The sequence below is a fragment of the Molothrus aeneus genome, chromosome 8, assembly GCF_037042795.1.
Source record: "Molothrus aeneus isolate 106 chromosome 8, BPBGC_Maene_1.0, whole genome shotgun sequence".
NCBI classification, from domain to species: Eukaryota; Metazoa; Chordata; class Aves; order Passeriformes; family Icteridae; genus Molothrus; species Molothrus aeneus.
The window spans coordinates 32,228,361-32,346,845 of NC_089653.1; the positions used below are offsets into that span (position 1 = coordinate 32,228,361).

At 41.5% G+C, this 118,485-nt stretch overlaps 2 protein-coding genes across 2 annotated transcripts in view; one reads left to right on the plus strand and one right to left on the minus strand.

The window, feature by feature from the left end:
- Positions 1–1,917, plus strand: part of GPR26 (G protein-coupled receptor 26) — a 13,365-nt gene extending 11,448 nt beyond the window's left edge. The window contains exon 3 of the mRNA XM_066554968.1: positions 1,157–1,917. Coding sequence (XP_066411065.1) covers positions 1,157–1,388 — 232 coding nt within the window. The 3' untranslated portion in view covers positions 1,389–1,917. The remainder of the gene's footprint in view (positions 1–1,156) is intronic.
- Positions 1,918–21,700: 19,783 nt separating this feature from the next.
- CPXM2 (carboxypeptidase X, M14 family member 2) lies at positions 21,701–87,416 on the minus strand. The gene is made up of 13 exons (XM_066554512.1): positions 87,089–87,416; positions 67,375–67,484; positions 60,247–60,386; positions 45,917–46,001; positions 45,459–45,609; positions 39,040–39,128; positions 36,235–36,358; positions 35,141–35,337; positions 34,142–34,321; positions 32,707–33,004; positions 28,529–28,668; positions 27,321–27,420; positions 21,701–22,074 (listed from the first exon to the last, which is right to left on the minus strand). The coding sequence occupies exons 1-13, from the start codon at positions 87,399–87,401 to the stop codon at positions 21,824–21,826; spliced, it is 2,178 nt and encodes a 725-aa protein (XP_066410609.1). The 5' UTR covers positions 87,402–87,416; the 3' UTR covers positions 21,701–21,823.
- Positions 87,417–118,485: the final 31,069 nt, after the last annotated feature.

Genomic DNA, 118,485 nt, shown 5'->3' on the forward strand with positions numbered 1-118,485 from the left:
ATTACAGGGAGAGGTTGAAAGAACATTTGTTTATTTGAGATGAGAGAGAAATGGGAGAGATGAGGGTTCTTTGGGACCTCAGAGCTGCTGAGCCAAGCAGCACCAGTGGAGAGGCACAAGCAATTCCCAAGTATTTTCATGTGACATTCCCTGGCCACCTGAAATGTCCCTCACATTGATTGGACTGTGACATCTGCCAGCATTATTTTAAATAATATGTTGTAGTGAAAGGTTATGAAATGGGAATGGCTGAGGAAAAAAAAACCCTCATCTCTAAACTGCTTGAAGTACCAACATTATCGTCATTGCTGCTGCAGGAACCACCCTCCAGAATGCTCCTTGGAAGTGGAAAGTATTTCCCAGGCAGATTTAAGATCACCTGCTGCTGCAGACAGGTCCAGCAAAGCCCTGACCTACCATGTGGGCTCTGTAACAGCACACGTGGCTGTTTGACCTCTATGAAAATCAATAGTTTCTAACAGCTATAGAGGCATATTGAACAGAGCTGCCCTTTGATGCTGCTCAAAGGCGTGGGGAGTTATCAATATTTCCCTGTCAAAAATGCTCTCCCTCAGCACACAGTGAGCTATCTGGGCTAGTGTAGGTATGAGGAGTATATTAAGCTCTTCCCCCTCCCCCTCCCACAACAATTTTCAATTTTAAAGTTTTGTCTTGCTATATTTGTTGCAAATGTTAAATCCTTGCCCTTTGAACTGGACAGTTTTTTAAAGGTATGACACAAGATCTCTCAGCGATGAATTTTCCGTGTGTGCTTCTACAACTCAGACACACTGTTCAAAGGCAGCACCTTCTCTAGGAGCTGGACTGGCCAAAAGAGCTGGGCAGCCCTGGTGAGGTGACTCAGGTGCTCTAGAGGGGACCCAGGACCACGAGTTCAGACTGATGCTGGGTTTTTAGGTTGCTCATAGGAGAAGAATTTGACTCCCCTGAGACCAAGCAATGGTACTTTGGCAAACAGGCCTCAAGTTTACATTTGCAGCCTTTAAAATGTAGAAGAGGAGACAACAAAATCATTTTCATGAGCAGGGCTTTCTTTTCTTTAGTTTTGCTGCAATTGCCCAGCAATAATTTGTGGGTTTGGGGTGGGTTAATGTAATTTTTAACATTCACTCTTTCCCCCTCCCTCTTTCCCCAGACTCGTTGAATTATCCTCCGTGGTCCACATCAACTCCCACTGGGGGATCATTTCCAAGTGCTTAGCTTACAGCAAAGCTGTTTCAGACCCTTTTGTGTACTCTTTGCTGCGGCACCAGTACAAGAAGACGTGGAAGGACATCATAAACAAGATCCTCAAGAGGAGCTCCATCAACTCCTCGGCGCTGGCGGGCGAGCCGCACAACCGGAACCTTCCGCAGCTGAACGAGTGAGGAGCCCGGCACGGCACCTGACAAGGGATATTGGTGAAACAACAGCCACTGGCCCACCCCTCGTAGCTCCCCTCAGCTGCCCAGGTTTTGGGAGGCAGCTGTGGGCAGGGTGAAGCCCAGCCCGTGTCCCTCCAGCAGCCCGTGGCTGCTCTGGACCTCCTCCCTCCGACTGGAAGAGCGCTATTGATCCGTGGTCCTGCAGGCTCCACAAATACAAATCTCCCATTGATTTCCATCAGCAGCTGCATTTATAGATAAAAAATCCAGTCCTCAGCACAGGGATTCATGAAGGTAATGGGAGCAAACTGCTGCTGGTGTAAGGTTGTTCTGAAAAGCTGCGCAGGGATGTTTGTGCTGTGTTTGTCGTTGGCTGCAGGTGAAGCTCCCTCTGATGTAGCAGCCAATGTGGCTTTACAAAAACCACCCCACCCTAGTGGCTTGTTTGTAGAAACAAAGGTGTTTTGAAGAAAATAGGGAAGGTTGTTTGTAGAAAATATCTTAATGGGAAAAGCTTAAAAAATAATATAAATTTTCATCCAGTGCCCAACGCAGTTCAGCCTTTTTTGATATATACTTTAGGAAGAATCCCATAGAACTGAAGGAAGAGAAAAACCACTTTTGGAGTGTGCTGGATTCAGCTATGTCTTCTTTAAATTTTTAAAATTATTTTACATAGAATCTCACTAATATTCTCCCCATTAAATTTCAGGAAGATACAAATGGTAGACAGGGTGGAAAGGTCAGGATGCCTCCTGCCTCCCCTCCATATATCTGAGCTCTGAGTAGCTGGATTTTGCCCAAAGCTGCAGATCTGGGCCCTGTGCCCAGGAGGAAAAATAACAAATCTCTTTTTCTGAGGAGTTATTAATCATGGGGCTTTTTCCTACTTAAAGGAAAGATGAACCTAAGTCTGAGTTTCAAGTATAATTTCCAAAGCAAGTGGAGCACAAATAATAGGCCCCTCTCTCCACCATGAAAGTGGAGCCAATAATCTGGGTCCACCCCTGAATGTGCAAATCTCTGGGGGTGTCAGTACAAATCTTTATAGCTCTGGATTGCAGTTCTGCATAGGAACATTAGTAGCATTTACCATGCACTCAGATGCCTGCCCAGATTTTAAAATAGGCTTGGTTAATTAGGCTTCATGAATGCAATGGCAGCTTCAATAACAGCTGACACAACTGGTTGTACTGCCATCCATCCCCGCTCATATCCCAACTGTCAATGCCATTATGAGGAGATAAGTTGTAAAAAATGTGGGATTACTTTTTAGTTGTCACCTTCTCTCATGCAAGAGAAGGGTTTGGTGTGTTGCAAAAAATGTCCCCTCTTGAATTTTCTGGCCTCTGATTCAAAGCCCAGACTGGGGACTCAGTGAGAGGCTTCACCCCAAAATTAGCAAATGTCATACCTCAGTTATTATCTGAAGATTATCAGCTACCATGTAAATAAAAATTTTCAGCTTAATTCTTAATATCAGTTATAAAAAATACCATAATTACAGTAAAATCCACGCATAATTATAGCCACAGAATTTAAGGAAGCTTTTCAAACACTGCATTCAAATGAGCCCTTAACCAGATTAAATAGTCTACCTCATCTTAATCATTTTGCTTCTTAGGCTTAACGTAATTTTCTCAGGTGCAATAGATAAAAACACCAAGTTCAATACCTGTTTCCTAAGAAATTCAAGACATGTTGATGATTGGATTGTATTAGAGTACAAGATGTTAGAAAGTTGAATATTATTGAGTTTAAAAAGATAAAAAAGCTCCATATTGAGCATGTTTGACTTAAATTGCACCAGAAAAGGCCACAGCTATTGTAAACTTACACATGGAGCTGATGCCAAAGCCAATGGGAGGTTTGTATGTCAATAAGGGCAGCTCCAGAAACATTTAAACCTTCAAATTCAAAGAGAGTAAGCTAATTTCCCAGGAAAAAAAAAAAAGCATAATCCATTTAGGATGTCAAGTAAAAGATGGAGAATACAGCACTGGACTTGTCTCATTATGCTTGTGTATCACAGTCAGTCACTGGTTGATTTATATCCCACCATGAGCAATAAATCTCTCCCCTTGTATGTGTTTAAAATTTTGTCTCTCTTTCATGGTGCCTTTCTTCCCTAATTAATCTTATAACAGAGAATGGATATGATTTCCCCTTCCTTGCATCAGCTCTCTGTCATATTTTGACCATCTGAAGCAAGCAGGAGTTGTAAATGCTGGTGCTTGACAAACTGCCTCAGTACACGAAATAAAAACACCACCCCAGCATTTCCTGATGACATTTTATAGGAAACTCAAAATATGATGCTGTGGCTTGTTCAGTGCTAGATTTTCAGCTGAATTCTCATAGGCAACTGGCAAAATTGTCTAAAATGTGTGTCTCAGTGATGAATGTAGATATGAGTAACTATCTGTCTGCTGAGTATTATATGTACTACACAACCCTCTGAGTGGAGTGAGTTAAAATCCTGCTGGTAAATGTAATGCACAGTATTTCTTATCTCTGCTCACAAAGCAGAGCTGTTCTCTTGTCTAACACACGTGTGTGCAAGGAGGGAGGGGGGCGGGGGGGATTTCCATTTGTTACTTCAATATTTTTGAAAAAGTTTGTCAAGTTTGGCTGCAACCTGTGCCCAAAATCTGGAGCTGCATGTGCAAAATCTGGGCAGCTGCTTAGGCAATATGCAGATTTCTGTTTGTTGTATCTGTGACCCATATGCAATATCTACTCCTCACACGCATGTTCAATTAACATTTCCTTCAGAGCTTGTGAATTTGGCAGGCAGAGCACTGGCAGATGATTAAGAGAATGTAGTCCACCACCACGTTGCTTTGTGGATTCTGAGCTTTTTCCTTTGTTCATTTGAACGGTTTTTACACCATTTCAGGGCCCAAACTGTGAGCTGTGATCCCGGTTTCTGTTGTGTTCTTGAGCCAGTTTGAATGTGAAGATTAATTGCAATTGGCAAAACTATGAGAGACTGATATGGGTTTGTTGAACAATTATTAAGTACCAGGCCCTCTCTTGACATAAATCAAAATAATGGTGGTTTCACCTGAGGATTGGGTCCATTAGGTGACTTTATCTAGGGTTTATAGATTTCTTCCCTATGTTTAGAGCCCTTGTTTTATGGTATGTACAAATGGAAGGATGTAAACAGGATTTAGGGAGTTCCTCTGATGTGCAAGTGCTCACTTCCAATGTCAGGCAGCCACATAACTAATTAAGTTCTACCCCTGTTCTTACACTTTGAGTAGATGACCCTAAAAACCTCTTTTCAGTAGCCCCAAATCTGACTTTTTAGAACTTCCCTTATGTCTGAAAAAAACCAAACCTACAAACCTAGAGATCAAAAATGCTTCAGACAAACCCTGATGGAGCCTGATGGCTGCTGCAGCTGTAGCCACACATATCACAGCAGCCCAGAGCAGCTGAGGTTGGAAGGAACCTCAAGAAGCCCCCAAAAGCCCCCAAAATCCACATCCCTGCCTCTGGCAATGATTTACCCTCTCAGTTTTGCCAAAGCACCTAGAAAATGATCTTGGTCTGCTTCAGGTCAACAGTAAAATCTTCTGGCAAGGATATTTAAAAAAAAAAAATAACTTTGAGAAGATTACACTTCAAAACCTTCAAAAGCTGTATCAGAACATCTTTAGGAGGCTCCAAAAGTGAGGCAGGAATGGATGTGAATGGGAGGCTGGGAACTCCAAACTGGCTTTGCTGCAGTGGTTTGGGATTCCTTGGCTGCACTGAGCTTTTCCCCCCATTTCCACCCTGAGCTCTCCAAGTCTCTCAGACATCCACTCATCCCAAAGAAAAAGGTAAAATTCCTGTCAAAGCAGTATCCTTTTGGGTTTGGGAGGATTCTCATGGTCTTCAGAAGGTTTTTATGGAAAGTACTCACATAGTTTGAACAACCAGAGAATATAATTCTTAAAGTCCAGGAGGTTTAGGTCACTAAAATGTGAATTTTCCTAGACCTACATGGCCAAGGTTTCATAGCTCCCTCACCTCTCTTAATCCTAAATGAAAAAGGCTCTGAATATCCTGTCCTCTACATTTTTATGTGTACAATGAATATCTCTGGAATAACCCTTTGGAAATTGCTTTTCACTGCTGTTATATCTGTCTTCTCCCCAACACTCAGTGTTCTTCTGATTAAACAAAGCTTAAAAGCAAAGGCAGAGAGTTCACCCCTCTGTCAGCTCATTGTTACTGGACTCTAAAAGTCACTGATCAGCACGGAAAGCTCAGTTGGATCCTGACCCCAGAGCCACTGGGTGTTTGCTTTGCTGGATTGTGAGGGCTGAGCACAGTCTTTTGTGTCTGCAGAATCAGGGATTATGTCTTTGTAACCTGCCCAGACCAGAGTAAGTGAGAACAATGTCATTGTAGCCTTAAATCTATTTATTTTTAATTTGCTTCTTATGCTTTCAGCATTCAATACAGTGAAAATTTTCAATGGGTGAAGGGTTTTTTTTTAGGAAAACCATCCTGCTCCAAGAGGCAGCTGTCCCTGTGGGGAGGGTATAAAAGTTTACACAGAGAAAAGAGCTGCTGCAGTCTTTGTAAAATGTCAGCTTCTTACCTGTACTCCTGGTGTGTTTGGTGTAAATATGTATTTAGGATTGCTGGTTTTTAAGCAAATACTGCTGGTTTATGAGCTGAAGAAGTTGCTGTAGTTTGTCATATATGTCTGTATTTCTAAGGAGGAGGATTAGCCCTGCAGGCTGTAAGTGCCCTTCAGAAATGTGTGTGCCAAGAAGCAGAGGCATCAGGGGTGTGACAGCAGGGGTGGCAACTGAGGAGTAAAATAACTTTTTTTTTTTTTTTTTTTTTTTTTTTTTTTTTTTTTTTTTTGTGGAAGAAATGCTATTTCACATAGTTTCAATATACCCAAAGGCACAAGTCCATATGGCTGATTATTTACACACAAAGTCATGTCAGGGAAAGGATTTCCATCTGGAATTGTTACTGAGTCACAGAATCATGGAGGGGTTTGGGGTTGGAAGGGACCTTAAATCCCATCCAGTTCCATCCCATCCATAGGCAGGGACACCTCCCACTGTCCCAGGTGCTCCCAGCCCCAGTGTCCAGCCTGGCCTTGGGCACTGCCAGGGATCCAGGGGCAGCCCCAGCTGCTCTGGGCACCCTGTGCCAGGGCCTTACACCCTCAAAGGGAACAATTCCTAATTCCCAAAATCCCATCTAAACCTCTGTCAGTTTGAGTCCATTTCCCTTTGTCCTGTCACCCCCTGCTCTGGTCCAAAGTTCCTCTCCATCTTTCTGTTTTCTAGTCACTGTTGTTCTACAAGCAGAGCTTTAGAACAATTTTTTTTTTTTTAAGTCGTGCAAAGAGCAAAAAAAAAAAAAAAATCAAAAGTCCCCATTCCTTTGGGATTTGGATCCAGTGGTTTTTAATGCAATGCCAGAGCATCCCAGTGAGATTTCAGTGGGAGTGCAGCAGGTCCATGGTGCAGAACTGGCTGCAGCCTTCCCCCTCCTGCCCATCCCACTGCCCTGCTCTGTATTGCACTCTGAGCTCTTGAAAAAACCTTCAAAAAGCCCTGTCAGATACCAAAGTGTTTTAATTTACCTCCTGACCACCGAACCCTTGTGCACAGACAGGTAAATTCTCCTCCTGTTTTGCTAATGGGATCAACGACCAACAGAGGGGAAAAAAATACAAAGGAAGGAATCTCATTAATTGAGTGACTTTTGTGAGGAAAATGTCAGTGAAATGCTCGGTGCCCTCAGGGTCACACAGCAAACATGTGACAGGGCTGGGGACAAATTCTCTGTGCTTTGTGCCCAGCCTCATTTAAAAAATAGTAAAATAAAGCTACCTGCATCAGCCAGACTAAAGAATGGGTCTTTTTATAGCAGGAACCATAGGGCTTCCCAGACAAGACATTTGAAAACTATGATCACATATTGCCTTGGAAAATAGAAATAGGTAACTAAGAGGTGCCTTGATTAACTTTATTTACACACAGGGCATTTTTCTAATCCTTAGAATTTTTTTTTTCACAATTTTGAAGATTATTTTAGGATTAAAATTTCCATGTATTTGGCAATCACAAATCGTTCCCATCTGAATTCTTGCAGGAATGTAATTTATTACCAATCCTTCCAGATACAGTTGGATATAAACTTTTGTCCCTAGATTAGACTATTAGAAGATTATTTGATTTTTTAAAAAGTTTTTAGGAGCTGGTTTTACAACTCCTTGCTGCAAGGACGGTGGGGTTGCTTGGGTGAGTAAGGACCATTCATATCATGAGAGGTATAAAAAGTTCAGTCTGTGTATTTAAAGTATTTATTTTGTTTTGCAAATATTGAAAATAGATGGTTTCCTATTTCTAAAAGCACCTAGAGCCAGTCTGAAGGAAGATAGTTATGAAATAACATTAATAGCTGCTGTAGATAGGGCATGTTTGATTATATTATTCTAAATATACCACTATTTAACTTTCTTTTGTATAACAGTGGGGTGTAATTGCAGGGGCTATTTATTTAGGGGGGAAAATGGGAATATAAATGAAATCTTTCCAAATTGCATGGATAAAGGGATGCACAGACCTTTTTGTAATGACAACACACTTAAGAGTTAACATGGATTTTAGGGTCCCAGGTAAGCTAAACTCCGAGAGTCTCCTAAGAGATATTCCAGAGGAACAAATCCATTAATGCAAAGGCAAACACGTAAAATCCTCTGTGTCTGCAGTTTAAAGGAATAGAACAAAATAATTATTATTCCTGAGTTCAGATTTTGAATAATGGGGCCTGTGCTGTCTGTTCTGTTTACAATGGCTTGTGCTTTGTGGGTACATATCAAATGTTGTAATATATTTTTATTACATAGAGTTAATGGTTAATACAAAGTGACATATATAAATAAATACATACTAAATCTGTATATTGTGATTTTGTTAACTTTACTGTTAATGAAATGTGATTATGAGAAATGACTTGGCATGAGCTATTTTTTCATATAAAATTAATGTTTTAAAAAGCCTGTTTCACTTCATTGTTCCAAAAGTCAAGCCTGTGACGTCATTGCAATGCTATGACCTGGTCAGCCCCTCCCATTTTTTTGGAAAACAGTTACAAAGTCCATTGCAATGGAGTATTACTTCATTCCAATATGAGCAACTCTAGGAATAATTGGAGAATAATGTTTATATCTAATCTTGGATATATGTTTAGCCTTGGTACATGTGATTCTACTTAAGCTGAGTTCTTCCCTGACATCTTGGGCAGGTTTGGGTTGGTGTGAAACCAAGGCTGAGTGGCTTCCTCCTCCTGCTCCCTGAATATCCTCCCCCAGTCAGAATTCCCACAGAAAGTTTGAAGACTTCCTCAACCCCACCCCATGGTTTGCACCCTGCACAGGGCACAGTTTTGGTCCTCAGAGAACAGAGCCTTTCATTTTACATTTAAAGTCCAAATTCTTGGTCCCCAAATGGATTTTTCTGATTTACGAGTATTGATCATTAATACTTTAATAATTTATAATGAATTTTATTAACAACATAGAATCACAGAATGGTTTGGATTGGGGTGGACGTTAAAGGCTGTCTCATTCCACACCCCCTGCCATGGGCAGACACCTTCCACTCCCTGGAATCAGCAGCATTTCCAGTCTTCTCCCTGTGATCTCCAGACAGAGATTTGAGCTGAAGATTAAATTCCACTCCAGTGCACAGATTAGGCCTCTTAAGGGCTCTTTTGCTTCCCACCCAGGTGTTAAATCTCCACTGTAGAAAAGCAGAAGAGATCCCAGAAGAGCTGAAAATTCACAGACATCAAATAATTTCTGATTTAACCAACACAGTTACTTTGTGCTGCATCTTTTATTCCCACTTCCCCCCATTATTTTAAATAACTATTTTCCCCACCTTTCCCTGTGCATGCCCAGCCTCCCTGCCAGGCACAAATTAACAGGAGGCTCCAGATTAACACCCTGCTCTCAAAAAAACTGGCAGGGCTGGGTGAGGTAAATCATTTATTCACATTCAGCCTGCAGCCACTTTTAATTTGTACTGAGAGCAAGGCACAAATCAGGCTCCAAATGCAAAGATTTCGCTTCTTTGAAAGGAGAAGCTGGCTCTGCAAACCTCAGTACAACAGTGGTGCTCTCACATGGGGGGAAAGGCATTTCCCAGGATCCCAGCTCCATCCTGGGCTCCAGGCTCCAACAAACAGGCAGGGAAAGCTGCTAACACCATGTGAGAGATTCTGGGATGCTGTTCCCGCTCTGAATCTGTGGGAGGTTTTATTTTGCTCTGGTCTCCATTACAACTTTTTTTTCCCATCCCTTAGGAAGGACCTAAATATTGTCTTTCACAGTACAAAGGAATATTAATTCCTGGAAAGTTTCGCCTGGAGATTTGGCAGAGACAGAATAATTACCCTGGAAAATGCAAGGAAGTGCAGTTTCAAAGGACTTCCCATCCACATCATTATATAACTTTTTTTTCTTTTCCCAGCATCATGCTAGAACCAAGTTAAAAGCCTCATGGCAACTTCTGCTGGCCTGGCTCTGGGAGGAAAGCAGCTGCAACACCAGCAAGACAGTGGGCAGGTTCCTGCACCTCCAAAAATGCCAATATTTATTTGAATATTTTGTATTTAGTAGCACCTGCAGTGCAGAAGAGGGGCCCAGCCAGAGCTGCAGGAGTCCCAACACAAAATGAAGAGCTCAGGTGTGCCCTGAGCCACTCTGGTCCCTGGCACTGGAGCAGATCTCAGCACAGCACCAGGGGCTTCTGAAGGGAAAAGGTTGGGGGCTATTCAGTGGCTTCTGGGATATTTGGTGACAAGCAGCTGACCTAAACTGGTATTACATCTCTTTGTGGGCTTGCACAGACTGTTTTCCAGTGGGTGAGGTGGAATATGCTGTGCAAGCATCACAGAAATGTCCATTTTGAGCAGAGGGATGGAGCACGCTTGATATGGGAGAGCTGGGGGTGCTCACCTGGAGAGGAGCAGCTCCAGGGAGAGCTCAGAGCCCCTGGCAGGGCCTGAAGGGGCTCCAGGAGAGCTGGAGAGGGACTGGGGACAAGACATGGAGGGACAGAACACAGGGAATGGCTCCCAGGGCCAGAGGGCAGGGATGGATGGGAGACTGGGAATTGGGAATTGTTCCCTGGGAGGGTGGCACTGGCCTTGTCCTGTCACCAGCTGCCTGTATGCAATGTCCCCCTCCCTCCCTTCTGTAACTCCCCTTAAGCTACAGAATGGCCCAGAGACAAACAGCAAACCTGGCAGGACTCTGAGGGTCAGAACTGATCCATGCTGAGCTTTTTCCTGAACTTGGGCAGAAGAGTAGAGCCAGGGTTGCACTTTCCTCCATTAATATTTACAGAGACCTGCACTTTCTCAGGGTTGCAAATTCTTGTTTTATCACTATGAGAAAAATCCCTGAGATTCAGAGGTTTTAAAAAATCACCATTTGTTAGTTTGTACAAGGCTACTTTTTCCTTCCATTTTTTTCTGATCTAAAGATTGCTTTCAGTGCTTTGTCATCTGTCCTCATTTAATCCATTTCAAAATTTATCCTTGCAGCATGAAACATTGCTGTTGATCCCATTAACTGTCTTCTAATAATTGCAGGGTTTAAGAAAGCTAAGGACAAAAACTGACTGAAATTAAGCTTGAAATGAATAAGAACATGAAAAAAAAATGAGTAGGAGTATGGTAATTACATGCTTATGACTGTGACATTAGGCAAAAGAAAACAGAGCAGCAGATGGTATCTGAATCTAAAGAAAAATGTAAATCATGATGAACTCACACCATTCCCTAAATAATGGTGTGTTTAGCAGCAGGTAGATGTTCCATGTAAAGAAGTGCTGCCTGATAATTCAAGGACATAGATCCAACCCAGGAGGGACATACCAGCATCCTTTATTAGATAAGAAATCACTTTCTCAGTTTCTGTGCACTGCAGGGCCTGTACCTCGCTTTCCTGGCCATTGTGCTTGTCAATAAACTCAGATTAGTGTTGATATTTGTCACTGGTAATCACATAAAACATCATCTTCTCCTGTGACCTGGGTAGCTTTAACACAGCAATTGCAGCCTGGGTTGGTCTGTTACAGATATTTTTTCTCATAATTTGTCCCTTCTTTGCAATGCAAAAGAAAGAAGAGGAAAGGAATATATATATATATGCATTTTTTCATATTTATATACTTCTATATTTGTAGCACCTATAAATATGTATGGCCTTTACAAACATATTCCTCCAAAGGAATACTACAAAGGCAATAAAATCTATTATCTGTTAAAAATGGATCAACTAATTTTATAGAAGATATTAGTATTTTGTAATTATAATCTCCACTTCTTCCACATCAAGAGGACTGAAAGACTGTTTCTGCCTAGCAGCAAACAATGAATATACATGGGCAGTGAGATCATCTCAGAAGGAGATTTGGATTGTTTTCTCCTCTATTTTATGGCCAGTGTTCACAGACTCCTTCCAGGGACTGAGGCATGTTCTTGTTATGGTAAAAATGGGCAGAGTAAATGGAGTTGATTAGGTCACATAGACACTAGTGATGCCTCAGGTCTGGCTTTTCTATTTTTCCCATTCTGTGCTGCTTTAGTGTGTGGGTCTGGGCTCACATCAGGGGATGCTGAGCTCTGTGCACAGAGCAGGGAGACAAAACAATTCCTGCTCCAGCTGGGCACCAAGGACAAATGATCCAAATCTCAGCCCAAGAGCACAAACCCCGTGGGCTGGAGAGAGAAAAACAAGCAGGGTGGGACTGCAGGGGCTAAAGCTGGAATGGGACAATGAACTGCAAGGTGCAAATGGAGCAGAACTGATCCCAGGGACAGAGCCCGTGCCCGGCCGTGCATTTTGGGGCCATTTTGGTTCATCTTGGGTGCAGCCCTGGCTGGGCTCTGGTGCTGCCCAAGGTGCATCCATTGAGGCCTTTGAATAAATCCCTGCTTTATTCTGGAATTCTGTCCAGCCTCTGTTCTAGGGCAGCCTTCACAAGGCATCACTACCTGTGCCTTTCTAATTTTACTTTTTCTTCCTTCATAACCCAAATTCCATGTGTGCTCCAAAACCTCCATCAGTTTTAGGAGGGAGACAAATATCCAGTGTGGCCCCATGTGAGCTGCATTACACCATCCCAGGCTGACTTACAGTGTATTTTCTCTTTTCCCTGTCCACCCCAGTTCCCACCAGCTCTTCAGTCAGATGGGCTGGCAAGTTACAGCTCGTTATTCCCTATATTTTGCTCCTTTTAATGGATGCAGGTGCACACACTGCTGCACTGCTTTCCCCAGGAGCCCAGAGCTCTTCATCATCCTATTAAAGTGATTCCATACTTGCCATCATTTTCACATTAAGATGATCTGCTTTGACTGCACACACAGAGATGTTCAAATTATTTGTCGTGAACAGCTGATCAGATTTAGGTCTGTTTGCTCACAAATTATCCCCTGCCTGTTTGAAGGGTTAGAGAGATGCCGAGTCACTGAAGTTATCCAAGATATTTCAGGTATTTTGGGCTAGGGGGGCACCACTGTTGCTGATGGGTGGCTGAGATGCCAAGGGGCACTTTGTGGGGAGCCCCTTGGCTGGTGGCAGTGCCTGATCCTCAGGAGGTTCTCAGAGCTCCATTCCTCATTAATTCAGGTGTGCACAGAGCAGCAGCAACACAAACAGCCCCACTGCTAACCAGTGGCTCTGTGGACAGAGCACTGAGGTATTAAGCAATTAAAATATATATTATTGTCACTTCTGTGGCCTCAGGACCAGGGCAGTGCCTGTCCCCTGTGCTGGGGTGGCTGAGGGACCTCAAATCCTTGTCCCGTTCTGGGTCCTTCACTTCAAGAAGGACATGGAGGAGCTGGAGGGTGTGCAGGGAAGGGAACAGAGCTGGGAAGGGTCTGGAGGCTCTGAGGGAGCTGGGCAGGGGCTGGGCCTGGAGCAAAGGAGGCTCAGGGGGCCCTTGTGGCTCTGCACAGCTCCTGCCAGGAGGGCACAGCCGGGGGGGTCGGGCTCTGCTCCAGGGCACAGGGACAGGAGCAGAGGGAACGGCCTCAGGATGGATATTGGGATAAATTTCTTCATGGAAATGTTTGTGCAGGCCTGGCACAGCTGCCCAGGGCATCCCCCATCCCTGGAGGGATTTAAAGCTCTGTAGATGTGGAGGACACAGCCTTGGCAGGAGGAATGGCTGGACTCAGAGACCTCAGAGGGATTTTCCAGCCTGAACAATTCTTTTACATGAAAGGCTCTATAAATTTAAGAATACACCTCAAATTACATTTGTATTAGTGGTTTGCTTCCAGCAGCACCCACAATGTGCTGGACCTTTTCTGAACATCCAGCAGTGGATGGGTCATGAACTTTGATGTAGAAATTCCCCTACTTTCCCAGTGGGAATCAGATAAAAAGAGACTCTTGGCAAGCTTTGGGATGCTGATAAGGAAGTCTATCAAATGCAGTGCCAAAGGGGCTGGGAAGTTTTATCTTGATGTCAGCAGCCTTTGTTATGGTTGCAGCAGATGAGAATCTGTTGTTTCCTCTCTAAACTGTTTCTTTACCACCTGGCATAAATTATCAAATATTTCAAGGAAATATTTTCAGATACAAGTCACAGGAGACTCTGGGGTTTCATCAGCAGGGTGGGGCTTCTGCTTTATTTGTTTTATTTTTCCCTCTTTTCTTTTTTTGGATGGTGGGAGGGATGTTATAACCACTATTGTACATCCTGAGTTGTCAGGCTCACTGAAATTGGAGGAGATGCAATCAGGGAAGCAGATAAACACTGGGGACTCCTACACCCTGCTCTGTCTGTTTTGGCTGCATTTGTACAATTTGGGGTTCCTAATGTGGAACAATTGGCAGCTCTGCTGTGCTGATGTCCCCTGAGAGCTGCCTGCCCTCCCATTTCTTGTGTGCCCACACAAACACACCCCACTGCTTTCTGGTCACAGAAATTCATTTCTGCTTCATTTTTAACACCCTGATTTGCTCCTTCCTCCCCCCTCCAGAGTTTATATTTTTCTTCCTAATAACAGGCATTTCTGTTATTTTAAATTGGAAATGGGTGATTTCAACATGCTCAGCATTTCACTCAACAGCTGATTGTCAAATCACAAACTCATTGAAGGAATGCTGCTCTGACCATCCCATTTCCTACCTGGGCTTTTATCAGCTTTCAGGTCCTTTGATGTGAAAAAAAAAACCCACTCAGCTTTCTGCCAGATCCCAAATTTCAGAGTAATTTTCTGATTTATGATAAACTCATTATCAGCATTTGCTGAAATATAATTTGCCACCATCTGCTTCTGAACTCTCTGGCTTGAGCTGGCAATCTTGAAATGCCACCACTTATCCTTTGTTGTTCACCTCAGTGGCTGCTTCAGGAACATGGACTATTTGAAAATTCAGGAAAAATAAAATTAATTCAGGAAAAATACGGGACTAGAAGATTTCAACTGGAATCTTCTTTTCCATCTTTCAGTTTTCTCTCTGTAATAGAAGTTCTGTTTCACCCACTCCAATCTCATACTTTTTCAGGTCTCATTTCCCAAAAATCTACCAAGTTCCCTGCAGAAGACAGGGATGAGTTCTAGGGAAGCTCTATTGATTTATATTTATATTAAATCAATCATGCAGCAGTCAAGGTCTTAATAATACATCTAAAGACTGTGATAATCTGAAAAGTACCCTCTGGAGACTCAGGCTGCTTTAAGAATGATACATTACTCCTGAAGCTGAGATGGAGATCAGCAATTAGTTTCTATGGACATTTTCATTAGTGAGAAACAGATTTTAAAATGCTGGATTTTCTCCAAACCAGGTATGTTCTGCACACAGTGCTGAGGGTGCATTGACTGAGGGCGGACAGGACCTTCAGTACCCAAATTTAGAGTCATCAAACTGGTCCTTGATGACCTTTTTAGGGCAAAAGTCACAGAAAATGTGTAATTAAAAGCAGATAAATAGCTCTGAGGAACTACTCTCAAAGTCCTAACACTCAAGGAATTTGTTTTAGTAGTTAAAAATGACCATATAGCAGCCACCAGTAGCAAAGCCCTTTAGAATTAAACTGAAAAAGGAGATTTAACAGCTTATGTCTCTCTGGTGGAGCTGTTGATTGATTGTCTTGGTCCTTCAGTGCAATCACTGGGGTTGGAAGTTCCCAGAGATCATTATGTTCATTACAGTGGCTCCAGCTGCCCTTCATTACCCAAATATAGAAAAATAACGCAGAGACAGGGTGGATCATAGAAACAGAGTCGGTTTTTTCCTCCAGTTCCCATTCCTCTCCCAAGTATTCTGTAAATTCCCCTGTTCTGCTTGTGAGGACAACCTTGGAGTCAGGAGATGATCCCTGAGCTGAGGCAGAGCTTGGCCAACCCAAATTAATGATTCCATTCACCTGACAGTTCCAGGGCTCACAAAACTGTAAAAATCAGCAATGTGATTTTACCACTTTTTGCACTGAGGCCATGGAACGAGCTCCAGATCTTTGTGGTAAGAAACAGATCCCAGATTTAAATCTCTCCTGGTCTGGTTCAGTGAGATTATGTTGCCATTGCTCCTTATTAACCCAGGTATTGAACTTCTGTCACATCTAAACCACAAAAAAGTAATTCCATTTCTCATCTTTTTACTTGCTGACAGTAAGGCTGGATGAATATTTAATCTATAAATGACAGTTTACTCTGAATGCTCTTTTTTGTTGTTTTTGGGGCAGCAGAGTTAATAAGAATGATTGGGCTGTTGACATAAGTGATGTATTGAATTTTAGAAAGCAGCTGCTGCAAATTAAGGGAGAGAGTTAATGACTAGAATAATTAAAATATCAGGTGGTTGAGATTACTTAGTGTAATAACAGGTGGGAATTGTTACTGTTTTCTCTAAACACCATGAGTATTTCAGAATACATAGTGCAATGTTCTTTTGCAGTGGAAAAAAATCACTTTCAAAAGTGCTGCTGTGACATGAAATTCCAGGAGTTCTTTGCTGACACTCCAGTCATGCTCCAGGGACCTGCCCTGATGAAGGCTGGGCCTTCCCCTGAGAGAGGCAAGCGCTTGAAAGGGGTCTGGTCTGAAGCTCAGTTTAGTAAAGAGCACAAAACTGTGGGATATTGGTTAATCCAACCTGTGGAAATCACCAAACACCAGCGAGGGGGAGGTGGATTTGACACCCCTGAGAGTGACACCCAGCAGGTGAACAGAGGCACTCAAACTCCTGAACAGGGAGATTAAATATTAAAAACATGCACCTGTAAAGTACCTTTGTGTTCACTGCCTGGAGGTTTTTTAACAAGGTGTCAAAAATCCAATTATTGTCATATTTTACTGATGAAAGCACTCATTTACCTATTAAATTGAAAGGTTCCACCAAAAAATTGTTGAGTCTGAAATTTGTGAAATGTACAAAAATATCCTTTATGTGCCTAATGAGAAAAAACTCTTTATGAGTTCTCATTAAACTCCTGAGATGATAATTAAACTTAAGCATGTGAGCAATGTTTAAAATTTTAATGGGAACTGTAATCTTCATCAAAATCAAATTGAGTCTCCCGTCAAGAGGACAGAGAAGCCACAAAAGTGATCAACAAATTGTTCTGCAAATCTCAGTGTGGACTTGGTGGATTTGTAAACCTCACCTAGCTATAAATTGACCATGGATGCTGCAAAATGTTGATTTTACCAGTGGAAGATGGCAGAGAATGGTTATTTAGTGACAAGATTGTATTCACTGTTATGGTTTCATTGAATGCAAATTTTTCTGCTAAAAAATCTTACAACATTGCAGTGAAATACAAAAATGTCATCTGAAGTTCAATGACCTTCAAAAAGCAATTAAAGACCAGTAAACACTTCAGATTAAGCGCATAGATAACTTTAAACTTGGAATATTAAGGAGATAGCAGAAGAAAACACTAAAACTTCTAGAAGTTAATCACCTGAAGCCAAGAGGATTCACAGCTGTTTATTAAGGACTGGAAAGAGCCAAAAAATCTGTTTGTCTCTATGATAACACAAAGCAGCACAGCCAAAAGTGGTCACAAAAGTACCCCTGAAATCAAGGGGGGAAAATCACTGATTCTTTTTCCAGATGTGCTGCAGCTGCTGCAGTAGGAGAGGAAAAGGGCTTTGAAAAGTTGTGTCCTTGAGGAGGGTGAAGCAGCAGAGCTTCCCTGGGCTCTGGCTGGAAAGTGTGCACAGAGCTGGCTGTCCTGCAGCAGCAGGGGATGCCACCACAGTTCACACAAATTATCTCTGCTTTTACACTTCCCCCTCAGGCTTAGGGCTGCTGCCTAAATTCACCCAGAGCCTGGTGACAAAATAAAAGGTAAAAAAAGCTCCGAACTTGGGCTTTTTCAGACCCACAGCAAAGGTATGTCACGGCAGTTTTTAAAGGTTAATTAGTGGAAGCATTGGTGTGAATCTATTTGTGTTCTGTTTCAAGTTTGTCTCTGTTTTGGTGTTTGTCAGAAAGGTCAAGCAGCTGGCACAGTGTGACAAAAGAGACAAGGAAATCTGACTGGGTCTCTGTCACTCACTGCTGAAATCCACACTTTGGGGAGATGTCCCAAATTCAGTGACAATAATGAGCTGAAATTAGAGGAAAAAAACCACAATGATACATGGATAAGAGAAGGGAAAGTGGATGGTGACAGAAGCTGAAAATATGTGACAGCTTAAAATATCCAATGAAAAAATGTATTTCCTAACTAGCACAGACAATGGCTTCGTTCACATTCATTTTCATCAGTGTTTTACCCACACAAAGCTCAACCTCCTGGTAAAAGCCATACTCAGATATTCCTAAAACTCTTCTGCTGCCAATAAATTACACTTAGATTAGAGATTACCAAATGACACCACATTTCTACCAACATGTGTAAGCAGATAACATTTCTGTAGATTCCCAACCTGACTCACCCATCCCTGGAAGTGTCCAAGGCCAGGCTGGACAGGACTTGGAGCAACCTGGGATCATGGAAGGTGTCCCTGCCCATGGCAGAGGTGGAATGAGATGGATTCTGAGATCCTCCCAACCCAAACCAGTCTGGGATTTGCAGGTACTGAGAGCGATCTTTGAGAGGTTACTGCACTTGTGGTGATCAGGCTGGCTGAGAAAAACCCAGATGATAATGAAACCAATAAAAATGAGCAGCTGGATAACCTGACAGGGATAGTTAAGAGAAGCCAGGCAGCTCCCACTGTGTTTTATGATTGTCAGGGCTCTGCATGGGAGCAGATGACTGATGGTTGGCATTATCAAGCAGAATGGAGTATTGCCTGTTTCAACCTTTCATTTGTTTAACCTTTCCTGCGTGGGTGAGGCTGTGCAGCTGAATTTCTTACTACTTGGAAGGGATTGTATTTTTCTCTTTTATAGCAGGGATGATCAAGATTTAGAAAAGTTCTCACATAAGAGAACTGCTATAAGCTGTTCAAATGGATCTGTAATTACAAAAGGGCTGAATCCACCCTCAAGTTTTATTTCTTGGCATCTCTGCAGGGCTGTCTGTTTTCCTACAACACTAAAAGGAAGAGAGATTTAAAGCACAGACTTTAGAAAAAAATTACCTGTTCTAAAGAGGTAGAAAAGGAGGCTAAATAGAAAACATTGGTATCCAGATTTACTGGTTTGTGGTTTGGATGTGTCTGAAGGTAAAATAATGGTGCTGTGTATTTCAAAGGGAAGGAACATTTTAACTCCGAAGTGCATAACTACAGCAGTAAATAAAGCACACATCAGTTTGCCATTATTATATCCAGGGCAGGCATAAACAGCACAAGATATTCACACATCTGATGTTCCTGGTAAAATTCCTTAGAGCCTCAGTGTTTTCCAGTGCTGGACAATCAGAAAATAATTGCACAGACAACTCCACTTGACAGCTATTAGGCCATTTATTTAGGAATGCCTGGACTAAAATGGAGTACGGTCACCTGCATGAGTCCCAGTTCTGCTGTGCCCAAACTCGTGTAAGCACTAGTGACAGCCAGGAAAGAGCACCAAAGCCACTGTCCCCAGCACCTGAGGCCTTCAGCAATCAGAGTCCATCCAGTCTTAGCCAACAGATGTCCAAGAATTCCCCATCAAATCCATTCCTTCTTATCAGATGAAAAATAATTTCTCACAGGAAGAACCTCAGTTCTGAGAGCAAAGCAAAGGAACCTCAAGGTTTGTAAAGTTAAACTCTCACACCATTATGTCAAGGTAGAAAGACCTCATCTGCTAGGACTAAAGCAGTGGTTTCCACCTTCAATCCCATTTAAATTTGGCTATTTTGTTCCACTTCTGCCAGTGCATTCCAACCACCCACAAATTTGCCTTTGTGGCACTCCAGAGAGAATCCATCCAAAAAACTCCATTCATAACCCAAAAAATCTTGTGTGCTCTTGATCTTTTATGATGCTCATAAAATCTACATATGTCAATGAACACAACAAATTTAACTGCAAGCAAATTGTCTGCTGTCATTACTCCATATTCCAAAATTATTTTACTTTGTTACCTGCACAAAGACATCATTAATCCCTTCCCACCTCTCAAGAAAAAAAAAAATCCCTTCTTGACAAACTGCAGTTATATTTGCTACACAGAAATACATGGCATACAGGATGCTGTAAGGGTGCAAAGAGGGTGAAATTAGTACAATATAATTCCACATGATGGAATGATTGGATGAGTTGTTTACTTCTGGTACTTAATTGAAATGATACTGACTTGGAGGCGTTCCATAATTTCAGTCACAGAGAATTAAAAGTGCACTCTTCTGTTTTATTGGAGCTTTTGCTGTTATTTAATGGTATCTGCAGAACCAGGAAGGGCTGAAACTGCCTAAGAAATTTAGGAATATGATTGTTTACTATGCAAGGGCTCTAGATTAAGCTTTTCATTCTGCAGTCTTTTGCCTTTTATGTGTTTCCTTCATTCCTTGACAATAAAAAAAATAATTAATACAGATGACACATGGTATTTTTACAGTAACTTTTCTACTCTGCTTTATTTTTTCCTCAGTTTCAATGGTATTTTGCTGAACGTCTTTTCCAAGAATCCTATCAAACTGGCAAAAACTCTAAATAGCAATCAAAATGTTTAAAACAGAATTGTATTTGGAAGAGTATGGTGCAGTCTGCTACCAAGCATGTTAAGAGATGTTTGTTTAGCCACAGACTGGCTAAAATCATGCAGCTGACTCTGGTTTCTTAGGTATAATTTAGGTCATAACATTGAAGCTAATGGAGCAAAGTCGTATTTTCATCAGCTGGCACTTTGTCCAGTGTTGATTCTTTCCTAGATGTGCTCTGCATCTTTCCTGAACCTCAATCCTGTCCTGCTGTACAATTTCACTACTCAAAAGCCAACAATAAAGCAAAACTCCTGCTCCCAAAGAGGCATGAGGCCAGAAAAGCAGCAGCAAGAGGAGCAGGCCTGCAGAGGAGCCCAGAACCCCTTGCATGTCACAGAAAACAGTGGCATGAGACATGCAGGAGCACAAAAGGCACCTCAAGTCAGGCCAAAAAGAAAAAAGATGGTATGAGAGGATTTGTGCATTAAGCACCTCTCAGTGACTAAGCCTCTCCTCTCATACATGACACAAGTGGCTGTACCCTCAGGAAAAGCTTTGTTCAGGTCCTTCTCCCACATCAGGGAAGGATTGCCACACCACAGTGGTCCTGATCCCAAAACCTTTTTGCCAGGTTTAGTTCATGGAGTAAAACTGCAGCCTTGAAAAGCCAGAGGAGAAAACTCTCTGGAATTTAACTCTGGCAGCACAAAGCATCCTTAAATCTAAACAACCCAAGCAGGAAAGCAAAGGTGGGTTACTCGCTGCAGGCTTTTTTCCTGAAATATAGTCCTTATCAAAGGGGGAACTTTCAGAGAAAGAGAGAAATTCTGACACAAGCTTTAATCACATTAAACAGAAGTTGTCGCCTCTCAGCTTTTCCTCCCATATGAGAATAATACACAGAGTGTCAAAACTTTTTTGAGTTGCAAAAATATACCAATTTCATACTTTAGATCCTTTTTCAATTTTTCATTCAGAACACTTCTCGTTTGTAAGTATCTCTTTTTTGCTGCTGTTGTTTTTTATCCTTTCTCTTCAATTTTTAAAGAAAACAGATTGACAAAGGATTAAACAACCCAACAAGCAGAACATTTCATTCCAGCTCAGCTCAAATCACCTTCCTCCATTCTCCCCGTCTCTCCCCTCAATCGGAGGCTCCTTTTGGTTCGACTTCATTCTGATTTTTTTCCCACCAAAAATGAGAACCCCCCCCCAGAGCATCCATCCAGCTCCACAAACAGCAAGGCCTCATGGTGCAGAGAAAAAGGCATGAAGAGATGGGCTATGTAACTCTCACTACGACTACAGCCAGGCCGGGAGAAGCAGAGTTGGCGCCGAGCTCTACCGCCGCTGCCACCGCCGCGCTCGCTGCCGCAGCCGGCGCGCCGCCAGGCTCAGGGGCTGCTTCCCAAACTTCCTCATGATCTCCTTGATCCTTGCCAGGTTGGTCTTGGAGATGGTGAAGTCGCACTGGGTGGCCCCCATGTCATAGCCCACCTCGCAGGTCTTGGTGGCGCCGGTGTAGCCCTCGGCCTTGACGCCCACCACGTACTCGCCCGGGTTGAGGAGGCGCCAGTAATCCCCATCAGCTCCTGGCGGGGGGAAAAATGATGGTTTTCAGGGCTTTGGTCCTTTCTCCTTGAGGAGAGTGGTGTTTATAAAGTCACAGAATTGCTGACGTTGGGAGACATCTCTAAGACCCTCAAGTTCAACCATCAACCATCACCATCATGTTGACCATTAAACCATGTCCACACGTGCCATGACCACAGATTTTTTGAATGCTTCCAAAGATGGGGATTCCACCACATGCCTGGGCAGCCTGCTCCAGTTCTTTAAAACCCTTCCCATGAAGAAATTTATCCTAATATCACATCTAAACCTTTCCTGGGGCAACCTGAGTCCATTAGATGAGGACAATGAATCACATGGGATAAGCTGATTTGGAAGGGACCCACAAGGACCATCGAGTCCTTTCTCCTTGAGGAGAGTGGTGTTTATAAAGTCACAGAATTGCTGAGGTTAGGAAACATCTCTAACATCAAGTCCAACCATCAACCATCATGCTGACCACTCAACCATGTCCACACGTGCCATGACCACAGATTTTTTGAACACTTCCAAAGATGGAGATTCTACCACATTCCTGGGCAGCCTGCTCCAGTTCTTTAATACCCTTCCCATGAAGAAATTTGCATCCAAACCTTTCCTGGGGTGTCACAGACATATTTTCTGCAAAATCTCTTTGCCAGGATTTTTCTCCTGAGAAGCTGAGAAGCCTCAGAGGAAAAGAAAAACAATGGTTATCTGCTGCTGTGTAATGCAACAGGTGCATCTTTGATTGGTCTCATGTGGTTGTTTTTAATTAATGGCCAATCACAGTCAGCTGGCTTGGACTGTCTGGTCAGTCACAAGATTTCATTATCATTCCATTCCTTTCTATTCCTTGCCAGCCTTCTGATTAAATCCTTTCTTCTATTCTTTTAGTATAGTTTTAATATATCATTTTCTTTTAATATAATATATATATCATAAAATAAAAAATCAGCCTTCTGAAACATGGAGTCAAGATTCACATCTCTTTTCTCGTCCTGGGGACCCTGCAAACCCCACCAGACTGGGGCAACTTGAGTCCATCAGATGAGGACGCAGAATCACATGGGATAAGCTGATTTGGAAGAGACCCACAAGGCTCATCAAGTCCAACTCCCAGCCCTGACCATCCTCAGGAGAAGCCCTTGGCCATGGGCAAGATGACACCACAGGTAGAACCCTCCATCCTCACACCAGGACGGTGTCCAAAGGGCTGCCCCCACCACAAATACCCCTGCTCATCCTGCCAACCCTAGAGAAAAACACATCTCAATCGTATTTTCCAAATGGTGCAAAAAGGCTCCAAAGCAGCTGCAGGTTTTTGGCAGCTGGAAAGGCCTGAGGAAAAACCTGTTGATTCCCATAGGGTAGAAAAGACTTATCCCAAACCAATCCTAACTGAGGGATCCAGAGGAGCCCCAGTGAAATATCCACATCACACAACCCTGATCAGACTGCCAGGACACAGACTTTGGTCTATTTGTTAGGAAGAGTGTGTGAATGCATGATACCAATCCACTTTGAGGTGTAAGTAAATATCCCCTTCTATTAAGCCTTACATTGGGGTTTATTACACTGATTTTCCTACAAAGTAAATTCACCAGGATGTTTAACCAGCTGGGTAAATGTAAATGCACAAACCAAGCTCCAGCAATCAACTAACCTACTCAGAAAAATGTATTTTAACATCTCATTGAATCAGGAGTTTTTGGTTTCTTCTTTTTCCCCATGAACAACCTCAGATATATCCATTTTATGTACCCATATGTGCATCAGGATTGTTTTAGGCTTCTTTTAAATACAATTTTAACCACTGAATATTCTTAGCTGTGAATTGAAAAAGGGGAAAAACTATTACCTAAAATTAGTTTTGCACTCTGTCCTGGAGGAACTCCCTGTGAAGGAAAGTACATATTCAAATATGCAATTCCACGTAAAAATAGAAATGGAACATCTCCTGCGTGAGGAGGGGTTGGGGTTTTTTAGCACTGATGAGACCTGACAGCCTTACTAACACCAGCCTGGGCACACTGGCAGTGCAGAATGGAGCAAAAACTGAAGATGATTTGCATAAAAATATTTTATTTTGGGAAGGATCAGGCTGGTCAGCCTCTGTTTAAAGAAACAGCGTTTTAATTTAGGATTTGGTAAAATAAAAAATGTGTTTGCAAACAGCAAGTGTTAACAAATGGCAATATTGACTATACCCTGATAGTGCAGCCTCTGGGTGTGTCAGAATTGTCCCTGATCAGGTCCATTCTTACATCCCAATATGATCAGGGGGTCTTTAAGTCAATTTGACCACATTTGGGGTGATAAAAAGGTCCACATTTTCTGTTCCTCATTACTCAGGGATTTTTAGGAAAGGCTCTAAGAGAGGCTCTTTTATTCAGCTCTCCCTCACCACTGGGACTGTTGGAAGCTGAACAAAAGGCCAAACCACAAATCTGCCCAAATTCCTCCTATTTATCCCCAAAGGGCTCAGTTTTAGCTGTAAATTCCCTGGCAATACCAGGGGGCAGGCAGAGGGCTCTGGATCCCCTGTGGGTGATCACATCCCTGCTCCCAGCCTGGCTTTAGCCCCAGGACTGCAAAGCTGACCCACATTTTCCCGACACATTTAGCAGTCAGTTCATCACAACCCCACCCAGGGCCAGGAATAAACCTACACCTTCACACCCCACTGGGAATACATTGCAAAGCTGGGTATTAAACCTTTCAGCAAGGACGCATTTTCCCTGCTTTCCATTTAGGAGCAAGCGGACAGGAGTATTTCTGTCAGCTGTCAGTGCCCAGAATTTAATACCAGGCTAAAAGGTTGGGGTTTACTGAAAATCAGATTAAATCTAGTTAAAAAAAAAAATCAGAACAGATGGCAAAAAGAAACACAATTAAAAACACAGATAAATTTAGTAAATAATAGGTTTGCTGAAATAATAGATTCCAGTGGGAGCAGGCTGGAGGCAGACTGCATCCATACCCACCTACTGGGGCTGGAAAAGGATTGCCATGTCTGCTTTGATAAAAAACAATGCATTACAGGACAAAGATAGCATTGCTATGAATTTAATATGTCAGACTACTCCATAAATTCTACAATTAAATGTCCTTTAAGCTTGATAGGACAGAGCTTAGTTACAACTAAGCAATAGTAAAAGTGCAAAAGCAATTTTTACATTTAAATGTGCTAAACTGCACTGATTTAAATGCATTATAAAAATCTTTCTAATGCTTTTTACCAACAAAAGACTCTCCAGGAAACCTAGACATAGTGCTGCATACCCAAAGCATGTAACAACTGAAACTCAACTTTTCTGTATGGACCAGGCAGCCAGGAGTGAGGCTGGAGAGTTGTAACACCCAGAATTATGCTTAGCTTGGACTAATTAAATAAATATTTAATATAGAAATATATTTATTATATTAAATATTACTAAATGCTACTTCAAAATCCTTGGGTTTTGGTACATAAAGTATACTGAAATCACTGCAAACTTACCAAGATATTAATAAAAATTTCTCTGGACATTGTGTGAAATTAAATTAATTACACTTTGGTTCAGAAACCACACAGAAGCATCTGTCTTTGAAGCATCTGTCACTTCTGGCTGTGACACAGAAGTGTTTCACCAGGAAGAAACTGCACATTTCACCATCAATATTCACTTTGTTATTCCCCAAATTACAGGAGGCAACCCCCAAAACTGCATTGGCACCATGGAGGGGGAAAGATGCATTTGTTCACCCAACTCCTTTGCAGAGGTTTTCTCACAGAGTCCAACCCAAATCTGACTGTAACAACATGGAATCACTCAGACTTAATCAATAGTTACATCTGCATTGAGGGAAAATGGAATAATTCCCCACAAAGCTCCTGGAATCAATGCCTTCAATTAGCCCATTAATGGTGTTAGCTGAATGTCAGCATCCCTCTCCTTCCATCAGGGATATTGTATCCAGGAGAAAGCCAAACCAATCTGCTTTTATTTCAGTCCACAGGAAGAAGCAAAGGAATTTTCTCAAACTTTTAAATGTTATTACAGGGCTTTTACAGGCAACTTCTGTCTGGCTCCACAGGGCAGCTGACCACGTTAATGCAGCAGTGAAACAGCAGAGCTCTGCTCACTTGAAACAAAACTTTTGTGAATAGAGATCCTGGCCATAATTCTTCCCTTGCTTGGCCTATTTTTACATCAAGGCAACTCAGAGGTTTAAATGGGCACATTTTTCATTTTAAAAGGTATAAATGAAAGGAGTCTGCTGACAATTTGCCTTCTTTATCTGGAGTTATACATGTCATTTCAGCTTTTTTGGCTCCAGCATAAATCCTCTAGTTTCAGGGACTAATGAGACGTGTATTGTTATCTGGGTAATATGAAACAAGATAGAACTTTTATGTTCCCAATTCCACAGTGATTCCAGAGTGTGAGCTTAAACGTCTCATTAAAAAGAAAAATTAAAGGGAATGAAATAAGTACTTTTATTTTTACTAACAAGTGCAGATGGCCTTGAGCCATAGAGGCTCAGCAATAACCAAGATGTAAATAGCTGCAAGATTCCCTGAGTGTTACAAGGTGGATTTTGGGATCTTGCACATTTACTGCACTTTATTTTTATTTTTTTTTTCACATGACAATCCAGAGTACAGAGAGCTGTTGCATTAACTCAGAGCAGTACATTAATTTTGTTAACAGAGTAACACAACCCACACTTTATGGCAGACTTTCAGCACTGCCAAGGCTTCCAAGACAGGAAAAAACAGCTGATTACTTTAATTCCCACTGTCATTTCCCAGTGGTCCCATTTTGAAATATTTAAGGCAGAATCATTATTGCCTAATTACGTATCTGTCATTCAATGCTTTTTTTCACAATGGAGACACAGTAGCACTGAAATTAATCATAAACTAAGTTAGATATTCCGGGGTTCATTATTGGCTCAGATCACCTCTTATGGCAAACATGAAAGACTTGAAAATCACAAAGCTCTATGATATTCCATGGCCTGAAATCAGTTTATGCGTCCAAGTCTGCCTCACTCTGTGCCTCAGTGGCAAAGCAAATGGAAGTGGCAGCAAATGAAGAGCACAGAACACCAGTAAAGAGATAAAAGCCCCATAATATTAGCATTCAAAACACATGTGGAAATGGTACTTAGGAACATGGTTCAGTGGGTTTGTTTTTAAAGCACAAATCTGTTCTTTTGCACTGATATTTTGTATTTTTATTTGTTTGGTTTTTTTTACCTGTGCGAATGTCATGGTTAACACCTTCCACTGAAATAACAGCATTTGGGATTCCTTTCCCATGCACATCTTTCACAATGCCTTTGATGCCACGATGGACCTGGGAAGAGAATAAAAAAAGCAAGTAAATATTGCACAGCAAAGAACAGTAATATTCCTAGGAACTTACAATGAATCTTTAATTCCAAAAGTGAATTATATTTCTTTATTCCTACTTTATGGCTTGCAACATTGTGGAGCATCATTATTAACCCTGTAGCAGCCCTTCAGGCATTAAGTTGTGAATCAGCTTGTGAATTTTGTTAGGATTCCTGAGGCATCAAATTCAAGATACAAATAAAAAGAACAGATGAAGCAACAGACACAATATTGGGGTCTTTTTCCAGCAGCCCTTTCTAGCAAGCTCAGCACCCAGATCACATTTTCAGAAGCTTCATTACTTTATTCCCTGAAGTCAAACCAGCCTGGCTGAAGTGCTATGTCTATCAAAAATACCAATAACTACATAAGTAGTCATGCAAGAAAAACAGTAGGTGTTGGAATCCTAGTTGCTAAGAATTTTAGACTTTCTTTACTATCAGGCACTGACTCCCAAAAAACCCAGTACATTTAACCTAAAACCATAAAAAAACTTTCAAAATTAAATAATGAAACTAAAATTATAAGTGTGTAGTTTAAATAAAAGTGTATAATATCACATAATAGAAAACTTAAAGTTTAAAAATATAATAATATATAAGTTTTAAAATGGAAAATAATCTTTCTTCTTTACCTTCTTCTTCACCTTCTTCATAAATTTAAGTAGTATTATATAATTAAATAAAAAAGTCCACATTGCAAAACACAAAGAATTAATTAAGTTAAAAATAAAAATAATTTAAGTATAATTTCTTAATTAGACAATTTATCCTTAAAAAACCTTGTAAAAAATACAACTCCATTTTTAATTGATTAATAAAATACTATAAAATTCACAACTTATAAAACTAATAGAAATAAATATAAAAATATATTAATATAAAAATATATTATATTACATTATATAGTATCAATACCATATCATATCAAATGTATTATATATTATTATAATATATAATTATTAAAAATATCTATTATTAATTTATTACTGATAAATATATAAATATAAAACCTAATATAAATAAAACTAATAAACATCTAAATCCAAACCAAAAATGCCAGGTGAATACCTGTTCCATAAAAACAATCAGGGACTCGCGGTTGTTTTCCCACTCCTCTGGCAGCTCGCTCTCATGGGGATATTTGTCACAGCCAACATAGATGGAGAGCTCAAAGCAGTTTGTGTGCAGGTAGCTGAAGTCATTGATGCCTGCCAATATTGGGGAAAAAGGGAAACTTCATGGCCTTTTTAATCTATTGATCAGATCTGAGTTTTTACGCAAATTAATGTAACTTCTGTAAACACAAGTTGGGTATTCATCCAGCTGGCTTAGCCTGCAGATTTGGAAGGGAAAAAAGTTTTTAGAAATGCCAAATGTTTTGTAACAAACACCAGAGTGCTCAAGGCCAGGTTGGACAGGTGTCCTGGGTTGCAAGATGGGGCTGGGGCTGTGTATGCTGTTGCCATCTGTCAGAGCTGGGGCAGTTATCTTCTGTTCATGGGGCAGTTTGTTCTTTATCTCTGCCACAACCACTCCTCCCTCCAGGAGATCTCTGCTGTCCATGGCCACTGAGTGTCCCTGCATGGCTGATCCAATTCCATCATCCCATGGGGAGATGCTCCACCCAGGGGAGGAGCCAAGCATTCCTACCTGGATCCAATCTGAGGTTTGGGACAGCACAGCAGCCTTTGCCCAGTGCATTCCCAGAGGAGCAGCTTCTGCTGCCCTGCATTGCCAGAGGGAGCCCAGGCCCATCTCCAGCAGCCCTGGAGCTGCAGAGGAAAACTCCCCCCTTGTGCAGGATCCCTGCTCCAGCAGAGCCACAGCTGGCACTGCAGGAGGGCTGAGCCCCCATGGGATGGGGCTGTGCCACCCCCCTGACACACAGGGGGACAGGGCATGGTCTGACTCTCTCGGTGGTTTTTTGTATTACTGCATTTTTTATTTTATTTTTATTTTCTTCCCTAATAAAGAACTGTTATTCCTGCTCCCATATATTTGCCTGAGAGCCCCTTAATTTCAAAATTATAATAATTCAGAGGGAGAGGGTTTACATTTTCCATTTCAAGGGAGGCTCCTGCCTTCTTTAGCAGACACCTGTATTTTCAAACCAAGATAACAGAGCTTGGAGCAATCTGAGATAGTGAAAAGTTGCTCCAAGCAAGGGTGGAACTCGATGGGCTTTAAGGTCCCTTCCAACCCAAACCCTTCTGGGATTCTATTGATGGGGAAGATGGGAGCACAACCAGAAGAAAGCTCTCTACAAGAAAAATGTGTGCTTTTAAAAGCACTAAGCATTCCTAATCTTGGACATTGCCCACGAAGCAGCTCTTGTCTGTGTTGGGTGGCAGGGAGATGCAGCTGTTCACCCAATTCACAGAATTCCCATTTGATAGAGCCCTGAATGCCAGCACAGAGAGCTATGTGCTCACAGGGGCTGTTATGTAAAAGTGATTTATCAGAGCAGTTGGTGAAAGAGTTCCTCAGTCTGTTTTCCTCCCTGAGTTATCTAACAGATAGAAAATCCAGAAAAATCAAGGCAGTAATAATTATTTTATGTTACATACAGTGTCTGTAGTTTGTAAGAAATGAAAGGGTCTCTTTTCTCCCCAACACTGCTGCAGAAGACTGGGCTTGTACTGTTGCTCTGCAATAAGGATTTCCATCAGAAATATCTCCTAATCAAGCCTCAGGAACCCCAGTGCCTCCAGTCTCTGAGGAGCTGCAGTTTAATTCTGCATTACAGAGACCACTGTAACCTTTGCAAAGGGCTGGAGCACTAGGAAGGGCTGTCTTTACATACAGAGCTCAAACATTTCCATTCTCCAGGTTTCTCACCATTATTTTTCCTCCTTATTAATTCTCCACTCTCACACAGATAACGAAATACAGAACATGAAGACTAGAAGAAGAAATTCTGTGAGGTTCATTTCTTGTTCCCCCTGCACTTCTAATAAAAAAAAATTTTAAAATATGTTTGTTAATGATTATTAATTGTTATGTTTTAAATAGCAAAGATTAGCAGGAGTTGCATTCACCGAGTGCTTCTGACCAAGAAGAGTTAAACCAAAATCCCTGTTCCTGTCCAATTAGCAGTAGTCAAGTATTTAATGAGCCCTCAGTGCCTTCTGGAAGCAGAGCAGGAGGATTATATAATACAGATGTTAAACTTTTCACTTTTGTTGATGGGGAAAACCTAAACATCAGCCAGTGGCATATGCTACTCTACATAAATGTGCTTCCCCTCCACTTGAGAAACAGCCACAATTATTTTCCCCTCACATACTGTATAACATTCTGATTAATCTGCTGTGAAATGTTTTGCCATACACACTAATTGCTCAGTTTTAATACATGTATTTAAGAAAATGGCTTTGTATTGCCAAGAGCGACTCTTTCCTAGTGCTTGAACATGCAAATCCAGCCTCAAAAACACAGGAAATAAAATTAAATCAATTCCTTTTTTGCCTCTCTGCAGTTCATCCAGTGCAGAAACTTTATATGTAAAATTGCTGGAGAACTTGCATTCACTGCAGTCAAAATAATGTGCAGGAAATATCATGGCTGGGTTTTAAAGGCTTGAGGAGGTGCTGGATATCTGTAGTGCACATGCTTCTCTAGGGACTGAAATGAAATCTAATATTTCTAAATGAAATAAATATTAAAGATTTATTTGATATTTAAATAAATATTAAATATTTTCTAAATGAAATTTATCTAATGACATCTAAATTTTCCCATGGCATGAGCAGTGAGAAGTTTCTGTGCAGGACCACTGCAAGGAAGCAGGTGGATGAGGAGAGGGGCAGTTTCAAGGTGTGGTACAATGAGGAGATGCCACTCACACAAAAGGATGGGTGGGAGAGCTCCTGCAAGCACTTTTTTGGAGGTCTTACCATAATGTAACAGAGCAGGACATCAATCATTATTAAAACATCATCAAGAAATAAAGCAAATCAGATGAAACAAATCCAAAATGTAATTGGTCCTAAGAAATCAGGGTACAATTCAGCATCTATATTGTCCATCTTTACTTAATGGAACTCAGCAGGACAGCTGTCAGTGACAAGGCCAATGCCATCTTTTCTGGATTGATTCATAATGATGTTTCTTGTAGCACTTAGGAAAATTAAATTCATAAATTAGATAATTAAGTGGTCATGTTTGGTCTTAGAGAATGCTTTAGAATCTGCAGAAATGCATGGGAATGTAGTCAGACCTAAGAGTTCAAGGTTTCCCCCAAACTCACCCAACACTTTTTAACCTCCTGAAAAAGTATTTGAAAAGCTAATTCTTGACTGTAGCCTTTAAAGGCTGGCCAGCACTAACTATACATGGGCCAACATAAAAGCCATGTCCAAAATCCCAAAATGTTTATGCAGTGCACCTGCAAGTTCCAAACATGAGCCAGGTTCAGCTAAACCTGGGTTTCAGAGACACTGGCCTGCATCTGTTTGCCATTAGTGCTGTTCTTGTTGTCAGCCCACTGGTGGCAGATGCCTGTCTCATTTCCTAATTTCAGGGAATATGTTGTTTGACTGATGCACTTAGAAAAACACAAGGATTTTGAGCAAAGGCAAACGTGCCTAATATAAATAATGGGTTTCTAATTGGGCTTTCCTGGAAATCAAGGTTTTAGCCACACCACAGGCCGTGGCTTCCCCTCTGTGCTCCTTAACAGGGTGACAGGCTTGGGTGTGTGGAGATTGATCCAGGCTGTGATTTATCCTGGCAGCAGGAATGCCTGTGGAGCCCATGCAAAATTTAAGTGTAAGGACATCCAGGTGTTTTAGAAATAGGAGAGTAGCAGGCAAACAGTAGCTTTTTATGGCATTTCATTGCAACTGCCAGTGAATGTGAGTGAGGGCTGATCTGAGGCTGAGTTCAGCCAGCAGGAGGCTGTAATCAGGATTTCCTTATCCGGAATCTCTCCCTGAAGCCCTTGCTTCAGCTCTGACACTGGCTGTGGTGCTTGGCAGCAGTTTTCTTCTTGTCACCTTGTGTGGGGGTTTGGACTGGGCTGGTTTCTTCCTGAAAAACTGTCTTGAGTGCACAGAGTTCCTAAAGCTAATGCTCTGCATGTGAATTTTTGGAAAACTGGGTATTAGTGACAGCAATGACACCTGGAAATATTCCTCCTAGAACACACAATTTTACCACCACTGCTGCTGCTGCAACGCACACCACGCAGCGCTGGCTTTACCCTAATTAGCAAGGGAACACTAATTGAAGCTTCTACCACTCACTTCCAGCCACGGTGTGCCACGAGGCTCCGTTGACAGTGCCATCCTCCTTCTGGAAGTCCTCGGTGTGGCAGGCTCTCCTCCTGGCATCCGTCATCAGGCGGTGCGTGGAGGCGTAGGAGTAGGCCAGCCAGCGGAACACGTGGTCGTCAGGGGTGGGAGTGTAGTCCTGGGTTTTCCACATGGACCTCACCATGTCATAGGGATAGGCCACCACCAGCTCTCCCCCCTGCAAGTTGCCACCCAGCACAAAAGGGATTTTTTCCATCCAGGCGATGATCGCCCGCGTCTCCACCGCCACCTGGGAGAAGAAGCGACAGCAGGTCTGGTTCAGCGTGGAAATCGCATCGTGCTGCTTCAAAGGGAGAGCAGGATCAGGAGTTCCTGAGAGTGAGGGGCCAGCAGAAGGGATGTGGGCAAGGAGAAGGCCTTATTTAAATTATGGTACTTGTCAGCCATTTTGGGAGGTCACAGACATCCCTGAAGAGCTAACAGAACCTTCACATCAGTAATTTATGGAACAGGAACATCTATGCTGAGTGAGGCCCAGAGCAGGAACTGACAGAGGTGTCAGATGGTGCCATTGCTCCCCCTCTTTGTTTCCAAAATAAGGGATTTTAAACATGGAAGTAAAGCCCATAAATTAAAACACAGGAAGTTTCAACTCAAACTTTTCCATGAGGGTGGCAGAGCACCCCAACAGGTGCACAGGGAGGTCATGGAGTCTCCCTCTCTGGAAACATTCCAAACTCACCTGGATGTGTTCCTGTGTCACCTGCTGCAGGTGACCCTGCCTTGGATTGATCTCCAGAGGCCCCTTTAAACTGTTACTATTCCATGATTGTGTGATTCTAAAGTACTAAAAACTGCCACAGTGAAGCTGCTTTTAATAGCTGCCATTATATTTAAAAGGTCAGGCCAAAATAAGTTAAATTTCTGACATTACAATCCAATAAACAACATTAACATAAGCCACAGCAAAGTTTTGCATGTACCTGATCTGTTGCTGTGTTTTTCAAGGTAAGAACATATTTCAAGTAAGAGCGAGTAAGAAAATCCCTGGACAAATCTGCGAGTGAGTTTTCAAAGAGCTCATCTATGCCACAAAACCTGGGAGAAGCCTGATCCACATGGCTGAGCTCATGCTGTGCTTCTTCTTGTCTACCTTGCTGCCTAAAAGTTGGGTTTGGAGTCCTCCAGGTTTTTCTGGAGGAAAAGAAAATCCTCTAGGAAACAGTTTCTTCCTCAAGACCTGCCTCTGAATCCTGGGGAAAAACGGTGCTTTTGTGGTGCATTTTTATTTCCACTGACACAAAGGGAATTATTGACTTAATCAGGTGTGGAACTTCACTCCCAGGTTATTCATTTCTTGGGAAATGTTAATCTCACTCTCTCAGGACATCCCAGCCTTTGTGTCCCCTCTCCTGGCCTTACTCACAGTGGCATTTTCAGACAGGTACCAGTCAGGGATCGGGATGTGATGGTTTGGAACTTTTCTTTTACTCTTCTTCTGATCCTCTGACTCCCAGAGCAGAGAGTTTAGGTCAGGGAAGTTATTGTTGATGTCAATGCCGTCCTGAGTCCATCGTCCTAGAGACCAGCCCCCCAATTCTGAACCCTTGGATTAAAAAAAAAAAAAAAATAAATAAAGAAAAAAATAATTAATGTTCATTCAGATTACAGAAACCTGTGAGCCCCTGCAGAATGTTTGGGTATGTCCCAGAGATAATTCTATACAGAGAAATGGAAGATTAATTATTTCATTAATTGAATTAAATCATTGGCACTTTTTAAAAAATTTTGTATGAAATCTTGAATGAGGTGAAGGAAAACCCATGAAAATTTACTTGAGGTTAGCCAAAATATATCTGTCAATGGAGACAGCAGACATTCCCTCCCATGACTATGATTTTGACTTTCCTATTCCAGTCTTCTGCAGACTGCTCTGGAAGATTTTCCAGTGCATTTGACCAGCCCCTACAATTTTTCCTGGTGTCTGTCTTCATCCAGACTGAATTATTACAATGCCCAACACACCATGCTCTCCTTAAAGGCACACTATAAAATTTCAGTGGTGGAGGAATGCAAATTTTCACATGCTGAGCTTGGTTTCTCGTGAGAAACAGATTGCACAGATTTTCCATTTTCCATAATGGTGTTGCCATGGCTCTGTACACCTCAGGATGGTTTGCTCTGGCAGCCTTTGTGACCCTCCTTTCATGTACATTCTCCTGTTAGCCAACATCACATCAAACACTGTTTCTTTCAGCTTTTTCCCAAGATGGTTTGTGTTTACTTTGATGTGCCCATCTTTTCATTTTTAAATTTCGATCGCTCGCAAAACGTGATCTTTGAAGAGAATAAAGACAAGAGGAGCATTTTTGAGGCATCTACTGGAAAGAAAAGAATTCCTTGATGTGCTCATCATCCTAATTACCGCTTTATAGGCCTTGTCATATCCATCAGGGTTCACTGAGGGCAGCAGGTGGATTCTGGTGTCCTGGATGAGGTGTACAATGCGTGGGTTCCCAGCCAGGTATTCCTGGCACATGAACTGCATGAGCAGAAGGATCAGCTCTCGTCCAAGCACTTCATTCCCATGAGCTCCTGCAATGTAGTGGAATTCTGGCTCCCCTGTGGAAAAAAACCCACGGAGCAGAGTTGTAGTCAGAGCAGCAAATCAAATCCTATCAAACAGCTTCAATGTCAATCAGCAACATTTCACTGAAGGAGTGTTGGAGAATCGTCTCAGCTACACAGATGAGAGGTGAAAATGTCACTTTGGAGAAATAAATTGCTTTCTGTTGCTATTTTAGAACTGGCTTAGGTATTAGTGATATCTAAAGCCACTGTGTAAAACCTCTAAAAACCCATATTTGATTAAACATATATTTAATTACACTCACAACTTCAGCATGTTAGAGGTAGATTTTAACAGTTTTGAAGGTCTAAAAGTCACATGAAAAATACTCTGCTAGAAGAGAATTCTCCTAATAACCAATCTAAACATGTTATCAGTGTATTCATGGATACAGCAAAGCACAAAATTCCTTTATTCCAAAAGCTGTTCCAGGCACTATCACAGTGAGAAGGACCAAAGACTGAATTTCTTCAGTGCTGAAGAATTATATCATGGTAGGAAACTGGACCCCAGACCTCATGAGTGAAAAATTATTTGGAGATTTGACCTATCCCTGTATTGCCTTAAGGTAATTTTCTTTCCATAGCTACATCAATGCCATAACAAAAATCCATCCCCCAGTATTAAAGTTCACTTTTATTTTATTACCATGAAGAATGATCATTAAAGAATTTGATCCCACATTCAAAATGTCCTCTATTTGTGCTCACCCTCCCCTTCCCAAATTAGAAATACAGCACTGAGGTTCCTCCCACATACATTTGAAATCTTTGCTGCCATGAATATAATTCCATCAGTGATAATTAGTGCAGATATGGAAGAAGAGAAGGGGGAAAAAAGCCAGATCCCAACACCCCTTCAACAGATTTAGTTAAGATTAAAATCCTAACCAACTTCGTGTTCTCCTGGGTTGTCAGAAATCTCCACTGCATACAGCTTCAGTCCTTGGTGGCTTTTTCCAATATTGTAAATTCTTGTGATATTTGGGCACATTTTATTCACAGTTTTCATCAGCTGCCAACAAAAAAAAAGAGAAAAAAAAAGAACATATTTAGACAATGCAGCATTAAAATAGATCCACGATGAATTGGTTCATTCTAAATTGGATGTGGCACAAACTCTTCATTTGCTTCTCTGATTACCTCTTAGTTGTAAAAACTTTATGTTTAGTTCATGAATTTATAGCTCTGCTATCTCATTTTTAAAACATTACGCCATGGAGAGTAATTAAAATAATGGAGAGTGATTAAAGCAACCACACTCAGTGAGGTATTATAGACAAGGGACTTGAGGTGACCCAGGGTGTCAGTGCACAGAAATGCATTTATTTTGCAGGTTACCACATTTCAACAGAAATATGAATTTTTCCACTCTGCCAGCAAGCAGAGATATTGCATTAAAAGCAGTTCTATTTTAGCTAAAGGCTAAAACCCTGCTGTATAAATAATGTTACTGACTCAGACTTGTGTTTACTAATTTCTCTCCTCACACCTTCTTCAAATTGAAGCAAACTGAGCTGGCTGATGGTTCCCTGCATCCATGCAGCTCCATCCATGAGAAATGGGGAATGTGAGCCTGTTGTCTCAGAGCTCCTCTGAAACCCCTGACTCTGAAACTTCCACGTGCAGGAGCTTTCCTGACGTGCCTGGCACTCCAGTGCTCACAGGGAACCAGGAACATCAATTTAGAAAAGTGGTTGAAAGTATGGAAATGCTCATTAATAGTGAGAAAAATGCCCAGAACCAAGTTCAAAGTCTGTTACATTCAGTGGAAATATTTGTGTTGCCCTCAGCAAACTCCCCATCATCTCTTTAATTGCAAACATGTGATTATTTTTTGAGTCAAAGAACTTTTCCTGCATTAGACCTTTGTAGTAGCATTTACTGTGACTCTTTTGGTAACATGTAATGCGGTGGAGTTAATGGAAATACAATTCTGAAAATCAACATATTTCATATTTGATCTTCTCATTCCCATTTCCTACAAATGGCACAAAACTGTTAAAATATTTCACCTATGATCTGTGTTTGTTGTCTGAAAGACAAGGTTGTACTCAAATATCCACATCAAACATGTAACAGCTTCCTGCACCACATGAAGATGTACAAATACATACACAGAAATGAACACATAAGAAATAGTTTGTGCTGTGAAACAATCCTCCATGTGAAACACAGTGAGGGCTCCCATTGACTGGAAGAAGAATGTTAAATCCTCTTTTACAAGGAGAAAACTGGAGCTGCAAATTTCATCTTCCTAACCAGAGAGTTCTATTAAAATCACCTGACACTGAGAAAATCCCTCCCTGTCACAAATACTTGACTTATTGCAATGAAATGTGATGCTTCCAAACCATGGCCCAGGGAACACCATCTCCTCCTTCAGTGTTGATAATAAATCACTTCAAAAAACAGCATTTTGCTAAGATGCTTTGTGGTGAACTAGCCATGAAAAGTGACAATAATGCATATTTTGGGGGTTGGGGATGTTTTTGATTGTTGTTGGCTGTTTGTTTGTTTTTAATAAGAAGTTGACTCTGGCAGTTATTATTCCATTTTGCACTGAAGTTTTGAGAATAGTTTTGGGTATATAAGATTTGCTGCAATGCAACCATAATATTCTGCCCATCAGCAATTAAAATCCAATGAGCTCTAAAAAAATTAACTATTTTGACACAGAAGAAAGCAGAAACTGGGAGAGCACACAGTTCACAATTCTCAACCACGGTCACAGATTTTCCTTTTGTATGAAGAGTGCAAACACATTCTGGTTTAAAGCTGTGGGGTTTTTTCCCCAAGATATTTCTAACCTGACCAACCTGTCTTTCTGCAGTGACAAGATAAATACATTTTATTTTATTGTTCTTGACAGTAATTATGCCAATTGAGTTCCTACTTGTCTAATCTTTGTGCTAAGAAATATAGGCCATGAAATCTCTACCAAAATAAACGTGTGACTCAGTACACAATTGCTCAATAAAACCCAGTGGTGATTTATGCAGTATAAATACACTGAAATCCAGCACACAGCAAGTGATTCACACACATCAAGTCCAAACATATTATCTTTATATTTGAAGAGAAAGTGGGCAGAAATATTTCTTCAGGACAACCCACACTTGTGTCTGTGGTGATATGAAGCAAGATTAAAAACAATAACAAAGCCCAGAACTTGTTTGAAGTTAAAGGAACAAGATCAACAAGGCTGGTAGGTTTAAAATTATACTAGCAGATGGGTTTTTTTCTGGTGTTTCTGGTGAATTTTTGCTGATTTTCGCAACTGTGAATATGGAATTGGACTCTAGAGTTTATTCTGATTATTCAAACCCACAGAAATAGACGAGACAAATGATGGCTAAATCAGAGTCAAATCTAGAAGCAGAAACCACTGTGTCATTCACCACTGAAATAAATATGGAAGAGAAGAGTGGCCCATTACATGAAAATACTTCCTCTGTCACATAGTGTCACCTCCTTCAGGTTCATTTATGTACAAATTCAGACTTTGGGACTTTATTGGACTGCTTCTTTTAATAGATTAAAACAGAGAAAATATTTTAAAAACACACTGCAGACAGAGTTTAAAAATATTTTTAAATGAAAATAATATTTCAATTTTTGTGGAATTCAGATTCCACAGGGCTGAAAAGCCTGCACCCATCCACCCTCCATCACACACCATCCTTCTTTGCCTACCTGCCTCATCTCCTTGTAGTTGTGATGCTTAAAGTCCAGATTATCAGTGGTTGTCATTTCATTTCTTCTGTGGTAATAATTGTTTGGGTCTGAGAAAAAAAAAAAAAAAGGAGTTTTCTCATGCTTAGGAATTTCAAATATAGAGGTGCTTTGGCACAATGCATGTAAGGAACATGGAAATCTGAATTCCACTGGCCTGTGTGTATTTTAAACAGGTTTTCAAAAGCAAAACTCAGAGAAACAACTAATTTGAAATATTTCTAATCACTGCATTAATCAATTCATATAGATCCAAACAAAAGCAAAGAGGCACCAGCTTTCCAGACAGCTCCTCTGCACAAAAAAACCCCCTGAATTTCAACAGAAAAGCAGAAGGGCAGCCTTAGGCTGCAGAGGAGGGAAAAAGTCATTGGGAAATGATGAGTCAGATGCAAGATAAAAGAGTGGAAGAAAAATCAAATTAGAGGAAAAAGCCACAGTAAATGCTTTGTGTCCACTTGATTAATTTACTATTGCAAGGAATTTTAGTTTTCCTGATGAGTATTTTCCAAGCCCATGCGCTGATTGCAAAACATGGAAAGGAGTAATTTGGCATATTAAGCATTCCTAATTATGTTCCAAAGGAGTTCCTGTGGAAGTCAGAGGTGTTTGTTACTAAAAGTTTACATATTCATTTGTTTATGGATATTATTTATAGTTTGTTAATTCTGAAGTATCAAAGGAGGATATGTGCTTAGAAAAGAATCTTTTGTCTCCTTGACATTCCAGGCCCTTCACCTAGGAAAAAAAACTCAAAAACAAACAGGCCAAGGCTGTTATGGCTCAGCTTTGAAGGTCCTGATGAATGTGCTCCTGGCCTAATCTATTATGATTTATTTTCAGAGACAAACAAGTCTATTTGGAAAACATCAGACACATTCCTTAACTTGCCACATCTGGGATGTCTGGAATTCTGAGCAATCATTTGTCAAGCCAGTGGCTGTCAGGCTTCTATGAAAAATTGTTTCCCTTCACACAAAATCATCTTCATTGGTTTAAGATTATTGGCGGAAAAGCGAAATATGAAAAAGCCTAAATGTCATCCTTATTGCAACACAAAAAGATATTGTCTCAAGAGAAAAAAAAATGGTTTTAAACCATTATATTCCCATAATATCACCTGTCAGCTGTGACTTTTTTGTGGGAAAAAAAAGAACAATTCTGAGTAGGAAAAATATGTAGTTACCATCCCACAGCAACAAATCCTTACTGAAATGATGGAAAACTCACAACAGTGCAAAATACTTCATAACATTTTAAAGTTTCATATTTCTGGCATCAAAACCACTAAATATTCCCGTAAAATTCTAAAGTTTTGGAGGTCTTTTGCACTATTTAAGTTATTTATGAAATGAAACATGCAAGTCCCATTAAGCTTCACAGTAGCATGACCCATCCTTGTCTCCACTTCCATTTCCTAATCTACAGCAGAGATGCTGGAAGGTCAGTTGAAGGCTGCTCTACAAATATGACAGAAAAATGTGAAAAAAATTTTTGTCTCATCAAAACCCATGTTAATTTGTAGAAATTACTCATTGATACACTGACGAGAAATGGAAATCATAAACAAAACCCCCACTTCTTCTCAGAGAGACAATGTGTTCAGTGCCCCACAGAATATCTCCATCATTGAGAAAATACTTCCATGTTGTAAAAATATAAAAATAAATGTCATAAAACTGCCAGGATGTTGAAAGTTTTCTGTATCCCCATGAGCCAAAATATACAGCAACCGATTTTTTCCTTGATACTTTAATCCCATGCCTTTCAAAGCCTGGATCTTTTTCCATACATCAAACACTAATATCATGGGAATGACTGTGAATGCTGTAGAGTTGGTGGAAACTTAAAAAGACTGCAGTGAAAATGATGGTATCTCTGGCCCTTCCTCAACAACAGAGCTCAATTTGACAGTTCCCTGGGGAATTAACACTCATACTTTGCCAGGCTCTGCTGCAGCCTGCTTGGATAGCTGGATTTCTGCTGCAGCAGGAATACAGATGAGAACATTAAAAGCTAAAATGTAGAAAGGCAAACAAGGCTTGCACCCAGCTGGATGGGTCCACTTTGGCATTTTTTTTTTAATAAAACTGAGAATAAGAGACTGAACAACTCAAACCACAGAAGAGTTATAAGAGAAATATACTGATTTATTCGCAGAAATTCTGGAGAAAGTCTCTCTTTCTTCAGTGGAGAAAAGATCTTGCAAAACTGTGCCACTCACATTTATACAGAGGGATATATTAGCTTTTTTCTACCACCAATGTGTCTGTACATAACCAGTAGAGGTAATGAAGTTTGCTGGGAGAGGCATCTTGTGCCCTTCATCCTTCTATTCTTGTAAAGATGGACAAGTGACTAAAGCTGTTAAATCACAGATTCATAGGAGCAAAGAATGGTTTGGGTTGGAAGGGACCTTAAATCCCATCCAGTGCTTCCCCTGCCATGGCAGGGACACCTTCCACTGTCCCAGGTGCTCCAAGCCCCAGTGTCCAGCCTGGCCTTGGGCACTGCCAGGGATCCAGGGGCAGCCTCAGCTGCTCTGGGCACCTGTGCCAGGGCCTGCCCACCCTCACAGGGAACAATTCCTTCCTAAAATCCCACCTAACCCTGCCCTCTGCCATCAGGAAGCCATTCCCTTGTCCTGTCACTCCAGGCCCTTGTCCAAAGCCTCTCTCTCCATCTTTTTTGTAGCTTCCCTCAGGCACTGGAAGGCCACAGTTACATCACCCCAGGGCCTTCCCCTCTCCAGGATGAACAATCCCATTTCCCTCAGCTTTTCCTCACAGCAGAGCTGCTCCATTCCTCTGATCATCTCTGAGGTCTCCAAAAGCTCCACGTCCTTCTGATGCCTCAGGTTTGGCTTTTCTATTTTCCCATTCTGTGCTGCTTTAGTGTGTGGGTCTGGGCTCACATCAGGGCATGGTGAGCTCTGTGCACAGAGCAGGGAGACAAAACAATTCCTGCTCCAGCTGGGCACCAAGGACAAATGATCCAAATCTCAGCCCAAGAGCACAAACCCCGTGGGCTGGAGAGAGAAAAACAAGCAGGGTGGGACTGCAGGGGCTAAAGCTGGAATGGGACAATGAACTGCAAGGTGCAAATGGAGCAGAACTGATCCCAGGGACAGAGCCCGTGCCCGGCCGTGCATTTTGGGGCCATTTTGGTTCATCTTGGGTGCAGCCCTGGCTGGGCTCTGGTGCTGCCCAAGGTGGATCCATGGAGGAGATGCTTTGAATAAATCCCTGCTTTATTCTGGAGCTCTGTCCAGCCTCTGTTCTAGGCCAGCCCTCACAAGGCCTCCCTTCCTGTGCTGGGATCCACAAAACTCCAAGTGAATTAATGCCCAATAACTTTGCAGTATGAGGGCTCTGAAAACTGCCCAGAAAAAGTACCAGAAAGGACCAATTGCTTGGCAGTTGATGAAAAAAAAAGGATATTTTCACTTATTACAGCTCTACCGTGCCTCAGCCAGTGAGGCCCTGATGCTTCCAGCAGGTTTCAGCTTCTCAGAAGTGCTGCTCCAAATGCAGGGCATAATGAAGGCAATCCAAGGGATTCAGAGAAGTTTTTAATAAAAAGAATATTCTGGTTTAAATCCCTTAGACTGCCTTAAAAACCCCAATGTGCTGTTTCACAAATGACTGCATTTTTTTTTTAATTTCCATGTAATTTAAGTGAATTTGACTTGTCTTCACTAAATTGAACATCTCACAGACAGCACATGTGTAATCTTGAAATAAATCCGCTGGCAGCCACATCAGGTGATTCTAAGTTTTTTTCCACATGATCTATTTCATGGCAGCCTCATGAGCATTGCTTATGAGCATTAACATCACACATGAAATCAGCAATGAAATAATGTTTTTCAACTATAAACTGATTCTTTTCTCCTTTTACTCTCAGAAGTAGGTGCTGGATTTAGAGCTGCTGTCGACATGGACATCTATAATGAAAGATACTTGTAACAAGTCACATTTTTATCAAAAAATGAACAGAACTTTACACTTGACCAGGTAGCCTGGCACTAAGAGAGAAGCAGTAAAATAAGACTGAAGCCACTGCAAAACACAGTACTCCATTACAGAGCTGTTAAAATTCTTTTTTTATCTTGGGTTCAAAGTAATGGCATGATCACGGTACCAGTGATAGTTTTCTATATAAGAACTATTAAAAATTAAATTCCATCACAAATTTATTCCGTTAAAATAATTGTCTCTTGCCTTGAATACTCTACAGTATAAATAAATGCATGAAGAACTCCACTAATTTTCTCTTTCCAATCTCTGGGTGCTTTTGATCACATATAATTTCATTTTGACCTTCCTTAGGTTTGAGGAAGAGAAGGCAAGGAAAGCACATCCATCCCTCTGAGGCAATTGCAAAAGACTGTGTGTGTCAGCCTCCCTCTATGTAAATACCAGCATTTTTGGAAAGTGGAGAGGGAATTAAATGTTTTTGGGTTTTGTCCTCTTTTTGCCCTCTTTTTTGAGACATGGCAGCACTGATTGTTGTTACAGGTAAGATTTTCTGGCATCTTTCCTCCACAGAGAAATGTCTTTCTCTTGGTGAAACAGCAAACCCTTTCTGTTGCCCAAAGATAGCACTGACATAGTTGGACAACACAGCTTTTTCTTTCTTTCTTTCTTTCTTTCTTTCTTTCTTTCTTTCTTTCTTTCTTGTAGAGCTACTGTAACAATCTAGAAAAGGTTGTTTGTCCAAACTAGCCTAAGATACAACAAAAATGTATGCTATGGATAAGATATAAGCATTTCACTGATAAAAATTACAATTATCTTACATAATACTGCTTAGATAAGTATGTTACAGTTGCCCAAATAGTGTTTTATCATGATTTATTCAATTTTTAGTGCATCTAGCACATGCAGAAGGTTTTATGGACAGAGCCCTACCCACAGGAATGGGTTGTAGCTGTCTTTAACCATTTCCATCTCATTCAGACAGTGCTAACCTAGAATATCAATCTTATTCAGGTTTTTTCTTTTCCTTTTATCCTTTCCCCTTATTCCTTCATTATCCTCCCTTGTGAGCCTGCTTGATGGAAAGCTGATACAGAGCACAGACTGAATGCAAATAGTTTAATATATTCAGGGATTAATGAAGGCATAAACCCTAAAATCACAAGTCTAGAAGACACGAAAAGAAATTCAGAGTTATGAAAATGGGTTTCTTTCCTCCCACCCTCCTTTAGTTGTTGGGGTATTTCCCTATGCCCCGGGCTTTGGAAAGGCTAGAGGTGTGTGAATTAACAGAGCTCCACCTCCTGATTTTGGTGAATTTAGGAAAATTGGTTATTTTGATGGAAAAAAAATCTGTCAGAGAAGAAGAGCCCTTGATTTCCAGTCCCACAGTCAATACAGAGTGTTAGAGCAGCACTGTCAGGGTCGCTGCTCCCACGGCCAAACCACCCAGATATTTAACTTGGAATGAGCAAAATGACACCAATAAAGGGTGAGGAATCCACTTAGAGGGAGCTGCAAAAACATGTCCCATCCTAGAGGAAGAAAACGTGCTTGGAAAGACCTCTGGATCCTGGGGAACAGCTTTGTCCCGGGCACCTCGCGTGCGACGCGCAAAATGAGCAAGGAGAAAGAAATGCCAGCTCTTTCTGAGCTAAAAAGATGGGTCAGCACTTATCAAAACCTATTAGTTCTTCAGTCCAATTACATTTTGAATGAACACACCCCATTCCCATTGTGTTTCTCAATGAATGATTCTGGTATTTTCTTTCAGGAATATACTGAATCAGCCACTGCAGGCAATTAACTCAATAAATGACTACCAGGGGGATGCTCTGATGCTGTTTCCATGTGAATCCAAGATCTGTGAAAAGCTGGAAGAGCACTCAGCAGGACAGTGCTGAAAGTGGGGATGTGTTCCCAGCTTCACCCACTGACACAGACCCGTGAAGCTCAAGGGTAACAAATGCAAGCACTGCCAAGCAGAATCTGGCCCTGGATGGGTGTAAAGCCAGTAAGAATCCAGGGTAAAAAACTGCTGCACTCAATAAAAATCACTTTTCCAAATACTGACATTTTTGCTTTTTTTTCCTGTTTAGATGCAGTTTTAGGGGAGAGAAAGGGATCATGAGAATTTACATACAAATTGCCCTAGGAAAGAGTCAGATCACCCATGCAATCTTGTTTTTTTAATAAAGGCACTTACAGATACTATGGCTTGCATATCAAAAGTTATCCTGATACTCTCTGTGGGCTTGGGCAGACATTTCTATTTCTTTCTACATAACCCTACTCACTAAAGATAAATATTATACCAAAAGCAAAGCTGTCCAAAGGAAATGCAGTTTTTGAGTCCTGCCACATGCAGCCATGCCAACATGAACTATCAAAGGCTCTCACCTGGCAAGGGGCAGCCCAGGATTTCCAGCCTCATGCAGATGCTGCCCTCCTGGAACCAGGAGCGGGGGTTGATGCGGATGTAACGCGCCACCAGCGGCACCGGCAGCATGTTCAGCACTGGGATCTCCTTCTCACTGTTCCCTTCAAAAATCTGGCCAGGCCAGACACAGGGAAAGAAAGGGCAACATCAGTGCTTCAAACTGGCTCGGAGTGGTTTTGGTAAGAGAAATGTAAATGTTAAATGCAAAATCACCTTTCAGGTCCAGGCTGATGGTGGCTTGGGCCAGAACTGCTCTTTGAGGATGGCAATGCCCTCCATTCCCCCATGGCAATTCTGATTCTGTACCTTGGGATTTGCTCTTAAAATCAATGGGAGATGCTGCCACTGATTAATCTGTGGCCAGCCCCTGCTTTCCCACCTCTGCTGTTCCCCATAAAACATGTTTTGTTCTACTCACCACATCTCCAGATTCGTTCCTGACAGCAGTCCACGCGTGGCTGTCATTGCTCACTAACACTCTGTAAGAGGTCACCCAGTTACTCCTTGAAAAAGAGAAAAAATAAGTTACTTTTCAGAACTTAGAATGACTGCACATTATTTAATATAATCAAGCTTATAAGGCTGCTAGCAGTGGAAATCCCATTTGGAAAAGTCATGCCAATCTGGATTCAACACACTGTTCAAAAAGCCTGGCACAAAGAAGCAAAATCCTGGTGAGATAATATTCTGGGATTCCAGGGGGTGAGAGACTTGCTGCTCTCCTCTCCTTTTATATGCAGAGTTTGGGATAAATGGCTTATCTAGAACAGATTTATGCAGTGTTCAAAGATCATCTTTTCAGCTGCAGAACATTTATTAGTTCTGCTGTTATTATCAGAGAGGATGGGAAAAAAGTAATAAATCCTCAAGGATGAAACATCTGTGAATTTCAACCAGCAAAATTTCCATTTCTTTCAATAGAAGAATAACTGGTGCCTGCAGTTATTCTTGTATTTATTAGCAAGAGACAGGGACAGAGAGACAATTGATCACAGGACTACTGCACTCCTACAATATCCTGATCAATCCCCAATAGGCTGATTTTTCTAATGTCATCTGATTTACAGCAAAATCTCCTTTCATCTAAAGAAGTCAAATACTTCAGTTATGCCTCATCTGGATCCAGCTAAAGAAGAGTATGAGGAAATGAAAAATGCTGCTTCCTATATTCTGGATTAAAGCTGTGGAGTTTCACACTGCTCAGGCATTACCTGTGGACAGGTAATAATGTGTGTACAGGGCTGGAGAAGGCTGGAGAAGGCAATGCCCATCTCTCCTCCCCCATTTGTTACTCAGAAAGGGCAGCAGGGATCTGTTTTTTCCCCTAACACCTGGTTTCAGTAGGCAGGGACTTGGAGGAGAGTTGTGGCTTGGAGGAACATTTGTACCATGAAGTCAGTCCAGGATGATTAAATTCCATATTTATGTGCCACCAGCAGGGCTCTGGAGCTGCTCTTCTTCAGCACAGGCTCTTATCTAAGCTACAGTGCCATGCCTGGGAGCGAAACCAGGGCTAGGAAAGCTCTTGGCACTGGAGAGAAGAAAAGGGGACTTTGGGGCAGGTGTTGAAGAAGCAGCAGAGCATAAAAATTGAAGATCAGGAGGGCCTGGAAGGACAGACACACCTAAGAACTTCCCCTTATATTGCTCCTGTACAAATACAACTTTGATTTGTTTTGTTGTTTCTTTTAAAATCAACTAATAATAGCAAACTACCTATGAACACACACTCCCACATTGAACCCACTGTGCCTGTGTTTAGGGACAAACCAGCCTTTATGTGCTCACTAAAGAGTCAGGCTTCTAATGAAGACCAAAATGGGACAAGGATGGAACAAAGGTAAAACCATCAGCCCCAGCTCACCAAGCCTTGTACAAAACAGACAACTGAGGTTTTTAACACATCTGAAAACAAAGATGAGGTAAATATTTAGTAGGATTTGGAAAATCACTTCTGGACATTCTATACTAATGCCCCCAAAAGTAAAAAAAAAAGAGATTTTGAAAAAAACCCAACAAAATAACAACTGAACAAACCCAGCTCTGTTTTAGACACTAAACCAGCCCTTTACAACTCTCTCACCAGCCTCCTTCAGTGAATAGACTTTGCCATTCATGTTAGATTAAATGGAAAAATCTTGACAATTGCCAAGCAGGCAACTTTTTGTTATGGCAATGAAAAGAAGGGTACATCTATCACTTGTAATGCACACAACTTTAGTATTTGGTAGACAACTGTAACAAGTTAGCTGCACTCTGAAAATCCTAATTGTCTGTCTGTCAGTGGAAGGGCTCCTGGGGTAGGAGATTTACTGCAGAGCTGAGAAGTGCCATGCTGGCGTCTCTAAAATTTGGCTGTAAAATGATAAATGACACACAACAAAATAAACAGTGACTTCAGCATGCTGGATAAGTTTCTCCTGACTCTTGCAAAGAACTTTCTTCCCTCAGCTTCTCTGTGTTCTCAAGTTGAAGAAAGGCTGATTTACTTCCATCAAATAAAGGAGCTGACAAGAGGGAAGGAGAGGGAGTTGTGACAAGGACATGGAGTGCCAGGACAGGGGTGATGAAAGAAAGCAGGTTGGGATCAGATATTGGGAAGAAATTCTAGGTTTTGAAGGTGGTGAGGCCCTGGCACAGAGTGCCCAGAGCAGCTGTGGCTGCCCCTGGATCCCTGGAAGTGTCCAAAGCCAGGCTGGACACTGGGGCTGGGAGCAGCCTGGGACAGTGGGAGGTGTCCCTGCCATGGCTGGGGTGGAATGGGATGAGCCTTAAATTCCCTTCCAGCCCAAACTATTCTATAAAATGACCAACAGCAAAACTCTAAAAAGAGGAAAATTGCTTTTTCTGAATTACTAGGAAAATATAAGCTTGAGAGCAAAATCCTGGGTTTGAAGGAGGCTGCTGGTGGCACTGTACATATTCAATGCACATAAAATTATACTGGGGTTTTTGCTGTTTTGTTTTGGTTTTTTATTTTTTTTTTATTTCCTTGCTCATTTTGTTGGGGTTTTGCATGAGCTTTATTGGTTTTTTTTACTATTCTTGACATCTCTCAAAATCAGACTAAATGACCAAAAGAGACAATGCCACAAACCAAATAACATCATTGCTTCTGAAGTATTACAGAACTTTTTTCACTTCAACTGCACAGATCAGATTAGGAAGGCAAATACAACACATCCAGATTCATTGCTCAACATTTGCAACATTTGCAGAAGCAATTCAAACAGGGCACTAAAGTCACATGAAACCATGACAAACGTGGACAGACTTTTGTAAGAAAATCATGGCACATACAGGGTGTTTTAAAAGAACAAGCTTGATTTATTGGCATGAGAAAAATGTTGCTGTCACTGTAACATTTCTAAGCTGGGACTTTCATTTAACATATTTTGATTTTCTCACTCCCTACCATTGCAAAAGTTCAAACCTCTCCCAAAGGAAAACATATACAAGTACTCCTGCACATTTTCCATCTTGAGCGGCAACAAGCAACGTGCTGTGGAGGGGCAGAATGCAATTAAAATCCTAATGGACTGCATCCAGTCTTGGACACTGGCAGGATAGAAGGACCTCAGAGGGTCATGGAGGAGGTAAATCAGTGCAATGTATGAAGGTACACACCATATACTATTCATTGTGTTTGCCTGTGAGCAAAAAGCAGAATAAAAACATCACAGGGGATCAGATCCTTCTCTCACTGGCACTGCATGCAAAGCTGCCTCCAGGGGCTTAAATCCTTCCCCCTTTTCCCCCAATGCCACAATAAAAACAGTTTCTGATAATATTAAGGAGGCTCCTGTAAATTGAGACTCCTCTGGGAAATGGCACCTTCTCCCTAAAAGCCACATCCCCCACACTGGGGAAGGGGAGCTCTGTGTGGGTTCTTGTGGTCAGAGGATCTGGAAAAAAAAAAAAATAAAACAGCAAAGCCATAATTGACTGAGTGTCTTCAAACCCCAGACACTCCCACAACTCCAGAGCAGACAAGAACTCACTAAATCCTCCCAAGAGCTGCAGTTTTCCCACCTGTGTGTGGCACACGAGGGCTGCCGACCCCAGGCAGCAGCTGGATGCTCCAAGAACAGCATTTCCTGGGATCCAGGAGTTCTGGAAACACCTGGTTTATTCATGTAGCCACAGAAATGTAAAGCTTTTTTTGTGGCAATCAATCATAGGAACAGGGCAGCTTAAAGCCAAGCCTTGTGCTAGGAGAGGTATTGGGGAATTTTGTCTGTGTGATCACCTGGTGACACCAAGATCCATCTCCTCGGGTTTGGGATTTGCAGACAGAGATTTCTGTCACATCCAATCTCTTTGGAGCCCATCAGCACTGAGCATTAAAGCTGTCTAAGGAAGGCTGAAATAAAGCTGTAATGTTTTCCAGAACTCAGGATGTCCCTGCTGTTGTTTCAGAGAAGCTCTTCTGGTTTCACTCTATAAAATCTCCCAGGACCTACCACTACACTCCTAAGAGAAAAATACAGATATTTGCTGGGTTTGTAGAGCTGAGGAGACAGAATTCCAGGCAAGTCCTAGGCCAGCATTCACAAAAGAGAGCATTAATTATGGAGCTCTTTCTTGGCACAGGGCAAGGCAATCCAGAGCCATTGTGTGACCATCCAGGAGTGTTTGAGGTTACCCCCAGCCCATCATCCTCTGCCACAAAGTGCCACTTCTGCCTCACAAATTTCCTCCATGCTGGAAAAAGATCACAAGGTACAGATTTGACAGGGAAACTTTCGATTCAGATGCATCCCTTTTAAATAATCCCTTTTAAATTTTAGTCAGCCTTATCTCTTCAGACACAGCCTATCTGAAAAATCTCAGTATCCACTGACAATATTAATCAATTCTTTTCAGAGACAGTAAATGCAAAAATCAAAATGTTATTCAAATTTACTTAATAGGGTGGATTTTTGAATTATAACTAATTATTTGGTTTTTATCTGTAATGCACTGGCCTTAGACAAAGCTTATTTGAACACCTTCAATTTCGAATTCAGTCTTTTGTGATGCATGGAAATGTCCTGCTTTTCCATTTTCATCCAAAAAAGAAAAGCTGAGGGATTAAATAACTTGCCCAGGGACAGAGAGAGTAAACTTGAATCAAAGCAGAGAATTAAAAGCAGATCTCCTACAGCTTTGGCAGGTTCCTGTCCCAATAATCAGCTTTTCCTTATCTAACCACAGCATCAGCTACTGAGCAAAAAGATCATGGGCAGCACCAGAACAGCAAAACATCTTCCAGCTGTGCCTGCCCTGATACAATTTCCTGACTTTTCTCTCTGTGTGTTGGACCAAGGCTGAATCCCAGCTCAGGAGAATGGGAAGCAGAGGAGGGATACCAGATTTTCCCTGCCCAGGCTCCAGCAGGCAGTGGATCAGCTGGGAATTGGGATTGTTTGGGTTTTTTCTCTTTGAGCAGCACTTGCTGCATGTCATATTTTAATGCCAAGCTTCTCAATCATGGAAAGCTAACCAGCAACAAGTGAAATAAATCTAAAATAAATATTGATCCTCATCTCTGAGGGTGCTTTTCCACAGCAAGGAAAGCCCATGTGATTTGAAGTGCTGGTGAGCAGAAGCTCAAGCCCAGAGTGGCAGAGATGGGCCACAAAGAAGATTGAAGGGATGGAGCACCTTCCTGTCTGGAAAGGAGAGAATTGGGGGTGTTCAGGCTGCAGAAGGCTCTGGACTGGATCTTAGAGCAACTTCCAGGGCCTGAAGGGGCTCCAGGAGAGCTGGAGAGGGACTGGGGACAAGGGATGGAGGGACAGGACACAGGGAATGGCTCCCACTGCCAGAGGGCAGGGATGGATGGGAGATTGGGAATTGGGAATTGTTCCTGTGAGAATGGATTTCCCAGAGAAGCTCTGGCTGCTCCTGGATCCCTGAAGTGTCCAAGGCCAGGCTGGATGGGTTTTGGAGTAGCCTGGGATGGTGGAAGGTGCCTGTGGCAGGGGGATTGGAGCAGGATGACTTTTAATGTCCCTTCTAACCCAAAATATTCCATGATTCTCTGACATTCTTGGAATGAGACCAGCAAACACCAGCAGAGCTCCCATGAACAACAGACCTGGCTCCAACCGAGCATTTTATTCTTCTGCTGTCAGGCCAACCTGATTTATCTGCAATAGAACCCCTAAAATTAATATAAAATAGACCCATTCAGGCAAATAAATGTGTACCCAGCACTAATAAATAAACTGAAACACCAAAATACTTGATATAGCAAAATCTCTGTACCAAAAAAATGCTGGACAAGCTTTATACTAAATGATACTCATGCAACAGAATCAGCATGCTGGCATTTAAATGGCTTTCTACTTGAAAAATTAATTTGTACTCTCATGCAATTAAATGTAAAACCATTAATATTAATATTCTATAATAATATTTATGCTGATAAAATTTTAAATCACCCACTGCCAAACAGTTTCCAAATCAGCCAAGAAAAAATAATGCCCAGGCAAACCACAGGTAGCCCAGCAAGTTTTGCAAACTAATTAAAATAAATATGATTTAGGAGATGAAGATTGACTAGCCAGCAAGGGTATTTTTTTAATAATTGAAATCTTTGAATGTTTAATTTTTAAAATTGCTTCTAGCTGACTGAAATGAATGTACTGCTGTGAAATCCATCTCTTTGGAGGCCCTACGAACAAAAGCTCAGAGCCAGAATTTCACTTGAACTGAATTCAGCACAGATTTTTTCAAAGCTTTACTCAATAAACAGGAGTTGGGGTTGCAAATACCTTTCCAACCCAACATCTGCAATTTACAGCCAGGTTTTTACATGGATTTTATGACATTCTAGAAAATCTGGTGATAGCTGTGGATGTTTCTTTTTTTGCTGTTGTACATTCAGCCAGTAATGCCTGAAGGTGCCAGGGTCAGAGACATCCTCTGCCCCAAAGATTTTGGTCTTAACCCCTCATTTTTGGCCACTCTGCAATGAGAATTTAATGAGTTTGAAATTCCTTCTGCAGCAGGTCCTCTGTATCTGCTGAACACAACCAAGCTGTGATGCCTTTTCTTCTGAACCTCTTTTTGTGGCATTCTTAATTTTCCATTCTTTTTTTGTGCCTACCTCACCTTTGTAAATCAGTCATGTACTTGAGGAGAGAAATCCAACCTTTCCAGGCAACACCTCACTTCATGAATGTTAAAATACAGGAAAATGAAAAGCCCTGAGAGTTACCAGCAAACAAACACTGCCATTTGTGCCCACAGCTGAGAGAATATTTACAGCAGTGCTGGAGGCTCTCAAGCCCACAGAGAGGTGGCCAGGTGCCACCCAGTGCATGTGGAAGGGACGTTGGTTTGGGAAGGGCACAAGTGGAGGGACAAGGAGCCTGATGACCCCAACATGACCCCCACCCAACCATTCTCATTGCACCAAGTCACCATTCATGTGCCAAAGACACAAACCCAGGCTGTGATGAGAAAGGGTGAGTAATCAGCTGCAGCAGATGCCCAAATTCACTGGAAGTCTCCTTTTCCAAAAGGATTCAGCTCATTTGATTTCAAGTCCCTTCCAGGGAGGTTACAAAGCTTTCCTTCCTCTTCTGAGCATCCCCACTGTGCAGGGCAGGTTCTGTCCCCTCCTCAGCACCCTCTGGGAGTGCAGAGTGACCACTGCCCCAGGGTGGCACTGCCCTGCTCCCTGCCAGCGAGTGACAGAGGCTGGGCACAGGATCCCCGTGCCAAATCAGAGCCACAACAGAACAGCATCAGCTCTGACATTTCTGTCAAACAAACTCGGGAAAGCATCAATCTGTGCCTGGCTGTGCTGTCAGCACCCCACCCACACAGGATCACCCCAGCTGGTCACTGAGGCAGCTCCCCAGAGCCAAGGGGAGGTGGGGAGGGCTCACCAGTGACAAAATCCTGGGCTGGGGGCAAGAACTGAGCTGGAAAATCGACAGGGCACAGGGAGTGAAATTAAACAAATAGATGGAGAGCCCTGGAGGTGCAGCTGCCAAAGGCTGGCTCATGAAAGCCCATGAGAAGGATTCACCAAGCCACACCCAGAGAAAATCTAACTTATTAGGTAAACCCATCATAAACATTAGTGGAACATGGAACTGCTGACATTATTATCTCAAGGGAGCTTTTCCTGCAATGAGTTCAGGTTGTTTTATAACTCCCATCAATACACTTGATATGATTTCTATGGATTTGGAACAATTCACCCCATGAGGCTGACTTTGGGAAAGCTGTAATCATCTCTGCAGTCCTGTCACCCAGTCAGGGCACATAACAGTTTGCACTGATTTAATGCACCAGAATTACCCAAGTCTGCACACAGCAGCTGCTTGTTTTGTTACATGATCTGGATAAAACATGGAGACATATCCCCTGGACTTGTTGAAGTTTCACCAGGGTGTGTTTTCACAGCCTCTGCGAGGGGACGGGAGGAGCTGCTCTGAAAGGCAGAGCCAGCTTTGTCTGTTGTACTTGTGAGCTGGGCAGGGTTGGGGGTTTATTCTTCTCTGCTCTCACAAGCAGCATTGCACTGCTGAATTTTGACCCTTCATGTGTACCGTGATAAATTCTGTTTCCTTAGATTGTAGTAGCAGCTCAAAACACCTGTGAACATCCACTCCACTTTCCTGAATGCCACCCCAGTGTCACTGGAAGGATTATCACTGCTCTTCTGTTATTGTTGGAAGACTGAAGATGCTCATGTGATTACCACTTCAGGAAGCCAGCACTACTCTGAGACCATGACCTTAGCACCAGGAATAGCTGAAAAGACCCTGGCAGTGCTGGACTTGATGATCTTAGAGGCACTTTCCAACCTTGATGATTCCATGATTCTGATTTTTACTGCCTTGCAAGCAAGGAAATTACCCCCTTGCCATAGACACTGCCTAAAAAACAAATCTGAGCTTCTGAGAAACTGCCAGTGAGCGCAGCAATAAGCTGGAATGTGGGGCAGCGCATTCATTTTGGGACTGAAGAGCAGAATGCTGTAGCAAGCAGGCAAATTGCACTGACCTAAATTTATCCTCAGCTGCATCTCTGGAAGGCACCCAGCTTGTTACAGACCTAGAGTTCCCTCAGGACAGTTTGTCAAAAGGGATGCTGGGGCATCATGAAGAGCTACACTGCACACAGGGAAGGCTACCAAAGAAAATTGCAAAATCATTTTCCTGTTCAATCACAAGGATCTTGTCTGTAGCAAAAGCATGATCAGACACAAAATCCAATCTGCTGGGTATTTATTGTTTGCTATTCCTACAGAGCAGCACAGGGAAAGCAAAGTGCCACAGAAAGGAGTGGGCAATGGTGTCTACACCAGCTTCTGGTTAAAATGCTTCTTCAGCACTAATGAAAATAAGTGACCAGCTTAAACAGTGTCAGTTTAGACTCAGGCAATACATGAAAACCATTCCTACCAGCCAGCAGCACCACTGATTTGGTGGCTCCTCAAACCTTTTAAAAGCTATTGCAGTTTTGGAAGACACAGAGAATAACTTCTACCCAAACCAGACTTGAAAAATTAAGATGCTCCCCCAACATTTTTTTTCCTAAAGACAATTTTGCATAAAAGTAAAAATTCTTCAATATTTTTATGAAGCTGAAAGGTCTTAAAGAGAACACGTTTGAAAGTAAGTCTATTTTGATTTTTCTCTAAAAAATCCATCATTTTGCTGCAGAACTCCAACTTTCTGCACTGATCATTTCATCCATGCTTTTTCTTATTGTTGTCATTTTGTCATTCCATGGCGTGGGGTGATAGTTCACAATTTACTATGACTGAAAGGTTAATTTTTAGAAAATACATCTCACTCACTGCAGCATTACATCCTCTCCTGAAAACCAAAACATCCTCTGCACTCACACAGCCTGAAGCTTTATATTACTGTCAGCACACACTGACTCTATTTTGACATGTGAGTTTTCTCTTAATACAAAAGATGATGCTGAATTATCAGAAGAGAGTTTGGTTTGTGGGAAACAAGTTTACTCAGTTTTTCAAATTCCTGCCAAACTGCTAAGAGTGATTAATAGTTTCTTTCCCTCTGTCAAGAGAGTGCATATTTTAAACCACCACATCACTACTTTAAATCCCTGGCACAATTCCACAGTGATGCTTCCAGTGTCCCACTCTACAGCCTTGAACTGTTCTTTAAAGATATTTGGTTCCTAAAACTAGAAGATGTATTGGCAGCAATATGAAGAATTACATATATTATTATTACTCAAGAATTACTTATTATTAAGAATTACATATCATTTTTATGTATATTAATTCTCCCCCAAAGGAACAGATATCCTGCTCACTTTCAAGGCATTGGATTTTATTCCTATTAGCCAGCACTTGTGGCACTCCTGATTTTTTGATATCTTCAGTGTAAAAATCAAAAAGAAGTCCTGTTTCTTGCAGCTGGGCTCCACTTTTTCTGTGGAATTCATCATCTGCAGATCTTCTGGATGATCTAAGCAGATCTGCCCATTTATGGTGGCAAAAGAACACTTTTCCCTGATTTCAGGTTTCCCAGGAATGACTCAGGTGCCTGAACAGCAGCAGCCCTCGAGCTCATGTGCTTCCTTTGACTGGTAAGAGGAAGGACTCCTCAAATCCAGGATTTTTTTTGTTCCAAGCCTGTTTTTGCTTGTTTGAGGCTTAAAAAAGAGAGGAGAAAAATCTGATTCACCGAATTCACAGCCGAGCAAAAAAAATTCAACTCAGAAGTGCTTTTCCTCAAAAAGGAAATGATGAAATAATCCAAGTATTCACTAAAACCAGGCTCACTTTCCTTCTCTCCCATCAGGTCATCTGTGTTTCCAAGAGCTGCTTCTGCAACTCCTCTTCCTCCTGAAGGCTCTCCTGTCTCAAGCCTGGCATGGACAAGGGGAGCCACAACCCCCCAGGGACAGACAGAGAACAGCAGGGGAGGAAGGGCTGAGCAGAAGCAGCTCCTGCCAGTGCACAGGCAATGGAAACCCGAAGCATTTCTGTGCTTTTGTGCACTGTGTGCAGTGCAACCTTCAGTTCATCATTGCCCAGAAAGCCCAAAAAGCCCCCAGTGAGCAAAGCTGCATGGGAGCAGCCTTAAGCTACCCTTAAAGGTCTATTTTATGCCATATATAATGGCTTTGCCTTTAATATATATAAAAATATATATAATATATTATTATTTTATTATATATTTATTTATATATATAATGACTTTGTCTATCTAATGTCTATCAAAGTCTATCTAATGACTTTGCCTTTTATAAATTTTAGATTATATCTATAATATTATATATTTGATTATATAAGATATATAATTAGAAAGAAAAATTATAATCTAGAAATACATAAAATATATTTTAGAATATATTTCTATATATTTCTATATATTTAAATATATATATTTAGAATACAATTCTTTCTATATTTCTATATATATAAATGTAGAAAGAAGTTATAATATATTATATATGTATATATATATAATTATAATTATAATTATATATATATTATAATTTCTTTCTGGGGGACAGAAATTTATATATATATATATATATATATGTATAAAAATATATAAATATATATATATATAAATATATATATATAAATATATAAATAGATATAATTAATCATATCTGATCTGAGTGGTCACCAGGCTCCAGGTGCCAGAGCTGCCCCAAAGGAGGAAAAGGATGAATCCAGCAGCAGAAAAAGAGCTCTGGCTGCAGCACCACACACAGGGAGTAAAGGCCACGCTGCTGGGAGCTCAAGTGTTGCAGCTTTGCAGTGAAGGGCAAAGATGTTTGGGAGAGGATCCAGCAGGGTGCTCTTGCCTGCCCTCCCTTGGCATTTTAAATGTCCTCAGTAGGTCAGCAGCAGGAAACTGCAGGGACCAGGACAGGCACAAATCTGATCTAGGCACACCTTCCAGTGAAGTACAGTTTGTTCATTTTGTTAAAGATTCTTGTTCAATAAAAAGAGTTGGTTTAGTGGCTCTTTATCCCAGTGTCATGGAATCACAGAATGCTTTAGGTTGGAAGGGATCTTGAAGATAATCCTGTTCCATCCCTGTCATTGCAGGGACACCTTCCACTGTCCCAGGTGGCTCCAAGCCCCAATGTCCAAGGGATCTCCAGGGATCCAGGGGCAGCCACAGCTGCCCTGTGGCTTCCCTGTGCCAGGGCCTGCCCACCCTCACAGGAAAGAATTTCTTCCTAATATCTAAGATAAGCCTGCCCTCCTTCAGTGCCTTGTTTTTTTTTTTTATTTTTTAAAATACAAACCTGGGAAAGTCTCCAAGGCTTTGGACTAAATAAAAATCTTGCCTCAGCTCCCCTGCTTGACAGGTTTTCACTTCTAATACAACAGAGATCAGAGAGGTGTTTTTTTGGCTCTCATACCTACAATAAGATTATTCCCCAGCATATGTTTCCATCAGTCATGAAAGCACTCTCTTCTTGTCACACAGCCTCATAAAGCTGGGAAGGTGCCTCAGGTAAAAGAAGGGCATCTTTTGGTACAAACTTTCCCATCACAAACAATCTCTTTTGAAACCATCCCCGTCAGCAGCTGAGGGTCAGGGAAGGAAGCTGACGAACCTCCTTTGATTTCTGAGCCAAACAGGCACAAAGGAACCTGTCCACCCCGAAACAACTCCCACTGCTCTCTTTCTGTCCCTTTCTGGGACTGTTTCTCCCCACTGCCCTGCTCCTTCCATGGGGCACAGCTGAGTCCTCCAGGAGGTGTTTTCAGGAGACATTAACCTGCCCCACAGCGCAGCTGGTCCTGGTGGAAGCATCTTTGCTCCTGGCAGGCAGAAACGGGCCTGGATCTCCTCAAATCTCAGCAGTAATCCAGGAGGAGCCTGGTCCTGCTCTGCCAGCACCAATCCTGCTCTTCCTGCAGACCCTCAGGGCTCTGCCCACCAATTTTTTATGGGAAAAGAAGCAAACCCAAAATTCCCAGCCCATGGCAGGGGAGTTGGAACTCAACAATCTTGAAGGTCCATCCCAACCCAAACCCTTCTGTGATTTGGTGTTTCTATGGTTCAAAAAAAACTCCCCAAAACCCTAAGATGAGTGAGAATACCAGCCATAAATAGAGTGTCAAGATGTGCTGTAAACTCCTAACAGAGCTGAACTAAAAATAGAAGCATGACAGGATGAAGCAGTGCAGCTCGGGCGCTGAGAGGAACAGCAATGTCAAGAGGATGAATAAAGAAAAGAGTAAGGCTTCACTACAGTAATTACCTACCTACCTACCACAGAACAATGTGGAATAAATATAGAAAACTTATTGCCAAATAAGCACCTACTCCCACAAGCACGTTAAAAGAAATTAAACAAAAAAAAAAAGAAAAAAAAACCACAGAAAATCGAGCTGTTGAAAGGAAAATATTATTTTTCTAAGATATAGTGACATTTTTTCTGGTTTACCTTCAATTATATGTCACATTCATTTTCTAAGGGAAGGTTCTGACAGAATGGATCTCTCAGAGTGATTGTGCATCCCCTGCACACTTGTGCAAAAGGTCCAACAGCAGAAGTGGAATTATCTGCTCACACAAAGCTGTGAGACTCACTGACAAATTAAAAGGCCAAACAAACACGTAAAGAGCAGGAAAAATCCCCAAATCTTCCCCTCCTGTTCCTGTATCCCACATATACAATTCACAACAGTCACAGAGGAGTAAATGCAGACAAATCTGGGCAAAACACTTATTTCTCAGTGCCATGAGACATTCTCTAGCACAAGCAGTGGCCAGAAAGCTCAAAAATAGTATATTTATATATATATACAATATATATATTTGCATAATTATATGCAGATATGTAATTAATATTGTAAATGAAATTAATTCTAAATAGATATAAATATATAAATAGTATATTCACATATATAGTATATATGTAAATATACGTAGTACTAAAAAGTTTGTTTTATCTGCTCACATAAAAATCATGTTGTTTTGGAATTACAGTGATTACTTGGAGATTACCTAGGGATTAAGACATCTCAGAGAAGCATGGTTATTTGAAACTAAATTAAAAAGGTCCCTGAAACTATAACCTGAGCTAATCAAGTTAAATATTGGAAAAGAAGGAGGAAGTTTAACAGAAGCAAATATGACAAGGTGAATGCAAAGGCCCAGATGTAGATCATGACTAGAGAAGTTTGCTACCCTTAAACTTGTATTTTATGCCATATATAATGACTTTGCCTTATATATAGATGTAAAAAAATATATTGTATTATAATTTTATATATATTTATTTATAGATAATGACTTTGCCTTTTATATTATTATTATATATTATATTCTATAAATATAATATATTTTATATTTTGTATTATATTTTATATTATATTAATATATATTATATGTATGATATGTATTATATTATTATATATTATTGTATATCTTATATTATATTTTATTATATATTAATATAATATAATATAATATAATATAATATAATATAATATAATATAATATAATATAATATAATTACTATAATATTATAGTATAGTATAGTATAGCATAGTACAGAATATAATATATAAATAAAATTTTGTAATTTTAAATTTAAAAGAAATATATATATAGACTTTGTCTTATATTTAATGACTGTTGCCCCATTCAATGACTTGATGTCTCACATTTCCAATCTGGTTTTTTGGGTTTTTTTCTTGAAGAACCAAAGCACATCAGGACATGAATTCCTGGGTCTGAAAGCTCAGAATGCCATGGAGAAAAGTCAGGGTGTACTTACGACCAGAGAGAGTTTCTTCCCTGGGTGATGACTCCAGTGAATTTAGTCAGCCTTCGAGCATCTACTTCAATCCACTGGTAGGGGTCATTTCTTCCTGCACACCAAGCACCATCATAAAAATCATTTTCGTTAACACCTGCCTGAAAAGAAGGCAAAGCTGACCATAAATCAGAGCTAAGAAACTGAAGGTTTTTCATGGGAGAAAGAAAGGAACACATCATTCATCCCCCTCACTTTAAGACCCTTGAGGCCCTCACCAAAATATTTCCTTACTCAAGGCAGGGCAGGAAATTCTGGGAAGTCCCTTTGAAAACTAAGAATGTTTACACATAAATTTAAGTCAGAAAAGATAAACAGAGCTTCAGTCTGTTCTTGTGGCCTGATAGAGCCACAGATCCAGAGTCACAGCCTTTATCCAGAACAAATTATCCACATGGTCTGCAGAGTTTGGAAAGTCCTAAAAAGCCAGCTCCAGCCCATGTAAATAATGGTGATTAGAAAACCTTGTTTTCCCTGGAAGCAGCAAAGCAGAGTGCAGGGCAGAAGGAAACAGCAGCACTACTTCCCACTAGAACCAGAATTAATAATTTTCATAGCCAGAGTGGCAAAGGTTAAAAATTCAGGAATGTCTGGCTGCTCCCCAACTTGAGCACCAACCTGTATCCCAACTTCTGCTGGAAACCCACCACAAACAGCCTTCCCAGCATTTTCAAAGAAATAGCTGAAGGTATTTTGGGTAAGCTTTTTCCAAATAAATCTGAGCTAGAACTTAATGAAACATAGCATCTGAAGCTTTCAGAGATTTATTTTCCTTCTAAAGCCCAGGAAATGTTTGGCACCAAGCTGGATACTGGCATAAAGAGCACAGAAGCTTTGCCATGTGGTCCTCTGAGGCTACTTGTTATTTTTGTGGTATTTCATCTGTGGTTTATGTGGATTTATCATTGCCATCCATGCAATTCCAGGAATGGAGATCATTAAATATTTCCCAAATGAAAATGCAGAGGTTTACAGACTTTTTCTACCCAATTGGGTGGCTCTAACTCAGAGAGGATGCAGTGGTTAATCCCCTTTCCCAATGTGGAATCTGGAAGAAGTGCTGCAAAACACAACACATTGATTCAATTCCTAAAACTTCTCATTTTCTCATTTTCAAATCTGAGATAAGGCAGCTTAAAAATTACTTGTTTTCCTACATCTACCAAAATTAAATTAAGCCCCCTATTCTATGCATTAGCTCTGATATTTGAAGGAGAAGTTTGTATAAAAGTCAAAGAAAAAAAAAAAACCACAGAGAAAAAGCCTGTTAACAATGGGAGATAAATTCTTCAGGGAGAGCAAAACAATGGGAAAATACAAGAATACAAACATGGTTGCTGACCTGAGTTATAACCCTTGGCAAGAAAAGGTTTCAATGCATTTTAAAGTAAGATGGAATTTGAAGTAGCCTGAGGCTTTAAAACCTTGCCAGGAAGTGTTAAGATCTGCAGAGCACCTTGAACCAACATCCTGCTAATCCCTTCACACTGGAAATTCCACCAGTTCCTGCAGAACAAGTGCCCCTGTCTCCCAATCCCTGGTCCTTTTTAACCTGAGGATATTTCCCTTGGTGTGATGCTTATAAACCTGTCCTCCAGATTGCAATGAGAAGTGGAAAGTAGAGGAAAAAATATGGGAAAACTGCTTATTAAAATGAAAAACCCTCCTACCTAAATTACATCCATGAGTATCCATGGTTTCAACTGGGTTTAAATAAATTTCAGCTTACGTTGCTTATAAAATATGGGGAGTTTTGGTTATCCACAGCTTAAAATACTCTGGCCTTAAACAGGGGCAAACATCCCATAAAAATAAAGGAAGAAGAAGAAGGAGAAGAAGGAGAAGGAGAAGAAGGAGAAGGAGAAGAAAGAGAAGGAGAAGAAGAAGAAGAAGAAGAAGATGATGAAGAAGAAGAAGATGATGAAGAAGAAGATGATGAAGATGAAGAAGATGAAGAAGATGAAGAAGATGAAGAAGATGAAGAAGATGAAGAAGATGAAACCCCATGCTGCTACTTCTTCCTGCTCTCTTATCTTCTGGTATCAGTTTCTCTGAAGCTAAAAAAAAAAAGGTTTTTACTGGGTAAAAAGAAGCAGGTGTCTGTGTCTAATCAGCACAAAATACTATGTAAAAAAAAGAGTTTAATCAATGAGAAGTTATTTTTAGAAATGTATCTGAAGGGAAAAAATTCAAGAAATTTATGCTACAATTTGTCAAGTCTATATTTTTTTCTGAAGGTGCTTTATTTTCCTATGGCACTCTTTCTATAAAATAAAAACTTATAGACTCAATCAAGTATTTGGTAATTAGAATTCCTATTAAATTTCTTTGGGAAAATGCTCATTCCTGAAAGATCCAGTACAGTTTTCACCAAGTATTCTATCAAATAATACAGATCAAGATCTTTCCTCAGCAAAGTGTTTACTTGAATTTGAAAAATCCATCTTGAATTACTGGAAAAAGCAGATTCAAGTTATGCCATGGGTACTTAAATTATTTTCATAAGCAGGAGACTGAAGCAGCTGATGGAAATTGGAAGCCAGGGCTGAGCCTTTTTCCCTTCACAGAATATTCAAGATTAACTCCAAGTCTAACCCAGTTTGTGTTTCACTTGCAGCCAAATGCAAAAATATTTCTCAATATACAGTGTCTTATGATAAAAAACCAAACTCTTTTGGACAGAGGAAAAGAGAATTTTTTTCTGTCACTCACAAATCAGTTATTCCCAGGTGTGAAAGCTGAAAAATGTAATTCAGCTAAACCAAATGAGCTGCTTATTAGGTATCCAGAAAATAATATGAAGGTTACAAATTCCTTTACAAATAATATGACTTGGCATTTTAATTCATGTTTCTCTTCCAAATTAGATGTATGCAAGAATAAAAACTTGCTCACAATATCAGTGTTCTAAGAGCCTTATTCTATAATGAGGAGAAAGATGATACTACCAAAATGTACTCAAATAAAGAAAGAACTCCAGTCTTCTGCCACAAATCAGCTGGAGCAGCAGAAAAAATACACCAAATATCAAACCACCTGTGCTTAAATTCTTTTCCATTCCCAGCAGGATGATCAAAAAAATTATTTTACCATAGGAAGTTTGGGAGGGGAAAAAAAAAAGAGCATTACTCATCACAGGTATTTATAGCAACCCCTGCCAGTAGAGAAGAACTAAAACACACAGGCTGCAAGTAAATCTTCAATAATTTTGTCTTTTCCTTGTGATTTGATAATGCAGCTTTTCAAAGGGAATAAAGACCTGGAATGACAATCATGGAACCATGGAATGGGTTGGTTTGGAAGGGAGATTAAATCCTATTGAGTTTCAACCCCTGCCATGGCAGGGACACCTCCCATTGTCCCAGGTACTCCCAGCCCCAATGTCCAACCTGGCCTTGGGCACTGCAGGGATCCAGGGGCAGCCTCAGCTGCTCTAGAAAATCCATTCCAGTCCTCCCCACCTTCACAGGGAACAATTCCTAATTCCCAATCTCCCATCCATCCCTGCCCTCTGGCAGTGGGAGCCATTCCCTGCATCCTGTCCCTCCATCCTTGTACCCAGTCTCTCTCCAGCTCTCCTGGAGCCCCTCTGAGCACAGGGAGGTCTCTTTTAGACACAAATGCCTGAGTTTGCAGACATGGGATTGCTTTACTTGGGTTATCTTCAGTGTTTGGATTTCTCCAACCAGGAAAATGAGGAAGGGAAAGAAATATAGTTTTACAAATTATCCACTCTTAATTACCATATAAGTGACAAATACTAATGAATTTTATCCCTGAAGGCAGAGAGCCTCAATTAGTATTATTTTATGTCATGATTTCCCTTGATGATATTGAATTACTCCTGGTTGCATCACTAGTGCAGTTAGATCTCCAAAATATGGGGCTCTGCTAACAGGGCTCGTGCCCTTGAGAAATCCCACCTTAATCCCCACAGTCAGGCAGGACTGGGAGGAAAATCAGGGCCCACAAAATTCAAGGGCACAAGAGAAGCAGATCCTGCAAAGTCTTACCCAACTTTAAGCCTGTCCTTCTCTGGAATAAAGCACACACCAACTGATTCATTTCATGTGCTTCAGATAATCTAAACAGGAAAAATGAAATAACCAAAACAAACCCTGACAAGCTTCGGAAAAACTCAATTATTCTGCAAATTCTCTGAGAACTGAGGCAGTGCCAGTTACCTGGGGAGAGCCCTGAGCTTCTCAGCTGACTTTGCATCAGATGATGATGTTGGGCAGAGAGAGGATTTTGTATTATTCTGGGGGGGAGCACCACAGTCCCAAGAACATTGTGACAGCTCCGTGGTGAAATCCAGATCACTGGACAGGGGCAGCAGCCCATAAAACTGCTTGTCACCATCCCCACAGCATAACATGTTCACAGAATTCCAGTGGCACAGCAGTGCCTCCGAGCTGGCCAAGTGTTTTCCTTCATGCACAGCTCTGAACAGCAGGAAAACACAGCAGCTTTTTGCCTTTCCCCAGCTTACTGCAACCTCCTGTGCTGAGCAGCAAAGAGAAACCACCAGGGAGCTCATCACCCACCTGGCCCATCAGCCACCTGCAGCACCTGTCCCTGGATTAAGCAAATTCCCTCTAAATACGAGTGAAATTCAGAAATCTTCATGCACTGAAACCCCAGTGACAGGGACATGCAGATCCCAGGTTTAGAAAAGTTTTAGTGTTATTAATTTTTAACTAAGCCCAAAGGAAGTTTTTAAAGAAAAATAAAGGCAAGCCCAATTTTTTTAACTGTAGCAGTAACCCTGTGTGGTGAGGGGGTTTAGGAAATAATGGTATCTATAGTTTCAGTAGGGGTAAAAAAACTGGTCTAATCCAAGTTTTGGGAAATTTCAGGAAGAGCTGAGTGGCATTTTTCTTCTGCTTTGCTTCCCAGTAAAAGACTGTGCCCTTGGCTTCTCTGGAGATTATATTTAGAGGAAACATCAGCCATTGGTAACACTCTATTTATTATATATATATATGTGTGTATATATATATATATATATCTTATATTTACTTATCACCTCTCTGTTTATTTTAACACACTACTGGTGATGACAGGACTGGATGGACTCCTGGTCTAAACCAGTGTGGTCTTGTGTTTAAATAAATTGAACTTCAAGAGCAGCATGAGAAATAAGTAGCCAGAACCAACAGAGAACTCAGAAGTTTGCATCACAGTCCTTGGTTTTATGCCATCATATAAACAAGACTGCAATAAAATGACTAAGCACTCCTCTAGAACCCTCCTCAATATCATCTGCATTTCATTTTTTTGATCATGAGAGGTTTTTTCCCTAGCAGAAAATATCGAGTAAAGAAGCAAAATCTCTCAGTGGGCTCTCCAAAGTCAATAAATATGAAGGCTGCAGGTGAGAGCTCACCTTGCACACAACCCCATGGACCTGGGTTGGAAAGGAAGGGCCCGTTCCCACTCTGGCCTGGCTGCCTGCCACTCCCCCTTTTCCAGCTGCCTATTCCAAAGTGGTTTCCTCAGCTTTCTGACCAACTTTAAGACATTAAAACAAACGCTGAAAAAAAATTAGGAGGGCTATGCAGGCATTTTCCTCAGAGAGATGTTTGCACACAGGCACAGTGATTTAAAAATTGGTTGAAAAATCAAAGATTGATTGGTTAAAATCAATCGCTCTCCAGAGTGAACCACGTGGAATGTGGCACTGCTGATTAGAGCTCATCCCTCCTAGTCCCAGCCTAAGCATCAAACCCCTTCAGCTGGGGAGATACACAAATGGAGGGGTCTAAAATGAAGGATTAATTAAATAAACTTCAAAGATCCTTCACTGTTGGCTCAGTGCTGATATCCTGTTTATGACTCTAAGTGTTTTGCTCTATCGTGCAAAGTAACATTTTTAGCATGGACAGACTGTAATTCAGAGAACAGCCCTAATAATAAAGCAGGAAACAGAAACAGGAGAAATGGGACAATGGCATTTGGTCCTGCAAAGCACCTAAACACATTTTTAATCTGAAACAAAAGAAGCTAAACAGGGTTCTATGTTAGAGAGTTCTGAAGTGAAGCATTTTTTTGATGTATAATCACTGCTTCTGAAAAAAACTGCCTGAGGGAAAGGGTTTCACTTGAAACCACACTTTCAATTAACCATTGTCATTAACTACAGGCAGACAACAAAGAAAAAAGCAACTTGCTGTGAGAGCTTCCTTGCAGGCCGGTTGTGAAAGGAGCAGGGTGTCGGGATCTTTAGCTGTTCAGAGTGACCCCAAGAAATGTTAGAAAGTCTCTTTTCCCAGCCCAGCGCTTGAAGAAGGAGTCAGAGCTCTCCATTTCTTGGTCTCAAGGTTGTTTATTGTATCTTATCTATAAAAAATTTTCTCCTACCCTGCTGAGGTCCATCCAGCAGGACAGTTCCAGGCACTCTGCCTGCCCCGGGGGTGGGGTTATGTCTTTATACTAAAAACTACCTGTACAATATTTACAATTACTTCCCAATACCTATCACCTATGTTAGACAGTGAGCTTCTACTCTAAACCAATCTGTAAGTGCCACCATCACAGCAGAAGATGGAGGCCAAGAAGAAGAAGGAGAAAGGCTGGACACACCCAGTTCCCTCCATCTTGCCTCCTGAACCCCCATACCAAAAACCCCAAAATCTACTTTTCCACCCCATGATAACTTCACTATTATTCTACCTAAACTGTTGTGGCTTGCTGGTCTTCATATAAGATTGGTAACTTGCTCCACGGGTCATAATCAAACCCACAGGTGTTCTGGGCTCTGTGCCAGGGTTTCTGAGGCCCCTGGCAGGGGTCCTGGCCATCCTGGACAGCCAGAGGGATGTGCTGGGTTCCCACAGCAGGGAAGGGAAGCTTTGCTTGCTCAGAGAGTCTGGATCTGCACACCAAGCCTGGAGATTTCCCCAACCAGCCCACGAACTCAAAGGTTATCCACCAAACCCCCTCCCTTCCACAGCCCCAGTGCTTCCCCTCCATTTGAATTACATGAGCTGACAAAGCAGTCAGAACCAATAAGTATCCACTGGTTCTCTTTATTCAGCAGCACAACCTGGAGCCATTCTCCCACTCAGGAGGAGGAATTGCTGTTACCTGAATGTTGAGCCTCCCTCGGTGGGCCCCGAGGCCGTAGCGCTTGGCTGTGGAGGCATGGAGCTGGAAGTCAGTAATTTTTAATGTCTCCAGACCAAGTGGAGGGCAATCTACAAAACAAAAGATCGATTAAGTTTTAATTGAACAGGAAAAAAACAAAAAACAAGCCAACCAAACAACACAAAACAAACAAGTATTCAAAGTTCCTGGATTTCGGCAGTGCCAAGCTGGCTGGGTCCTCGCTGGGATGGAGGAGCAGAGCAGTGCTGAGGGCAATGAGGAATGGCAGCTCTCAGAAAATCAATGAGGCAATGCAGCTTTACACCCTTTGCAGGGGCTCAGATAGTTATTGCTGCTTGCTCTGTGCTTCAGTTTCTCACAGATATGCACAGTATTTCCTGTCAAGGGCTTTTCACCAGTAAAACACCCTTTTTATTTCTTTTTTTGGTATTTTCTTTTTCATCTCTTGCTTGGATTTTTTTTTCCCCTCCCTGTACTCATTCCAAGCTACTGTATGAAATTATGTTTCTAATTAAAATCTCTTCTGGAAGCTTCACTCAGAGTTCCTCCCATTGCACAACAGCATCTGTTCCAGAGGCCTGGGAGCTCAGAGAGAGCTGAGCTCTGCAGAGGTGGTGATTAAACACAAACAGAACAATTCTGACCCAAGGACCATCTCTCTAAGCCCCAAATTCTGCACATCCTTGAGGAAAGAAAAGCAAATGCCATTACTTCAGCAAAGCGGTGCTTGGAGCTCTGGCTTTGGAAGATAAGAGGTTGGGAAAAATCTGTTCTGTGATTATCAGACAAATATTTGGCTTTTTAACCACACAGCGAAATGTCATGAGATTATCAAAGTATGAAAAATCATTTATGTTGGGAAAGCCCTAAAAAATCATTAAGTCCCATCATTCCCTCAGCATTGAAATGTTCACCACCACTGTCCCCAGGTGCCACATGCACAGCAGCTCTGTTAAATCCCTGCAGGGATGGGGACTCAGCCCTGGACAGTGGGAATGTACCTGGTTGTATTTAACTTTCAGGTTGTATTTAACTTTCAGGTGCAGTTTTGCATTATTAGGCACAAACTGGCAATGTGTGAAATTTCCCAGACTCCTCCTTAGTTCCCAACAAATTAAAATCCCTCAGGAAAAATGTGACAGGCTGTCAATTCATGCTGCTGTTTCTTTGGTCATCCTTAGGAAGTTCCCACACAAATCCAGGGCCAAATGTCTCCTTCAGAAGTAGTAAAGACATAAAGTAAAAATGAATATATTTTCTGAAGTACCAACAGTGATCTTAGTGTTACATAAGAGATGAAATGCAGACAGCTCCTCATTTCAAAGAGCTTTCAATTCAATTATCCAAAACAGAGAAGAAACAGGATGTGTAATGAAAGGCAAAGGAAGGAATAGCTGGGAGGATTTTGGGTTGATTGTCTGATTGTTTTAATTTCATTTCCTTATAGAGTGTTGCATCTTTCATCATACTCCAAGTCAAAGACGTCTCAGGCTCTGACAGATCTCTACTGGGAGTAAATTACATTGTTGGGAACTGCCTGCCTTTTTTAACAAGTTTGGTCCTCAAGACAGGTTTGGAAATCAATCTCGTGGTGCTTGGTGCATTCAATACTTGAATGAAAATAAATGAAAATACTTTCTTCTACTGTTGGCTCCTCTTTGTCCAGTGGACATCCCAAACTGGGAGCAGATAGCAGGATTTGCATTCAAAGACCTTTAGATATTTATTTATTTATTTTCAATGCTGGGATTCATGCAGTTTTCCACCAGAGAAGACTTTTGATTTTTATTTAAAATAAAATTAGGTTTTCTAGTAAAAGCCATAATATTTGAATATTAGCACTTTAGGAATATAAATGTTTTCCACATGCATACAAATTCCAACATCAATAAAGGGATGAAAAGAGGAGCATGTAGACTAAAAGAACAATATGTAATGTACAGAGATAGTGGGGACAAATTTTTCAATATAGCCTCTTCTGATTACCTCAAATTTACTCATTATAATACAACAAAATCCACCTGAAGTTGCCATATCATTACTGAAAAAAATAATAATTCTGAGTCATACTGAGAATTTAATTTTGGATAAATTATTTTGTTGGGGTGTGTGTCCCCTGCTTCTTAAAGCTACTGGAGATAATCAGGACAGCCTAGTTTTGAAAAATGTACAGGAAAAGAAACTGATTTATGGCATTCATAAAAACTTTACTTTTTAAAGTATTGCTTTAATACATTTTATTTAACTTGAAGAAATACTTCACAAATCAATGAAAATTGCCACCCAATCAGTAGGGCTGTCTTAATGATTTTGTACTCTCTGTGCCAGTTCGAAAAAACCTTGGGGAAGCCACAGAAATTGGACAGCAGGAATGACCAGAGATTGTGTGAATCTATTGCATAATGGATTCAGCTGGAAATGACCCCATTATTTGTTTTTTTCTTTAATCAGCTGAAAATTTAATCATTATAAAACACAGGGAATTCAACTGTGGCTTTGAGACATTGAAACACACTTGTTGTGTACATTAGAACTTAATAAATAAATGCACCTACAGCATTTCTGGTTTAGAGGGACAAAAAGCAAACATTAGGGTTGAAGATGCAGGGAAGGGCTGTTGGGGACATTTCTTCCTTCCATATTGAATATGGCCCATATTGAAGTATGATTTTGTGTGTGATTTGCAGCCATGGATAGGTGTTCACTTTAGAAATGAGCATTAATAAGATGTCTGGATCAAATGAAATAATTCCAGTCAAAAGAGACAGGGCTTGGATTCAGAGTTAATAACATTTGTCTGTGGAAGTGTGTTCTCGGGAGGTTCCCTGCAGCAATGCTAAATGGCCACATCTCAGTGTCCTTTATTGCCAATTATTCTTCCCCCAGGAGTCCCAGCAGGGCACCAAGGCAGCTCTGGTACCTGGGCACTGGGGGAAATCCCTGTCCCTTAAAATCAGCAGGAGAAACACCCAGGAACCAGCTCAGTCTCCACCTCATCTCTTGAAATCTGAATTTACCTCTTATTCCAGGGTTGCCTACAGCAAGAACACCTGGATGTGCAGCTGAGCTCCCTGCTCAAGCCAGCAGGGGCTCACTTTGCAATCTCAGTCTGGGGGAGTATTTGAAAGCAGTTTCATTGTCATCATGGCTTTGTCCTGTTGCTGCAGCATCCTCAATTGAAGCCCTGGTCAAAACCCCACCTTTTGCAGAGCCAGCCTGGTTTCCTTCACTCCTGCAGGGTAATTAGAGCTGCTGTGCTGCAATTTCAGCTGTTCTGCATCACACAGCTGCAGGAGCAGGCAAGGAAAACACTTGTGCTCATCTCTGTTGCCTAAATTACTCATTTATTTTATTTCCTTCTGGTCTAAATAAAGAATGCCAGATAAGTCCAGACTGCCTTTGTGGCTCTTGTGTCCAATAAAGATGCATTTAGGAAATCATTCTATCCTCTTTCAGAGGCAAAGCAGACAAACAATTCTTTTACTTAAAGAGCATTTCCCATCAGTTTTGGAATATGCTCAGCTTTTCAAATTGAAGGGCAGAGAGAAGCACCATGTTTCCTCTTCAGCCCATATCATAAAAGCCATACCTGTAACCCTCTTCAATTCCTGCAAGTCTGTGCTGGTCTAACTCCTCATGAGCAGAGATACTGGGATCTGGAAATGGAGAAATATCAGCTCTGTGCAGCCTGACAATCTCCTGTCCCAGGGGAGATACAGGGTTTAAATCTTGTTCAAACAAAGCCCTTCAACATGCAATTAAGAGGCAAAACTGTGAATTTACCTACAGATACAGGTAAATGAAGCACACAAATAAGTGTATATTTTGTGGGAATTAAGACTTTAATGTTCATTATACCATTCATACTATTCTTAGGTCTTGATGGTCTCACACAAAAATTTCTTAATGAGGCAAATATCATAAATTTTGCCCTAGCGGCTAAATTTAGAGGTTTTCCTATTAAAAGTGTGGTTGATAACTGATCTTCCAACAGCAGAAACTTTTAATGGGAACTCTGCCAGTCTAATTTCTGTGGCTAAAGTTATACTTAGGTCACAGGTAGGCAAAGGACTTTAATACTGCAATGCACCTGCAAGGTGAAATAACAGTAAAAGTACATTTCTGACAACCTTCACCTTGCTGAAAATATCTTTTGATTATGTTTCTGTGATTGACAGCCTTTGTAAGGGCTGAGTTCAACAGAATAAATTTTCCCTTTTTGAAATAATTTGTTATATATATATATTACATAAATAATTTATTTATGAGGGCATGGGGGGAGCAAATTTGGTCTCTAAATATTGCTGTTTTGATGATGTGATCATGGAAGTGTGAAATTCCCACAGATGTTCATGACTCACACTCCACAGTTGCTTTTCCCTGGAAAAATGTCCATGAGTTTCAGTCTGAGTGCTTTTCTGACTCTGCTCATATCTAAGTGTTGCTAACAACAATAACAAGTTTCTTTTCTGACCTGAATTCAGGCCACCAGCCACCCTGCACCCCAGATCATTTGAAGCAGCATCTTGAGGCATGTCAGAGTTCCTCAAACACCTTCTGCTTTGATTTACTTTTTCTGAAAAAGCCATTCCCAGAGCACTGTGAGAGCAAAGCGAGCAAAGTGCACTTACAACAAATCCCCTGCACAGAAGCTGAAACACTGAATTACAGTCCCAGGCCAAAGATCAAATAAAGAATGAAGGAGATGCCAACATTTCCTGTCCTAAGATCACATTAATTATTGGCTAATGTTGCACTGAAGCTGGATATTTTTCCAGGAAAAGCACCAAATGCTGCATTGAGGTCTTCAACATCAGGGACTCAGGAGGAAATATTTACCACAGCAGTGCAACCTACACTTGTGATTGCTCCTGAAGATTTAAAAAGAAATAAAGAATAAATGAAGAATTCTCTGGGTTCTTTAGGTCAGGTCTGACATGAAACCGAATGAGATTCTGAAAATGCACTTTTTCATTTTCTCTCATTAACTTTTCACATTTTTGCTCTCTCACAAGCCCAGGTTGTGGCTGGCTGCAGATGCAATGAAACATTCAGCAGGAAGAGCTTCTATTATTGCTGGCACAGCTGGAGGCAGGAGTTTCCAGAGTGCCTGGGAGTTTTGTGGCCAAGCCTTCAGACTCAAGAGGTTCATCTAAACTCCAGACATCACATTCATTCCCTGAGCTGCTTCTGCTGCCACCAGCCTGGCACAGGACGGGACTTGTGATGTGGCACGAGGTGCCCTCCAGTTTGCACCCATATCTGCAAAGATCTCCCCTCTCTCTCCAGAGAAAGTATTTCATTTAATCACTCTCAAGAAAACATCTTTTCTTCCGTGGCCAAAAGAACCCAGCCTGAAAATATCATATCAGCTCTTACTTTTTGTTACGAGCTTTGACAAAGGCTGAATTCTCTGCTATTAATTTTAAAATGCCTCCTCTGATGTTTTTTTTCTGAAGCACAGGGTGAAGAGTTTCTGTAATTCCAGCTAAAGCCACAAAACTGAGTACAGCCATCAAAAATGAGAACCATTCTTTTTTTTCCAGAGCCAAACAAAAAGACTTAGCCAAAAAAATGGGGAACAAAACCGAGACAGAGAACTTGCACAATGGCTGGGTAGAGGACAAAAATCACCATTAAAAACACATCTTCATGCCAGAAATAGCTAAAAATACCAGGTCACTGAGGTGTACTGCAAGAGCAGAGATTCTACACTCAGAGTATTAATTGTAGCCATCAAAAATAAACATTAAAACTTGGAATACTATTAACCAGTCTAAAATCAAGACAGAAATAACTCTGATCTTAAGATACAACCCTGGCTCAATAAATGAGACATCTTAGAAGCGCTCAAGTTTAACCATATTAGCAATCCAATTTGAGTGCATTTACCAAAAATAGGCTAAATATATAAGAAGTATGAGTATCAAACAGGCTTGTGGTGCAATTTCCCCCCCTCCCTCCATGAGAGCTATAGTAGGAATTTTATACAGCAGTAAATATATCCAATATATCCATAGTTGGTATAGAAAATTCACTGGGCAGAGTGACAGCATAGTCATGAAATTCTTTAAACATAAATAAACTGGAAAGTATCCATAACTCCTGGTCCTAGAAATATACATTTACTGAACATTCTGGCTGTTTTTTGAGGATTTTGCAACAAAGCCATGCTTTGGGGGGGAAAAAACCCCACGGATTTGAGGTGGCCCAAAGGAATGATACAAGTGGGAAGACAGAGGAAAGGGGCTGTAAATGCTCCACCTTGAGAATCAGAACTGCTCACCTTGGCTGAGACACACAAGAATAGCTTCAGAAATCCTCTGGAAACATCTAATTCCACTGGAATAAATGGCACTACTCTGATATCACCCAGCTTTCACCTTCTCACTCTCCCCACACACATGGAGCAGGAAAAACCTGAGAAACTGTGAAGTTCTCATTAGCAGTTGAGGAGCCATTAAATTTCATCCCCACTGCTACAGTCACCTCCACTCCCAAGTGCTAAATTTACACTTGAGAAGGACTAAAATGAGAGCTTCCCAGCCAGTTCCACTTAACGTTATTCAAATTTTTATCCAGTTCAACTCCAACACAGACAAAACTATCTATTTTTGGTTCTAAACAAGGCAGAAAATGAGCTGAAAACGACACTGAAACAGACACGTGAACTTCCTTGGATGATGCAGCTCAAACAGGAGTAAATCATGGATGTGGATAGAATCACTTGGCTCCTCAGTTTTGCATTCTATAGGTTGCTTTTCAGCCCTTTAGTTGTTTGACTTAGCTCCTGATGCAAGCTAGGAACTCCAGAGCCGTGCTGATGAAGCAGCACAAGCTGTGCTTTAGGCAGCTGAGACTCATTAGTCAGCTGAGAGTTGGGATGTCACCTTCCACATTTTTATTATTAAAGTTAAAAACACTCAGATTGCCAAGAGAGAGCAGACCAGCAGCAGTCTGTATCTGCAGAGAGACCTGGGTGAGGATCATCCCTCTGACCTCATCATCAGTCCTCCTCTGCTGCTGTTGGAATGTTGGGGGACACAAGACACATGATGGACTTTGGACCTGGTTAAAATAAGAGATTTGATAACAGGATGCCTTGGCAAAAGCAAACAGAACTTTGAAAATTAGACCTGGACTGCAAGAAGATGAAATCAAATGGGTTTACTGGAAAAAGAAAATCCCATTGAACTCTGCAAGCAAGAGATGATGTTAATGCATAAGTTCGGGTATGTGATTTTAACCTAATCATTGTAGTACACATTACTAGTCTCCCTGAAATAGTATATAGGTGTTTGTATCCCACAATAAAATGGGATTCTGATCAGCAAGTCAGTCTCCCTGTCTCTCTCCATCACTGACATGCTGCCTTGGGAAAAACTCATCCTTTGGATGGGTGGAATCCATCCATCCTTTGGATTTGAAATCTTCCCAACAACGTGCTGCTGCTCAGTGCTGACATGAGAGTTTGAACACAGGGCTGCAAACACAGCTCCATGCACAAGCAACACCCTCAGGGATGGGCTGGGATTGCCAAGCCAAGGCTCACCCTTGGCACTGCCGCCCCTTCTCCTCCAGCAGCACTGGGAGCATCACTGGGAGGCTCTGCCCCAGCCCCAGGGTCCCTCAGAGCTGTCACCCTGCCCTGCCTCCCTGCCCAGCCTCTGCCAGGCTGCACATCTGGGATAAATACTCGACCTATATAAGGGGCCTGTGACAGGAAATACCTCAAACCAATCCAGCTTGCTTTTAAAACCTTTTATAAAGTGTAAGGTCTGAGTTTTATGAAGACCTGGTGTGGCTGCTCTAGCAAGTTTAGACATTTATACTTTTTTTTTTTCCTTCTAGCATCACATCTGTTGTTATTATTTCATAGGAAATAATAAGAGAAATTAATAAATCCAAACACTTCTCATAAGGCATAGAAGTTTTCCTAGTGCCTGGAGCTGTTGCTCAGGCAGTGATTCCAGAGGAAAGTTGTGTGGTTACAATAAACCTGAACTCAAGCTTTGTACTCCTTCCCAACCCTTAAAAAGGAATCAGTTTGTAAGTTCTAGGGCAGAGTAAAAAGCAAAAATAAGTTTGGTTGGGTTGTCTGCTCCTCACTTAATTACTCTTTTTTATTTAACTGATTACTCATTTGATAGACTGCATGTTCTTTGAACACACAGAATTCTTTGAATTCTTGAGTATTCTTTGATACACTGCTCTAAGACAGCACTAAAATGTCAGAAGTTACTTATACATTTAAATCCCAAACAGTGGAAACGGCTTCAGTGGAGGGATAAAAAATTGGCCAGGTGCACATAGAAAATAACCAGAAGTTCTTTGGATATATTCAGAAGTGCAGGAAAGCCAAAGATTTACAAACTCATATAACAGGGCTTTCTTGTTTCCTTTAAAGCCCACCATGTCCAAGCTGTTGCACCCTTGAGAAGCACCCTGAGAGCAGAGGATTTAAGAGTTCAAAGCATCAAGAAGCAACATTTCAAAAAATAACTGAATCTCTGAGATCTGAGAAAATCAAATCCAGGCCTGGATTGAAGAGTGAGTACCCATTTTATTAAAAAAAAAAAAACCAACAAAAAAAAAAACCCCAAAACAAACCAACAGCCAAAACCACCATACCCCAAACCAAACCCCAGAAATAAATAAAGAAGAAAAGAGGAGTGGAGTTGTAGGGGTGCATGAGAGAGGCTTTCCTTGGGTAGAGGAGATCTCTAATTGGCAATTGGGCTCACTCAGGGGACACAAACCCCAGGGCAGCACAGGAATCCCACTGGAGAATATGGGAAACCTAAGGACAGAGCCCAGCTTGCAAAGGGAATCAGTTCCTCCCCAAAGAAATTTGAGAGGAAGGCATGATTATTAAAGAGCTCAGAAAGCCCCCTGTGCAGCCAGGCTCTCCCTTTCCCACATTTCAGCAGTGATTCCCTGAGTTTTTGCTCATCTTCCCAAGGATTTCAGCTCTCAGGTGACTTGTCAGCTTTCATGTGTCCATTGTGAAGGTGACATTTGGACATACCAGAGTTGTTCAACTTCCCGCTCTCTACCTGCCTTCAAATTAATAATGGAAGATTTAGCTTACAGAAATAAATAAATAAGTTTTAAAATGCCTCAAGCCCAAGCAAGCAGCAGGAATCTGCGGATTTCAAAGTTTGGTTATTACCTTTTAAATTCTGAACACTCAGCATTTTCTCAAGGCTCTGAATTTCCTGTCTGCAGGAAGAGAAATGCTAAAATTGAGTAAGACATTGCTTTTGGGGATCTCTGGGAGGTTTGTAGGGAAGGTTTGGAGCTTAAGCTGGGAATTTGGTGGGAAGCTCCAGCTCCAAGCTATGGAGCAAAGGAGATAAAGCAGTTCAAGCAAGGTTCAGACAAATATCTCCAAGGGTGGGCACCTCTCCAGCCCAAATGTTCAGAGCTCCCTTCTCCCTATTCCAGCTTCCTACGGTTCCCAAATTTCATTCTGTCCAAACATCTTTTCTGCTTTGTTTAACAATTCAGCTGAGGTCCAGCAAAGGCTCAGAATCACAGGCTCCACATTTAGCACATTGGAGGCCTCACTGCTCCAAAGCAAAACGTGTCAGGAGCTCCAAATGAATTGAATATGAGTTATTGGTGAGTATAAAACTGACTGCATTCATCTCTGCCTGCTCCAGGCTGAAAGCCCAAAAATCCAAAAATTAAAAAAAAAAAAAAGCCCAAAAATCCAAGCTGAAGGAAATACATTTCCCAGCCTGTGGACCCAAGGAGGAATGCTCAGAAGTGCATTTAGATAAAATCTAATTTTTATCAGTTGCCCAATGAGGTTTGACATCCTTTCCCCGGAGAAAAGTGCCCACATTGTCACCAAGAGATTCCTCTACACTGCAAAACATCAAGGTGTTAATGTGAAAAGTTCAGGTCATGATTTGGGACTTATTAACTCCAGTGTTGCCTTGGAGAGTCCAGCCTCCTTCCCATCCACAGGAGCCAAAAGTATTTTTTTAGTACAGGTATTCTGCACTTGAAAAGCCGTGGAATAGGGAAAGCTTCAAGGCAAGCTTCCCTGAGCATAAAACTCCTCATTTTTCCACTTCCTAATTGGAAAGGAAAAAAATCTGATTCAGGATTAATGAGCAGAAATATGGGAAGAGTCACAGAGGAAAAGTTCTGTGCTATTTTCTGTCCACTTTTTCTGAGAGTTCTGTGGCATTTCATCTGCACTAACTCCATACTAGCACTTTTTTACCATATTTTTAAAAGTTTCCCATTTTATTCCTCTTGCAAGACAGCGGGGGGTCTCCATGTCTGATGGCCACTTAACTTGCATTCAAACACCAAAAAAAGCCAAGTACGCATTTGGAGTATGGAACAAACCAGATGTGTCTGGAGTATTTTGGATTCCACATGCTACCAGCCTCAGACCCCTCATTCCTGCCAGCTTGGGATTTATCCATTTTCTTCTCTGGGGCTCATGCCTTTCATCCATCTCTTGGCTCCTGCAGTACCTGGACTCACTCTGTCAGCATTTCCAAAGGTCTTTGCAAGAACACTCAGAGATCACTCACGTTTCTGACTCTGTGCATGATTCCCCAATCCTTTGTTCCACCACCAGATGGAATCGAGGGTTTTGGGGTCCGTTTTTGTCACTTCCATGTATCTGATGAAAGGCAGAGGAACTGGTCTAGGTCTGAGCCACTCATCTGAGGAGCCTGCAGGAGTTCTGGACTGCAGACCTCTGCTGGGATCCAGAATTACCCAGAGGAGCCTGAGGAACAAAATATCCCCCAGGAGAGCTGTCAGACACTTTTCTCTTTGTTTCAGCTCGGGTGCTGGGCCTGGCTACTCCTCTCCTCATCCCTCTATTCCCCAGCAGCATAAGAGCTCTGGCCTCACCTGGGGAAGCCTCCTGCTCCAGGGACATCACTGAAGGCTGGGACACATCTCCATGTCCTTGGGTCAGCCCCATCCTGTAACAAACCCAAATCCACTCCACATTTACCATGGGAAATTCCATCCTCCCCAGCAGCCATCTATACAGACCATATATAGCCCAGATTTACTTTTGGCAGAGCTCTCATTGGAATTTTTGACTGGAATTTAAAGACAGTGCAGTCTGCACACTCTGGGATAAAGCTGGGTCTGTCCTCTGGGATAGGGTACTGCCCATCCAGCCTGTGATGGCAAACACAATTCTGACTGGCTCTGAAATGCCTTCTGTAACTCAGAATCACAGAATCATTTGGGATGGAAAAGACCTACAAGATCATCCAGTCCGACCTTTAACAGTATTTTTCAGTACCTGAGCAATTAAGGGAAAAAAGAAGAAAAATCGTGTTATCAAGGGCTAAAGTTCTACTTTTAGGCAATCACATAGGAAAGGCTGTTTGGCTGAAATTGCAGTTTCTTTTATCAGTCAGTGAAGCATTTTTGGGAAGGTTGAGATTAGGTCCCTTGTTTTCAAACATCCTCTGTCCTGTACATGAGGAAAATTCATCACACTATTGAAAACAATAATAAATAATTGAAAATAATAAAAAATAATCTTGGGGAGGGAAAAAAGAGTGTGTTTGAGCCAAATCTGGCCTAAGGGGTGGTTGTACCAGTGGTGCAGGAAGTGCTGACAGCCAGGTCTGAGATCAGCTCTTCCAAAATACTCTGAACTGTTCCCTTCCTTTGACAGATGTTTTAGGAGCACCCTGAAAGTCGTGAGGAGCCATAAACCTGTCACAATAAACCACTGTATCTCTGAAGGGGAGAACATAAAAAATACCCTGTTTTCTGGGAAAGAGGGACAAAGATGGGTTTCAGTTTGCAAGGTGCAAGCAACACCTTGTCCCAGCACGCCAGGATGGTTGATGGGCTTGGCATTTCCCCTCAATCCTGGATGTGGAGAAGGAAGGGGATGCTCAGCCTCTCTCTGTGCTCCCCCTCTCAAACACAGCCCCCTTGAAATGGGAGGCTGCTTTACTTTCTAAAGTTCAAATGAGAAAACAGCTACAAAGCAAATCTGGGGACAGTGGGGACTGCTCTGGAAGACAAGCAGGGACATTTGGGCCTCACCCTCAGGATCTCTTCTAGGTTCCAGCCAGAAGGATTGATCCCATACAGCCAAAATGAGGGAAAGCAACAAGAAAACCACTAAATTTGTCATACATAGGAGAGTAAGGAAGAAATCATCTACAGGAAGCACACAAGCTCCATAATCTAAGCAAGAAAATCAGATTTAGGAAGGTCTACCAGGTCATCCAGGTCTACCAGGTAATCTACTGTCTGGATGAGCTGCTGAGGTCCAAAAGAAAGAATCAACCTGAACAGAGGACTCTGGTGCTTTATCCAGCTGAGTCCCACTGCAGAAATTCCAAAATTCCCATATTTTTAAAGTTTTTAACTATAGCTATACGCATAATTCTTTACTATCAACTTCATGGAAGATCTCAGTTGGATTTGGTCTTTGGGATCACATTGGTAGAAGAGTTTTGCCAGGTACATACCTTAAATAATTCACCAGCAGCCCCAGGCTGATGTACAGTCACACAAGAAGTCTGTCTGGCAATTCATTAAAAAAAAAAGTAAACCACAAAATAAATCTGTAAGTAATTAACCCCCCCATAAAAAAACCTCAATTAATCACTTCCACTATCCACTTTGAAAATCGTATTTTCTACGTCAGTAGCTAGAAACTACCGAGCAGATACACTGTGTAGCAGAGTAAAAACTGTGATCTATGTTTACCTTATGTACCCAACTTTTACTGTGTGCCTTGCTTGGCATGTTGGATGCAGCAGCACTTTTGCAATTACAGGATCCTGCTAATGCCTCTGTGAAAGCAGGAGCAAAGCTCCATTATTTACTCTTATTTACAGACCTGTACAGTTACAGGTAAAGAGCCACAGAGAAACAGAAGCTCAGCTCCAGCTGTGAGTCACAGCTACTGGAAGTCACTGTGGCCCTCTGGAGCTTCCCAGCTTTTTTCTCACTTTTCTGCAATGTCGAATCCCAGCAAGGCAGCCCCACAGAGCCCAGGCAGGGCAGGTCTGGGGGGGATTCGTGTGTCAGAACAGGAAGTGATTCACTCTTCCTAAGCCAAGAGTAAAATGAGTTTCTCCACTGCTGACAAAGTGGTATCATCTCATGTAATTCTTTGAAATGGATTGTTATAAAATATACTTCACAGTGTATTGGGGTTGATTCCCATTTATAAGACAGCTCCTTTAAACACCCCTCCAGATTCAGAGGCACTTTAAAGCCCTTTTTTGTTTTCAAAAATTATGTAAATCACTGAGCAAACAAGGAATGAAGCCCTTGTCTTTCCTTGTCTCCATTTAAGCCATAATAAGATGGATGTTCCACAACAGCAGGATGTTCCCCACCAGGAGGGAAGCAATTTTTGTCCAAAAGAGGACTTTAGATATCTATCAGCAGACTCACCAGAACATCCTTTGTAATTCAATTAGAGCAGGGCTGGAGGGATTAACAGCTAAGCCCAGGTGCTCTGAGGATGCCTTAAGTGACCCACACACATTCCCTCTGATGCCTCCACAGGCACTCAGACTCCCTGAGTCACCATCTGGCATCTCCTCATTATTCTTGTTTTTTCTCACCTTTTTTTCGTTGCCATTTTTAGCCACGGGTAGAAAAGAGGAACACTTTTCCCTTTACACCTGTCAAGTTGATTTAGCACTGCCTGGCACGTGCATGAGGAATAAAAAGCCTTGCTCCAATCTGATAGTGCTCCATCCCTTCCAGCACACAGCAGACATCCAGAACAGCCTGTTCTTGCTCACAACTGGGATGTTAAAACCACAGGGGAATGGAATCATAAATACTTCTTTTGCTGTGCCACAAGGAAATTACAAATGTGGCTGCATCAGAAGTGATGAATTAACACTGCAGTTAGTTTTACTAATGGTTTGATGTAGGTGTTTCTCATTGCTTGATTAGATATGCAAACACCCCCCAAACACCTTTCAAAGCTGAAAGAGCCAGAAGAAGGCTACAGAGGAGTGACACTTCACCCTGGAAGATGCAGGAATTGGTGGCTCAGGAATCCTTATCAGGAAAATATTCAGACAGCAGCAGTGGTGGAGACCCATCTTTGGGCTCACCAGTTTCCTCTGAACATCCTCATTTCATTCCCCATGCACTGAATTTAAAAGTGCATTTTAAAAGGCAAGCAATTTTGACTACATCAGAGCTTTACTTGTTCCCATTTTCCTGGAGCACCTAGTGTTAAAGGCACAGATTTATATTTCCATAGACCAAATAATCCCACAAGACAACACCTCACCAGAGGCCTGACAAGAAGAACAAATCTAGAGCATGCTTTTCAAAACAACAATAAAATCACAAGCAGCAACTGTGTGAATATGACACTTAAATCCCAACTCTGACCACCAATCTTTTGGTAGTTTGCTTTTTACACAGTGAATTGGGCAAGACTTAAAAAACCCAGGTCAGATATAGAAAATTCAGGAAATTACTTCTTCTGCACCATAGCTTCTACTTCCACCACTTCATCTTTCTGACAGATTTGAAGCTCATGTAGCTGACAGAAACCTTCATTCCAAACCCAAAAGAAATAAGTGAAATTTGGTTGTGAGCCATGGGAGTGACCTGTCTAGCCAGCTCACTGAACAGATAATAATAACATTAAACCCCAAGACTGAATTCAGCTAATGAGTGTCTCATAATTGCTGGCATTTCAGGAACAGCTCTAGGCTCAGGTTGAGATATTGAAATCTATTCAGTGAAACCATCCCTCTTTTAAAGATGTGTTTTTAAAGAGACGTTTTTCTCACCTTAAACATGAGGTTGAATTCAGAGAAGGCTGCTGGAAGAATTATCTTTGAAAGTGGTTTTCTCTGGCATAATCAAATGAGTTTATTCCCTTTTTTTTTTTCTTTCTCATGTTACATTATTCATTGAAGCCACGGGTAAGGAAAGATGCTAATCAAAAAGATTTGGCCAATTTTGAGGGTATTGCTTATTATTCATTCTTAGTCATTCCTTGTCCTCTTTTGTTGTGACATTCTTTAAAGGATGGGCTCTTAAATGGAATAGTGAACATTACATTATTCTGCATATTTTAGAAGTGCGGAGGAGAAAATAGAGGCTGGTAGATGAAAGAAAACTCATTAAAAGCCACATTGCTTGTCACATATGGCAATTAGGATGCAATACAGGTCATATTAAAATTCATGGGATACCCACCTAGGGCCAGGAAGTCCATTCTTAGGAGTTCCCATTATGAGAAGCGTAAACAAAAGCTTTAAAATTAAAATCTGTGTTCTAGGTCACAGGAGGGCTCCACTTTGAGCTGCTCAGAGAAGGAAGGTTTAAGAGAGGGGCACCAAAGGACTGGAAAAGAGCAGCACTGGTGGTTCCCCAGCACATGAGGGTTTCTGTGCTGCTGTGTCTTGGTGACCAGGTCTCAAGTGCTTTCAGCTGTCAGTTCAATGCCTTCTGTGTCACTCTGTCATTTCTTCTTCTTTCTAGTGAACAAAATCTCCACACAAATGCCAGTAACACCCCAAACCTGTCATGTTTTTAACTTCACACACTCCTCAGATCTTCGCCCCCATTTCGCACCAAAATAATCTCCAGCTTTTCCTGAATAACATCCCTGTGATTCAGCTTTCCCTCCTCATTCACTCACTGATCTCTCTCCAAGCTTTCATTATCTTGATAAACATCTCAATTAAAGTACTATTGGTCTATTTTTATGAATTCACATTCTTTCTGCTAGATTATTTCCATGTTTGCCTGCACTGTCCATTTTATCCTCTCCTTGCCTTCCCTTACTGACTCCTCCTCACACACATGTCCCAGGAAGGACCTGGCCCATCCTATGCACTACAGGAATTAAAAAGAAATAAACCAAACCCCTTAAGAATTGCATTATTGAACAGGTGGAAAGACTGCAGAAAAATAAACAAATACAGGTCAAGTAAACACGGATGCATCCGAGGAGTTTCATCAAGCCTGGGGAAAGCACCAAATGAGATGAGACAAAGGAAATCCTGATTTCAGCTAAACACAGACAAATGTTGGGCTGTGCAGAGACCAAACACTGGGAAATACAGAACAAATGTGCTCTAAGCCCTACTCTGAGCACTGCCATACAAATAAAACATCACTGCTTTGGTTTCTAAATGCATTCAGAATTGAGGTATGGCTCTACAAGAACTACAAGTTTAAGTTTTGTAGATCAAATCAGAATAATTACAAACTTCACTCTGGCAGATTTGGGCTACACTGAGGAGTGTTATTGGGCACCTCAGCCCTATAAATCTCTTGATGATGAATTTTTGCCTGTAGTCAGACCCCCAGACTCTGAAGGGATCTGCCCCACAGATGGTAGCTGAGGTACCATCCATCAAACTATTAAAAGCCTCATAAAAGAAAAACATTGATGTTAACAAGACTCTTTCCACTGATTTGATTGGGCTTTGGACAAAGGCCTACACAAACAAGGACGGAATTAGAAAATGGAAATCTGTTTATATACACAAAACCTGTCAATCCAACTGTTTGCCTTCCAAAGATGACCTAGTACCACTTAATTTATGAGGCATTTAAAGGGCAAAGAGGCAGATTGATACTTTCAACTTTTACCTGAATTGACTATTTGCAAATATTGATTCTAATATTTTAAACCAAAAATAGCAATCCCACTGCCATCCGTTGGATTTCTTTCTACATTAATATTTCACAGACTGAAAATATCTATATTCTGGCCACCTTCAGTAATTAGCTGAAATAAATGGAGTGTGTGTCATCTGTTTAGTGCCATGTCCTTGAGACTGCTCCATTTGATTTCCATTTTGATTCAAAGCTGGGGTTGATCAGGACCAGCTGCTCAGCCAAAGGGCACATCACACATTCCCACTGCTCCTCCTTCCCCATCCCAGCTCCCAGCCAGGCTATTGTTTGTTACAACTAATTATTCCCACATGTCCTGGCTGCCAGTGAGCCTCACAAACCCCAAATTTCAGTATTTACAGCATGTCCAATAAATTAATTCCACCTCTGGAGAGATGCATAAACACAGTTGTGTACATATAAGCAGAGGACACATTCTTACCCAGCCAGATTTATGGTTATTATTATTGATATCTGTTTGACAGCTGCTATTATTATTTCTAGCTGGCCTCTTAAAATCCATATGTGAGTAAATATAGGTATGTATTAGTATTTCAACATCTCTGTGAGGGCCAGACTGTCAGATCTTCATTCCAAACTGATCCCTGGTGACATGGGGACATGGCACCAAGCATCACAGTTACTGCCCTGGCAGGACCTTGCCCTTGCCTATCTCTGGGTGAGGAGAAAAGAGAAAATTTAAATATTATAGCCAGGACTTTTAACACTGCAGCTGAAACTGCCTGACACCTCCTGCTGGAACCCTCCTGTTTTCACTCCCATCTGTAACAAGTGGTGACCATTCTCCTCACAATCCTCAGGGATTGTGATGCCTCTTGCAGTTAAAATTCTTCAGCTGCTCCCAGGGAAATCCACTGAATTTTCCCAGATAAATAAGTCCAGTTTGCTGAGTTGACATCAATCACCCATGTCCTGGATCAAGGAGAAGGATTTTGGTGGAGGAGATCAGGTGCTTGTTGTACTTTCAAAGCTCAGAGGCTTTGAAATCTCTTACTGCACATGGCTGGTGGAAGCTTGGAAGCTCAGCTGTGTCCAAAGAGCCCAAACTTGCTGCAGAAGGAGGGATTGAGCCATTGGCAGCTGCTTTTGGTGGTGCACCATGAGCCTCTCCTGCTGTGCTCAGTGCAGCAGGTGGGGAACGAGGAAGATGCCAGTCTGTAAAGAAAAATTAACTTTGCCCTCATGGATTGGATTCTCTTCCCATCAGTGACATGTATGGAGCAAGTGTGAATCCCCAAGTGCTGGGAAAATTGGGAAAAAAGCCAACAGAGAACACGAAAGCAGAGAGGAACCACAGAACATCCCACCACAGGATGGACATCTTGATTGTCTCAACCACAATGAGGGATCAAAAACCTAATTACAGAGTTTAATATCCATGGTCATGAATTAATGGAATGGTTTGGGCTGGAAAGAATCTTAAAACATCCTCCAGTCCATTCCACTGTCCCAGGGTGCTCCAAGCCCTGTCCAGCCTGGCCTTGGGCACTGCCAGGGATCCAGGGGCAGCCCCAGCTGCTCTGGGCACCCTGGTCCAGGGCCTCAACACCCTCACAGGGAACAATTCCATCCCAATATCCCATCCAACCCTGCCCTCTGGCAGTGGGAAGTGGTTCCCCCTTGTCCTGTCAATCCACCTGATTCAGTCTGTGGAGGTGGAAAGCAGAGCCTTTTTCCTTAATTTAACAACCGAGCCAATGACACATTGGAACAAGAACATTCTCAGAAGATCTCCCGTAGACTGCAGTGACCATGCTGAGATAATGAACTTGAGATGGTCCAGGCAGTGCCATCCCCTTGGGAAGCTGCTGGCCCCTGAGGGGACATGGACACAAATGTTTTGTGTCCCTGCTCCCCAGACAAGGCGCATCTGCCACCACCCTTAATTTCTACCTGGAGTTACCCTGACAAGCCATGCTGCTTGCCCCACAGGGGGTTTTAGAAATGTCAGAAACTACACTTTCTTATCACTATTTATTAGTATAAAAGCCCATATTTTTGCTGCAAGAATGCTAATTAATTTCTATTAGTGTCAACATTAAATTTAAATATCTTGTTTGCTATCTGCTGGATGTCACTGGACAAAGGCAAAGCCACCCTACAACCCCTGGCCCCCTGTTTTGCTGTACTGATGGTTCTAAACCACAGATTTTGTGCCATATGCCCCAGTCATTAACACAAAGTTTCCTCCTGAAGTAAAGGGAAGTTCAGCTGTAGGGGAGGGAGATTTGGCCCCAAATTTTACAGCTCTAAACTTCATGGACCAAACTCACTCCTAAGTATCCCAAACCAGTAAAATACCTACCAGCCAGTCAGGGAACATAGAAAGGGATTACTCTTTTGGGGTGGTGCAATCAGGTGTTAATGGGAACAAGTGGGTGGTAAAGGCTGATCAAGTTTCTGCAAACTTTAGAAAATAGAATTAAGGGTGGCCGTTTTATTATAAGGCTTTTTTGTTGCTGTTTAATTTCTTTACTTAACTGGTCGATAATTAAATGGAGCTTGTTAGGGCTTAGTCTTTTCCAGGAAGATCTCTGTTTACATATCTTCCTCTGGAGGGCTTAAAAGTGAAATCTCAGAGAAATTCACAGGTTTAGAAGTGAAATTAATTCAGAAGCCTCTCTTAGATTAAAGTGACAAGGGATAAGGTGAGATGTCACTATATATAATCACCTTTTACTATGAAATCTGTCTCTGTTCTTTTGCTTATAGAACAGCAGCTTTCACAGCAAGCCAGTTGCCAAGTGTAATTAAGAATAATTAAGAAGGAAAAGTCCACAGACTAGCCAGAGTACAGCAGAATTACTACATTCCGACTCTTTAACTCTTTCCCTTTCAAGTAGAGATTGTTTCAAAGTACATAAAAGTTCTGTTCTGTGGGATATTAAAATTTAATGTGTTGTCATCATCATCACCACAACCACATTTATTGTTATTATTACCAAGACTGCCATTAACTGGATATTCATTAATGCTAAAAGTCACAGTCAGCGTGAGATTCAGCAGGCTCCAAACTCTGGAGGAGAAGGTGGAAAGTTACCTGGTGGTGGTTCAAGAATGGGTTTTCCTTTTTTGTTGTTTTTCTTCTGTTTTAACTCCTTCCTGCTCGGTTTGAACCCTGGCTGCTCCTCTCTCTCAGCAGCACGGATAGGTCCTTCCTCTCTGGGTTGCTCCGTGAAAGGAAAGAACTCTTCCCCGGGGTATGGAAAGGAGTAATAATGATCCCTGTTGGTGATTTCCTGCAGGTAATAATCCTGATCGTCCATGGGGACAGCCCGGGACACATCCCCCAGCAGCGCCAGCCCAAAGGTGCAGAGAGCGAGGCAGAGTCCGGAGCGGCCACGGGCGATCATCGCTGCCTTGCGCAGGAGTCCTGGAACTTTATTTGGAGAGCGGGCGAAGAGAGTTTGGGCAGCTGGAACAGCGCTCCGGGAGCGGCGGGGGATGGAGCCCGAGCCGGGACGGGGCTGCGGGGAGGGGGCACCGCCGGACACACGGACAGTCGGACACACGGACAGTCGGACACACGGAGAGTCGGACACACGGACACACGGAGAGTCGGACACACGGACAGTCGGACACACGGAGAGTCGGGCACACGGACGCACGGGCGCTCGGACAGACGGACACTCAGACACTCGCCCGCAGCTGCGATGCCCGCTGGCCGCTCCCTGCCCGGCCCCGCCGCTCTCGGTGCCGCTGTGTCCCAGCCCCGGTTCCGCGGCCGTTCCCGCTCCGTGCCCGGACTCCTCGCTCCTCCTGCGCGCCGCTCATCCAAGAGAGCGCTGATTCCAAGGAAAGGCGGCTTGGCAGGCAGCCTTCTCCTCCCAGCCCGCGGCCAAAGCGCTTCCCTCCCCCGGGAGATGGGGGTGGGCACGCAGAGCCCCAGCCTGGCAGGGGTCATCGCTGGCACTGCCACCCTGGGCGCGCCGGGGACGCGGGGCGTGCGGGACTGGGACAAAGAATCCTCATTCCACAAAAGTTGTTCCCTTTCGTGGCGCTTTCCCCCCCTTTTAACTTTTACAAAGTAGGATCCGTCTCCAGTAAGCATCAATCTCAGCCCTCCTTCTTTTTATTAGTTTACATCCGTATGACAACAAAACTTCTATGTAACTTAGTTATAGATATATATAACTTCTATATAAGTTATATAGATATATATATAACTTATATAACTTAGTTTATAGATCTAAAACTATATTTTAGTTTATATATATATATAAATTATATATATATAATTTTATATATAAATTTATATCTAATTTTATATATATTATATAAAATATTTAGATTTATATAAATTTATATAAATTATTTCTATTTTTATATATTTATATAAATTATATATTATATAATATAATCTTATATAAAGTTTATATCTAATTATAGATATAAATTTATATCTAATTATATGTATATAATTTTGTATATATATAATTTTGTATATATAGTTAGCATATTTTATGCATATTTGGCTATATTAATTTATAGTAACTTATAGTTTATTGTTTAAACAATATACTTTAAATGATATAGCTTTAGATACACTTACACGTTGCATTTTTCCACCTCCTAATTGGAAAGGAAAAAAAACTGATTCAGGATTAATGAGCAGAAATATGGAAAGAGTCACAGGAAAAGTTCTGTGCTGTTTTCTGTCCACTTTTCCAAAGAAAGTAATAAGCTTATTATTTAAGCTTATTATTTTATAGCAACTTACAGCAAGTTACCTATAACTACTACAACTATATCTGTAACTAATATCTGTATTAACTAACTATATTTATAACTAATACAACTCAACACAGGTCACTTGCCAGGTTATAAGAGGCTTCTCCTGGGGTACTTGGCAGCTCCTTGGATTCAGCCCAGCTGAAAACCAGGAAGAGCATGGTTCATCTGTGGCCCTTTTTCTCACTCTTTTTGGGATAATCCTGATGTTTTCTCCCCCTGAAACATCTTCCCAGCAGACCAGGATGTTTTGTGCTACACACACGCAAGCCAGTGTCGTTAATGAAATCAATTTGTCTGAGAGCAAAATCTTATCTTTCATCTTTTTCATACCTCTAAAATAACCTTCAGTGCTGAGGGAAATGTGCAACAGTTGGCTCACATGAAATATGAATTCTTACTCCTGTGTTGATAATACCAGCTTATATTTTCATCATGTATATTGTATTTCTTGCCACGGTCCAGTCAGCTGGGAGAAAGCATTACATCTGTTACCCCAGTCTTTATTCTGGCTTTGTGCTCACATTTTTGGTGTGTTTCTCATCATTTTAATACCATAATAAGCATCATTTCAATGTCTTGGTGCCTGTATCTTTTGATATATTTGGTTTCCAGGCTGTGGGTGATCCTGTGCCATATATGCAATGATCATCCTTGCTTTCTTGGTTGCTATCCCAAAAGGAGTGTAGTGATTTTGTTGTGTCTGTTGTCCTGCCTTTTATAAAAATGCAGCTGTACTTTTATACTGAGCTTTTACTGAACTTTTACTTTTTTTTTCCCTTTAAATCTGAAAACTATGTACCTTTCTATTTTAAATATAAGAATTTTTGGTTTTTAAAACTGGAATAAAGTGTACTTTTCTTTTTCACTGCTTTGCTGAGTTTTATACATATGCATAAATAAACTTTATTTGATGAAAAGCTGCTTCCCATCAAACTTTCAGGCCCTTTTATCAGTAATAGATGGTTTTGTCCCCTCTGCCTCTGGGAGCAGTGTGGGAGCAGGCTGAATATCCTGGAAATCCCCTCTTAGTGATTTCACAAATATTCTGACTTCATTTTCCCTTTCCAGAGTCCTCTCCCTCCTTGGTCCTAATTTCTGAGGGCGGAGCACAAGCTCCAGAAAATGTGTTTAATTTTGCTGCCATTTGCAGCACAGCCAGTCTTCTGAAAACATTATGAATATTCACATACCTAAAGAAGTAGTAGAAAAATAAACTTTTCCATGACGTCAATAAGGAGTTGGCTGTTTGGTAAGTAAAGGAGCTTTAGCTGCAGATCATTATTTAACTTGCTGTAGTGTATAAAGATGGACAGAGAGACAAGTATTTACATTTTCAAGGATAACAAGAAGCATTTTCACAAAATACAAAGCTGAGTGTGCTTTAATTAAAGACTGAGGAATGTGATTCTGGGAAATTTTGCATTCCACTGGGAAGAACTGTGCAGGACATGAGGCAGCACTAAGCCCATTGCTGCTCCTCCTCCTGCAGTCACCACAAATAACTTCCCCTTTCCTCTCTGTCTCTAATTACCCCTCAGAAAGATTAATTCATCAATACCTATTCCTGGGTATCAACCTATGCAAATAACCAGCTCCCCTGTATTTCTTTTTTGGGGTTTTAATACTTTCCGTGGGTGTGGCTATGGATTCACTGCTTCCCCTTCCACACCCACTCTCTCTTTGGGATGTGCATGAATTCAGCCAGTTGGGACCACACAAAAGTCTGTCTCTAGGCACAATTTTGATCCACTTCACCATAAAATGTTTTTTATCTGTCAGCATCCTAGAAACAACTTACAGGAAAGGAGTTTTTTCTTCTAAGAGTGGCCCAGAAGTATTAAGATCACTGAGGGCTCAGATGTTTTGGGCCTAAGAGCTTTTTTCTTTTCTTTTGCCTGGGAAACATCACAGTAGCTTATAAAAACCTGCCACTGATGTGGAAGGAGATAAAGCAAACTGAGATTTTTGTAGAAAATAGCTGTAACTAGCATCACCCTCCCTCCCTCCCTGAAATGATGCCAGTGAGAGTGTAGAAGTCATTCCACACTTTGCTTGAAATGTTTGTCATGCTGCAGGGAGACACAACATGCAGGGTTTCCCCCTCTGCTCCCAAGAAGGAATTATTTGGAAGATGATGCTTTGCTCTCTAAGCTGGGCTAATTTCAACAACACCTCTGGAAAAAGAGGCACTCCCAGCTCTTCCTTGGCCCTGCCAGGAGAGGTTTAGAGTGGATATTAGGGGAGGTTTCATCATGGAAAAGGTGATCAAGCTTTGGAGCTGCCCACAGCACTGGTGGAGTCCCCATCCCTGGAATGATTTAAAAGCTTAGTGGATGTGGCATTTGGGGACATGTGTGGGGTTAGCCGGTGAATGGATAATGATCTTTTCCAACCTACATGACTCTGGAAAGTGCAGATTCAGGAATGCTTTTCACTGTGGAGAAAGTAAAGTTGTACCTGTAAGCACAGTCCTTGCTGAGGATCTTGATTTGTATTTGTACCCCTCAATCAGTGACCACACATTTAGGTTTCACTCAAACAGCTCAGTGACTCCTGCAACTTCTCATTTGGAAAATCAGTTTTTACTTGGAGCAAAGCTACGTGGTTGGAAAACAAAAAAAAAGACAAAAAAACAGGCATCTCTGTTTTCCTTGCCATTCCAGGGTAACTTTCTGAGGTAGCACATAAGGTTTCTATATGCTTTGGCAACAAAATGACTCTAAAAATAACTTTCCTCCTGAACACCAGTGAAGTTTCTGTTCCTTTGTACTTCAGCTCTGTAGTAAATCATGAAGCACAGAATGGAGCAAGAAAAGAGAATTACACTTTCTAAAGTCATTTTCTGTGCTGCATAAAGCATTTACTCCTGCTGTCAACAAGGTCAAACCATCTCAGAGGAAATGGAAACCTAAAAATGACACTGGGAAATACAAAGGAAACTGCATTGAACATTTATGTGGCTTTTTGCCTGTTTCTTACACATGTAACAGAGACAGGTAGTGAGGTTCTGCTCACCTGCTCACCCTCAGCATCCTGGCATTTAAAGCCCTGCTTGCACTTGTTGATAAGGCAGATCCTTGAAAAAGTTGTTCTTACCACAGAAACAAATGACTGGAGACATAAACAAGCTCTTACATGGAGACATTTTGCTCCGTTTTAAGACACATTGAACTTTAAAGGGAATATAATTATTTTACCAGGTGAGGGATGCCAAATATACCCAGAATCTCAATGTTTGTCTCTGAACATATCAAGTAATAGTACAAAATATCCTCCTGAGCAAGCTGCTGTTCCCTTTGGGCAAAGAGATTTTAAAATAAACTGATGCCATTAATGAAGGCAATTATTTCCTTCAGCAGTTGTTTATTTGAACTGGTTAGAAATGCAGTGTGCATCCTGGCTGGGGAATTTATCCCTGTGCATTCTCCCTAACTTTTTCTCCTAAGAACAACATGACCTTCAGATAATCATTCAGCATATTGCCTTTGTGCTTGTGTCTGGAGAAGGATCTCAGATTGCCATGGAAACAAAAGTTCCTTGTTCTCTTATACTTCCCCATGCTGTGATATCATTTTCACTATATGAACACTTTTCCAAGCCAGATATGGAATTGTGGGATTTTCCTGTTTCGAGCGCCTCAAAGTGATGGATCAGTTCATGGTACAAATGCTGTGAATGCCAAGCAGAGGCTGCACCCACCATCATCATTATTTGGGGATATTTACATCAGATCCATCTGCATCAGCCCCATTCTGCTGCAGAAATGAAAATTCTCTACCTACACTTTCCCAGAGTTTTCTTTACTTTTTCCTTCTGTGCTGAACACATGAGAAGAAACAGAATTTTAAGAAAGGCAAAGTTAACCAGTGACATAAACAAAGCCAGAAAAGGAATTTCTGGCATTTTTTGCAAATAATGTAATAGTTTTTGGGGGTTTTTTTTATTATTATGGTAACTACATTTCTTCATGCCCCAGAATGTCTGTAGATTTTGTGTTAACAACCCATTACCCTGGCATTTGGCAGCCACTGCTGGACCAAAGCCAGCAGGGTTATCACTAGGAAAGGGACTGGAGAGGCAACCTTGGGATTAAAAAATGTTAGCACTACAAAAAGGATAACAAATATTTTTTTTTTTTTTTCAAATACTGTTAGTATTTTGTTGATTCATCAGCATTGGAAAGATTGTAGTTCTGACCTGGTCAATGGTTTAGAGTTGTCTGCATTGTCCAAAAATGGGCAAGTTGAATGTGTAAATTTTATTTTAACTGTAAAACCGAGACAGCACTTGAGACAACAGAGATGAGTGGATGACAGTGGTTATGTGGAACAGTTGGAGAAAATGGGATGAAATTCCCCTGCTGTGCTCCCAGCCTGTCTGGAACGTCCCTTTTTGGTTCACTTGGATGAAAACAGCCACTTCCAGCAAGTCCCCATGGACATCATCTACCTGCCAACAGCTGAATCCCAAAAAGTAACAACTCTCACATTTCAGTCTGGTATTTCCTGGACTGAAATTGCTGCACATGTGCCATGTGGAGTGTGAGCAGCATGTTTAACACATCCCAGGCAGCAGCAGGGAAATGCAGTGTGCAGTTCGTCTGAAAGGTCATTTTTTCCTGGGATTCCTTCAATATCCACAGCCTAAGTGTATCCTGAGAAGTCATGGATGAAAGTCCAGTGGGAAGTGAAGATGGCACATAAATGTAGAAATATTTGTTATGCTCGATGTGATGGAGCTGGCAAACACATCACTGGAAAGTTATCCTTAAAATTCTGTATTTAAAGATGGTGTTTTAAAGAGAGAAGAGCCAGGAATTATTCCTTTCAGGTACAAAGACTATTCATGGCTGGGATTACTTTGGGTGAAGAAATATTTAATATAATGCAACATTTTCATATGATAACAATGTCTCTGCATAGCTTAATTCCAACCCCAGACTGATTAATTTAGTGATGTTTAAAGCCAATATCTGGAGATCTTATTTTATCTTCATAATCACATATTTTTGACAGTATACTGAAGGTACCTTCCACAGTTCATTCACTTATGAAAACAGTGAAAATGCAAGAATTAATGTGAAAGGAAAGCAATGAAATGAGGTTTCACTTGTCACACAGAGATTCGTGTCAGACTTACATTACCAGATATGCCAATATAATTTCACAGCTGTGTAATAAACTTGTTTGAACTTAACTTGTAGCCAATAGAAAAGGGCTTGTGCCAGCATGCTGGACAAGGCTATTTGAGAGGTGAAATTATAGGATTTAAAGGCACAGTGAAGTTTTGATGATATGCAGATTCTTGCTAATAGGTGGCATAACATAAATTATAAAGTTTCACTGTTTAAAAAGCACTAATATATTTTTCCACACAGGACTTCACACTAATTTTGCCAAAAAAAGCAGGATATAGAAATTACCTTGTGTTTTAAAATTTATCCAAAGTAATTTTGTTTCAAAAAATCGTGGAATAGCTTAGGTTGAAAGAGATTTTTGTGATATCAGCATCTCATTTTCTAAACCTTCTTTATATGTTTAAACTATAAGATCTCTAAGACAGAGTATATTTCTTACAGTGTGGTTGTATATCCTATTCATTAATGGGATCAACAGAGCTAGGGGATACCACTGAGTCCAACAGTTTTACCCTAAAGAGTGTCATTGTCATTTAGGTTACTGAATTCGGTTTTGGAAGTACTGAAATTTAGCCAAATGCACCCCACAATGCAGTTCAGATATGGTTTTGTTTGCTTCCTACTGGTTATGGCAAACTCAGTCCAAGCAAAACACCTCAGGCTCACTTGAGGCCAGATAAGCTTGTCAGCAGAGTGGGGAGTAATTTCCAGAACCATCCATCAGGGTTTGAATGGTTTTATCTCAGAAATAATGATAATATTTTTGAAAGGAAACCACTTGTGACTAAAAGGAAGAAGATCTGCTGGTTCCTTTGATCAGCACCTAGACAAGGGAGTTTCTTATTCCCTATTTATTGCCATAACTGGATTGATAACAAAACTGGCAGGAAGCAATTTCAGTGTTTTTCTGACATTTCAGAGATGCTGTTAGGTGCTTTTATTGCTTATGATCTTCTCTTTCTCTCCTTCCCATGGTCCCTACACATTTTCCCTGGGAAGGGCCTCCTGTTACTGATATTTTCTGATATTCAGCACAGTGTGTCAGGGGAGAGGCTGAGCCCAGAGGCTGAGCAAGGGCCAAGGTTCTCCTCCACATGGTGAGGGGTGATGGAGTCAAGGAGTCCCCCAGTGCCACTTTCCCAGATTTCCACACAAATCTTGCTAAGGAGACCTCCCCCATGCTTGGGGTTGTGTCCTGTTTTATGGCTCCTCTCTGTTTCTCAGTGACCACAGGCTCGGGGCTCCACATGATGGGAGATTTCAGATCTGCAGTGGTTTGGGAATGAGATCAGCAGAACTCCTGCAAGGCTGGCAGCCTGGGGAATGGGACATCTGTGGGAAATGCAAGCACTGAGAGCTCCCAAGGCCTCGAGCATACCAGCTCAGAGATAGAGATGTTTGACCTAAGGCCTTGGAGAAGGCTCGGAGCTTCAGAATGGAATAGTGAAACAGACACAAAATAAGAATAAAGATTTGTAGTTTGAGCAGAAATATGCTTTAAGCAATTAGATATAGGCCTCATATAAGTGAACAAATATGTTAAGCAAGATGGAAGATTTTAGGGTTTAACAATAGAAGTTGCTATAGAGTTGATAAAAAGTAGATGAAGCAATAAGCTTCTGTAGAGTTATATGATTGGATAGAAGAAGACACACTGTGGTAAATGTGTAAAACATATTAGCAATTGGTTATGAAGATGCTAGCGAGCTTTGTGGAAGTAGCTGATTGGATAAGAAATTTATAAAAGACATTGTAACTTGAATTATAATGGCTTCTGATGCAAGGCTTCTAATGTGATGGTTTTGGATGTAACAACCCAACAGTCTCACCCTTCCATGAGACTGATTTTGCAGTAAATCATCTTTTAAACACCTCTTCAGTCAACCCTGTTCTTCTGTATCCCTAACAGACATCTGCAGAGCTGAGCCTGAGCTTGGCCTGGTGTTTGTGCAGGCCAACACCATCCCAAAATTATCTTCCCCATCTCGTTTCACAGGTGGCTTGGAGCTGTAGCAAATAGGATGTGTTTTCTAAATATAACCAGGCATTTTCAAGTGTATTCATCATCTGTGTTTTATTCACTTCAGACAAAATCCCAGCAGAAACTCCCAAGATCTGGAGCCTCACAAGAGGCATTTGCAGGGAGTGTTACCAAAGGCCTCTGCTGGCAAATGAGGGAAAATGAAAATGTGGCTCCTCTTTCACCAGAGAACTCCATCATGGACTCACAAATTTTGGTTATTTAATGCTCAGTGACAGCTTTAGGTTTTAAGGGTACTTTTCATGTATTTTAGATGAGATTACAGTCACATGAGGTCAAAATGTTTTATACATTTTAGAAGTCGCTTGTGAACAGTCCCTTGAAAACTGGTCTTAACAAAAATGCCACACCCTTCCCATACATCTGGATCACCTCCAGCAAATCCCAACTGTTACAGAAGCATCATTTTTTTCATTTTTTCCTCCCTCAAGCCCCATGGAAGATAATTGATTTAGTAGTTTCTTTGGAAATGCCTGTCCCATTGTGTTGCCCTGTCACCAAGCTGTCTGTCTGCTCATTTTCCCAGAAGTCTGTCCATCTGCAGTGCCCTCATCTCTAGTGATGCTGCAATTCCTGATGGATTTCATTTGAACTGAATGGAAAAAATCGAGATGGCAAATAAATTCCCTTCACATGTTATGAAAATTGGCTGAATAGTAAAAACACAGCCAAGTTAATAACCCCAGGGATGGAAAACTGTGTTGGTGAATTTAACAATTTTCTGTTTTCTTTAGCTAGCTGATTTCTCAACATACAGACAGCTGCAGACCAAGTCAAGCACAGGAATTCTCTTGCAAAAATGACAATTTGAGGATGTGGAAGGGAGCCAAAGGTACTCAATTAGGACAGGGGGACTGGAGATATGAAGAAAAACTGAACTCAGAGCGATGAGTGGCCCTAGGCATTGAGTCCCTAGAGAAGAATCATAGAATCTATAGAATGGTTTGGGTTGGAAGGGACCTCAAAAATCATCTCATTCCATCCCCTGCCATGGGCAGGGACACCTTCCATTGTTCCAGGCTGCTCCAAGCCCCATCCAGCCTGGCCTTGGAATTTCCAGGGATCCAGGGGCAGCCACAGCTTCTCTGGGCACCCTGTGCCAGGGCCTTGCACCCTCACAGGGAACAATTCCTTCCTAATATCTCATCTAAATCTTCCCTCTGTCAGTTTGAAACTGTTCCCCCTAGTCCTTTCCTTGTAAAAAGTCACTTTTTGTCTTTTTTGTAAGCCTCCTTTAAGTACTGCACCAGCATCTCTGGTGTGTGATTTGCACAGCCCTCCCAAGGCTGACAGGCTGGGCAGGAGGGCAGAATGCCAAAAGCTCTTCCTGAGTGAATGCCAAAAGCTCTTCCTTCTCTTCCAGACATGTAGGCAGCACATCACCACTTGGAATGGAGCTTTAGAGGCATGTTTGGTTTAGATCACATATATTCACCCCAAGTGCTAAGAGAGAAGGAAACTTCCCTCCCAATAACACAGCAGGGAGGAAAGGATGTCATGTGCCTAGAAAGTTTTCTTCTGCTCTACCAGAAGTATCCACACCTTGATAGTGGAAAATAAGCTCCAAAAGTCCAGCTGGAGGATCACTTACAGCTATTTTCTACATGGTTTGCTTCTGACTGTGAGCCATCACACATACCAGACTAATGGATTACAGTGCAGCAACCTTAGCTTCATCTTCCTTTATCTTGGAAAATCTGGGTAATGGCATTAAGTGTATTTTTCCATAAATAATTTACAGGAGGAGACAAACCTTGTAATTGCAATGGAAAATATTTATTTCTTGCTATTTTGCCCAATCATGTGCAAATTCCTCCTGCCTACTTGTCTAAGTAACTGCCACAAAAGGAAAAAAAAATACTTAAAAGGCAATGTTTAAAATACCCTGGAAAACACCAGAAGCTTAAAACAAGCCAGTAGGGTAGCAAAAGTAATTTTGCTAACAGTAAATTCCAGACAGACAGCCAAATTCCACAGATAAACAGTAAACTGGGAAAAAAAAATCCTTGCAATTTTTAAGATTTCAACTTCTGTATTTCAATTCTTTTTAGCGTTTTTGCCCTTCCTGCTGCAGGAATGGCCCGGCCTTCACGCGCCTGCCTCAGCCACAGCAGAGTGATGCCTTAAGCAGCTGGAACAGAGGCTAGCTGGAGTTAAGGGGAATAAAGTGGATATTTATTGAAGAGCCTTCATAGGCCACAGTCATGGCTCTGCCCAGATGGCTCCAAGATGGAAGCCAAAGAGGGCTTGGTCACCCGATCTCACATTTTTACAAGTTTTGGTCCATTTGTATATTGTAATTGTCCAATTCCAGCTTTAGCCCATGCAGTCCCATCCTGCTTGTTTTTCTCTCTCCAGCCCACGGTGTTTGTGCTCTTGGGCTGAGATTTGGATCATTTGCCCTTGGTCCCCAGCTAGAGAAGGAATTGTTTTGTCTCCCTGCTCTGTACAGAGAGCTCAGCATCCCCTTATATGAAACCCAGACCCACACACTAAAGCAGCGCAGAATTGAAAAAAATAAAAAGTGAAAACTCGAGGTATCAAGAGACAGCACCACGAGCCAGGCCAACCCCAACCTCATCCCTCCTGCACCCTGCCGGGAACGTGAAATCTGCTGGCTGCAAACATCACTCCCAGCTCTAAAACATCACTCTAGCTCTAAAACATCGCTCCCAGCGCTAATTCCCAGGGATTTTCCTTCCAGGGAGCTCTAATGAGGCGCTGTTTACAGAGCTCTGCTCCTCACGGTGGCAGCAGTGGCAGCGGCCCTGCCCCGCGGTGCCGGGGCCTGCAGCCAGCTCCGGCCTCCAGCAGCCCCAAAAAGCTTCCTTCAGGCCACCCCAATTAGTGATTCCCTTTGGAATTCTGGATTGGATTGTATTTCTGGAAGGGAATGGATTCCTGTCTCCATTCCCTTCCAGACAACCCGGTTATTTTGTAGCTTGGGCCTCCATGCCTGTGCCATCCTTTCCTGTGGCCCCTGGTTCCACTGGTGTTCTCGGTGCCAGCTTTTCCAATAGCTGCTTTTCTACAAAAATAGGAGGTTTTCTACGAACTCAGGAGGTTTCATTATCAGCCCAAATATCCATCTATTGAGGCAATACTGCCTTTACAGACAGATGTTTCTGCTTGCTCTGTCGGTCTCTTTCAGTTCCTTTTCAGAAAATAAATATCTACAAAGAAGGGTAATAATAAATATCTACAAAGAAGGGTAATAATAAATAGCTACAAAGAAGGGTTTAAAATGGCACAGTTGTGATCATGGTCTCTTCAGAGTGGGCAGTGTTGTTCTATTAGAAACTATTCATTCTGGAGGACCAAAAATGGGAGTTCATCTTTCAACAGATAAGCAGCAATACTGCACTCTTAAACATCAGATTTAGGAGTCAAGAGAGAGGAAAACTTGTTTTTTTCCATAAGTTACTCCCTTTCCCCCAGGCACAGGAGAGCTCCTTGCATATTTTTCTTTCTTTGCACTACAACAACACAAGGTCCAACCACAAGCACAGAAAGCTGAGGAATAGCAGAGCTCTGAGTGCTGCTCTGAACTCTGCCCATGTTGCTTAAACTTTCTGTAACTCACTTCCTCCATTTATTCTCCATTTTTATGCAGCTGAGGAGACCTATCAGCATTATTCACTTGTTCTTTCATGTGCACTTGTATATTGAACACAGATAATTGTGGTTTTGTTGGGGTTTTTAAAATTTGTATTTATAGTAACCATTAATAAGTTGATTATAAATGGTGCTCCACCATCCTAATGAGAAGAAGATAGGAAAATTCTTGGCATCTTTCCAATTGTATCACCTGCACTCACTCTGTTTTGTAATTTCTTGAAGACCTTACAACCTGTAAACTCTCAATAAGTTTTACAGGCACATTTACAAAAGGGATTATAAGAGCCTCACTCCTGCTAAGGCAGTTTTTGAGGTCTCATCTCTGCAAATTTCCTGGTTAAACTAGTGATAGAGCATAATCATGGTTTTCCTTTGCAACAAAAGAAAAAAAAAAGGAATACGTAAAATGCCAGTTATGTTTATAGTTGATCAAATAAAAAGTTACTTTCCAAAGAAAATGAGGCAAAAGAAATAATGTTTGTACTTTTCACTGAAATTACAACATTTCCCAAATGGGAAATGTGTGCAAAAATTTGAGTTATACTCTAAATACCAATTTCTGTATAAAGCAAATGTGATAGGTGGCTATGTTTTTAAAGAAAGATAGAAGATCAGTTACTTTTCAAAAAAGCTCCACAGTTCCTGAGTTTAGGGCTGGTACCCCAAGAGGATTTGTGGGCTTCTCTTAGCTGGCTGTGTCAGCGTTGGTTTTTTGGTGGTGCTGGCCATGACCCCCTGTGTCCTTTGGGATGTCAGAGGGATTGCCCAGGAAGCACCAGGAAGAGATGCAGCAGGAGCTGTGCTGGTGGGCGTGGAGCAGCCTCAACTCCTCTGCAAATGCTGCTAATGAGGGTTTAAAACTGAGGTAGGGGATTTGGGCTTGTCCAGAAAAACATGCAGCTGGTAATGATGTGTAACTTCTCCTTTCTCCACACTTTTCATTAATTCAGGCTAATTCTGAAGAATAGGCTCATGATCTGGATGGTAAAAATTGTTATAATTGGATATTTAACTCCCTTTCCAGAAGCTCTGGGGAGCTGAATGCTCTTGGACAAAAGCAGCAGAAACTTTTTAAAATGTCTGTTGACATTCTCGAAGGCTGATGTCATCATGCAGCTTTTTTAAATAAAAGGTTAATACATGTGTGTGCCTACAATTAATTAACTCTTTTCTCTGTGCAGCTTGGGGAGTTAATGATTTTCACTTCTGTTTTCATGATAGTGGCCAGAAGAGATTAGCTCAAATTGCTCCTGTTTCATCTCTAAATAAATGCAGGTCATAATACCAAATAAAAAGCAGCAGCAGCCAAGCTGACCTTTAAGTATAACATGCAAATGAGCCCAGTACAAATAATGACCCTAAATTAGGAGGAGTGTGTGAGTGTCCCGCTCTGGACAGACAGATGCTCTCTCAGGGAGTTTCTTGCGTCTGGCTTGTATTGATATTAATTCTACAAGCCATCCCTCCTGCCCAGACCTGTTTGAGTCCCCAGATCCCCCCAGCATGTATCCTGTGACAAGCCCAGGGAGGAGGGGTTGATTTAAGCTGTAAATGGAATTTTCAGGAGCCCAGACAAATGTTCCTGTGTCCCCCAGACAGGCAGTGAGTGAGCCCAGGGAGCATCTCCGTGGGAGAGGAGCTGCAGGAGGGTGATTCCCTGTTTGCTTTGAGGGCCTCTGGGATTCCATCATTTCCTTCATTTTGGGATCTAGTTTTTCCTTGTTTTAACTCTTCTTTCTTCTCTTTGTATGTTATTGTGAGTTCACCATGTGGGCAGGGGTGATTGGGAGATTCCCAAGGGTGTTTGCCTCACTGATCCTGATTTTCCCTAAAATCCATGGGCGTCATTGTGCATACACCAAGAAGCAGCTGTGTTCAAATATGGAGCCAAAATCTGTCTCAAAATCAGAACAAAAACTATAATATACACTACATAATAACACATTGCAATAAAATTTAAAATTAATAATGTTTTATGGTGACTGAGATGCTTATGATGTATCTGCTCACATAAATGCTGTATTGGCTGTTAACAAATCAGTTCAAGTTATAGACTGTCCCTCACCCAGAGTATCAATAATCTGTATTTCATAAAATTCAGACTATGGGAGAGGAAATCTGTAGCAGTAATTTTAAATCTCTGTAGCCTCCATATTCTCCATCAAAATCCAACGAGCCAGGCCAGTTGAAACAGAAGTTTATTAGAGAAAACACCTTCACAGTGGGGATATAAAAATCTAATTAATTAACAAAATAGGCTAATTAAGGAATCAAACTGGGATTTGGTAACCACATCCAGAGCACTAATAAAATTAATTACATGGCTGCAATCAACATGCTGTGATGATTTGGGCCAAGAGATTATGACTGGAGTCTCCTTTGAACATCAGGAAAAGGTGAGAGGGGTCTGGTGATCAGGTTCAGATCAACTGGGCATCAATTCTAAAGCAGAGTCCACTTTTAGAGTTTTTTTAGAAGTTTAGAGATCTCTAAAAAATTTAGAGATTTTTAGAAATCTCTAAAAAATTTAAATATTTTTAGAGATCTCTAAAGAGATTTCTGCAGTGCAACTGGTGACAGTGGCAGAGCCAAGGTCAGCCTCTGTCTAAGGGGAACATATTTACTCTTAGCTTCTTGAACATGTCTTTGAAATAATCTCCATTTCCATGGATCCATTTACAAGAGGTTGCACAGAAATGTTCATTATAATTAATAAAAAAAGCAGCTGCCAGGACCATCCCTGCTCATTTCTCCAGCCCCCAAGGTGGCTCATGCTGAGCCCCATCACTGCTGCCACAGCTGAGTGCTCTGGCCTCCTGGTTTGAGCTGATCCTGCCAGGCTGAAGCACATGCAGCTGTAAATTGCTGCAAATCTGGTGCAGACAAAATCAGCATTTCATTCTGGCTGGAAGAGATGACCCAGTCCTGGCTTCCACAAAGTGAATTTCCTCCCCTTGGACTGTCTTTAATGATGTGTCTGCAGCCAGCTTGCCCTGTCCTCTCCTTCCTTTTCTTTCTTGAGGGGCCCTTAAATGTCTGTGCTAGTCAAGGGACCCTCCCTGTGCCCCTGTGCCAGGAAGGATCCTTGCTTCTTCACCAGGGATTGCTCTGCAGGATGCAGCAGCCCCAAGGAAAGCCCAAGGGGATCCAGGCCCATCAGGGTGAGGGGAGCAGCAACCAGAATAGAAAAAACCCTCCCAGCTAATGTTCACAGAACAGATGATGCCTCAGGTTTGGCTTTTCTATTTTTCCCATTCTGTGCTGCTTTAGTGTGTGGGTCTGGGCTCACACCAGGGGATGCTGAGCTCTGTGCACAGAGCAGGGAGACAAAACAATTCCTGCTCCAGCTGGGGACCAAGGACAAATGATCCAAATCTCAGCCCAGGAGCACAAACCCTGTGGGCTGGAGAGAGAAAAACAAGCAGGGTGGGACTGCAGGGGCTAAAGCTGGAATGGGACAATGAACTGCAAGGTGCAAATGGAGCAGAACTGATCCCAGGGACAGAGCCCGTGCCCGGCCGTGCATTTTGGGGCCATTTTGGTTCATCTTGGGTGCAGCCCTGGCTGGGCTCTTGTGCTGCCCAAGGTGGATCCATTGAGGCCTTTGAATAAATCCCTGCTTTATTCCTTAGCTCTGTCCAGCCTCTGTTCTAGGTCAGCCTTCACAAGGCATCACACAAACCTGGAGTTTCAACCAGCACATTGCTTCCACTTTGCAGTTGCAGAGCTTTTGTTAAAGGTCTGTTCACACACTTTTAATAAGAGCTGTGGAAATCAATCAGAAAGCTTCAGCCTTTGGACTAGTTCTAGCTTTGGTGGCATTTGCAAGCACTGTAATTTTACATTTTTAACTGCTCTGAATGGTGATGCTGTGCCACACAGTCCAAAACAGAACCAACACCCCACAGAATTGACCTTCTCTCTGTGTCAAATCCACACCTTGTGGCTGCCTGGCTCTCACCAAACACAATTTCTCAACTTGAGCCATTTTCTTTAATATTGGTTTGAAGAACAACAAGTTCCAGGTGAAATCTGAGACTTCAAAAGTTTGAGGAAGGGAAATAGGGGAGAAGGTATTTTTGAATCCCACCACAGCTGAAATGCCAGAGTTTGCAATGCCAACCCACACACCTCTTGGCAGCTTTTAGAAATGTTTCAGAACACAGCTACGAGAAGGCTGCCAGCATAAGAAATTCTGCCTTCCAAAAGCTTAAAAACTTGTTTTTCTGCACTATGCAACTGGACTCTTGGCTGTGGGTTAGAAATCCCCTGGGTGGAAGTAGGTCTCCAACAGCAGAGGGCTCTTTTGGCTCAGCAAATGATGGACTTGTCAGCCCTGGTAGCTGAAACCAGTTGATAAAACAAATTAAAAGCAGAACAGAAATGAGCTGTGAATTTAAACAGCAAGACTAAACTTTATTGGAACAGCTCAACTGCTGACAGATGTGATAGAGAAGTGAGAGTGTCTTTAAAAGTGAATTTTGCTGTAGAAATAATCTAATAAAACACTCCTTCTAGCCGGTATTATGTAGTAGATCAAAATGGATTATCTTAACAATCCATTCCAAATTTACAGCTTCTTATTCCCCTGTGAGAAATATTAAAAGTTGAGGATTTGGTGGTCAATATGATTTTAATTCTTGCATTTTTTATGTTGGTATTCTAGAAATTTGTTTTGATGCAAATGCTGTCCACAGAATTTTCACATTTTATCAAGTGATTTTTTTTTTCTCAGTTCTGAATTTGTTGCTGATATTTATTGTAGAAAACATTGCGGTATCCATCTATTCTATGGGGAAAATTGTGATTCATGTCTGTATAATCTGAGTCTGCCAATTAGAGGTTACTTAGCTCAGCATCATGAGTGAATACAGCGAAATTATTTCAGCCCACATGTGGGGTCTCTTTGTGGGACATAGGGAATATTTGAATGTAAACTGAATACAGGCAGCTCTTTGAATTTCATAAATAAATACCATATGTCAAACCTTTTCATATGCCCCTGTGTAAATTGTTGGTTTGTTTGCACTCTGTAACCAGATGTTGTTCTATAAAATATCTCCCATGCTGGGGGCTGTTACTGCAGGCTGCAGACAGCAAAAGAAACAGAATTCTTGCCTTTTTTCCTTGCAGGTACAGCATTTTATAACATTTTATCTCTTACTCTGAATGAATCCTGATTTACACACCCAGAAAGCAGCAGGTGATATTTATGCAATGTCCAGTGCTGGCATTTCCACCAGCCTCAAAAATTATTCTTTCTGCTCTTCCTTGGAGGTGATGCCACCTTTTAGCCCCCAGGCACTGGGCTGAGCCTCATGCAGAACCCTGTTCCTTTTCATGGAAAAAACCCCAGGGAAGAGGGTCCAACTGCACATCCCTGAAAATGAGCAGGTTATGGAATCACAGAGTGGCTTGCACTGGAAGGAACCTGAATGATTATCTTGTTTTCACCCTCCTTCCACCAGACCAGGCTGTTCAGAGCCCCATCCAACCCAAATGTTTCCAGGGATGAGGGAAGATGCTCCAGAGCCTCACCACCTTCACTGTAAAAAACTTCATCCTTATCAAATTTTAATCATTTTATCTCATCTCAATTAACCCTCCTTTTGTTTCCAGGGCCTCCTTCATGAGCAAAAAAAGGCGGGGCAGGAAAAAAAAAAAAAAAAAAGAAAAAGGGCATTTGTGAGTATTTATCTCTCATCACAACTGTGGGCATTTCAGTGCCAGCAACTTCTCAGACCTAACTGCTCTTTTTGGAAATAAAAGAAAGGTGCAGCTCTTCACACACAAAGGGATGTGAGGCAGGATCTTCTTCAAATTCTGAATTCTGCAAGGCTTGAATCCCACTGAGGAAACCTAACAGATGAAAGGGGAAGGTAGGGGCGAGCTCACAGACCTTGCTGAGTGCTCAGAGGGGTGAGAAGGACCCATTGCCCCTCTGGGAGCTAAAGGCAGATCCAGCCACGTTTATGAGTCTGGTGACAAAGGAAAGACTCCTTCAAATAATGAATACAGCACCTCACAACAATCTTCTGCTTTGATCTGCTCAGCAGCAGAAAACCTGTGTGCATTGCCACTGCTCAGAACCTGTGTGCATCCTTGGCATTTGGAGAGGTCTGCAGCAATTAGAAGGAAGTGGGAAGAGCTCTTCTGCCATATGAGCTTGGAGTTCACTGAAATGGCTCTTGCACAATGAACAACTGCTGGGAAGCTCCATCAGAAATCACATCACAGTGAAAAATTAGCCTGCTAAGGAGCAAGTGCAGTTGGGTTTGACTGAGCAATGTACTGAGAATGTCTCTGAGCATATGGCTCCCCTAAGATGCCCATTTAAAAACAATCTGAGCTGATAGATGGAGAAAATTAAAGAGTACATCTAAGCATTTTCTACAGCTGTCACAACAGAAAAATATTTAATTTTCCCCCATGCAGGAATATAGAACTAAAAATTCTGTAAGGCCCCCAGCCCTACCAGCGTGTTTCCCACATGATCAGCAGTAGGGGCAGAAGGCCTGGGTGATGTTTATCCCATAAATGCTGCTTTTAACCACCTCCTGGCTTCACTCATGGCTGTTGTCATCTGATGGCAGAGTGTGTCTCTGGAAATAAAACCATAATGCATTTCACATCAGCAGTGTGTTGCTATTTTTTATTCCTACTGTAGATTTCCCTAAGCCCATCACAGGAATTTCTGGCTGCAGGTTTGGATGCAGAAGCTGATCAAATCAAAGTTGCTGGTTCAGGAAGGGGAAGTGCTCATCTCCTGAAATCTGAACAGCTTTGGTGCTCTGTACTAGGGAATATCCCACCCAGTTTTTTTGTCACTGTTGAGTCAGGAATGGATGAATGAATGACACACTCCAGATCTCTTCAGGAGGCTAATAGTAATTCTATTAGGAACCCATTCCTTTTTAGACACTGTTCTGACACAGGTGGACCTGGTTGTTCCTTTAATCAACACACCTCACATGATTGGCTAATTAAGGAAACACCCTTTGGTAAAATATCTTATGAGAAAACAACTGTTCAAAAACACCAGCTGCAAGATTGTTTTAATTCTTTCTCTCAGCCTTCTCAAAACTCTCCAGAACAATTCCTGGGAAAGTTTATCTGACTTTTTCTCTCTCTGACCAGGCTGTCAGTATCCACAATTTTTGCTGCTGGTGTCTCCATATTTATGCAGATACCTGGCACCAGGTATTCCCAGAGACTTCCACCTCACAGACTCCACAGGGGCCAAGATGTTCAGGCTCCACGGCCACTACAGGTCACCAACATCACAGCAGAGCTGGAAAAAGCTTTGTAATGTGCTATGGAAAGTTCTTACAGCAAAGGGGACAGTGGCCACGTGAAGAAATAATATTTTAGATCACCTCCACATGAATTTTCAAGGGATCATCTGTAGGTGTCTGTGTCCTGCCTCTGATGTTCTCAGCAGAAAAGCAGAAAACAGAGAAATCATGGAGAGGTAGAGATTCTTTGTCAGGCTCTGGGTCAGTTTGTCCAAAATGTGATGGAATATCTTAAAGTAGATTTGCAATTAAGGGAAATGGTTTTGTTCAGCTTCAGATACTGGGGTGAAAACCAAGTCTTGAAATAAAATCTCCCAAATGTTTTCCTAATATTTTTTCCTGTGGCTGAACTGGTAGTATTTAAGAAAACAACAAAGGACCTCTGGCAAGAACCAGTTGGTAATATGCATATGTATAAAATCTTCTACTAAAACCTCAGGGATGGGCTATTGGTTTGATTCATGGCCTGTGGTCCAAGAGGAATCATGGAATACATTCCCCTTGCTCTTGGATTCCTCTGGGAAGCAAAGACACCTCATGAGCCCAGGTTTAAGGATCTGCCCTGCCCCAAAGGTGAGATAACTCTCATTTCTGAGCTGAGCTCAATTCCAAATGGCAACATTCATTTCATTCAGTCTGGAGATACAGACCTGCCTTGTGCTCCCTAAAACTGATATTTATCATTAGTTGCAATGCAATAGCAAGGCAGGAGTTTCTATGTCTGAAACTCCCAACAATGCCAACAATTTGATTTGTACTTTTGCAATGTTTTCTTATCTGTGAGTCAGTACTGAGTCAGTATTTGCTTCTCTGATAATGAGCAGTGAAATCTATTCATCTTTATAAATACAAGGAGGCTGAGTTAGTATTTTAGGGAAAATTACTGAACTGCTCCAGAGCTAAAGAATGCACCTTCTTTGCATTTCTGGTGCTGTAAAAGGCTCTTTGCCTTCTACACATCCTCACTTGCAGTGTTTTAATAAGAAACAACTTTACTGACAGAGCAGTGGCACAGAAGCCCCACAGAAACCTTCGTTGAGCAGCAGCCATAGCAGTGATATCTTTTAATAAGTTTAGCATTAAAATTCAGTGAATCTCAGCCCACATGGCTGAGGCAGCTGGATATTATCAAATGTGAGGTGTCAGAAGATAAAGATGATTGACAAGAACTGTGACAATCACTGGTGAAACCTGTAAACTCTTCAGCCAGGATATTCAGTGGTAGCTTGATGCCCTAACTTTAATGGGAATTGCAGTAAAATGTGATGTTCCATAGCAAAATGTAAGTGTTGCAAAGAAAAGGAAATGAAGCAGAACTTTTAAGAAGCAATACATAATTTAAAGCCTCGAAGAGATGCCTTCTAATGAGAAACTTCACATTTGTTCTGCTTAACAAAGTGAAGATTGAGAGCCTCTTGTTTGCACTGAAAACATCTTTGCAAGTTGCAGAGATAATCAAGTTATCTCTGATCTAATTTGCATTTTGAAAGGGGAGAAGTGATCTTACTGGGCTCTTCAGCTGTCAAGTTCATGGAAAAACATGCAGAGCTCTTCTCCAGAGCCTGATGGCACTTAATGACTGCGAGAACTGCACATATAAAACCTCCCCAGAGCTGAGGAAGCACAAGCATTTCAGAACACTTGCACTGATGCCTTTCATTCCTTTTCTATTGCCATCCCAGCTCACTTTCTCCACTCAGTGCCTCTCTTTCATGCATCCCATCTCCTTCCCTGCCTTTCCCACCTGGCTGTGTTGCTCTGTCCAAAGGCACAGTAATTCTGAGGATGCACCAGGATGACTTTACTGAGCATCTCTGGGAGCTTCATGGCTCATGGCTCTGGACTGCTGTGTAAAAGAGCACAGTGCTTCATATCCCACTAAATGTTGGTTGGTTTTTTTTTTCAAAAGTCAATGGAAGCCTTTCTTCTTGATCTAGAAAATGTCTTGCACTGCTTCTCAATCCAGCTTGTCCAAGCATTGTCCCTGCTACTAAATATTGATCAGAGCTGGCATCCTGATCTCCTGATTGCAATCAGGGGAAAGATAAACCTGAAGTGAATTACAGTATGAATGTAAACAGCATTTTTTCCATCAAGGTGCCTCTTTTTGGCTTGTGCAAATGATAAAACTGCTTATGTGCAGTAATTGATTGTAAGTAGGGCTGACTTGAACCATTCATGCTGTCTGAGTGATTAAAATTCTCCAGATGGATCCTCAAAATGCAAAGGTCATATAATTAGTCTCCCTTTAAGTGAGAAATTCTTTCTTCAGGGTCTATCTGCAAAACAGAGTGGAGTACATAACATGGGTGTCTCTGCAGAGTTCAGTTCAGTAGCCTCATGCTGCAGCACTTCCCAGGTGAGGAGAAAGGCCCCAGTTTAAAACACATTTTATACTTAACAGTGAGTGTCATATGAGCAGCAAGAACCTTTATTATGAAGTTGTTAAATAAAAGGCTTAACTTTTTATTCTGTGTTTTTAATCTCAATTTTTTCTACTCCTTTAGTCTGCATGAACTACAGATGCATTTGCTACAAGAAAATATGACTTTAGAAAGATGCCAGATTTTTATTTTCTGTGTTGTAAGTAGTGGAAATAAATAGTTGTTAAATTACTGAGGTAATCTCGATTGTATTATTAATTGATTAATGAAATTATTTTGAAAATATATAAAATTCATTGTCCTTTCTGCTCTGTTTTTCCAAAAGCTTAATTTAGATTAAATCACTGGATGCTGCATCTCAGTATAAATCTAAACCTTAAGTTTCATCTTGTATTTTCTGCCACATTTTGCCTCTGATATATCCACAGATGGTTGAAGCTTTTCTCATACATAGGACAGGTACATACACTCTAAAGAAGAACTTGAGTGCAGCTTTTCTAATAAAGTGCTTTATTTCCATTTAGTTTAGTCAGTGTTTTCTGAGTTGCAGAAATCTGTAACTGATAAAATTTCCATTATAAAATAAAAATAAGACTGTGCCAATCAATAAATAGTAAAATCCAAAGGAGTTTTCCTGCAAGCTGGAGGTTTTCCCTCAACCTAATTTCTTGTTTCATTGACCTGTGGGGCAGTTTCAACACAGCTAGAGGAGAAGCATGAGCCTGCCAAAGGGGATGCCAGGAGACAATCCATGATGGAAAACAGGGAATTGTGTGTCCTCAGGAAGAGTTCCTGGCCCCAGCTGGCCAAGCCAGGGAAATGGGGGCATTTACAGCAAGTCTTGGATCCTCACTCATCATTCTCTTAAGCTGTCCCTTCTTCAGGAGTGCCGGGACAGGAGCAGGATGCTCTTCCCTCAGTAATGAGCAAGAAGCTCCTCCAGGTGCCCCAGGGATCAGCAGCTCCTCTCCCCCAGGTGCAGAACTGCAGTTTCCCAGGCTCCAGCTGTCCCATGGCTGATTTCCCACTGCCACATTCCCAATGCCACAGATCACATCTCCTGTGCCAGAGCTGCTCCTTCAGGCTCAGGAGTGATCTCCCTTCTCTATGACTTGGAAAGAAGGATTTGGTTTTTTCCCCATGCACAATTTTGCCCACACACCTCTCTGCTCAGCCCTGGGAAGCAACTAAATATTGTTTTCAGCCAGTTGTCTGCACTAAATAAAGCCTGTGAAACATGGTGATAAATTTCAATCACTACTGAGCCTGGAGTCTGCACTCCTCAGTGGGAGCACATTTTTCATGTGGCAGGCACATTGCTGGAGCTCCAGAGGCTGAATCCATCTGGGGCATCATTTTTTAAAGGCAAACATTCTGGGTCATTATAAGCTGCACTAATCCCCCTTGTTGAAATTTGCATTTCTAAACCATGATGCATTTGTCCTGTCACATGTTGTGACATTCAACCAGGAGGTTAATTCATTGATTGACTTACCCCCTCTCCTCAGCATGCTTTGCTACTAATCTTCCATACAAATGGGGTTAGGGAATATAATTTAGATTTACTAGCAGAAACAAAGCATCCAACAGCTCTGCTAGGATGAAAAGCTTAGGGAGTTCAGGGGATAAGAAGAAAACAGCGTGGCTGAAGCAAAAATCAAATTAACACTAAAACCCTCATGCTGAAAATGGTGGCAATTAGAAGGAACAAATTGGGGAAAGGAAATTTTCTACTTCCAGCAGGCAGGGCTGGACACAAAGGCAGAGGGGATGGAGGAAACAGCAGTGTCCCTTGTGGAGTCTAACTTATTATTTGCCAGGGTCAGGATTAAATGTGTGAGATGGAATTTCTTGTTGGGACTCAGATGTTTGTTAGTTCTTATCTATGTTGCAGTCTCACAAACCCCGAGTTCTACAGCACTCCAACAAACTAAAAATGGAGCTGTAGCTCTCTCTCTACAAGGCCTTTTAAGGATAAACTGTCCAATTAAGAAATGACACCTCAATTATTTTTACTTTTAACCCAAATAACCAACCATGCCCCACAATGTGGACTTTTTTATCCAATTACACAAAACCACCCAAACCCATGGAGAAGAAGGAGAAGAAGAACGTAGAGAAGAAGGATCATCCTCTGCCCTAAAACCTCCATCTTCTTTTATATATATATTACTGTATTCTAAACCCTTAAACTCTGAGTTTCCCACCCTGTGATATCACACACTTCTATCCAAGCTCCACACCCACAATCCCAGTTCCGTCATTCCATTCTGGAGGCTTCTCCACGGCCTCAGGTCAGTGCAGTGCTCTCCTGGGAGTCTGTGCCTGTCAGCACAGAAAGTCTGAAATTCCCAGCATCCAGGGTTCCAACAGTCCCTCACACCTTGCAATGGGTGTTCATGAGCCCCCTTCTTGTGAGGTCTGAAATGGGGGCCCAGTGGCCAGGCTCGGGGTCCCCCCGATCCCCCTGATGTCTGTGGTGGCTTGAAGACCCCCAAAGGATGCTGGCATGACCCCCAGAGTGGCTGTCACTGCTGAGCCACCTCAAGGCAGCTGCACTGCCATGGCTGTGAAGGGCAGAAATCTGATACAGTTGATTTAAAGCATCCAAAACACAAAAACTAAAAGAAATATATTAAATAATCCCATTTGTTGTTCTGAACACCTTTCAAAACCCCCCAGCTGAGAGATCTTGCTTCCTGGGGAAAAAAAAAAAACAATCCAAAAAAATAGAAACACTGGGGTTTTTTTCTAGCTCAGCTTCTCAGCCCACCTCTCCTCCTGCCCTGGCACAGAGCAGCGCTGCCCCTGCAGACAGAGCCAGCACCTCTGCACAGCAATCCCTCATGCTGCTGTTACAGTTTCAGAGCAATTTCTGCCCTGCAGGTAAATCCTGTCAGTCTGTCTGTCAGCCAAGCCACATGGAAATAAATGCTGATTATTAAAAGTATCATGAGCTCACCAGCTTGGGGACCCAGCAGGCTCCAGGGACTCTCTGGAATCAGTCAGTGGGAAAGAAAATAACAATTTTTGTCCAAGTGGCACAGGTTTTGAAATGTGCAGGGAACAATTCTTTATAGCCATTGTCAACCTTGTGCTGCTGCAGTTATCACTATCAACCAGCTGTGCCATGGAATGCCCAGAAACGCCAGGAAATGCCAGGAAATGCCATGGAATGCTATGGAATGCCATGGAATGCCTCTCCCATGCCAAGGGACGGATTGAGGTGCTGATCTGAGACCTGATGATTTCCCCACGTGCACTCAGAGGAATTCCCAAACTTTTGGCTTGCTCATTCTTGTCCCCCTGAGTGTCACAAAAGTGCAGAATGAAAGCAAGCAGGTTGTCCCCCAGCTTGTCCCAGCACAGGAGCTTTGTGGAGGTGGCACTGATGGAGCAGAGGGCTCTGCTGTGTGCTGACATTGTTGGGTTCAAAGATGCTTTGATGTGGTTTGTTGTTTGTGCTGGGATCTTGCTGAAACTTGTGGTGGGAAGGTGGGAATTACATAGAATTATATAATCTATATTATTATATAGAATTACATAATCACAGAGGGGTTTGGGTTGGAAGGGACCTTAAAGCTCATTTAGTTTCAGCCTCTGCCATGTGCAGGGACACCTTCCACTGTCCCAGGTGCTCCCAGGCCTGTCCAGCCTGGCCTTGGGCACTGCCAGGGATCCAGGGGCTGCCACAGCTGCTCTGGGTCAGGGCCTGCCCACTCTCACAGGGAAGAATTTCTTCCCAATATCCCATCCAAACCTGCCCTCTGGCAGTGGGAAGCCATTCCCTGTGTCCTGTCACTCCTGCCCCTGTCCAAAGTCCCTCTCCAGCTCTTTTGCAGCCTCTTTTGGTGCTGGAAGGGGCTCTGAGGTCTCCTCAGGGTCTCCATCTGAATTAAGGAATAAAGGTTAGGTAAATGGTTTTACCCTGTCTGCCTCTGTTTTCTTCTCTCTCCCATCCTCTGGTTAAAATGCTTTAATTACAGAAGTCAGGAGATTTTCCCACAAATGAGGGGAAAATGGATCAATCTCAGGTTCAGAAATGAGGGGAGGAATGGCAGCTGCCTTTGCAGAGAGCTGTGTTTGAACTGGAGTCTCCTGCTTTCCCTGGCAGTGAAAATCCCCCTCAGTAGATGGTGGCAAAGATCTCTGCTGAAAAAGGCTCAGTGAGATGCTGACTTCAATCTCTCTGCAGAACATTCAGACTTTTATGCAAAAAAGGAAAAAAAAACAACCAAAATGAGCATGCTTTGAAACTGCTGAATGCAAATCCTCACCAGCTTAGGCTTTTACCCAGGGCAGAAACTTTTCCTTTCAGTCTGGTCATTGTTCTTTAGCCTGAATGACTTGTCATCTGAATTATGTTTTTTCTTCAGAAACATCAAAATCAAGTTCTTTTTTGCCTGTCTGTACCTTATATTCTAATATAAATTCTTTACTGAAATGATAAGCTGGCAGAATTCTGTCTTGGGACAAAGCCCATGCAGCCCACAAGCAGAGTTGCCTTTACAGGCTTTGAGCCAAGTGCAAAAAAAGAGAAAAAAAATTAATGGAAACACCCATTTTTAATAAAAATAATATTTTAATTGAATAAGAGATTATTCACATGATTCCACATTCAGAGTGGATCAAAAGCATATTTAAAAATTACAGAATTTGGATACAATTGTCAAAGGCTGATGTTCACTGGCTTTATATATCACTTTAAAAAAAAATCTGTAGAAAATTACTATGGAACAAAATTTTCCTCTGAGTTTATGAAGACTGTAATTCAGGAAGTTATCATGGATTGACTCTCAAAGTTGCCTTCCCTGAAAAATGTTTATTCCATATTTGGCTGCTTTTCACTCTTTGTCTGATTTCAGTCTCACAAAACCAAGAACACAAAGTTGAGGGATGTTGTCTGGGACTTGGACAAGAAAAATAGATGTGAGAGTGTTTTTTGATCTGCTCCAGTTAGAAAAGAAATGGATTGTTCTCTATTTTTTTAATTAATGCGTCTGAACAATTTCGACGTTTTGGGACAACACCAAGCCAGAAGTATTCAAAATGTTCCCAGGATCCAACAGAGTAATTCAAGTTGGGGTGTCCTATTTACTGTTCTCTTGGAGGAGCTGGAACTTTCTGGCTGCTTTGACTTTTCTGTACCCTCCCCACTGAGCAGCAAAGGATGAGTCTGAAATGAGTCTGATTCCAACCAGGATGGGAACACAAGTATGTGGAGTGGGGAGCATTTAAAGGCAAAGATACCACAACTGACCAGGAAAATGTCACCAGTACATCAATGGCAGAGGTTTTTTCAATGGAATAGGGGGCTCAGAGCAGCTGTGGCTGCCCCTGGATCCCTGGCAGTGCCCAAGGCCATGTTGGACACTGGGGCTTGGAGCAGCCTGGGACAGTGGAAGGTGTCCCTGCCATGGCAGGGGTGGCACTGGGTGGGATTTAAGGTCCCTCCCAACCCAAACTATTCCACAGTTCCCATGTTTTGTCTTCAGTCAGCTGCTGACTCTGATGAACAAGTCCCTTCTCATGGGTCTCCAAGGAGCACCACGATGCTTCTCCTTGTGTGGGAATATCCCTGAATTCAGCCACTCTTGGTGTGGATACAAAAACAGAGAATCAATAACACCCCCAGAACACACTCAAGGGGATAAACAGTAATTAAACTTTCTTTTCTTGAAGATCCCTGTTCATATTTTAGAAGGTAAATCCATGGTGGCTTCATCACACAATGTGTCCAAGGAAGGCAGAGATTTTTTTTATGTTGGAAAATGTATTTTGCTTACCCTGGTATTCTCAGGGTAAGGATTACCCTGGATCTGTTTGTTGTACTTTCTGCTCGACAGGCTGGTCTCTGGTGGCTTCCTGAGGAGTATGTTTTGTGAAATAAAAAGCTTTTTCTTTAAACAAACTGTGGCATGGCTTTTCATCCAGCTGACAAAACAAAACACAGAACATTCTCAGCAGTGTGTGGGAGTGGGTTTGGGGGGCTTCTGTTTACATGCAAGAATTACTTGAGGCAATTAATCAAATTGCTGACAACTTGTGTTGTCGGGACCCTACCATTTCTTTTTCTTTGTGTAATAATATTTACTCTCAAAGGACCTCCAACTACAGCCTCAAAATGTCAGTATAACAGATAAATTTCACTTACAAGAAACAACAGACACTTCCTTTTTTTCCCTTACCATGAGGCTGTGATTTCTGCTTCAGATTACTTTCCTTAGTTCTTCCCCTTTGTTCATTTTTCTCCAGCAACTTCCATAAGGTTATTTCTCATATCTATCAGCATGAAAAAATGCATCTTCTGAGACAGAAATATTATTTAAAAGCTTTTGCAAATCTCAAACCCGGCTCGTTTATTTTATTTAAACATGAACAGATTTTTCTGAATTTGCTACCATTTCTTGGTAATAACCCATGGTACATTACATTAATAAAATATGGTTTGTTGCTTGCAGTCAGTCTAGGCTTTCCAGAGGTTATCCCAGGAACAAAAAAAAAGCACATCCAGATATGTTCTTTAAGTGAAGTAAAGAAAAGCAAAGAAGTTCAGCCCAGCAGAGAGGTTTCAGTGGCATTCCTCAATCTGTACAGGTTTCAATCCCGGTCCTGGTTGATTCCCCTAAAAAAAGGAAGCAAAGCCTTCCCCAGTTTGACCCCTGCAGTCTCTGAGGTGCCCAGCAGAAGATGCTGCTCTCTGTGGAGAACAAGCCCATGGTGTGACACAGCATCCTGGGCTGTTACAGTGCTGCAGTCAGTGACATAAGTGCCAGTAGTTTCATCTGGATTTTCATCCAAAAAAAGTAAAATTAGTCCAATTTTCTAATTGGAAAAAAAAAAAGATAATTAACCTTAAACACTAATAAAAAAGCTCATTATAAGGTGCCATGTTGAGTCCAGGCAATCCAAGCAAAGTCATTATGATGCAACTAAGGAAACATATTCAGTTTTAAAAATGGTAGAACCTGTGTTGTTGTTACTGCTGTTATTGTTATCCCTGAAGGAAAGAGGGAACAAAAAGTAGAAAAGATCCTACTGTATTTTTTAATGTTCTCATGAGTCCTGAGTCACAGGTTTTTTCTTCTCAGGTTAGAGCTTTAATAAGGGGATAATTTCCAAGTTGGCTGCATGTCAGGAATATAATCTTTATCCTGCTTTTTAGAGCAATTAACACTTGGAAGGTTGTGATTATGTTATGTGCTATTCCACAGTAACTACTGCAGGAATTCCCAAAGAAAATATCCTCAAAACCCCACTGTTCTGTTTAACCAACTCATGTTCTATTTAACTAACTTGGACTGAAACCATGGACTTAAAAGTCAGGTCCTGAACAATTGGAAACTTCAAGTACTTTATTTGCAGTTATTTGTGATTTTGTGGTGATTTAAATAAACAATTTCTCAGTTATGAGGTCTCAGTCTGTAGCACTGTCAGGAATGAGGCAGAGTGGGGTCAGGCCTTGAAAGTGATTTTCATTAAAATAGAGATTTCAGTTCAGATTTTAATTTGAATTTTCTTTTGTTTTCTTAAAATAATTATATCAAAAAGTCACATATTGCTCAGGTAACACCTTGGAAATCAGTGAGGCTGGTCCTATATTCAACAGTAACACAAACTGCTGCTTCTGTGCTTGTTTCCAGCTGAAAAATGTCAGCTCTGCAAAGAAAGTAGATCCACAGATCATTTTGTAGAGGGTTTTGACAGTTCAACCATGAAGAAGAACAAGGACACAGGAGATTTCAGGAGGATGTGTTCAAATGCTGATTTCTTCCTTTTTTTTTAATATGTATACTCTTCCTTTAATTTTTAAAGCTAACTTCAAAATTTCTAATAATCTGACTTTATTCCTTTTATTCTCCACGTAAGCCAAAGTTTTACAGAAGTATATGGCATTTTGTATAGAAAATATATGGAAATGTACATTCTGAAATTAAATCTACAGTACAAACCCCAAAATAAGTACGATATAACTGATTATGGGAATTTGTGTTAAGGGGAGGAGAAGTGGCAACAAAAGGTCAGGAAAAATAAGGAAGAGTTGGAGGAAATAAGAAGGGAAGGGCAGGGACACAATGAGCACTAGAATATTCTTAGGATATGGGAACATCCCCAGGGCTGGATCTCCAGCTGACACAAATCTGTGGCTGTACATTGGTATCAACTCCTCAATGCCAAGGTAGATAACCCAGGATTCACATGATTCCACTTTCAGAGAGGATCAAAAGCATATTTAAAAATTACAGAATTTGGATACAATTGTCAAAGGCTGATGTTCACTGGCTTCATATATCACTTTTTTAAAACAACTGCAGAAAATTAATATGGAACAAAATTTTCCTCTGAGTTTATGAAGACTGTAATTGGTAGATAGGTTGATAACTCAGGATTTCCCTCCAGGCTCTCAGCACCAGCTCCACCACCCTCCAGGAGGTTGCCTTGAGGGACTGGGAAGGAGTAGGGATAAAAATCAAAGTTTGGGGTTTAATGGATTGAGTAATTAATGGATAATAAATTAACTTGATTTGTGTGTTTGTCCCATTTTCTCCATGAGCGGTTTCCAACTCAACACAATGGCACCTGGAATTGTGACAGTGTCTCTCTGTACATTTCACCTCACCCATACAATCACTGCTTTACAAAATTCATGCCTGTTTTCTTCCAAACTGTGTCAGCCTCTTTCTGCTTCCTTGAGCTTAGCAAAAGTAAAGAGTAACATTTCTTGGAATAATGAACCAAAATAATATCAGATTTTATAGAGACAGTTCCAGTCCTGCCATCCAGAAAATGATAGCTTTATGTAACTGGGCAAGGGCTGGCTTTTGAGCAGAAACCATAATAAATGCATTAAATAAAACCATGTGGTGCTAATTGATTCAAGGCCTGCTCTATTTTCCTGTGCTGGCACTTCCTCCTCCTTTAGCTCAGCACAGATTTGGTATTTCCTGAGAGTCTCAGGTGTTAGAACAGAAAGGGCATTTTTTATTTAAATGGTGTTTGTCATGGTAAAAGCACAGAAATGTGTTGGTTTAGGGTCAAAGCCTGAGCAGAATCTTGTGAAAACAGATGAATGCAAATGCTTGGCTTTGGGGAACTCTACCTGAGGAACCGAATCACCTGCAGCAGTAATGGGGTAAATAATGAGGCAGCAATGAATAAACAAATAAATAATGAGGCAGTAATGAATAAACAGATTAAAAAAGAGTAATGAATAAACAAAACCACGGG

Excerpts from the sequence above, each read along its gene's own strand:
- CPXM2 (XM_066554512.1), bottom strand. The coding sequence starts at position 87,401 with ATGATCGCCCGTGGCCGCTCCGGACTCTGCCTCGCTCTCTGCACCTTT. Across the intron at positions 67,485-87,088 it reads CATTCTTGAACCACCACCAG|ATTGCCCTCCACTTGGTCTG; the intron begins GTAACTTTCCAC and ends TTTGTTTTGTAG. Across the intron at positions 27,421-28,528 it reads TGATTGTTTTTATGGAACAG|GTCCATCGTGGCATCAAAGG; the intron begins GTATTCACCTGG and ends TTCTCTTCCCAG.